This window comes from Orbicella franksi, chromosome 9, assembly GCF_964199315.1.
Source record: "Orbicella franksi chromosome 9, jaOrbFran1.1, whole genome shotgun sequence".
In the NCBI taxonomy this organism is placed as follows: Eukaryota; Metazoa; Cnidaria; class Anthozoa; order Scleractinia; family Merulinidae; genus Orbicella; species Orbicella franksi.
In genome coordinates, this window is record NC_138153.1 from 3,351,680 (window position 1) to 3,494,800 (window position 143,121).

Genomic DNA, 143,121 nt, shown 5'->3' on the forward strand with positions numbered 1-143,121 from the left:
ATCAACTATCATCTCATAGAAATCTCGAGCTCATAATCTAATTGTTAATTAGATTACACAACTTAACTTACTTTCCTTGGCCAGAAAAAGAACCTTTAAAATCATCCAGATCCAGAGCCCAGAACATGGCACCAAGGAGATTTTTTTCCCTTGATCAGAGTATTCACTTCCAATACCAAACTCGCCTTGTCATCGAACCCCACCCACTGATCGCCAACGTATCCATACGGGGCTCTCACTGTATTGTCCTGTACCACTGTCAGACCCATCTCACATATCTCGTAATAGAACAGGAATCCTGCTTCTCTGGTGTACCTCCCAGGGGTAGCCTTTTCTGTGGTTGGTGCTCCAAGTCCATTTTGGCTATGGTTGGATAGTTTGAACGCTCGACCATACGTAGCCAGTCCTAATGCAATTTTCTTGCCGGGCATACCCTATGAAGAAATGGTTTACCATCGTTACGCACTGCTCATACAAGTTCTTTGTTTCTATAGTGATAGGCATCGTCCAAACTACACCGGAGAAATTTGAAAACGCAGCTTTATTTCTCCGATTAGGCCTACAGTCCACACTAATCCACCACGAAAACGAAGCTTTTCGCAAACGCTCTTTAAACCGGACGAATTTGAAAACGCCGGCTTTTCGTTTTCGTGTGGACGGAAAACATTTTGAAAACGGAGCTTTTCGTTAACGACGGCCTCACGATAATCACGTGATTTCCCTGTCCGAGTTTTCCTCAGACACAAATCCAAAATGACCGGTGATTGTCGCGTTTTTAACTTCCTCCGGTGTAGTTTGGACGGAAAACAACTGATACGCTTTCAGAGTGAAAGCTCCGTTTTCAAATCCTCCGGCGTAGTGTGGACCGGGCCACAGGAATACAACTGCTAACTCGCTTACACGGTTTGTCTCTAAATGGGATTGTTTATAAACTGAGGGAAGACCAGCTAATATGAACGATATTTCTTACAAAGCAATACAATTATATTGAAGCGATCCCATGCTATTAACCTTATTGCTATGGCTACCTTATTCCAGCCAATACTGCACTGCGTACGAGACCGTCAATGTATCCCCTGGGCAACCCTCTAGTGCTGTATGGTGTCCAGTTGTTGGGTCCCAGCTTCCATGAAGATCATAGGCCATCAAATTAATAAAATCAAGTATTTCCGCCAATTTACTGACTTCGTACGCTTTGTCAACTGTTCCCACGCCAGTGGCCACGGCTGCCGTCAGCAGGAGGCGCGGCTTTCCGCTTTCTGCCGACTCTTTCTTGAAAGCGGTCAATAACCCCTGGCAAAGGACCGTAAAGCGCTGTTTGTCCTCTGGTGGAGAGTTTCCACGGTTCCCGGGGTATTCCCAGTCCAGATCAAATCCATCGACGTCATACTGTCTCAATAAACTGAGTAATCACGTGTTATCGTGAGTAATACAGTAGCTCTAAAGGCAAATTTCTCAGTTCTTACTTGTTAGTCATTTGCTAATAAAACAAAAGAGTTTATGTTCGCGGGCATAAATATGTTTTGGGCGCGGCTCAGACTCATTTTAGCCCGAGCCGCTAGCGAGGGTTAAAATGAGCTCTGAGAAAGGCCCAAAACATATGTATTCTCAAGAAAATAAACTATGTTACTATTATCATCACTTTGGAGGGCTTTGAGAAGATAAAGACTGAAAAAATGACAACTAAATAGTCTGTACAATTACGCGAGTGTTTACAAGTTATATTGCTTTTATTTTCCTCGATGAAAATACACAATACATCGAGCGCAGCTGGCAAGAAAGTACAAAATCATGCCATTTGAGTTTTCAAAATTGTAAAAGATATTAAGGGAATGTTCGATAAAGCTTATTTGCCAAATTTACCATTTTAGCCCGAAAAATGCGCCACCGGATGCCCGACAAAGTGATAATAATGGAGATTAAAAACACAGAGTTTATGCTGCTCACCTGATAACAGAATCAGTGAAGACTTTCCGACTAGTTGCCGAGCTCACCATACGTGAAAATGGACTCACTGCGCCACTCTCGTGATTCCATCCGCCAATGGCCAGAAGTGTCTTCAACTCGGGGTTCTTTTACTTCAGATTGTTAAACCGGACATACATTTTATCGTCATTCCATTCTTTCATGGCGATCTTGTTACTTGCGTCGATTTTGGCGGAGGAGTAGATGATGTGTGTACAGAGGAAAGGGTCGACGTCTTCTGGGACGAACTTTGCTCCCTCTGGTCGATATTGTGCCCAGTTGGTGTAGTAACAAACTCAGTAGTAGGCATCGCAGCTTGCCGACAGAGCCATCAAGGCTATCAGTAGGGTCAAGGCTTGCATGTTTATTGGACTACCACTTTCCGAGGAAAAAAAAAAGGAGACTATTAACGGCCAGGTGGACAAACTGCAACCACGTCATTCAACTATGGAATGATTGCGCTTCTTTGGGAACACCTTTGTTGTCAATTCCTGAACAGAAAATAATTACTACTGTTCCATCTTAGGATTCCAACAGTATTAACCATGTGTTATACAAGTTAAATTGCGAGCCTTGAATATGAGCTATTCTACCAGTTGTTTTCGGTTCAAAACTGGAATGTGGTAGAAAGCTATCTACAAAAAGGAAGGTTAACGTTGCAAAATAATTTTTCAAACCCCTAGCCCCGGAGAACAACTGGCTCAAAACGCAAGCCACGTCCCAAAGAACCTGTCATCATTTTGTTTTCTACCCACAAGATCAAACTGTTCTTGCTTGGTGTTCCTTCTGTTGAAGACCTAAATTTCTCAAACTCATTAATTATTCATGAGCTGATGACCCAATCAGCTCGCATCAATTGGGTCAGGTGCATGTATGTTGATACCCAATGAACATACCGATCAACACACGGTAGATTAGTTCAAAAACTGATCAAGACACTGATCAAGAAACTTGAATTTTAATCAGTCTTAATTATAATTCTAAATACAGCATTTTTCCCGCTTAAATCATTGCTTACAACAACAATACACAACATATTATTCCTTCTTAGACATCGTTACATTAATTGTACAGTTTTTGAATTTTCCTTTCTGGAAAACAACATCCGTTAAAGATTGATCCTGTTTCTCTGTGGTAAAACATGTAGTTGTACTAACAACACTTGGACCTAGGATCTTTGAAACTTTAGACACATTTTCTTCTGTAGCCTTTTCGTACTGCAACAATGCATTAGCACGATGCCCCGACCTTTCGCGAATCAATTTTTCTTCAACCCCAGAATTGAACAGGGAGGAAACACAAGTAACGCGCAAACTGTGAGCGGTTTTGCGTTTAAAGCCTGCCGCGTCGCACATGTCAGGCAAAATCTTGTTCAAGCTGTTGATGCCTACGGGCGCTTTATCGAATGCGAACCTAGTTTTTGATGGCTTAAAGTAAAATGCAGTAACTTCCTTTGCATGAGTCTCAACTAACCCTACATACAATCTGAATATCTCAACAAGGCACGGCTCGTGCTTTTCCTCAATAGAATGACAAACGTGCTTGACCACTCGCGGCACATACTTTAGATCACAAAGACCTCCATGATAAGTTTTAGAGGCATTTTCTTCAAACTTAATAAAATTTGGACCAATTTCAAAGTTGTTTACAACAATATTTCTGTGATCTCCCCCCCGCAACCCAAAAACTTTTCCGTTGTAGAAATAGATCGTGTTCAATAACGACTTAGCTGATGTAGTTCCCAGCAATTTCTTTTGCCAGAATACTGCTTCTTCTTGCTCGCTCACAAACTCCTTTTCCTCTTTCTTACACTTAATGTGAAGCCCTTCTCGAACGCCATTCTTCATCTCGGCATCTAAGCAACGTCGGAAAAGGACAAACCTTCAAAAAATAACACACAAAATTAAAGTCCTGAAACAGTGCATTTTAAATTACTAACCAATTCGCTCTAAAAGTTGTCAAGTACCTTTTGTCACTAGCGTCCAGAGGATTCAAAGCTTCTGATCCATTTTTCTCCTCCAAATAACGCTTGAGGGCACAAATGATACCATGAACAGACTTCGGAGGGTATCTTTCACCGGACTTTTTAGCTACCTCCATCACAAATTTTGACAACCAATAGTTCAGCGACAGAGCGTCCATTCCAGCAATATCTACACTCACAGCGGTAACATTGTGTAAATCGTAGTCCTTGAAGAGACCGCCACAATCTAATACCGGAACTTTAACCTCTCTCAACCTCTGCCATTCGGCAAAAATGTTCACAGCCCACTTGTTTTTATACTTAGTTGAAACTGGAACAGCATCATTCACCAAAACATTTTCTTGAGAAGAGGTTTTTGGAACTCGAAAACGTTCTGATCTCCACTCGATCTCCATCACGCGGCATAATGTTAATTTATTAAAAATTCAACCTTTAAAACTTGCCCACATGGCCGCATATAAAAGATTCATTTCATTTACCATATGAATAAAAAACAGACAATAGCCTATTGAGCACGCCTACTAATTACCTATTCTTCGAAAAAAATTCTCATGCTACTTTGAGAAGCCAGCTCAAAAACTCGTGCTTCGTTTTTCATCAGGGGTTCCAAACACCTCGAAACAATAAAAGCACTCCGCCTTCGGCGTCGTGCTTTCATCTGTTTCTCGGTGTTTGGACCCCTGATGAAAAACTCGCACTCGTTTTTGATCTATTACGTAATAACTGACCTTAAATGTAATAAACTCCTAAATGTAATAACATTTGGCCTTAAATGTAATAAACTCCAAAGTGTGACAACATTTGGACTTAAATGAAACAACGTTACACAAACGTCATCATTGACGTAATCACCTCGTTGTTTAGTAAAATAATCACGTGACACTACACACAATCCCTGTAAGCGGGAATCCTTATTCCAGCCTTTAAATTCCTTCTCATACAAACAAATTTCGATAGGTTGGTAATAGCGCGACGTTTTTGTTTCTAAATCTACTTGTTAACCAATATAGTTCCGCAGAAAATATTTTCAAGACGCCAGCGATTTATCAGTCCGTTCTTGAATCACAACCTGATCAGTCCAAACAACAATTCCAGACAAAACTATCACAGTGGTACCGGATGCCGTGATGACAACGTCACCAGGACGCGACGCAAGGTGCAATTGAAATAGCTGTTGTCGTTTCATGGTTTAAATGCCTTTTATATCTCGATTTGGCTCTCTTGTGAGACCACACACAGCGAGTCTGGATAGTTCGATCCTTCAATCGGTCTCCTTTTTTTATATACGTAACTGTGTCTGGAAAAAAAGGTCTCAGAGTCCGATATTTTGGTCGTTTACAATTTTCCCAGTAGGATGATGTGAATCTGCTTTTTCTTTAAAAGTATCAATTGTATTATGCCCCATGGGGTAATATTTCGCAAATGACGAAGCATTTCCAAACTGTAGGTTTGAAAAACTGTTTAACAAAGAATTCCTGCTTTAATGATTGCGTTTGATTAACATAATTGGACACTGCATCCAAACTCGACAAACATTTTGCCTGTCTTGAAATGCAAAATGAAGAGCGCTATCCAAGGACCAAAAGTGCGAGTTAATTAGTTTCCGATATCAGGATATAAGATGTTATCCCTGTTATCCTTATCACCACTTATCAGTAATCCTTGTTTTACTAAAATGAACAAGTCGGATAATACAGCAAATTGAGTTTGATCAAACACTTACATACTCAACAAATGTTCCACAGTTGCAATTATAATTAACATAAAATAACATTGTGAAAATATTATTAAAGAAAATTACTTTCATAATTTAAAAAAGAACACCAACTCGCCGATCGCAGGCCGCTCGCCGGTTATCTTCAAAGATCACAAATGTACATTGGATGTCCAGACACTTAATTGATATCTGTCTGAAAAAGCGCACGTGCTGAATACCGTCATTTTGCTTCAATTAGCTAAGAGTAATGAGTCTTTCTATTTGATTCAACATGGGTTATACCGCTTTGCTATAGCAGTTGCATTGGCATTATTTTTGCATAGTTCCGTGGCCTTAGATGATCGTGTAAATTCACAAGGAAACAGGAAGCCTTCTGTGTTACCAGACGACATTTATGAAGCCCTGATTAATCTTGCTGAAGGTAAAGCCCTGCCACCAGTGAAAGAACGGACAACGGCAATGCGCACAGCTGCTGTTCGATTCTGGAGAGCCAAGGGTAGGATATTAGTCAAAGAAGAAAAAGGGAAAAAAGAGCTCTATTTTGATGGACGTCGAATGTTAAGATCTTCAGAGGTGAACGAAATAGTCGCAAGAGAATTTGACCGAACCAAAGGATCTGGCGCAGCGAAGTTAGCTTGCGGTCTCAGGGACAACTTTGTTGGACTAAGTCGTGATAAAATACAAAATATTCTAAACACCGACAAAAGTCACTATCGTCGGAATGCCAAGTTTATGAATAAGGCAACACTGAAACCAGTTAGAGCTAGAGATGTTCACATGAGACACCAAATAGATCTAATGGATATGGGAAGCAAAGGATCTGTCAAGTTGAATGGGAAGTTGTATAGATACGTGCTCACAGTGATTGACGTTTTTAGTCGTTTCGTTTGGCTTCGTCCTCTAACAAACAAATCAAGCAAGGACGTTGCAAAAGAACTGGAAAGTATCTATATGGAGCATGGAGCACCACGTATAGTTCAAAGCGATCAAGGAGGAGAGTTCAAAAAAGCCGTGAAAAAGCTTTGTGAGCGCATGGATATTAAATTGATTTACAGTCGCCCTCGGCACCCCCAGTCGCAAGGCAAGGTTGAACGTTGTCACAGGTCACTGAGATCTAAGATAGAGTACGACCTTAGTAAAATGGGTCAGGACGGTGTCAACTGGGCAAAACAAATTCCTCTTTACCAAAGGATTCTAAATAACGACCCCGAAGAAGTAATTGCTCACAAAACACCATTTGAAATTTATTTTGCACGGAAATGTAATAATCTCCGAGAAAGCGGCTTAGAAGAGGAATGTCTCCCTAGCCCTGGAAAAATTCGCCCAACAGAAAATGACCGGAAACTACGTTCCCGGCAAGCTTCTAAAGTGCGAAAGCAGGCACAAAAAGCGACCAAGAGGTGTGATAAGCGTGCGCAGCGAACACAGCTTCGCCTGAATCCGCCCTCTGTTTACAGCGTTGGAGAAACAGTTTATTTGCGTCTAAGAGGAAGATCATTTAATAAGCGACATATAACTGAGGCTCGTGTAGAAGAAAGAAACATTCAGTTACATACCTATAAGGTTTCATATACTTCACCACTAACGGGAAAGAAAGAAAAGAAATGGGTCCCTGTAGATGACGTCACTAGCCTTACCCTACAGCGCGAAAAACAAAAACAAAAAGTAGCAAAGCTGTCAAAAAGGAAAAAAAATCAGCATCATAAAAAGTATCACATAGCTATGAGAAAAGACGACTACGTCGAGGCTATTGAAGATCAAGGCTATAAAATAGCATATAACCCACCAGGAGATGGTAACTGCCAATTCAGTGCACTTTCACACCAGCTTCAGAAGCTAGGGATTTTCAGATCTGCCGAAACTATGAGGGAAGAAATAGTTGATTACTTAGAAAGCAACCCCTACGATAACGAAGGTTTTCCTCTTTTGGAGCATTTGGCAGATAATGAGTTTGCTTCTTGGAGCAACTATACAAATCATATGTCACAAGATGGGGCCTATGGGGATCAGCTAACACTGTATGCGGCCGCGAACTTATATAACATTGACGTTCAAATAGTATCTTCCCTGGGAGCTGGTGGGCAACATGTGTTCAGCCCGTCAGCAAGTATTGCAACGGCCACTGTGTACCTTGGACATTTTGCAGAAAATCAAGGGGAACATTTTGTGGCCTTGGAACCAGTTATGAGCGACCACGACAATGGTGAGGAGGTACTAGAAGACATCACGGAGGAATATGCGAGTAGAACTGAAGGAAACATTGACATGGGTGATACGGTTAATGATGATGACTGTGATGAAGAAATTGAACAACAAGAGGATGTGGATGACTTGGGAGATGTTGTGGTTGAAGTTTAGGAAAGTGATCAGCCAAACGAGACGGCCTTGCAGATAATTGAGGGTGGAGAGGAACAAATAGCGCTTCAGTTTGTTCCTGATGAGGATGTTGGCTCATTGGCGTCTGGATCCAATAGAGATTGTTGCATCGAAAACCTGCCCAATGAACTTTTAGAAAAAATCTTCCAAATGGTATTGATATCATCGGCCGCTCTATTTGCCGGTAACGCGTGCCATTCATACCAATCGTTATGTGGAGTCAGTACACGGTTTAGGGCGGTGACGCAAAGGCTAACTCGAATGTTGCCGAGGGTTTATATCTCCGGCGGAGTGCAATCTTTTGTTATAAGTGTCCGTAGCCTTATCAAGAAATATGGTACCTCAAGCGGTCTGATCATGGAATTAAAAAGCATCATTTCCGATCCAAAATGGGCCAATGCCTGGTTGGAGATTAGGAAAGACGGATACGATTGGTGTGTCATCAAAAGAATTTTTTGGAAAAAAAAGTAACTCATGGTGACCTTTCGATGAAGCAAAAAAACCGGCTAAAAAAACAAGCTTCAATGAAAAGAAGTCAACAGAACTGTTAATGTTTAAACACTGATGTTGTATCGTTACAAACTTTTTACTTTTTTTGTTAGTGTTAGTTGTGTCTAGAGAAAAGTAACAAATACTGACTTTTTGACAAAGCTGAAGAGGAAAAGAGACAAAAGAGTAACCATTCACTGCAAAGAAATGGACAGAACTGTTAATGTTTAAATGTTGATGTTGTTTCAATACATAATTTGTTTAAAAAATTACCTCCGCTGATGCATGTTAGCTGTTATAAATTTTATATCCTTGATAGCCTTGAGTTCAAAATTAATAAACTAAAATTAATAAAGTCATATATAATTACAATAAGGACTTTGTCCAGTTGAGACCCAGGATATCTCATCATTCGAAAATGAAACCATAAAATATCACTCCAATGCTTGATAGATTTAGCCAAGCCTAAAAGCAGTGCTTCCCGTTTTATTTTTAATTTAAATCTGAACTTAGAGACCATAGACAGATTAAAAATAGGACTTGAGCCCGCGATCCAGTGGAGAACAATTACCTAATCAGCGGTCAAAATAAAAGAATACGTAAGCCCGTGAAATAGTCATGTGATACTGGTCAGCGAATACCTTTTTGACAACTGTCAATTGGCCATAACATGGATGCCCAATATCAAATAGGATATAAGCTGACGATAATCTTAACGTTGACATATTTCTGGAGTATGGCCGCCAAGTTCCGCTCTGTAGCCCTTAGATTCGGGCCGCTGCAGAGCTCCGCTATAACTGAGTGCAATGACGTCATCAGTCAGGTGACAAACCCGAAAACACATGTTACTCGTTGCGATAAAAGAACCCTTTTAATGAGATGACAGATGGTGCAACAGATCACGTGGTTTATGCAATAACAGTGAGTTGATTAATGACGCCTTTGATGACGTCAATGATGACGTGATTATAAACCATCTCATTTAAGTCCAAATGTTGTCACACTTAGGTGTTATTACATTTAAGGCCAAATGTTATTACATTTAGGAGTTTATTACATTTAAGGCCAAATGTTATTACATTTAGGAGTTTATTACATTTAAGGTCAGTTATTACATTTAGGTCTTCAACACCTTCATCTAGGTCTAAAAGACTGAAATCATTTCCCCTCGTCCGATGCAAGTGCAAACAAGCGTATTTCGGTTTTTTCAGAAAACTCTTATGCAGTGTCTTATCAAGAGCTGTATATTCGCTGGACAGCATTGCCACGACATTATGTCTCTATTTTAAAAGTTTGTTCTTAATTGTGTGTTGCAGGAAAACAATGCGACTCATGAAATAACATGCATGTTTATTGGACTACCACTTTCCGAGGAAAAAAAAAGGAGACTATTAACGGCCAGGTGGACAAACTGCAACCACGTTATTCAACTATGGAATGATTGCGCTTGTTTGGGAAACAATGCGACTCATGAAATAACAACAGGAGCTTTGCTTAAACAGCTTTTATTCCACTGCTTCAAGTGCATCCACCCATAAAATACTGATGATTTAGACTAATAACATTAAATTAACGTGAACATTAACTAATGACTACAAACAAAATGATTGATAGCTATTCTATTTTCGTCACTTGATACGGAGGCAGCAGTGTTGGGTGAGCGATCATCACTTGGGATCATCGACTTCTACAAAATAAACAACATATTACCATTATTTACCGGAGTAAATCACTCACCTATGTGGTATTCAACTAAAATTTGGGTCGACTTCAATTAGGTTTGTGCAGAATTTCCCCCAAAGCGTGATGGGTAGTGATAGCTATCTTCCGACGTTTGAAACCAACAAAATGCATATAAGTAAAACCAAAAAAAACATAGTGCCTAGACTAAAAAAGAATCGGGAGCAAACCAACTGACTGCTAGAATTTGTCATGGTATCTCACTGAACTCAGAGCAAGATGTTGTCATGGCAACTCTATTTTGAAAGAAACGTTCTTTCAAATTTGAAATTTTTGTTAACAAAATTTATCTTCCTTGCAATTTCATTTTGTGTAGTTAGGACTTTTTTCTCATTGTCTGTTTGATTTTGATTGGCCTGAGTCAATTTTGATGGTTTTATGGTTCGTTTTGAAAAATCATTATCAAATTTAAGATGGCGAATCTAAGATGGCGGCTGTTTGAATATCAAACAGAAAGGGAACATTTTAGGCGTATGATATACCCCCTAAGTTTCAGTAGTATTATTTAAATGTTCTCCAAGTTACAAAGGAAGCGGATTCGCCCTCTTCCTCCTTTCTCGATCGTATCCCGGACTCGGTAGGGCTAATGTAATAGCTCTGCTGAAAGTTTAGAAGTAAAGGCATAAATTAGATGCTTCTCTTGACTGAAGAGTCATGATTCTCGTCTAAAGAGTTTTGTTCTGATCAGTATGCTACACGGTGCTTACTCGTAACAGCAGCATTTGTTTGTATCCACCGTGCATTTGAAATCTTGTGAACAGTCAACCGGCATATCGTCTGGACATGGGTCGTTAATATAGTAACACGTTCCATGTGGTAGGTCGCACAATGGGCGTTCTGTGAAAGAGAATTTGTCGTCAATTAATATGAAATAGATAATACCAAGTGAAGATACTCGGTAGGGTTAATGTAATAGCTCAGCTGAAAGTTTTGAAGTAAAGGCATAAATTAGTTGCTCCTCTTCACTGAAAAGTCATGATTCTCGTCTAAAGAGCTTTGTTCTTATCAGTATGTTACACGGTGCTTACCAGTTGGAGGTGGCTCATTACAGCAGCATTTGTTTGTTTCCAGCGTGCAGTAGAACTCTTCTGAACAGTCAACGGGCATATTGTCTGGACATGGGTCTTCATAATAGTAACACGTTCCATGTGGTAGGTCGCACAATGGTTTATCTGTGAAAGAGAATTTATCGTTAATATAAAAAATATATATATATCTAGTGAAGATATGGCCATTGCATCCTGCTGCGTTTTCAAAAAAGTTAAAAAATCGAGTGGTTCAACAAGAATTAACGGGATTTGCGCCCATAACCAATTTCTGTTTACTAGACGTAAACATATCGAATAATAAATGGCTTACTCGCAATATAGATGCCGTCTTAATTGTTCTCAGCTGAAACTGTACGTAAAATCAAATGCTCCGAGTAGTTGACTGTTTTTTCGTTGACGGCATTCTACACAAAGATGTGCTGTACTTTCTTTACTGAGTACTGAGTAGATACTGTGCTTACCTGCGAATGCAACATGCGCACCCATCCCCACCACGATAATCAGCAACAGGCACAGATGAAACTTAACAGCCATGTTTAAACTACAACAGACAAGGTAATAACACAGTTTTGTTAGTTATTACCACAGAAGAAATCCCGAGGGACACACCCATATGTGAAGGTCGAGAACACTCTTCGCCTCGCTCAGGGATGTAAATCACCGATTTTGGTCTCACTTGAGGGAATTGAGGATGAAGCAATGACGGCATTTCTTTCGTCGAGGTATCTTTTAGAGTTGCACTCGGAGAAATGATAGAAACGAGTTATCTTTTAGGGGCCAAATAAACCTCGAGCCGTGCCCGAATTGGTCTCTTTTAGGGTTTAATTCAAATGTTCCGACGAAAATTCCCGACTTTTTTACATGGAAGTCCACCGCCTGGGGCAAGAAATGTTCATAGCCAACATTGGCCCCGCGTGATCAGAAATTCCTTAGAGTAAAAATCCACGCCACCATCCAACGACAACGATCTGCTGCATCAAATTGCGCGTTCTAAATTAAAATACGGTAACGAGTTTGCACAAATACGTGAAAAGGTGTCTGGAATATTTTCCTTATCTGCTATAGAAATATTTTAATAGCACTTTTTTCAGTTATGCTGACCGTATTTCATCTTCGCCCATCATCGTCCTGGAGTTTTATCACAAGAAAATAACCAAGCGCAAAAAATATTGACATTGAAACATTTTTCACAGATCGAGATTTTAGATTTTCGGTCCCATCTAGCCATCTAAACTATTCGGCCTTTGTGTTCTAAGAAAAAGAAAGGAAGGTCCTTCAAAAGGAAACTTGTTTTTTCCAGTTGCCTGGGGTGTGCATGGAATCACAGGCAAATATCACGGTAACACATAGCTGGTAACACATAGCTGGTAACACATAGCTGCTAACTAGGTAAAATCTACAAACAACAAAACTCACTGAGCTGGAGTCTTCTCTTTTGATGTAGTCGTTTGATGTCAGTCTTACTCGATAGGCGAAACCTTCCGAACAGGATAGCTCTCTGTAAAGAACTGAATGTTAACTGTGACTTTGCCTCCTTTTAAAAAGTCCTGAACATGACACAAATAAGTTTGAAACTGACAGCTGTTAATTAAAAAAGTATTATTTAAAGCTCGAGTTACAACTCCCAGCCCCTGCCTTCATCTGTAAAGCTTGGAAACAGCGCATGCCTACATTTGTCTAGGGAGGGCCTTATCATATTTACTTAATGAAAATTTTTTGCCGAGCGAGAAAAACCGGAAATTCGTCATAATAACAAAAAATGTTAACAAGCGTAAGACCAACCAGAAATAGTTTCCAAAACTCGAGTTTAAGGTTAATCAGGTTGAGCAAAAAAATTATGGTCAAAGACCTCGATTTTAAACAAAAGAGAACAAACGGCTACCCGGTGGGGTCGACTAGGCAAGGAATTATTTTTTTCTGTTCAGAAATTCTCTTGATTAGGCTTGAGACGTAAAATGTTCTCGAAATTGCGCTCAATTGTCATCTATTGTTTAGTGGTAATAGCTAGTTTCAAAGTAACAATAGATTGATTGATTGAAATAAATTGAAAAATACCAACCCATCTTTCATATATCTTTATTTACAGACTCTGACGTTAGAAAGATATCAGATTGACATGTTAGCTTGTGTGCTCGTACAAAGCTTAGTCATGAAATGTTTCTCTCATAAAACAATAAGGTATTACCAACTGGTTATGATGTAAAATAACCACTTTCCACATTAGATCAAGTTTTTTTGGTTCTTAGTTTTCACCTTTCCGGTGCAATGGTGACAATCGTTTCTTTTCAAAGAGCCAATTCAGGGATGACAGCGCAATATTCATAAAGGAATTTAATCATTTTATCAGTAACCAGTTTAGTTAAAATTATATCGGTGTAAATGGTCTTGGAAAGTACGTAAGAAATATTTTCCGCCAATTTTTTTGTAAATAGTATCCCTCTGTTTCGGCTTTCCGTCAAAATTAACCAAAATATCTGTTTAAAATAGATTCTTAGACTGCATGGTAGAATATTTAAAATGTGATATTGTTATTTAGGTGTGTAAACACTTCAAACCCGCCCAATCCTCACTGAGAAAGTTGGCTGAATTTTCCCGCGAACGTTCTATCTTAAACATCACGCTACATGGTAAAACGAAATGTATCGTCATTTCGCTGGTCTGTTTTTTTTTCCGTCGTATAAAAACGCCAAGTTTACAATGATCGAAACCTACCCTAAATTAATTTTAAGAATTCTGCAAATAGTCTGTTTACATTGATCTGTCGTTTTGGAAGGCGTTACGCGAAACAAATTGAAAAGTCAGACGACAGGAGTTCTCAATGTGGATATTTTTAAAATGTTTCTCCTTGGCTTTGAAAACATGAACCGTTCTTCCGGAACACACGAGTCGCCAAGTAGTACGGGTGGACTACGGTCTGTTAAAATTAATTAGGGACATTTAAAAGCAGTCACGTCTGCGACGGCAGGAACGACGCCTAGCAAAAAGTGAATTTATATTTTATGTTCGAATTTCTTAACTATACAACTATCTTAACCTGTTCAGTACGCCAAACTGTCTAAAAATTGGCTAAAACTAAATATGTAATGCCAGCGATCAATTCCAAACAAATAAACTAAATATTTTCCGTCGTTTCGATTCGACCCTATAGCTACCAACGGAGATTGTTGTGCTGAAGAAGAATGCGCTTGTCAGTCAACCGAAACGCAAACTAATAAGTCGAGGACTCCCAGGTTATTAGCGTGCGTAAAAAGGACATTTCATTTAAAATAACAGTGAAGTAGAAATGTACTCATTTAACTGAAAGTATGCTGGACCTCTTTTCAAGATCTTGTCGAAGAATTCTCCATGATTTCACTAGCACGGAATATGCAAATTTGCGTAGCTAGTGTTCGTACGCAGTAATTGAATAGGGTGTCTGGAAAACCCGAATAGCGAATAGCGAACAGTCGCAAATAGCGAACAGCGAATAGTCCCGAATAGCGAATAGCGAATGGTACGAATAGTGCGAATAGTGGCGAACAGTCTCGAATATTGGCGAATAGTGGCAAATAGTGGCAAATAGTAACAAATAGGGTACCCAGTATCTCGCAGCTCACCTCGTAGCAACTTAGGATGGGTTTTTTTTGCGCTAAAAAGCGCAGACGCTTATCAGGACAAAAGGTGTTTCTAAACGAAATTTCTTCTGTTTTAACTGCTGTAAAAGCGTAAATACGTCTTTATTAGGTTATTCTTGTGTTTTCTGTTTTCTTAATGTCGGCGATGGACAGCCCATTTAGCTTGAGTCCGGAGAAGAAAAGGTAATAAACTCACTGAAATTCTGTTGCCTATTTGGATAATTAATTAACGCTGGATATTAGATCTAAAGCGGTGACTACTGACAACTATTCGTCACTATTCGCCACTTTTCGCGACTGTTCGCCACTATTCGCACTATTCGAGACTATTCGCACTATTCGGGACTATTCGCTATTCGCTATTCGCGACTATTCGCTATTCGCTATCCGCTATTCGGGTTTTCCAGACACCCAATCGAATATGCATATACTACGGTCGGTCGACAACAGCGAAGCGAAAAGTTACCTCACCTTCGAATATTGTTTGCTGACATCTCTGCTTATCTCTTATGTTAAAACCATTTTCAATCAGTGATGTGAAGAAGTAGGCAGGAGTGAAGTACGACTGCATCGCACTTTAACTTGTATTTCGGGCGAAATTAATACTTGAATGTAAAAGTGTTTTGACACTCCGAAATTTGCACGTTCCGTAAAGTCAAATTACCAACTCTTGGTGTTCATTGACATCTTTACAACTCTTTAAGAGCTTTGAGCTAACTATTGAGTCATTATTTGTATCTTTATAACCCAAATGGACCGGCAAATTGTCGATCCCGGTCTAAATATAATTATACAACGCGGCGATCTCCACTGGCGACCCGCACTTCGAAATTGTTGTAATATTAACTCGTGGGTACCCCTCTGTGGAGTCCCTTACGTTTTCGTGGGCCACCCCACATCTCGCGAACATGTGAGTTGGCTTATGTCGGACATTGTGTTGACAGTGTTTAACGTTGCGTTGAGTATTTGAGCCTTATCTAAAGCTATCTTACAACAGAAATGGAAAAAAATAAGTACTTCGCAGCCATCCAAATCGTAGCTAGACTCCGAATTGTAATGCTAGATGATACAGTTCTTTCACTGCAAGTTCTTGTCCAGTTTTGATAAAATATGAGTCACAAATAAACCGAAAATGTTTTGACTGCCCTCGAAGCTCAGTCAAAAGTCTCTTGAGTGTTTTAGCCCGGTTCCCGAGGTGACGTCAGTAGTAGCCCGACCCAGATCCCACTTTGCGCGGTCGTGAACATAGAAATTACACGTTTAAACGCCTGGAGAAACACAGGGATTTTATCAATCGAGATAATTTTTCGATGAAGAAATCAGGGAAACTAGTAGATTTTATTAAAGGAAAAAAATTATTTGGGGTTAGTGGCACTTTAAGGATGGAGCAGATTAACATGGATTACAAACGACAAAATTGAAAAAATTTAGGCTAACATTTTCAAGGTGCGCAACCGTGACGTAGCTCCCTTAACCCTCAACGACCTAACCCAAAGCTTATTCAGCAAGTCAGGCTACTTTCAAAGACCTCTGTTTAACTCAAAATACTGAAGCATAGTTTGATTTCCTACCTTAGCTTGAAAATTGGAACTTGAGACGGTGGATAAATCCGCAATATCAAATACTCTCTTCAAGTACTGATGAAGACTGCAAGACACACTCTTATTTATTCCCCCATAGGCCGTATAATTTATGCGTTTTTGAGAGGCGGTTGCCTTTTAGAATATGAACAACATACACGTGAAAAACATTCCTACATGTTGATCTGGCTACATTGACTACAAAATTATTAACTGTCTGGCGGTGTGCTTTTATAGCTGTTTATTTTCCAATCTTCCTTTGAAGAGGAGGCTTTTAATTTCGAATCTCCCCCAAGGCCAAATGAATATTTTAAGTTTCATCTCTAAACAGCTTAAATATTTTTAAATTCCTGCCTCCTCGTTTCAGTTCTCTTCTTACATATTTTTGCTTGACAAAAAAAGAGTTAGTTCTGTAAGCCCAAATGTAACAAAGATTTCACACTGGATAAATACATTGCACAAGAGCTAGACGTAAAACCCATCCATTTGAATCCCCAGTTGTTAGTGGTGGAATTCCCGTTACGTTACCTAAGACTTATTGGTAAAGGACAATAATTGCACTTTTTGTTAAAAAATGTAAGTCGCCGGGTCTCTTTCTCACAAGGATATCCGATGGGTTCTCGGTATAAATATTTTCTTAATGACACAGAAGAAGTAAGCTAACTTCCTTACAAACCCGAGAAAAGTCTTTTTAATCAGTCTGCTTTAAAGTCTTGGGTGCGGCCATGGATTCTTTCTCCGGTGACGAATATAAATGTAAGGAAAAATGATTCGGAGCAACTGAAAATCACGAGAACTGTTGTTAAAGGCCGAATTCCTAGAGTAAGCTGTCGCCTTTGGATCATGTGATAAATAATACCTCTTTGGGTTTGTTTTGATAGTCATAGTTTTGTTCTAGAAGGTTTCCGGTGCTATAAACTTATTGACAATATTTTTACTCGTACTGATTATGAAACAGCTGCCAGTAGTTGTTTTGTTAACAACCTTCTTAATAATGCTTTCAAAACTCGTTGAAAGGTTTCCGACATTCTAATATTTTAATAATTTTTGCGTGGAGAGTATTTTCATCTTATTAGTTTTGAGCGGTTTTGTAGTTTGAAAAGAACCTCTCGATGTTGCTAGTAATGCGGCAGGCTTTTTTAGTTTTTTTGTCGGTACATTTTTGTTATTAGCGTTTTACTGAAAGCGCGCGATATGTCCATGTTTTTAAGACAAGTTGAATAAATACTTTTTGGGGGAAAAGTGAGACGGGCCAAACAATGAAACTGGTTTCTTTATGTTACCTTGCGTGAAACCACTGTATCGATACTGACGACGTAAACAAAACTATTAACTATAAATATTTCTACTTACTTAAGGACTGTGCTCTTAACAGGCTTTTCTCAAAAATTGTTTTGACACTGAGGCGTTGTTTTCAAGCGGTTCCGACATTTACCTGTAGTCAATAACTGGAGCATTAAAACTATGTGTATTTTGAGTAGTTATGAGCATATGTGAGTGTTTTATTGAAAATAAAAATATTTACAGTTTCCCTGGCATGCAGGGTAAACTTAGCCAAACTAGGTGGACTTAATTTTAACAGTGGTATTATATTTGTATGTTCTTTTCTTTTTTGTTCAGGAGTAGAACGTTTTCAGTGTCTTTCCAAAGCAATAGATAGCCGTTCCTTCCTCCCCGAAAGAACGTACCTTTTGAACCCCAAAAGTAATGGTCCCCCGAGAGACTACTTTTTTCGTTTTTGGCTTTCTTGTGCCGTTGTGAAAATTCTCAAATCAAAACTAATGATACTCAAAAGCTTTTCTAGATGATCTGAGTCTCGGTTGCACAATGTTCCAAGATATCACTAGCGGACAAAAGTCTTGGTAATTTCTTTGTTATACGTTAAGGCTGATTTCCAAATCAGTTGATATTGTTCACTTTATTACGGTACAAGTACAGAAATGGTCAAGCTTAGATAGGTGAGCAAGAGGTTTGACTTGTTTGATGTAAAGCACATTTCAATCACCTGTTGCCGAGTACAAACTATCGAACGCATGATGGGTCGATTAAGGTTACAGTATACCTTCGGGTCGGCAATTTTCTTCAAATTTGGATTTTTGGGTCAAAATAGTGGTCGAAGAATAATCTCTAATTTCTGAAAAAATATTTTGAAAAAGGCTAAATATTGGCGGAGAAATGGCGGTTTTACATTTTCACCGGAAGTAAAAGTTTACCTCTTGATTGACAGCCCTATGGCGCGTATGCAATCAACCGAGACGATTTTCGCGGGAATTACCTATATGGATGTCACGAATTGACTACTCAGTTGATCAGCATTGTTGTTCTGACTATCCAGCATTTTTGGTATTAGGCGTGTCTCCATTAAGTTATAAGTAAACATAGACCACGTTTAAACCATGGACCGGTTCGAAAAAGCGAAAACAGCGAAGAACGAATGAAAATACATCAATGAGTGAAGAAGCGAAAGTTCGCCACGCGGATGAAGCTATAGTTATCGTATAAGGCGGGCAAATATTCGTGGTAAGAGAAAAGAAAGGTTCTGTAAAAATTTCGGAACTTGACAGCAATAACAGGGATGCTGACAGAGACTCTTCTGATGAGTCCGATATCGACGAATCGTCGGACTCATTGAGACCATTTGAAATATTATCCATGCACAGTTGCCCACACACAGTTGCTTTCGGCGCTTTCTTTTGTTTGTTTCCTTCGCTCAGTCACTCTAACGTTCGTAACTTTTTTAGTCTTCCCCATTTTGCCAGACCAGTTTCAAGAAAAACCGAGCTACAGAAAAATTATCTCTCTGCCTTCGGTTCCTTGAGCGCATTGCGAAACACAAGAGTTTTTTTTAGAGATTCGCGCGTAAATGTCACCAGGAGGTTAACGGTAGTAAACTTTCCCTGCACTGATTGGCTTAGTTATCTGAGAACCCAGTTGAAGGCGTTTGTGGGCGGAGTTTGTTTGCGAAGCAGAAAATTTTTCTTAGCACTGTTTTCTCGAATAAATTTTTTCACTTGAAGCAGACACTTTAAAGAGTTATAACTCAAAGGGAATTTGTTCAATTGCTCTTAAATTTTGGACAGTGGCTAGTTTAACATATAAACTACAAAAGCGTGTCCGGGAATTGTTAATTACGAAATACTTTTTCTTCGAGAGCGATTTTTGTACGATCACTCCACATTTTTTTAATCCTATTTCGAAAATGTTCTGTAACTTTTTACTGCAATTGAATATGCCAAAACGCAGACACGTTTTTTTAGCGCTTTGGGCCCTGAAACCGAGGAAAAAATTAAATTGGCGAAAAACGAAATTCGCTTTGACTTGTAACTTTCGAAAGGTGATTCGGGCGCTCGCATTTAGTGGTCGTGAAAAATTCGACAATTCATTTTCTTTCAAAATTCTTGGTATAGTTTGATAGCCAGCTCCATAAGCTTTTATTTGATATAGGGGTTTAGGTATCTTCAGCTTAAACTGCACGCGCTACATCGCTTGCGCGCGAGACACCCCTGAAGGTATACTGTAACCTTAAGTAGACCGTTAGGCGCCCTTGAAAACAATTTTTGTATTATCTCTTTAGTGCTATATAACCCCATTTGTTCATGTCACAGAACGAAAGATACTTAGAAACTGGTGAAGAGGTAAAAGCCACTGGTATTAAGAGCAACTACTATCAAACACAGATAGACCAGCTCGGTAATTATAAGTAAGGCCGAATTTGGCTCAATGTCCAATTTATGCTACATACCTCTTTACATTATTCAAAATATTGCTCTTTCTGTTCTTTTGAATACGCTAGTGAACTTTACGGGCAAATAAGATGGCTTTCTCTTATTCAGTTTGCCACGTTTATGATATTTGGTCATGTTTGCTTCTCTCACAACATTTATAACTCTTCAAATGTTTTCAGAGAATGTCGGTCAATTTACGAAAAAATATATTCCTTCTGACTATTTAAAATATTTGAAAATTACGGGCGCCGCTATGAAAAGCACGGAGAAAATACCTACTTGTACTTGTTTTGATTAGTGTCGTTTTTGTTAAAAACTGAAGCCGACTGCTTAGTCAGTGTTATGTGTAAAGTTCTCATAATAAATTGATTTATTTAAGGCTATGTTTAAAAACACAACCTTACCGGCGAACTAAGAGGTTGTGCTTTTAAACACCAAAAGCTATATGCCAACATGTATTATCTTGTGTGAAAGGCTTGTATCGATACTGACGATGTGCACAAAACATTAAATATTACTTTTTGTTTAATTAAGAACCGTGCTCATAACAGGCGTTGAATTATAATCACATTCTCTTACAATTGTTTTGAAAGGCGTTGTTTTCAAAGCGGTTCCGACATTTACCTGTAGTCAATAATTTGAGCGCGAAAGCTATGTTTGTTTTGAGTAGTTATGAGCATTTGAGAGCTTTTGGTTGAAAATAAAAATATTAACAGTTCCAAATATTTACAGTTGGTGGACTTGATTTTAAGAGTGGTTTTATATTTGTATGTTCTTTTCGTTTTTATTCGCGAGTAGAACGTTTTCAGTGTCTTCCGCCAGCAATATATAGCTGTTGATCTCCATGCATTTAAATTTTGAAAACCTTATAGGTCGAAAGAGGTGGAGATGAACTACTCGTTTGGACAGCTGACAGCAATCTTCCATACTCTATTTTTTGTAAGAATATCGAGGCTGAAGTTCGCGAAATTTTAAGTAGATTTTAAGAATTAACCCGAGGCCGAGATTTTAAAAAGAATACAATTATGTGTGTTGAAAATTTGCGTACAATGAAATTTTATCTTTTTAACTAAACCGTATAAAATACTTCCTTTCTCTAAAAAGCGCGCAGAACTAGCCAAGAGACAACAAAAACAGCGCTAGCCGTATGTTCGATGCTAAATTCATTTCTGCAAGAGATTATAGCCCATAATTTAAGAACATTCACAAGAAAATGTTCAGTCCAGAATAGATAGAAAAATAAGAATATTCAGCCTGGACCGAAAGAAAGGTAGCTGCTGATGCTGTGTCATTGTAGTTAAAGTGTCGTCGACGTATCTCTTGTAAAATGAAGGCATTTTGCCTTCATGAACCAGTTGGTCTTTGGTGGATCCTTTGAGAAGATCTGCAAGGCCCATTCTGCTGAGGTTCAAGTGGTGTGTTTCACTGAACCAGTTATTCACAAACGCTATATCGGCGAGTATCTGTATTGCTTCCTCTAAGAGCACGTTGGTAAATAGCGTGAAGAAATTTCGCGGTTGTTGTACAAGGAGATGGACACACACACATAATTGTATTCTTTTCAAAATCTCAGCCTCGGGTTAATTCTTAAAATCTTCTTAAGATTTTGCAAACCTCAGCCTCGATATTCTTAAAGAGAGTATGGAAGATTGCTGTCAGCTGTCTAAACGAGTAGTTCATCTCCACCTCTTTCGTCATATAAGTTTTTCAAAATTTAAATGCATGGAGATCAACAGCTATATATTGCTGGCGGAAGACACTGAAAACGTTCTACTCCCGAATAAAAACGAAAAGAACATACAAATATAAAACCACTCTGAAAATCAGGTCGACCAATTGTAAATATTTGGAACTGTAAATATTTTTCTTTTCAACAAAAAACTCACAAATGCTCATAACTACTCAAAAGAAACACAGCTTTCGCGCTCAAATTATTGACTACAGGTAAATGTCGGAACCGCTTTGAAAACAACGCCTTTCAAAACAATTGTAAGAGAATGTGATTATAATTCAACGCCTGTTATGAGCACGGTTCTTAATTAAACAAAAAGTAATATTAAATGTTTTGAGTACGTCGTCAGTATCGATACAGTTCTTTCACACAACATAATACATGTTGGCATATAGGTTTTGGTGTTTAAAAGCACAACCTCTGAGTTCGTCGATAAGGTTGTGTTTTTAAACATAGCCTTAAATAAATCAATTTATTATGAGAACTTTACACATAACACTGACTAAGCAGTCGGCTTCAGTTTTTAACAAAAACGACACTAATCAAAACAAGTACAAGTAGGTATTTTCACCGTGCTTTTCATAGCGGCTCCCGTAATTTTCAAATATTTTGAATAGTCAAAAGGAATATATTTTTTCGTAAATTGACCGACATTCTCTGAAAACATTTGAAGGGTTATAAATGTTGTCAGAGAAGCAAACATGACCAAATATCATAAACGTGGCAAACTGAATAAGAGAAAGCCATTTTATTTGCCCGTAAAGTTCACTAGCGTATTCAAAAGAACAGAAAGAGCAATATTTTGAATAATGTAAAGAGGTATGTAGCATAAATTGGACATTGAGCCAAATTCGGCCTTACTTATAATTACCGAGCTGGTCTATCTGTGTTTGATAGTAGTTGCTCTTAATACCAGTGGCTTTTACCTCTTCACCAGTTTCTAAGTATCTTTCGTTCTGTGACATGAACAAATGGGGTTATATAGCACTAAAGAGATAATACAAAAATTGTTTTCAAGGGCGCCTAACGGTCTACTTAATCGACCCATCATGCGTTCGATAGTTTGTACTCGGCAACAGGTGATTGACATGTGCTTTACATCAAACAAGTCAAACCTCTTGCTCACCTATCTAAGCTTGACCATTTCTGTACTTGTACCGTAATAAAGTGAACAATATCAACTGACTTGGAAATCAGCCTTAACGTATAACAAAGAAATTGCAAGACCTTTGTCCGCTAGTGATATCTAGGAACATTGTGCAACCGAGACTCACATCATCTAGAAAAGCTTTTGAGTATCATTAGTTTTGATTTGAGAATTTTCACAACGTCACAAGAAAGCCAAAAACGAAAAAAGTAGTCTCTCGGGGGACCATTACTTTTGGGGTTCAAAAGGTACGTTCTTTCGGGGAGCTGTTATTTTCAGAGGGACCATTACTTTCGGAATTCTGCAGTATATGTATTTCGAAATTAAAATGGAAGGAGCAGGGATCGGAACGACTATCTATCGCTTTGGAAAGACACTGAAAACGTTCTACTCCTGAACAAAAAAGAAAAGAACATACAAATATAATACCACTGTTAAAATTAAGTCCACCTAGTTTGGCGAAGTTTATCCTTCATGCCAGGGAAACTGTAAATATTTTTATTTTCAATAAAACACTCACATATGCTCATAACTACTCAAAATACACATAGTTTTAACGCTCCAGTTATTGACTACAAGTAAATGTCGGAACCGCTTGAAAACAACGCCTCAGTGTCAAAACAATTTTTGAGAAAAGCCTGTTAAGAGTATAGTCCTTAAGTAAGTAGAAATATTTATAGTTAATAGTTTTGTTTACGTCGTCAGTATCGATACAGTGGTTTCACGCAAGGTAACATAAAGAAACCAGTTACATTGTTTGGCCCGTCTCACTTTTCCCCCAAATATTTATTCAACTAGTCTTAAAAACATGGACATATCGCGCGCTTTCAGTAAAACGCTAATAACAAAAATGTACCGACAAAAAAACTAAAAAAGCCTGCCGCATTACTAGCAACATCGAGAGGTTCTTTTCAAACTACAAAACCGCTCAAAACTAATAAGATGAAAATACTCTCCACGCAAAAATTATTAAAATATTAGAATGTCGGAAACCTTTCAACGAGTTTTGAAAGCATTATTAAGAAGGTTGTTAACAAAACAACTACTGGCAGCTGTTTCATAATCAGTACGAGTAAAAATATTGTCAATAAGTTTATAGCACCGGAAACCTTCTAGAACAAAACTATGACTATCAAAACAAACCCAAAGAGGTATTATTTATCACATGATCCAAAGGCGACAGCTTACTCTAGGAATTCGGCCTTTAACAACAGTTCTCGTGATTTTCAGTTGCTCCGAATCATTTTTCCTTACATTTATATTCGTCACCGGAGAAAGAATCCATGGCCGCACCCAAGACTTTAAAGCAGACTGATTAAAAAGACTTTTCTCGGGTTTGTAAGGAAGTTAGCTTACTTCTTCTGTGTCATTAAGAAAATATTTATACCGAGAACCCATCGGATATCCTTGTGAGAAAGAGACCCGGCGACTTACATTTTTTAACAAAAAGTGCAATTATTGTCCTTTACCAATAAGTCTTAGGTAACGTAACGGGAATTCCACCACTAACAACTGGGGATTCAAATGGATGGGTTTTACGTCTAGCTCTTGTGCAATGTATTTATCCAGTGTGAAATCTTTGTTACATTTGGGCTTACAGAACTAACTCTTTTTTTGTCAAGCAAAAATATGTAAGAAGAGAACTGAAACGAGGAGGCAGGAATTTAAAAATATTTAAGCTGTTTAGAGATGAAACTTAAAATATTCATTTGGCCTTGGGGGAGATTCGAAATTAAAAGCCTCCTCTTCAAAGGAAGATTGGAAAATAAACAGCTATAAAAGCACACCGCCAGACAGTTAATAATTTTGTAGTCAATGTAGCCAGATCAACATGTAGGAATGTTTTTCACGTGTATGTTGTTCATATTCTAAAAGGCAACCGCCTCTCAAAAACGCATAAATTATACGGCCTATGGGGGAATAAATAAGAGTGTGTCTTGCAGTCTTCATCAGTACTTGAAGAGAGTATTTGATATTGCGGATTTATCCACCGTCTCAAGTTCCAATTTTCAAGCTAAGGTAGGAAATCAAACTATGCTTCAGTATTTTGAGTTAAACAGAGGTCTTTGAAAGTAGCCTGACTTGCTGAATAAGCTTTGGGTTAGGTCGTTGAGGGTTAAGGGAGCTACGTCACGGTTGCGCACCTTGAAAATGTTAGCCTAAATTTTTTCAATTTTGTCGTTTGTAATCCATGTTAATCTGCTCCATCCTTAAAGTGCCACTAACCCCAAATAATTTTTTTCCTTTAATAAAATCTACTAGTTTCCCTGATTTCTTCATCGAAAAATTATCTCGATTGATAAAATCCCTGCATTTCTACAGGCGTTTAAACATATAATTTCTATGTTCACGACCGCGCAAAGTGGGATCTGGGCCGGGCTACTAGTGACGTCACCTCGGGAACCGGGCTAAAACACTCAAGAGACTTTTGACTGAGCTTCGAGGGCAGTCAAAACATTTTCGGTTTATTTGTGACTCATATTTTATCAAAACTGGACAAGAACTTGCAGTGAAAGAACTGTATCATCTAGCATTACAATTCGGAGTCTAGCTACGATTTGGACGGCTGCGAAGTACATATTTTTTTCCATTTCGAAGTGCGGGTCGCCAGTGGAGATCGCCGCGTTGTATAATTATATTTAGGCCGGGATCGACAATTTGCCGGTCCATTTGGGTTATAAAGGTACGAACAATGACTGAATAGTTAGCTCACAGCTCTTAAAGAGTTATAAAGATGTCAATGAACACCAAGAGTTGGTAATTTGACTTAACGGAACGTGCAAATTTCGGAGTGTCAAAACACTTTTACATTCAATTATAACAAAGTTTCCATATAACGCGCGCTCTGATTGGCTGAAACAGCGTGCTTTATCAGAGAACAGAGCACGGGTTGATGACGGTAAGTTGGCTTCCAAGTTTTTGCTTCGGAATTTTGACGAATTTGACCCAAATTAAACATCCCCTGTGACTCAGACAAACGCAGTGGAAACGAGCTATTTGTCTGCAGTAAATATGGCTCACAGAGACCATTGTTAGCAACAGTAGTGTTAAAACTGTACTAAAATAACAAGTTTTGCTAGATTCCCGCCGACAAAACACATAGCGAAATAAACAAATTCTCAACCTAAACAGTGCTTCGATAAGGACATTATATTTGTTACGAAGGCAGAAATTATACTTAAGAAGTAAAACAACGACAGAAAACAACAATTGAACTGTCTCTGTTTATGATGAGAAGCTTTATTTTTGTAAAAATGCTCAATTGCTTAAACAACACTTACATGCAGTGTAGTAACGCTCGTTCTCCGGTCATCTCAGCGAAGTGAACCGACGAGTGGTTAATGCAAAGCTTGCTCTGATATTCTCTTCTGTGCTCGGAGTAGAACCAGTGGGAACCGTTTAGTCTTTCTAACTTTTACGCTAGTTCGGGCAATCTTGCTGCATGCGGCTACAAGCCGTAAATAATTGCAGCTCCTTTCAAATTAAACTCGGCATTTCGCATTTTCATCCGCAAGCTTTGAGCTCCGCGTTTCGTAATTTCCACTGGAAAGGTGCTCGTTTTTATGGGCCACAATACGGCCGGATTCGTCTGGACTATAAACCTTTACCTGCCCTTAGATCCGTATTTAAAAATTAACTTAAAAGCGAACTTTGAAGGCATCGTTCTTCTCTCGAAAGCCGCTCAAACTACTCGAAACTGAAAGCTTAGCTGAAGTCCAGTTTGTGATTGACAGCTGTCGCTTCGTTAGCCAATCAAATTATTTGAACAATTCTAAAAAGGATTGTGATTGGCTTATTTTAGCGTGCTTTATCAGAGAACAGTGCATCGCTGACGCCACTTTTGCTCGTTTGGAAAATAAAGTTTCGTTTGAAAATTCAGCTGAATGCGTGGAGAAATTATCGGATTCTTTATCATAAAACAAATAAAGAAGCCTCGGCTGTGCTCTGTTCTGTTGTAAAGCACTTAGGAAGCGGTAGAGCACTCAAGAAGTAGGGAAAAACACTCGACTACGTCTCGTGTTTTCCCCTACACTTCTTTCGTGCTCTACTGCTTCCTGCGTGCTTTACAACAGAACAGAGCACAGTCGAGGCTTCTTTATTTGTTAAGTATTAATTTCGCCCGAAATACAAGTTAAAGTGCGATGCAGTCGTACTCCACTTCTGCCTACTTCTTCAGATCACTGATTGAAAATGGTTTTAACATAAGAGATAAGCAGAGATGTCAGCAAACAATATTCGAAGGTGAGGTAACTTTTCGCTTCGCTATTGTCGACCGACCGTAGTATATGTATATTCGATTGGGTGTCTGGAAAACCCGAATAGCGAATAGCGAATAGTCCCGAATAGTGCGAATAGTCTCGAATAGTGCGAATAGTGGCGAACAGTCGCGAAAAGTGGCGAATAGTGACGAATAGTCGTCAGTAGTCACCGCTTTAGATCTAATATCCAGCGTTAATTAATTATCCAAATAGGCAACAGAATTTCAGTGAGTTTATTACCTTTTCTTCTCCGGACTCAAGCTAAATGGGCTGTCCATCGCCGACATTAAGAAAACAGAAAACACAAGGATAACCTAATAAAGACGTATTTACGCTTTTACAGCAGTTAAAACAGAAGAAATTTCGTTTAGAAACACCTTTTGTCCTGATAAGCGTCTGCGCTTTTTAGCGCAAAAAAAAACCCATCTTAAGTTGCTACGAGGTGAGCTGCGAGATACTGGGTACCCTATTTGTTACTATTTGCCACTATTTGCCACTATTCGCCAATATTCGAGACTGTTGGCCACTATTCGCACTATTCGTACTATTCGCTATTCGCTATTCGCGACTATTCGCTGTTCGCTATTCGCGACTATTCGCTATTCGCTATCCGGGTTTTCCAGACACCCTATTCAATTACTGCGTACGAACACTAGCTACGCAAATTTGCATATTCCGTGCTAGTGAAATCATGGAGAATTCTTCGACAAGATCTTGAAAAGAGGTCCAGCATACTTTCAGTTAAATGAATACATTTCTACTTCACTGTCATTTTAAATGAAATGTTCTTTTTACGCACGCTAATAACCTGGGAGTCCTCGACTTATTAGTTTGTGTTTCGGTTGACTGACAAGCGCATTCTTCTTCAGCACAAAATCTCCGTCGGTAGCTATAGGGTCGAATCGAAACGACGGAAAATATATAGTTTATTTGTTTGGAATTGATCGCTGGCATTACATATTTAGGTTTAGCCAATTTTTAGACGGTTTGGCGTACTGAACAGGTTAAGATAGTTGTATAATCAAGAAATTCGAACATAAAATATAAATTCACTTTTTGCTAGGCGTCGTTCCTGCCGTCGCAGACGTGACTGCTTTTAAATGTCCCTAATTAATTTTAACAGACCGTAGTCCACCCGTACTACTTGGCGACTCGTGTGTTCCGGAAGAACGGTTCATGTTTTCAAAGCCAAGGAGAAACATTTTAAAAATATCCACATTGAGAACTCCTGTCGTCTGACTTTTCAATTTGTTTCGCGTAACGCCTTCCAAAACGATAGATCAATGTAAACAGACTATTTGCAGAATTCTTAAAATTAATTTAGGGTAGGTTTCGATCATTGTAAACTTGGCGTTTTTATACGACGGAAATAAAAAAAAAACAGACCAGCGAAATGACGATACATTTCGTTTTACCATGTAGCGTGATGTTTAAGATAGAACGTTCGCGGGAAAATTCAGCCAACTTTCTCAGTGAGGATTGGGCGGGTTTGAAGTGTTTACACACCTAAATAACAATATCACATTTCAAATATTCTACCATGCAGTCTAAGAATCTATTTTAAACAGATATTTTGGTTAATTTTGACGGAAAGTCGAAACAGAGGGATTCTATTTACAAAAAAGTTGGCGGAAAATATTTCTTACGTACTTTCCAAGACCATTTACACCGATATAATTTTAACTAAACTGGTTATTGATAAAATGATTAAATTCCTTGATGAATATTGCGCTGTCATCCCTAAATTGGCTCTTTGAAAAGAAACGATTGTCACCATTGCACCGGAAAGGTGAAAACTAAGAACCAAAAAAACTTGATCTAATGTGGAAAGTGGTTATTTTACATCATAACCAGTTAGTAATACTTTATTGTTTTATGAGAGAAACATTTCATGACTAAGCTTTGTACGAGCACACAAGCTAATATGTCAATCTGATGTCTTTCTAACTTCAGAGTCTGTAAATAAAGATATATGAAAGATGGGTTGGTATTTTTCAATTTATTTCAATCAATCAATCTATTGTTACTTTGAAACTGGTTATTACCACTAAGCAATGGACGACAATTGAGCGCAATTTCGAGAACATTTTGCGTCTCAAGTCTAATCAAAAGAATTTCTGAACAGAAAAAAATAATTCCCTTGTTTAGTCGACCCCACCGGGTAGCCGTTTGTTCTCTTTTGTTTAAAATCAAGGTCTTTGATCGTAATTTTTTTCTCAACCTGATTAACCTTAAATTCGAGTTTTGGAATAATGGGTCATAGTGCAGGCGTTCCTAGCGGAGCGGCGCGAAAACTGGGGATGATAAATAGCAACATGAAAGATGGTATAGGGACAAAACCATGAATACTGACTTAACAAGCAACTGTATGATGCTTAGACAAACACCTCAGATGGTGAAGAAATCAGGTATCAAAAAAGGAGACGCAATGAATTACCTGGCATTCGTCGTCAGAATCGTCCATGTTTGTGTTGAAAAACAGAGTGCTGAAAAGCGACGTGACGCAATTGGCGAGAAAGAGGAGAGGAGCCTGCACTCATTCTGGTCAGTTGACTGAATACCCAACGCTCCCTACCCTTCTGCTACCGACTTCCCTATCCCCAATAATATGTTTTCATATTTCAAGCTGATACCAGTTTATTTTTGTTTATGTTAGTTTTAAAAATTTAATTTTACATATTTTTCGCATAATTATGCTAATTATTCGATGTTCTGGAATGTTCCGAAATGTTCCATGTTCCGGGTTTTATCGACAGCCGTTATTACCTTGTCTGTTGCAGTTCAAACATGGCTGTTAAGTTTCATCTGTGCCTGTTGCTGATAATCTTGGTGGGGATGGGTGCGCATGTTGCATTCGCAGGTAAGCACAGTATCTACTCAGTACTCAGTAAAGAAAGTACAGCACATCTTTGTGTAGAATGCCGTCAACGAAAAAATAGTCAACTACTCGGAGCATTTGATTTTACGCACAGTTTCAGCTGAGCACAATTAAGACGGTATCTATATTGCGAGTAAGCCAATTATTATTCGATATGTTTACGTCTAGTAAACAGAAATTGGTTATGGGTGCAAATCCCGTTAATTCTTGTTGAACCACTCGATTTTTTAACTTTTTTGAAAACGCAACAGGATGCAATGGCCATATCTTCACTAGATATTATTATTTTTTTATATTAACGATAAATTCTCTTTCACAGATCAACAATTCTGCGACTACCCATATGGAACGTGTTATTATGATGAGGACCCATGCCCAGAAGATATGCCGGTTGACTGTTCAGAAAATTTCTACTGCATGGAGCCGACAAACAGATGCTGCTGTTACGAGTAAGCACCGTGTAACATACTGATAAGAACAAAACTCTTTAGACGAGAATCATGACTTTTCAGTCAAGAGGAGCATCTAATTTATGCCTTTACTTCAAAACTTCCAACTGAGCTATTACATTAACCCGCCCTACCGAGTCCGGGATACGATCAAGAAAAGAGGAAGAGGGCGAAATCTACTTTCTTTGTAACTTGGAGAACATTTAAATAATGCTACTGAAACTATATCATACGCCTAAAATGTTCCCTTTTTGTTTGATATTCGAACAGCCGCCATCTCAAGCCAATCAAAATCAAACAGACAATGAGAAAAAAGTCCTAAATACATAAAATGGAATTACAAGGAAGATGGATTTTGTTAACAAAAATTTCAAATTTGGAAAAACTTGTCCTCCAAAATAGATTTCCATGGCAACATCTTGCTCTGAGTTCAGTGAAATACCATGACAAATTCTAACAGTCAGTTGGGTTATTCCTGACTCTTTTTGAGTAGATGCACTATTTTTTTTGGGTTGTACTTGTGTGCATTTTGTTGGTTTCAAACATCGGAAAATTATAGCTATCAGTACCCATCACGCTTCTGGGGGTAATTCACAAACCTAATTTAAGTCGACCCAAATTTTAGTTTAATACCACATTGGTGAGTGATTGACTCTGGTAAATAATGGTAATATGTTGTTTATTTTGTAGATGATGCGAGGTGATGATCACTCATCCAACACTGCTGCCTCCGTTTCAACTGACGAAAGTAGAATAGTCATCAATCACTTTGTTTGTAGTCATTAACTTAATGTTAACTGAATGTTATTAGTCTAAATGATCAGTATTTTATGGGTGGATGCACTTGAAGCAGTGGAATAAAAGCTGTTTAAGCAAAGCTACTGTCGTTATTCCATGAGTCGCATTATTTTCCTGCAACACACAATTAAGAACAAACTTTTAAAATAGAGACATAATGTCGTGGCAATGCTGTCCAGCGAACATACAGCTCTTGATAAGACACTGCATAAGAGTTTTCTCAAAAAACCGAAATACGCTAGTTTACATTTGCATTGGACGAGGGAAAATGATTTCAGTCTTTCACTTGCATTGGACCGTTTAAAATGATATATTCTGGGATATTCGGGAGTATATTGCGGCAAAGATCTCACTCGCTGGCGCTTTCGTAGTTACAATATCTTCTTGCAACAATACTAGTATTTGTTCGTCTACAAACAAAAAAAAAACGATAAAAACCGACGTTTCTCTATCACCAAGACGCCATTTTCAAGGTTATTGTAGAAATATTCTGCGAGTCTTTAATAAAAAAATCCCTAAATTTGCATTACAAAAGGAAAATTGAATTATATAACTGGATTCATATAAATATTCTCACGCGAGTGAAGTCTGATTGCACATGTAGACTTGGTTTTAAACGTCTAATGTATAACATATTCGTGCAATAAACGATCAAACTAGGTGGAAATTCGAACGAAACCACATACTTTTTGATGCGTTTTTGCCTATCGTCCAAACTAAAACGACCGAAAACGCAGATAAAAATGGAAGCCTTCGAATACGGTTTTAAAAGCAGAGCCTTGGTTTACCGGAGCATTGTTTTGAAAACGTACCGGTTCTCCTGCGGATAGGTGAAAACGGAGGCTTTTGAAAACGGTGCTGAAAAACGCGTCCTATACTGTCGCTTCCTTCAGCGTTTTTGATTGTTTTAGTGTGGACGAGAGCGAAAACGCATCAAAAGATTTGAGTTTTCGTTCGAAACCGGATTAGCGTGGACAGGGGAAAACACAACGAAAACGCTAGCGTGGTCGAAAACATTTTGCTTCGTTTTCGTTGAGACGAAATAACGGTTACTTTTAAAAACGCATTAGTGCTACACAAGTTAAAGCACATCGTTCTCTGACACGTTTTACACAACTCAACGGCGAGTGCGGGCTCCCGTAACATTCTGGGATACAAAAACAACAAGGAATGGAACGGACTTAGCATAAAAGAAAAAAAAAAGGTTGAGGATTACGTGTTCAGTGATTATCTAAAATGCTGAAAGATAAACGGAAAGCCGCAGATTGAGAATGATGAAGGATGCGGAAATCCTATACTCTGAATTATCCCACTGCATTTGACTTGCTTTTACAATAGCAACTGTATGAAATCTCTCTAAGCTGGAAATTCCACCGCGCGTTGTAGTGCGATACATTTACATCTCACAAGATTCATCAGTATGCAGAAAATATTTTACGTTACGTTTGCGAAGGGCGAATATTTTAAAGGGAATGAAAGTTCACGTAAACTGTGTCCATTGTCTTCTATGTTTGCACTATTAGCTTTACACATTAGCGAAGTGGTCTATTATGAATTACCCAGAAAGGAAAATTAATATATCTCTCACGAGATTCGATATGTCATTTATCTTTTTTGCTAATTTTTAAGCATCTTTTAAAACTTTTTCAAGAGACTGCTGAATCAATCGAGCCTGACAAATGGACACAATTTATCTAAAATTCATTCCTTAAATATTCGTCCTCCGCAAACGTAATGTAAACTATTTTCAGCATACTTGTGAACCTTTAGAGATATGGATGTATCACACTAGAACGAGCGGTGGGACTTTTAGTAAGTTTTACCTTCAGTTGCTATTGCTAAAGCAAGTGAAATGCGGCAGCCCATTTAGAGTAAGATTCCTGCATTCATCTTCTCCCTCTCTCCACCTTCCCGTTTATCTTAAATTAATTTGCACTTCAGATATACACTGTGAACTTGGAACTTCAGTAAAACTTGCTATAAACGTGAAGATTTCATGGCGGTTCTTTCATGGACTTAATGGAAACAAGCTTGAGACACAACAAAAAAACCTTTTGGAAGTGAGGCGGAAATGGCGAAATATTATTCTCCTCTCCATATTCTGACTATTTATTTGCTCTGATTGCTCATGCTGCCCGGCCTCGTCATGTGCAGAAATTTCTTAAGACAAAAATCTTTGCATCTCCGTCTTATCCTATGACGTTGATGTAATAATCTTGCCGCTTCCCTGAAAAACAAATCCAGTCTTGTATATTCTCGCCGATCGAACGTGCAATTTGCCGTGTAAGGAGACAAGTTTTGCCTCAACTAAAATTAGGCAAACTTACCAAATTGCAGTCGATCCTGTTATCAAACATATACTAAAAATATATTTGCGGTAACGTCAATTGTGAAAGGAAAATTTATTTTTCCCCGCGAAATAATTTCAGCCTACGCAAAAGAGTTATGAGACGAGTCCAGAGACGTCCGTTTTCGTAACCGGGTTTCTTTACGATCAGGTTTAAAACAAAGCTGCAGTTATGCAGTTGTTATAAACATAAAATTCTCATGGTTGTTCTACTTGAAGACCAGCTTGGGGTGAAACAACGAAAGGGTTGGAGAGTGAGGAAAGAGGCTGCCCTCAGATGAGTGTGATCGGCAGTCTTCCTAAGACTCAGTGAATTACTCAAAATATCCAATGAATTATGTACCATTAAGCGCTTCGTCACCTCAAGAAGATCCCATCAACAACTGTTACCCCGGCACTAGCTCCGAAAGAAACTAGAGCTGTTGTTCTAGTGTTCTTGCCTTTAAGGTACAGACGACCACCCAGCCTGTGTTGTAAGCCGCATCGTAAACGAAAAATATGTTCAGTATGTCGTTTCCAGTGTGACCTGTGCAACTCAGGTTATCTCAGGTAAACAAACGGGGACTGCCACGAACGCGAGTAAGAAGGCTACAACCAACGTTCACCATCCAGATACAAACATTAACACTATTGGAACCAACTCGACAAGGTCCCTAAACACCTAATAAGGCAGCTTCGCGTCCTAAAAAAAAAAAATTCAATTAGACTCCATTAATTCGCACGAAAGCACTTACATAATTCAATTTTCCATTTATTACGCACAGATTTTTTTCGACAAAAGCCTTGATGATGGCGTCATAAAGACACCGAAACGTCAATTTTTATCGTCTCGCTTTGCTTGTACATGAAACTTCTATTAAGACGCGTGTCTTGTGCCACGTACCCAGACTGTTCGTTCCCTACGAACACAGATGATCTGGTAACTAATGATGGGTACGCCCGGGGATTGATCCCACATAATAAGGACGGGTGCTCGTCGGAAATTTTGAAAAGAACCCCTAACAAGTACCAAGGGCGTGGTTTAAAATGTTTTTTTTCTTTTACCCCTAAGAGTTACCAATTCTAAAACAACACTTTATCTTCTGTCATTTTATTTTAGCTCAATACCCTAAGAGGTACTGCAAAAGCTCCTGTCGTGGACCTTTTGGGGCTGAACACCCTAAGACGTATCAAAACCGTGTTTTTAACCCCTAAAAGGTAAGACTAGCACCGCCGTCCTTTTTATATGGGTGGAGAGGGTACGCTGCTGCCGCCGTGAAAATAAATGAGAGAGCAGAGCACGCTGTTATTCGGCAAATTAAATCACAGTCAAAACAGCGTGTCTAGGTAACCATTCACAACTGATATTAAATTTAAGTGGATTCTGTCTTGCCTGTAAGGTTGACTCATAACATTTTGAAATTGAAACTGAATTGAAAAAAAAAATTACATGTTTAATTTACAGCAAAAACGGACAAGCAATTTCCCGAAAAGTTGTCGGCTTGAAATATAATAGTTTACTTGTATCTGACATAAACATGTCGGAGGCAAACCGGAATTTTACTTTATATCAACTTGATAAACTCAGTCTTCACGGGGGTCAGTAAAACGATCAGCTCTAGGACTCACAAACATGAAAGAAAAATAATGCATTGAAAGGTTTCCTCCAATGAGCCTTTATCCACTAGAAAATCGAGTTTGATCTGAAAAGATAGCGTCATTATAGGAGGAATCGAAATTTTATGAAGGAAACGCAATTTAAAAACTGATAAAAATGACAACGTATCCATTTCGATGATTGACCGATAACGACATATAGACTTCAATGATTAGAATTACGAACGCGTATTCAGATTAAAAACAAATACTGTGTTATGGGATTCAAGGCAAACTTTAGAATAAACTAATAAGAAACATGATGTTGTTTGTGTCCAAACGAATAATATGAAATGCGTTCTCTCGTACCGCACAAATAGCATTTTTCTTGTCTCACAATATTACCATTTCCTTTGACGTAATTTAAGGTGAGGGACTTTGTTTGAGGGAGAATTAAAACAAAATCTCCGATATCAATAAATAACGGATGTATAGAGAAAGAAAACGTCAACAAAAATGCTCAGTGATTGAACTGTTTGTTTTAATAAATTCGCAATGAGTTAGTTAAAATAAGAGATAATCTAATTGCCGCGTGTCGCGTGTCGCGTGTCGCGTGTCGCGGGTAAATTGTCGCGGGTCCAGAAAATTGTTGCGGGTCCGAAAAACTGAACTTTTATAGTTTCCTAGTTTTCCAAACACAATAACAACAACAATAGCTTTAACCCATTGACTCCTGTGCCTGTCGTAACCGGCCATGACGAGCCTTGGCCTTTCTTCCACTTCTGACGTCATCACCCTTGACTAAAATTGGCATCATCTATGCTCAACTTCTGCAGGAGGAAAAGATCTTTCCAATGATACCCAGATTAGAGTTATCAGCCCAATGGAGCCTGAGATATGCACAAAAATGCTCAAAAAGTTGAGTGAAAAACTCAGAGCAAAATTTCCTGCCCCTACACGTAGCTACTCCATGGCAAAAATTGCCTGTCTCGATGATGCTTTCTCAGAATGTTTTAAACTGGAAACAAGCCCAGTAGAAGGTCAATCAATGCAGCGAAAGAAAAGAAAAGGAGAAAAAGGAAAGGCGAAAAAAAAAAAAAGTAAAAAAGTCGAAAAGCCTAAAGACGTAGGTCACTTTCTCGTCCAAAAACGTAACAGTAGATTGATTGATTGAAATAAATTGAAACATACCAACCCATCTTTCATATATCTTTATTTACAGATTCTGACGTTAGAAAGACTCCAAACTGACATATACGCTTGTGTGTTCTACTACAATGCTTAATGTTTCCCTCATAAAACAACAGCGTAGTACTGGTTATGATCTAAAACAACCATTTTCCACATTACATCAAGATTTTTTGGCTCTTAATAATAATCAATATTTAAACAGGGTGACCCCTTCAGTCGCAGGACTGGTATCAACGGGGGCCCTGTATAACGTAAAATAAAAAGAGCATGTTTAGTTTTCGCTAGCGTGGAATTGACCTTTCCGGTGCGATAGTGACAAACGTTTCTTTTGAAATAGCCAGTTCTGGGATAACAACATATTATTCATCAAGGAATGTAATTATTTTATCAATAACCAGTTTAGTTAAAATTATATCGGTGTAAATGGTCTCGGAGAGTATGTTAAAGTATTTTCCGCGAAATTTTATAGTGAAAATATCACTCTGTTTGGACTTTCTGCCAAAGTACACTAAAATATCTGCTTGAAATTCAAAATGTGATATTGTTAATGAGGTGTGTAAACACTTGAAACCCGCCCAATCCTCACCTGGTAAGTTGGCTGAATTTTCCCGCGAACGTTATATCTTAAGCATTACACTACATGGTAAAACGAAATGTATCCTTACGCAGTTTTATACCATATCTGTAGACTTTTTTTTTTCCAGGACTATCATAATTGTTGAATAGCAAGCCAGATGCATACAATCTTTATTTCAATTTACGTTTTGAGCGCACAAACGTGCAATCCCGTTGTTCAAAAAAACAGCCACAAATAGCTGGAAATTACAGCTTAAATTAGCAAGAAATCATTATTACTAATTTCGATTCCTTTTGTTTATGCAACCAACACATTGCAACGACAGGTAAGGTGTCACATTGGCAAGAGTAATGATAGTAATTTTAATTAGTTTTGTTGAGAGCAAAGTTACGCCCATGTTAGGGCCAAAGTGATCACGTTTCCTGAGATCAATAACCCTTCGCAATGTTGTTGAGTTTCAAATTTCATTGTTTAACTACAGTGTGTATTCTTCCACGTCACTGGTCCATTTAAGAAAAAAGTGGCCATCCTTCGTTCTCAATTGACGTTGTGATTGGTTAAATCGCCTATTAGTAGCACAAGTCGAAAAATTGGTTTCGCTTGTATATTGCTCATAGATAGGTCCTAGTGAGAAAAGAAACGGACCATAGTTAGTTTCTGCTAATACAACTTTCTTTGGTAGAAATATGCCAAAAACGATTTCGTTCCGATTGGGTTCAAAATCTACTTCCGGTTTTGCTGAATTTTCTGAATATTTGATTGCTTCGCGCTCCGCAGAACGACTACTTGAGAATCTTTCAATGGATTTTATAATTAGTTCAGGTCTTCGTGGTATGACTGAGCGAAAAATAAAAGAAATCAAAGTTAGTTTTGAGCCCGAACACGAGATCAAGCAGACACGCGAACAGTTTACAATGTGTTGCAAGCGAATTATTGCATTGAAACATCGCCATATTTTTCTATGGGCTATAACGTAAAATACCATAAAAACACTTTCTACGGGTTAAATATACACCCACCTGTTAGGATATCAAAAAATATCTCTGGGCAAATGGTTTTAAGTCGCCCACCTTGGCCTGTGTTTCTCATAGATTTTCCCCAAAATCCGCGGTTGGAATGTAAACAATTGCGTGACGCGAATAGTCACTCTCGAGTAAATATTCGTTTCCAACAATCCGATGAAAGCAATTTTTGAGACGTTGTGTGGATAAAATAATGGAAAATTCCTTTTTTTTGGTTTAAGTTAGTATAAATATATATATTTATATTTTTCATTTGCATTGCAACACCCACGACATCCCTGATAAAGAACGTGACTACGGTGCTCCGGGAAATGATTCAGGTAAATGGTTTTTAACACTTGTTTATTTCCAAAAGATGGCTCAGTTATTAATTTCACTGATAAGTTACAATGCAGTGGCAGTTTTAGAGATACTCTTAACCAATCCTCTATGGTTTATGGCAACTGAATCATTGACTGACAAATAAAGTCAAGTGGAAATACCATAAATTCTATAAACTACTAACTGCGTTATGGCATCTCAGCTCTTCTAGCTGTGTACAAAATTTGTACTTTGAACACAATATGCTCAAACTCAGCCAGAAAACCCCAAATGAATTAGCCGAGGAAGAAATTGCGCTTGCGTTTCAATCATACTGGGAAAAAATCCATCTTTTCTACTTTGGTTGTTTGATCAATTAAGTGACACTTTTAACTCTATTCGCTACCTGTCTCAAATTTTCAGATCATAACACTGGTAGACAAATAAACATTACAGTGTTCGATCTATGAACAACAAAAGTCCATCTTGTTTTGTTCGCGGAAATCGGTCACGGAAGAGCGAATTTCAATGAAATATATATAATTTGATTAAGCAATTAGCCAAAATAGGGGGCGTCAATGAAACCAGGAACATGGAACATTCTGGAACATCCCGGAACATTCCGGAACATCGAATAATTATAATAATTATGCCAAAAATATGTAAAATTAAATCTTTAAAGATTAAATCAAACAAAAATAAACTGGTATCAGCTCGGAAAATAAAAACAAATCAAAAACATAACAAAAAAAAAGAAGAGAAAAAGAAAGAACATTAAAATGGAAGTGAATGCAATGAGTGAAGACTAGCAACTAAGAAGAGTAATCTATTCCTTCCAGTCGTTCGCCGTCAGTTTAATCACGTGACTGTCTCTTATTCCCAGATTTCGTTCTTCACAGAAAACCAAGGTGGTGGCGTTCGAACTCCTTAATCAGACCTAAAAATATGAATACACGAGTGTGATTTCTTTATTCAATTCATTACGTCAATACAAAGAAATGCGTATACACGATTTCTCATGAAGAAATAGTTTCTCCATGAGATAGAAATAGAACTCTTCAGCATTGACTTTCTTGTCTAAACTAGTTCGGACTTCTCGAGCTCTGATGACAGTGTAAACAAATACAAACACAAAATTTAAAAACATTTGGCGACGCGCGCGCTGTCTTGCAGGGTCGCTGGTCAAAACTTTATTGTCTCAAGAAATATTTGTTACAACTGTTCAAATGCATTTCCTGGAAATTTTTTTGTCCCGTACAAGTTAATACTTAATTAATGAAAAATAGTTTTAACGCAGGCTATAATCTATTCATCGCTAGTTCAACTTCACGTGCAGATCGTGCAGATCGTTATCTGACATTCGATCAAACTTCTATCGAGCCATTCGTACACCACCAAAGTAGACCAGACATGTGAAGTACGGGCGTGAACGCGCTGCTCTAATCTTTGATTACTTCTAGAATAATAACTTGCTTGTTACTTGGGCTTCCTCGAAGGTTTGGTGGATCATAGCGTCAGGCGTTCCTAGCGGAGCGGCGCGAAAACTGGGGATGTGCAACATGAAGACGGAACAGTGACAAGACTATGGCTATTGACTTAACAAGCAACTGTATGATGCTCAGACGAACATCTCAGATGTTGAAGAAATCAGGGATCAAAAAAGGAGACGCAATGAGTTACCTGGCATTCATCGTCCGAATCATCCATGTTTGTGTTGAAAAACAGAGTGCTGTAAAGCGACGTGACGCAACTGGTGGGAAAGGAGAGGAGCCTGCACTCATTGTAGTCAGTTAAATGAATACACAACGCTCCCTGCCCCTCCCCTGCCGACTCCCCTATCCCCAATAATATCTTTTCATATTTCGAGGTGACACCAGTTTATTTTTGTTTATTTTAGTTTTGAAAATTTAATTTTACATATTTTCCTCATAATTATTATAATTATTCGATGTTCCGGAATGTTCCGAAATGTTCCATGTTCCATGTTCCATGTTCCATGTTCCATGTTCCATGTTCCTTGTTTTCTCGATGGCCCAAAATAGGTTGACCGCCAAAACAGTCTAGGTTTAGCCTAACCCTAACCCTAAGTTTTAAGACTGAAGAAAAAAATATCTGTTAAGATAATATTATTGACCATTTCAGTTGTTTGAAAAGGAACATTCGCACACATTAACTATATGTACACTACGTGCGTAACCTGGAAAGCAATCCGTCCAGCACAGTTTTACTAGCTTACCGAGACTTAGTTGATGTCTCTTATTTATGATTTAAACTTTTAGGATTTGTTTAGTTTACTTTTTTCGACTTTTTGGAAGGAGAAAAGGCACCAAATGTCGACAAGCTGACTGGTACAAATAAAAACGTTTTTAAAACCGGGAATCGATCCGTCGAAATCAACAAATACAAATTTAATCACTGTAGCGTTCCTTCAGATCACGTAAGGCTACAAACCAACAATATCAACTTGTTATTACGCTTAACAAATGAACTTAGAACGATTTTCTTTCTAGAACTCATTCTTGTAATTAAAATGATCAAAGAAAGAACGAGAGCTTAAAACGACATAGCCGTAAGACCCGAACTCAATTGCTATTAATTAGCGTGTTTAATTAACGAAATTTCTAAAGCGATGCCTTTCAACTTATTAAAGCTAAAAGTGGTCCATTATGTTTTTCTTTTTTCGCCCAAATGTTCTAAGATAGCCATCTGCAGTTTGTTGGAAATGAATTACTGTATTCAAGGTGACTGCCCGCGTCACGCAAATGTTTACATTCTCACGGTGGTTCAGGTCCAGGGCCAAGGCCACACAGGCCCAAGGCGGGCGACTTAAAACCATTTGCCCAGAAATGTTTTTTGATTTTCAAACAGGTGGGTGTATAGTTAACCCGTAGAAAGTGTTTTTATGGCATTTAAAGTTATAGCCCATAGAAAAATATGGCCGGTGACATTTTATTATAACTCGTTTGAAACACATTGTAATATTTTGCGTTTCTGTTCGATCTCGTTTCGGGCTCAAACGAAACCTCGATTCATTTTATTTTTCGTCCAGTCATACCATGAAGATCTGAGCTGAATATAAAAACCATTGAAAGATTGCCAAGTAGCTGTTGTGCGACGCGCAAAGCAATCAAATTTTCAGAAAATTCAGCTTAAACGGAGGTAGATTTTGAGCTCAATCGGGGCGAAATTGTTTTTCGAAAATTTCTTCCAAAAAATGCTGCATTAGCAGAAACTAAATATGGTCCGTTTGTTTTCTAGCTAGGGCCAATCTATGGGCAAAAAATGAGCGAAATCGATTTTTCGACCTGTGCCGTTGTTTGGTACATATTTATGGGCAGTGGCTCTTAACCCTTTGAATAGCAACTACGCATATATGCATATATGCGTAATTAATGGTCGTGCGCTTTGTACCACTTGTGACGTCAGCAATTTAAATGTCATCAGATATTCTTGATAAGCAGATAGTATTGCTAGGCTAGGCCTTTCCGCAAAATGGTCATGTTTAGATATCGACGACATTCCGACGTTGCAAATCGAAAAACAACGTTATCAGTTTTGGTGCAAAACGGTGGTAAAGTGGTCCACTACGCCTATGATTGATCAAGGTCCATTTCTAAACTTCGCCCGTAATTAACATCCAACTTTTTACGGCAGCCAGAAAGAACATACAATGCAAAAGGTAGCCAATGTAAAAGGGCCGAGAAAAACAGAAAGAAAAGGGGCAACAAACAAAATTGAGAACGGTTAATGGCAAACAAAAAAAAAAGTCCAAATTTTGGCTTATACGCATGCCCGGAATTGAAATTTTGCTCAATTTTGTGCGTAATCCTTGAAAAATCTCTTCTTTTAGTCAAAAAGGCTTTCTTAGCAAAACTTAGGCTTATTTAGCGTCATGACAGCTAAAAAAACCTGACTAAACGGTTAAAAACGGTTTTTTTTTTTGGCGAAAGTTTGGTATTCAAAGGGTTAATCGTTGTTTCACTTTCCTCATATATTTATAAACGCTTGATCCATTCTAAATTTGTAATTTAGATGTATTTCGTTCCTCAAAGACGAAGCTCAAAGAGCAAAACAATTCTGTATTCGGAATGGCCATTGAGAAACACGGCCAGATTACAGGCGACCTCCGGCGTGCGTGTCTTTTTATTAAAATCCCCGAATACATAGCTACAATCATGGACAAAAGTCTTGGGACAAATTTACACTTGTGGCGCTTTTTCACACGCGCCAAACAAACAGTCACGCGTGAATTCAACTACACTTGCTCAGCCCCTGCCCCCGCCCCACCTACAATGTTGGACATTTCTCCAGAGTTTTAACATTGTATGGGGTAGGGGAGGGGTGGGGGGGGGGGGGCAGAAACAAATTTTGAAAAGGATAACAGTGCTTTTTCAAACTCCGTTTTTAAAACACACATAATTCATGCAATGACGCAAGTGTCCCAAGGAATTTTGTCCACCATTGTAGTTCACCAGTGGTTCGAAGCCTCAACAATCTTCTTCCGTCGTCTTCTCAGAAACAAAATATTGTTATTCCCGAAGTGACGTCAAAAGCCAACTCGTCCCATTCTCCGCTATTCCTCCGTCGTGAACATGGAAAAGGGCAAATTTACAAACTTTAAAAATTCATAGAACATTAATGAAAATAGCTAAAACGATAATTTTTTCGCAGTGGTGATCAGGAGAAAAAGGAAATTTATATTAGCGAAAAAAAATTTGGGGGGGTTAGTGGCACTTTAACCATCTTCGTTCGTTCATGGTATATTATTATCTTTTTGGTGTTTCTCTATCGCAGTAAGCCACTATTTTCAGGTTCCCTATAATTTTAAAATAATATTTTGTACGTGGTCAAAATAACTCAAAATACCGTGACTGAGCTTCTTTAAATCATAAGGAGCTTTAAGAACGTTGTGCATTTGTTTTCTCTAAGTTTTCCTGTTTTCTGTTGCTTTAAAGGTAGTTATGGACACCAAAGTTGCCTGCCTGTTGTTGATCATTTTGAGGGCCCTTACCGTGCAGGGTGCTGTCTCCGGAAACAAGAGGATGAACCCCTTGCACGCCAGGCAGTATGGCGAGGGTGAGTGTCTCTTTGTTCCATTGACGAGAAACGCACGTTGTTCAAATTGTACCTTTTAACTGATTTGTGACCATATTCATTAGAATGAACTGCAATTCTTAGGTTGTGTTTGGAGCATGACTCGTTGTTTGCTAACAAACAAACGACTTCTGTTGTTTTTGTTTACAGACTGCAAGAACGATTTGGAAGAGTTTTGCGTCCCGCAGAACAGGGACTGCCCATACACCTCAATATGAACCATTCAACAAGTACTGCGAGTAGAACTCTAGTTGCTGCTGCATGTCCTCTGGGTATGGATTCTTAGCGGGGAATTTTTTATTTTATTTGTTAACTTGTCAATACTTCAATCCCGTATTTACATTTGTTGTTATTGCTTGGTTTTTTTTTTTTTTTTGGTTTTTTTTGTTTTGTTTGTTTTTTTTTTACAATAACTACATTACACCGTTTTTGTGATAAAAACTAGCGATAAAAACTGCGAGTTAAAAATACAAAATTAGCATAAATATGTTTCTATCAGTAGAAGATAGTACTTCAAAAATCAAAGTTAATTAAAAATTTATACACAAGGATACATAAACTAAGACCCCGTCCAGACTAGGTCGGAGGAATTTGAAAACGCAACATTGCTTTTTCAAAATGTGTCCGGCGTAGTGTGGACTAAAAACATTTGATGCATTTTGAGAGTGAAAACGGCGTTTTCAAATTTCTCCGGCGTAGTGCGTCGGGACCTAAATAACTCACATCTATTTTACGAGATGGAATAGACTGATCTGAAGACTGGCCTGTTTTGTTAAAAAATTAACTCCATTTATAATCAGTATTATATAATTTAACGGGTTCCAACGTTCTGCTACTTTTCAAAGCTCCTCGCTAGCAATGTTATATTATGAATAATGTTTAACCCCGAGCAGGGGCCCCGAGTAATTATAAACATCTTTTCTTTTCCCAGGTATTGATTGCAGCAATGACGTCTCGACAATGGAATGACGGCCTTAACTTAGTAAATGTGGGTAATTGTAAACTTCAAAAAATGTAACAAGAGGATAAATAAAGGCTGAATCATTCAATAACGTTTCTCCTGTCTCTATCCTTTGTTGTGAGGGGTGGGGGGGGGGGGGGGGCACAACCTCCCGCTTTCCGAACCCTGCTCTCCCGCTCCCCTTACCTTTATCCCTCGACTCCCGTTTTTGTCCGTCTTGCTACCGTCCCCTGTAAATAAGGAGACTCAAAACACATCCTCGTCATTTAGCTGCGAAATCCTTAGGCGTTTCTTTTCGTTTTTCCCTTTTTCTTTAGCCTTGCTCCTCTTGCTCACGTCTTTTGACAGCTTAAGTGACAACATTTCATGACCTATGACGTAACCACCGGGTTTCCAATTTTACCGGAAGTAAGCCTCAGTTTTTCAGCCCAAGGGCGGGTTTTCATTTTTCCGTCGGTCCAGAAGTCTCAAAATAAGCTAAATGTAAGTAAAAAAAAATCTTGGGTTCTTGCCCCCTTCGCCATCCAATGCAATATTGAACCTCAAGAGAAATTAACTTCAACAAACGTGTTCAACATTTTGGCTCGTGGGGAGAGGCTGAACAAGTGAAATTGCATTCGCGCGCGACTGTTTGTTTAAGCTGTGAAAAAGATCCACAAATGCAAATTTGTCTCAAGATTTTTGTCCATGATTGTAGAATGGATCATATAATTTTCCGAGTTCTCGGAAAATTTGTCCTTGTCTGTTTTGCCTTTGCATGTCAAATTTGTCTTTGCCTATTTTGCGATCAAGAAATATCAAGCGGCGGCGTTCAACTACCAATTCTAGTATTCCTGCTAGAGAATTGGAAACAACCAAACAAACGGATGCTTCAACGTAAATAGAAGTAACTGAAGGTAAAACCTACGTGTAGAGTGAAGTGAATTGAAGAGGAGAAAACAGGAGGAAAAAATATTGCACATTGCAGTGATGGGAGGGAGAAAAATCCTTTCTGTTGTTCCATGCAGTTGATGTTGGTTATAATTCAATGTCATGAAGTCAAATCTCCTAAATAGAGCACCAAAAGAAGTCATTTGTCTCCCCTAACTTAATTGTTATCTATTTAGCCATGTTTGCAGCCTTAAGGATCCATTCAGAAGAGTTTCAAGTCATAGCCATAATGGTAAAGAAACTCACATAATTCACAAGCTGCTTAAAGAAATATCAATAATTATATGTTCCAATGCACTATAAAGGGGGACGTGATCAGTGGTCTAGTAAATATTGTTAAACAAGTTGTTTCGGAGCGCGTTTTCTGTATTTACTTCAATACTCAAGCATGATTTCCTGTTTTATTCTTAAAAGACACAAAAACGCATTTCACTGAAACATATATGGGAATATAGCCCCCATGTGAGAATTTAATAAAAGTACCATGATAATTATTATCAAATGAGTTGTATGATCTGGTATGTGTGTTTAACCTGTTTTAAACATTTCATTGCATGTCTTATGATACTTAACTTTAACATTGAGGTATAATTTATACGTCGAGGTGTTTAGTATGTGCTGGTCGACGTCCATCTCCTTGTACAACAACCGTGAAGTTTCTTCACGCTATTTACCGACGTGCCCTTAGAGGAAGCAATACAGATACTCGCCGATATAGCGTTTGTGGATAACTAGTTCAATGAAACACACCACTTGAACCTCAGCAGAATGGACCTTGGAGATCTTCTCAAAGCATCCACCAAAGACCAACTGTTTAGTTCAATGGACAACTTTATGGACAGACCAATGGCGTCGCCATGGGCTCTCCACTCGGGCCACTGCTCGCTAATGTCCTCATGGGATCCATGGAAGAAACTCTGGTTCATGAAGGCAAAATGCCTTCATTTTACAAGAGATATGTTGACGACACTTTAACTATAATGCCTGACACAGCATCAGCAGCTACCTTTCTTTCGGTCCAGGCTGAATATTCTTATTTTTCTACCTATTTTAGACTGAAAATTTTCTGCTGAATGTTCTTAGATTATAGCGTATAATGTCTTGCAGAAATGAATTTAGCATCGAACATACGGCTAGCGCTGTTTTTGTTGTCTCTTGGCTAGTTCTGCGCGCTTTTTAGACGGAAAGGAAGAATTTTATACGCTTTAGTTCAAAAGATAAAATTTCATTGTACCCAAATTTTCAACACACATAATTGTATTCTTTTCAAAATTTCAGCCTCGGGTTAATTCTTAAAATCTTCTTAAAATTTCGCAAACTTCAGCCTCGATATTTTAACACAAAATAAAGAGAGTATGGAAGATTGCTGTCAGCTGTCCAAACGAGCAGTTCATCTCCACCTCTTTCGACATATATGTTTTTCAAAATTTAAATGCATGGAGATCAAAGTCTATATATTGCTGGCAGAAGACACTGAAAACGTTCTACTCCCGAATAAAAACGAAAAGAACATACAATTATAAAACCACTCTTAAACTCAAGTCCACCAACTGTAAATATTTGGAACTGTAAATATTTTTATTTGCAACAAAAGATTCACAAATGCTCATAACTACTCAAAACAAAGATAGCTTTGGCGCTCAAATTATTGACTACAGGTAAATGTCGGAACCGCTTTGAAAACAACGCCTTTCAAAACAATTATAAGAGAATGTCATTATAATTGAACACCTATTATGAGCACGGTTCTTAATTAAACAAAAAGAAATATTAAATGTTTTGTGTACGTCGTCAGTATCGATACAGTTCTTTCACACAAGATAATACATGTTGGCATATAGCTTTTGGTGTTTAAAAGCACAACCTCTTAGTTCGCCGGTAAGGCTGTGTTTTTAAACATAGTCTTAAATAAATCAATTTATTATGAGAACTTTACAGATAACACTGACTAAGCAGTCGGTCTCAGTTTTTAACAAAAACGACACTAATCAAAACAAGTACAAGTAGGTATTTTTACCGTGCTTTTCATAGCGGCGCCCGTAATTTTCAAATATTTAGAATAGTCAGAAGGAATATATTTTTTCGTAAATTGACCGACATTCTCTGACAACATTTGAAGAGTTATAAATGTTGTCAGAGAAGCAAACATGACCAAGTATCATAAACGTGGCAAACCGAATAAGAGACAGTCTTTTATTTGCCCGTAAAGTTGACTAGAGTATTCAAAAGAACAGAAAGAGCAATATTTTCAATAATGTTAAGAGGTACGTAGCATACATTGGACATTGAGCCAAATTCGGCCTCACTCACTGAGCCGGTCTATCTGCGTTTGATAGTAGTTGCTCTTAATACCAGTGGCTTTTACCTCTTCACCAGTTTCTAAGTATCTTTTGTTCTGTGACATGAACAAACGGAGTTATATAGCACTAAAGCGATAATACAAAAATTGTTTTTGAGGTCGCCTAACGGTCTACTTAATCGACCCATCATGCGTTCGATAGTTTGCACCCGGCAACAGGTGCGTTGAAATGTGCTTTACATCAAACAATTGAAACCTCTTGCCCACCTATCCGGGCTTGGCCATTTCTGTACTTGTACCGTAATAAAGTGAACAATATCAACTGACTTGGAAATCAGTCTTAACGTATAACAAAGAAATTACTAAGACCTTTGTCCGATAGTGATATCTAGGAACATTGTACAACCGAGACTCAGATCATCTAGAAAAGCTTTTGAGTATCACTAGTTTTGATTTGAGAATTTGGCGGTCTCCCCTAACTTAATTATTATCTATTTAGCCATGTTTCCAGCCTTAAGGATCCTTTCAGAAGAGTTTCAAGTCATAGCCATAATGGTAAAGAAACTCACATATAATTCACAAGCAGCTTAAAGAAATATCAATAATTGTATGTTCCAATGCACTATAAAAGGGGACGTGACCAGTAGTCTAGTAAATATTGTTAAACAAGTTGTTTCGGAGCGCGTTTTCTGTATTTACTTCAATACTCAAGCATGATTTCCTGTTTTATTCTTAAAAGACACAAAAACGCATTTCACTGAAACATATATGGGTATATAGCCCCCATGTGAGAATTTAATAAAAGTACCATGATAATTATAATGAAATGAGTTGTATGATCTGGTATGTGTGTTTAACCTGTTTTAAACATTTCATTGCATGTCTTATGATACTTAACTTTAACATTGAGGTATAATTTATACGTCGAGGTGTTTAGTATGTGCTGGTCGACGTCCATCTCCTTGTACAACAACCGTGAAGTTTCTTCACGCTATTTACCGACGTGCCCTTAGAGGAAGCAATACAGATACTCGCCGATATAGCGTTTGTGGATAACTAGTTCAATGAAACACACCACTTGAACCTCAGCAGAATGGACTTTGCAGATCTTCTCAAAGCATCCACCAAAGACCAACTGTTTAGCTCAATGGACAACTTTATGGACAGACCAATGGCGTCGCCATGGGCTCTCCACTCGGGCCACTGCTCGCTAATGTCCTCATGGGATCCATGGAAGAAACTCTGGTTCATGAAGGCAAAATGCCTTCATTTTACGAGATATACGTTGACGACACTTTAACTATAATGCCTGACACAGCATCAGCAGCTACCTTTCTTTCGGTCCAGGCTGAATACTATTATTTTTTTGCCCATTTTAGACTGAAGATTTTCTTGTAAATATTCTTAGATTATAGCGTATAATGTCTTGCAGAAATGAATTTAGCATCGAACATACGGCTAGCGCTGTTTTTGTTGTCTCTTGGCTAGTTCTGCGCGCTTTTTAGACGGAAAGGAAGAATTTTATACGCTTTAGTTCAAAAGATAAAATTTCATTGTACGCAAATTTTCAACACACATAATTGTACTCTTTTCAAAATCTCAGCCTCGGGTTAATTCTTAAAATCTTCTTAAAATTTCGCAAACTTCAGCCTCGATATTTTAACACAAAATAAAGAGAGTATGGAAGATTGCTGTCAGCTGTCCAAACGAGCAGTTCATCTCCACCTCTTTCGACATATATGTTCTTCAAATTTAAATGCATGGAGATCAAAGTCTATATATTGCTGGCAGAAGACACTGAAAACGTTCTACTCCCGAATAAAAACGAAAAGAACATACAAATATAAAACCCCTCTTAAACTCAAGTCCACCAGCTGTAAATATTTGGAACTGTAAATACTTTTATTTGCAACAAAAAACTCACAAATGCTCATAACTACTCAAAACAAAGATAGCTTTGGCGCTCAAATTATTGACTACAGGTAAATGTCGGAACCGCTTTGAAAACAATGCCTTTCAAAACAATTGTGAGAGAATGTGATTATAATTGAACACCTATTATGAGCACGGTTCTTAATTAAACAAAAAGTAATATTTAATGTTTTGTGCACGTCTTCAGTATCGATACAATTCTTTCACACAAGATAATACATGTTGGCATATAGCTTTTGGTGTTTAAAAGCACAACCTCTTAGTTCGCCGGTAAGGCTGTGTTTTTAAACATAGCCTTAAATAAATCAATTTATTATGAGAACTTTTTCAGATAACACTGACTAAGCAGTCAGTCTCAGTTTTTAACAAAAACGACACTAATCAAAACAAGTACAAGTAGGTATTTTTACCGTGCTTTTCATAGCGGCGCCCGTAATTTTCAAACATTTAGAATAGTCAGAAGGAATATATTTTTTCGTAAATTGACCGACATTCTCTGACAACATTTGAAGAGTTATAAATGTTGTCAGAGAAGCAAACATGACCAAGTATCATAAACGCGGCAAACTGAATAAGACAAAAAAAGCTATTGAAACTAATAAGGTAAAAATGCCCTCCACGCAAAAATTATTAAAAAATTAGAATGTCGGAAACCTTTCAACGAGTTTTGAAAGCATTGTTAAGAAGGTTGTTTACAAAACAATTATCGGCAGCTGTTTCATAATTAGTACGAGTAAAAATATTGTCAATAAGATTATAGCACCAGAAACCTTCTAGAACAAAGATATAACTATCAAACCAAAACCAGAGAGGTATTATTTATCACATGATCCAAAGGCGACAGCTTACTCTAGGAATTCGGCCTTTAACGACAGTTCTCGTGATTTTCAGTTGCTCCGAATCATTTTTCCTGACATTGATGTTCGTCCCCGGAGAAAGAATCCATGGCCGCACCCAAGACTTTAAAGCAGACTGATTAAAAAGACTTTTTCTCGGGTTTGCAAGGAAGTTTATCCAAATGGGCATTACAGCTTACTTCACCTGTATCATTAAGAATATATTTATACCGAGAACCCATCGGATATCCTTCTGAGAAAGAGAGGCAGCGACTTGCATTTTTAATAAAAAGTAAAATTATTGTCGTTTACCAATAAGTCTTAGGGAACGTAACGGGAATTCCACCACTAAGAACTGGGGAATCCAAATGGATGGGTTTTACGTCTAGCATTTGTGCAATCTATTTATCCAGTGTGAAATCTTTGTTACATTTAAGCTTACAGAACTAAGTCTTTTTTGTCAAGCAAAAATATATAAGAAGAGAACTAAAATAAGGACGCAGGAATTTAAAAATATTTAAGCTGTTTAGAGATGAAACTTAAAATATTCATTTGGCCTTGGGGGAGATTCGAAATTAAAAGCATCCCCTGCAGAGGAAGATTAGAAAATAAACAGCTAAAAACGCACACCGCCGGACGGTTAATAATTTTGTAGTCAATGTAACCAGATCAACATGTAGGAATGTTTTTTCACGTGCGTGTTGTTCATATTCTAAAAGGCAACCGCCTCTCAAAAACGCATAAATTATGCGGCCTATGGGGAATAAATAAGAGTGCGTCTTGCAGTCTTCATCAGTACTTGAAGAGAGTATTTGATATTGCGGATTCATCCACCGTCTCAAGTTCCAATTTTCAAGCTAAGGTAGGACATGCTTCAGTATTTTGAGTTAAACAGAGGCCTTTGAAAGTAGGCTGACTTGCTGAATAAGCTTTGGGTTAGGTCGTTGAGGGTTAAGGGAGCTACGTGACGGTTGCGCACCTTGAAAATGTCAGCCTAAATTTTTTCAATTTTGTCGTTTGTAATCCTTGTTAATCTGCTCCACCCACGGAACATTTAAATTAAACCCTAAAAGAGACCAATTCGGGCATGGCTCAAGGTTTATGTGACCCCTTAAAGATCACTCGTTTCTATCATTTCTTCGAGTGCAACCCTACAAGATACCTTGACGAAAGAAATAGCGTCATTTCATCCTCAATTCCCTCAAGTGAGACCAAATCCGTGATTTACATCCCTGAGCGAGGCGAAGAGTGTTCTCGACCTTCACATATGGGAGTCTCCCCCCGGGATTTCTTCTGCGGTAATAACTAACAAAACTGTGTTATTACCTTGTCTGTTGCAGTTCAAACATGGCTGTTAAGTTTCATCTGTGCCTGTTGCTGATTTTCTTGGTGGGGATGGGTGCGCATGTTGCATTCGCAGGTAAGCACAGTATCTACTCAGTACTCAGTAAAGAAAGTACAGCAAATCTTTGTGTAGAATGCCGTCAACGAAAAAATAGTCAATTACTCGGAGCATTTGATTTTACGCACAGTTTCGGCTGAGCACAATTAAGATGGCATCTGTATATTGCGAGTAAGCCAATTATTATTCGATATGTTTACGTCTAGTAAACAGAAATTGGTTATGGGTGCAAATCCCGTTAATTTTTGTTGAACCACTCGATTTTTTTAACTTTTTTGGAAACGCAACAGGATGCAATGGTCATATCTTCACTAGATATTATTATTTTTTTATATTAACGATAAATTCTCTTTCACAGATAAACCATTCTGCGACTACCCATATGGAACGTGTTACTATATTGACGACCCATGCCCAGAAGATATGCCGGTTGACTGTTCAGAATATTTCTCCTGCACGCTGTCGACAAACAAATGCTGCTGTTACGAGTAAGCACCGTGTAGCATACTGATAAGAACAAAACTCTTTAGACGAGAATCATGACTTTTCAGTCAAGAGGAGCATCTAATTTATGCCTTTACTTCAAAACTTTCAACTGAGATATTACATTAACCCGCCCTACCGAGTCCGGGATACGATCGAGAAAAGAGGAAGAGGGCGAAATCTGCTTTCTTTATAACTTGGAGAACATTTAAATAATGCTACTGAAACTATATCATACGCCTAAAATGTTCCCTTTCTGTTTGATATTCAAACAGCCGCCATCTTAGATTCGCCATCCTAACCATAAAACCATCAAAATTAACTCAAGCCAATCAAAATCAAACAGACATGAGAAAAAAAGTCCTAAGTACATAAAATGGAATTACAAGGAAGATGGATTTTGTTAACAAAAATTTCAAATTCGGAAAAACTTGTCCTCCAAAATAGATTTCCATGGCAACATCTTGCTCTGAGTTCAGTGAAATACCATGACAAATTCTAACAGTCAGTTGCGTTATTCCTGACTCTTTTTGAGTAGATGTACGATTTTTTTTCGGGTTGTACTTGTGTGCATTTTGCTGGTTTCAAACATCGGAAAATTATAGCTATCACTACCCATCACGCTTTGGGGGTAATTCACAAACCTAATTTCAGTCGACCCAAATTTTAGTTTAATACCACATAGGTGAGTGATTTACTCTGGTAAATAATGGTAATATGTTGTTTATTTTGTAGATGATGCGAGGTGATGATCACTCACCCAACACTGCTGCCTCCGTTTCAACTGACGAAAGTAGAATAGTCATCAATCACTTTGTTTGTAGTCATTAACTTAATGTTAACTGAATGTTATTAGTCTAAATGATCAGTATTTTATGGGTGGATGAACTTGAAGCAGTGGAATAAAAGCTGTTTAAGCAAAGCTTCTGTCGTTATTCCATAAGTCGCATTATTTTCCTGCAACACAATTAAGAACAAACTTTTAAAATAGAGACATAATGTCGTGGCAATGCTGTCCAGCGAACATACAGCTCTTGATAAGACACTGCATAAGAGTTTTCTCAAAAAACCGAAATACGCTAGTTTACACTTGCATTGGACGAGGAAAAATGATTTCAGTCTTTCACTTGCATTGGACCATCTAAACTGATATATTGGGGATATTCGGGGGTATATTGTGGCAAAGATTTCACTCCCTGGCGTTTTCGTAGTACAATATCTTCTTGCAATAATACTATATTATTATATGGCTTTGGCTTGTGGCCGATATAACGCGCGCTCTGATTGGTTAATTGTCACTGAATTGTAGGGCATTACTCTCCCGTAATGCCCACGGGCCGATTACGGATTATGCAAATTAGGAAGAGCCCGGTTCTGAAAATTCAAGCGCATTGAAGCGATGAAAGCCGATTAAAATCAGTACGAGAATATCAGTAGCTAAAAGTTTAGAGATATTTCTTTAATAAAATTTATATAGATAACTTACCAGTCGGTAACCTTGGCGGGCACTAGTGAAAAACAATCAAAGTTTGCCTAGTCTTAAGTAAAGCTAAAATCGCTAAGTAAAAAACACCATCGGCAGATCTGCCATGCATCCTGAGCAGAACACCACAAAGAAACTTATAAGTTATCATCTTAGTCACAGCAATTACCGAAGTATTGAACTCCGTCAAAGTTCTCGCCAAATAGATTCCCTCACTTTGACACTAGCAAGTGTAAATCAGCTTCCAGGATCATCAGATGTAAACAATCGGGCGGTTTCTGTCGGTAGCAGTGTTTCTGATAACTGCAGACGTTCACAAGGCTTGAAATGTTCATCCATAAATCCCAGAATGAAGAAGGCGAAGATATGTTGTCGAAAGCGAATGCGAAGATCGAGTTAAGCTTATTTTGAGCAGTGCATTCTGAAGCATTAGTATTTTCTTTCACCGAAAGACGGTTGGTTTGGACAATTTTGAAGCACTTGCTGTCTTTTCTATATGCGTTGACGTTTCGCCCCAAAAGTCGGAAAAACTTCCCCGTCAACTTGTGGTACCACGATACTAAAATACGTTTTTGAGGCTGTGACAGTGACTTTTCCGTAAAAAAATGAGTGTTTTTAACGGAATACGTAATACAGTGGTGAAATTCACTGACTGTGTAGTTTTGCCCTAGGTTTGAGACGATGAATGAATCGGTAAACGCGCGCATCGCCGGATGTAAATTGGCGCCTTCCGCTCGAATGATTTTTCTCTTTATTAATGAGCCATATAATAAACAACTTAATAACCTCGACCGTTCGGTCGTTACGGAAAAATCTCAAACCTCGGCCTACCGTATTGACCTCGCTATCGCTCGGTCAATACGGCAAGGCCTCAGTTTGAGATTTTCCCGTAACGACCTCACTCTCGGTTATTAAGTAGTTAGTATTTGTTCGTTTACAAACAAAGAAAAAAACGATAAAAACCGACGTTTCTGTATCACCAAGACGCCATTTTCAAGGCTATTGTAGAAATATTCTGCGAGTCTTTAATAAAAAAAATCCCTAGATTTGCATTACAAAAGGAAAATTGACTTATACAACTGGATTCATATAAATATTCTCGCGCGAGTGGAGTGATTGCACGTGTAGACTTGGTTTTAAACGTCTGATGTAAAACATATTGGTTCAATAAACGATCAAACTATATAGAAACTCGAACGAAAACGAGATCTTAGCTCCCCACCACACAAATCCATTTTCGAACAAAAACGCATACTTTTTGATGCGTTTTTGCTTATCGTCTACACTAAAACGACCGAAAACGCAGATAAAATGAAAGCTTTCGAAAACGGTTTTAAGAGTAGAGCCTTATTTTACGCATTGTTTTGAAAACGATCCGTTTCTAGTGTGGATAGGTAAAAATTTTATTGTTGTATGTTACATATTTCACTGAAAAGCCCCTTGGGGACGTGGAATAAACGTATGCGTGTATGTGTGCGTGCGTGTATGTATGTATGTAAAAACGGAGGCTTTCGAAAACAATTCCGACAAAAGCGTCTTATACTGTCGCTTCCTTCAGCGTTTCTGGGCGTTTTAGTGTGGACGACAGGCGAAAACGCATCAAAAGATTTGAGTTTTCGTTCGAAACCGGATTAGCGTGGACAGGGGAAAACACAACGAAAACGCTAGCGTGGTCGAAAATATTTTGCTTCGTTTTCGTTGAGACGAAAACGATTACTTTTAAAAACGCATTAGTGCGACACAAGTTAAAGCCATGGTTCTCTAACACGTCAAATCAACGACGAGTGCGGGCTCACGCAGCATTCTGGGATACAAAAACAGGAATGGAACGGACTTAGTATAAAAGAAAGAAAGGTTGAGGATTACGTCCTCAGTGATTATCTAAAATGCTGAAAGATAAACGGAAAGCCATTGTCCATTGTCTTCTATGTTTGCACTATTAACCTTACAAGGACCAGCAGTGGGATTTTTATTCCTATATTCAGTTGCAGTATTGTAAAAGCAAGTGAAATACGGCAGCCCACTTGGAGTAAGATTCGTGCATTCATCTTCTCTCTGTCTCTCCACCTTCCCGTTTATCTTAAATTAAGTTGCACTTCAGATATACACTGTGAACTTAGAACTTAAAACTTGCTATAAACGTGAAAATTACATGGTGGTTTTTTCATGGACTTCATGGAAACAAGCTTGAGGCGCAACATAAAAAAACCTTTTGGAAGTGAAGCGGAAATGGCGAAATATTTTCTCCCCTCCATATTTATTTGCTCTGACTGCTCATGCTGCCCGGCCTCGTGTTGTGCAGAAATTTCTTAAGACAAAAATCTTTGCATCATCGTCTTATCCTATGATGTTGATGTAATAATCTTGCCACTTCACTGAAAAACAAATCTTGTTTATTCTCGCGTTATCGAACGTGCAATTTGCCGCGTAAGGAGACAAGTTTTGCCTCAACTAAAATTAGGCAAACTTACCAAATTGCAGTCCATCCTTTCATCAAACATATACTAAAAATATATTTGCGGTAACGTCAATTGTGAAAGGAAAATCTATTTTTCCCTGCGAAATAATTTCAGCCTACGCAAAAGAGTTACGAGACGAGTCCAGAGACGTCCGTTTTCGTAACCGGGTTTCTTTACGATCAGGTTTAAAACAAAGCTGCAGTTATGCAGTTGTTATAAACATAAAATTCTCATGGTTGTTCTACTTGAAGACCGGCTTGAGGTGAAACAACGAAAGGGTTGGAGAGTGAGGAAAGAGGCTGCCCTCAGATCAGTGTGATCGATAGTCTTCTTAAGACTCAGTGAATTAGCCAAAGCATCCAATGAATTCTGTACCATCAAGCTCTAGGATCTCCAATCAACAACTGTTACCTCGTCACTAGCTCCTAAAGAAACTAGAGCTGTTGTTCCAGTGGTCTTATCTTTAAGGTACAAACAACCATCCAGCCTGTGTTGTAAGCCGCATCGTAAACGAGAAATGTGTTCAGTATGTCGTTTTCAGTGTTACCTGTGCAACGCAGGCTTAGGTAAACACGCGGGGACTGGCACGTACACGAACAAGAAGGCTACAACCAACGTTCACCATCCAGATATAAACATTAACACTATTGCAACCAACTCGACAAGGTCCCTGAACACCTAATAAAAAAAATGCAATCAGACTCCATTAATTCGCACGAAAGCACTTATACACTTCAATTTTCCATTTATTACGTACAGATCTTTTTCGACAAAAGCCTTGACGATGGCGTCATGAAGACACCGAAATGTCGACTTTTATCGTCTCGCTTTGCTTGTACATGAAACTTCTATTAAGACGCGTGTCTTGTGCCACGTACCCAGACTGTTTGTTCCTTACGAAAGCGGATGATCTGGTAACTAATGATGGGTACGCCCGGGGATTGATCCCACATAATAAGGACAGGGGTGCTCGTCAGAAATTTTGAAAAGAACCCCTAAGAGGTACCAAGATCCTGTTTTGTGGGCGTGGTTTAAAATGTTTTTTTCTCTTTTACCCCTAAGAGTTACCAATTCTAAAACAACACTTTATCTCCTGTCATTTTATTTTAGCTCAATACCCTAAGAGGTACTGCAAAAGCTCCTGTCGTGGACCTTTTGGGGCTGAAGACCCTAAGACGTATCAAAACCGTGTTTTTAAGCCCTAAAAGGTAAGACAAGCACCGCCGTCCTTTTTATATGGGTGGAGAGGGTACGCTGCTACCGCCGTGAAAATAAATGAGAGAGCAGAGCACGCTGTTATTCGGCAAATTAAATCACAGTCAAAACAGCGTGTCTAGGTAACCATTCACAACTGATATTAAATTTAAGTGGATTCTGTCTTGCCTGTAAGGCTGACTCATAACATTTTGAAATTGAAACTGAATTGAAAAAAAAAATTACATGTTTAATTTACAGCAAAAACGGACAAGCAATTTCCCGAAAAGTTGTCGGCTTGAAATAGAATAGTTTACTTGTATCTGACATAAACATGTCGGAGGCAAACCGGAATTTTACTTTATATCAACTTGATAAACTCAGTCTTCACGGGGGTCAGTAAAACGATCAGTTCTAGGACTCACAAACATGAAAGAAAAATAATGCATATTGAAAGGTTTCCTCCAATGAGCCTTTATCCACTAGAAAATCGAGTTTGATCTGAAAAGATAGCGTCATTATAGGAGGAATCGAAATTTTATGAAGGAAACGCAATTTAAAAACTGATAAAAATGACAACGTATCCATTTCGATGATTGACCGATAACGACATATAGACTTCAATGATTAAAATTACGAACGCGTTTTCAGATTAAAATCAAATACTGTGTTATCGGATTCAAGGCAAACTTTAGAATAAACTAATAAGAAACATGATGTTGTTTGTGTCCAAACGAATAATATGAAATACGTTCTCTCGTACCGCACAAATTGCCTGTCTCGATGATGCTTTCTCAGAATGTTTTAAACTGGAAGCAAGCCCAGTAGAAGGTCAATCACTGCAGCGAAAGAAAAGAAAAGGAGAAAAAGGAAAGGCGAAAAAAAAAAAGTAAAAAAGTCGAAAAGCCTAAAGACCTAGGGCACTTTCTCGTCCAAAAACGTAACAATAGATTGATTGATTGAAATAAATTGAAAAATACCAACCCATCTTTCATATATCTTTATTTACAGATTCTGACGTTAGAAAGACTCCAAACTGACATATACGCTTGTGTGTTCTACTACAATGCTTAATGTTTCCCTCATAAAACAACAGGGTAGTACTGGTTATGATCTAAAACAACCATTTTCCACATTACATCAAGATTTTTTGGCTCTTAGTTTTCGCTAGCATGGAATTGACCTTTCCGGTGCGATAGTGACAAACGTTTCTTTTGAAATAGCCAGTTCTGGGATAACAACATATTATTCATCAAGGAATGTAATTATTTTATCAATAACCAGTTTAGTTAAAATTATATCGGTGTAAATGATCTCGGAGAGTATGTTAAAGTATTTTCCGCGAAATTTTATAGTGAAAATATCACTCTGTTTGGACTTTCTGCCAAAGTACACTAAAATATCTGCTTGAAATTCAAAATGTGATATTGTTAATTAGGTGTGTAAACACTTGAAACCCGCCCAATCCTCACCTGGTAAGTTGGCTGAATTTTCCCGCGAACGTTATATCTTAAGCATTACACTACATGGTAAAACGAAATGTATCCTTAGGCAGTTTTATACCATATCTGTAGACTTTTTTTCCAGGACTATCATAATTGTTGAATAGCAAGCCAGATGCATACAATCTTTATTTCAACTTACGTTTTGAGCGCACAAACGTGCAATCCCGTTGTTCAAAAAACACCTACAAATAGCTGGAAATTACAGCTTAAATTAGCAAGAAATCATTATTACTAATTTCGATTCCTTTTGTTTATGCAACCAACACATTGTAACGACAGGTAAGGTGTCACATTGGCAAGAGTAATGATAGTAATTTTAATTAGTTTTGTTGAGAGCAAAGTTACGCCCATGTTAGGGCCAAAGTGACCACGTTTCCTGAGATCAATAACCCTTCGCAATGTTGTTGAGTTTCAAATTTCATTGTTTAACTACAGTGTGTATTCTTCCACGTCACTGGTCCATTTAAGAAAAAAGTGGCCATCTTTCGTTCTCAATTAACGTTGTGATTGGTTAACTTTGTTCCAACAAGCCTTTTCAGATAGTCGCACTGATCAGACTGAATATAAACATGTTGTTTAACTCAAAATGTAACGGCAACCAAAACGCCGCCAAACGCAAGACTCAATGAGCACACCGAAGACTACGTACCTTCGTTTTAAGAGTGAATGCCTGTAAAAATCGACCTAAATCGCCTATCAGTAGCACAAGTCGAAAAATTGGTTTCGCTTGTATATTGCTCATAGATAGTTCCTAGTGAGAAAAGAAACGGACCATAGTTAGTTTCTGCTAATACAACTTTCTTTGGTAGAAATATGCCAAAAACGATTTCGTTCCGATTGGGTTCAAAATCTACTTCCGGTTTTGCTGAATTTTCTGAATATTTGATTGCTTCGCGCTCCGCAGAACGACTACTTGAGAATCTTTCAATGGATTTTATAATTAGTTCAGGTCTTCGTGGTATGACTGAGCGAAAAATAAAAGAAATCAAAGTTAGTTTTGAGCCCGAACACGAGATCAAGCAGACACGCGAACAGTTTACAATGTGTTGCAAGCGAATTATTGCATTGAAACATCGCCATATTTTTCTATGGGCTATAACGTAAAATACCATAAAAACACTTTCTACGGGTTAAATATACACCCACCTGTTAGGATATCAAAAAATATCTCTGGGCAAATGGTTTTAAGTCGCCCACCTTGGCCTGTGTTTCTCATAGATTTTCCCCAAAATCCGCGGTTGGAATGTAAACAATTGCGTGACGCGAATAGTCACTCTCGAGTAAATATTCGTTTCCAACAATCCGATGAAAGCAATTTTTGAGACGTTGTGTGGATAAAATAATGGAAAATTCCTTTTTTCTGGTTTAAGTTAGTAGAAATATATATATATATATATTTCATTTGCATTGCAACACCCACGACATCCCTGATAAAGAACGTGACTACGGTGCTCCGGGAAATGATTCAGGTAAATGGTTTTTAACACTTGTTTATTTCCAAAAGATGGCTCAGTTATTAATTTCACTGATAAGTTACAATGCAGTGGCAGTTTTAGAGATACTCTTAACCAATCCTCTATGGTTTATGGCAACTGAATCATTGACTGACAAATAAAGTCAAGTGGAAATACCATAAATTCTATAAACTACTAACTGCGTTATGGCATCTCAACTCTCCTAGCTGTGTACAAAATTTGTACTTTGAACACAATATGCTCAAACTCAGCTAGAAAACCCCAAATGAATTAGCTGAGGAAGAAATTGCGCTTGCGTTTCAATCATACTGGGAAAAAATCCATCTTTTCTACTTTGGTTGTTTGATCAATTAAGTGACACTTTTAACTCTATTCGCTACCTGTCTCAAATTTGCAGATCATAACACTGGTAGACAAATAAACATTACAGTGTTCGATCTATGAACAGCAAAAGTCCATCTTGTTTTGTTCGCGGAAGTCGGTCACGGAAGAGCGAATTTCAATGAAATATATATAATTTGATTAAGCAATTAGCCAAAATAGGGGGCGTTAATGAAACCAGGAACATGGAACATTCTGGAACATCCCGGAACATTCCGAAACATCGAATAATTATAATAATTATGCCAAAAATATGTAAAATTAAATCTTTAAAGATTAAATCAAACAAAAATAAACTGGTATCAGCTCGGAAAATAGAAACAAATCAAAAACATAACAAAAAAAAGAAGAGAAAAAGAAAGAACATTAAAATGGAAGTGAATGCAATGAGTGAAGACTAGCAACTAAGAAGAGTAATCTATTCCTTCCAGTCGTTCGCCGTCAGTTTAATCACGTGACTGTCTCTTTTTCCCAGATTTCGTTCTTCACAGAAAACCAAGGTGGTGGCGTTCAAACTCCTTAATCATACCTAAAAATATGAATACACGAGTGTGATTTCTTTATTCAATTCATTACGTCAATACAAAGAAATGCGTATACACGATTTCTCATGAAGAAATAGTTTCTCCATGAGATAGAAATAGAACACTTCAGCATTGAGTTTCTTGTCTAAACTAGTTCGGACTTCTCGAGCTCTGATGACAGTGTAAACAAATACAAACACAAAATTTAAAAACATTTGGCGACGCGCGCGCTGTCTTGCAGGGTCGCTGGTCAAAACTTTATTGTCTCAAGAAATATTTGTTACAACTGTTCAAATGCATTTCCTGGAAATTTTTTTGTCCAGTACAAGTTAATACTTAATTAATGAAAAAATAGTTTTAACGCAGGCTATAATCTATTCATCGCTAGTTCAACTTCACGTGCAGATCGTGCAGATCGTTATCTGACATTCGATCAAACTTCTATCGAGCCATTCGTACACCACCAAAGTAGACCAGACATGTGAAGTACGGGCGTGAACGCGCTGCTCTAATCTTTGATTACTTCTAGAATAATAACTTGCTTGTTACTTGGGCTTCCTCGAAGGTTTGGTGGATCATAGCGTCAGGCGTTCCTAGCGGAGCGGCGCGAAAACTGGGGATGTGCAACATGAAGACGGAACAGTGACAAGACTATGGCTATTGACTTAACAAGCAACTGTATGATGCTCAGACGAACATCTCAGATGTTGAAGAAATCAGGGATCAAAAAAGGAGACGCAATGAGTTACCTGGCATTCATCGTCCGAATCATCCATGTTTGTGTTGAAAAACAGAGTGCTGTAAAGCGACGTGACGCAACTGGTGGGAAAGAAGAGGAGCCTGCACTCATTGTAGTCAGTTAAATGAATACCCAACGCTCCCTACCCCTCCCCTACCGACACCGCTGTCCCCAATAATATCTTTTCATATTTCGAGGTGACACCAGTTTATTTTTGTTTATTTTAGTTTTGAAAATTTAATTTTACATATTTTCCTCATAATTATTATAATTATTCGATGTTCCGGAATGTTCCGAAATGTTCCATGTTCCATGTTCCATGTTCCATGTTCCATGTTCCATGTTCCTTGTTTTCTCGATGGCCCAAAATAGGTTGACCGCCAAAACAGTCTAGGTTTAGCCTAACCCTAACCCTAAGTTTTAAGACTGAAGAAAAAAATATCTGTTAAGATAATATTATTGACCATTTCAGTTGTTTGAAAAGGAACATTCGCACACATTAACTATATGTACACTACGTGCGTAACCTGGAAAGCAATCCGTCCAGCACAGTTTTACTAGCTTACCGAGACTTAGTTGATGTCTCTTATTTATGATTTAAACTTTTAGGATTTGTTTAGTTTACTTTTTTCGACTTTTTGGAAGGAGAAAAGGCACCAAATGTCGACAAGCTGACTGGTACAAATAAAAACGTTTTTAAAACCGGGAATCGATCCGTCGAAATCAACAAATACAAATTTAATCACTGTAGCGTTCCTTCAGATCACGTAAGGCTACAAACCAACAATATCAACTTGTTATTACGCTTAACAAATGAACTTAGAACGATTTTCTTTCTAGAACTCATTCTTGTAATTAAAATGATCAAAGAAAGAACGAGAGCTTAAAACGACATAGCCGTAAGACCCGAACTCAATTGCTATTAATTAGCGTGTTTAATTAACGAAATTTCTAAAGCGATGCCTTTCAACTTATTAAAGCTAAAAGTGGTCCATTATGTTTTTCTTTTTTCGCCCAAATGTTCTAAGATAGCCATCTGCAGTTTGTTGGAAATGAATTACTGTATTCAAGGTGACTGCCCGCGTCACGCAAATGTTTACATTCTCACGGTGGTTCAGGTCCAGGGCCAAGGCCACACAGGCCCAAGGCGGGCGACTTAAAACCATTTGCCCAGAAATGTTTTTTGATTTTCAAACAGGTGGGTGTATAGTTAACCCGTAGAAAGTGTTTTTATGGCATTTAAAGTTATAGCCCATAGAAAAATATGGCCGGTGACATTTTATTATAACTCGTTTGAAACACATTGTAATATTTTGCGTTTCTGTTCGATCTCGTTTCGGGCTCAAACGAAACCTCGATTCATTTTATTTTTCGTCCAGTCATACCATGAAGATCTGAGCTGAATATAAAAACCATTGAAAGATTGCCAAGTAGCTGTTGTGCGACGCGCAAAGCAATCAAATTTTCAGAAAATTCAGCTTAAACGGAGGTAGATTTTGAGCTCAATCGGGGCGAAATTGTTTTTCGAAAATTTCTTCCAAAAAATGCTGCATTAGCAGAAACTAAATATGGTCCGTTTGTTTTCTAGGGCCAATCTATGGGCAAAAAATGAGCGAAATCGATTTTTCGACCTGTGCCGTTGTTTGGTACATATTTATGGGCAGTGGCTCTTAACCCTTTGAATAGCAACTACGCATATATGCATATATGCGTAATTAATGGTCGTGCGCTTTGTACCACTTGTGACGTCAGCAATTTAAATGTCATCAGATATTCTTGATAAGCAGATAGTATTGCTAGGCTAGGCCTTTCCGCAAAATGGTCATGTTTAGATATCGACGACATTCCGACGTTGCAAATCGAAAAACAACGTTATCAGTTTTGGTGCAAAACGGTGGTAAAGTGGTCCACTACGCCTATGATTGATCAAGGTCCATTTCTAAACTTCGCCCGTAATTAACATCCAACTTTTTACGGCAGCCAGAAAGAACATACAATGCAAAAGGTAGCCAATGTAAAAGGGCCGAGAAAAACAGAAAGAAAAGGGGCAACAAACAAAATTGAGAACGGTTAATGGCAAACAAAAAAAAAAGTCCAAATTTTGGCTTATACGCATGCCCGGAATTGAAATTTTGCTCAATTTTGTGCGTAATCCTTGAAAAATCTCTTCTTTTAGTCAAAAAGGCTTTCTTAGCAAAACTTAGGCTTATTTAGCGTCATGACAGCTAAAAAAACCTGACTAAACGGTTAAAAACGGTTTTTTTTTTTGGCGAAAGTTTGGTATTCAAAGGGTTAATCGTTGTTTCACTTTCCTCATATATTTATAAACGCTTGATCCATTCTAAATTTGTAATTTAGATGTATTTCGTTCCTCAAAGACGAAGCTCAAAGAGCAAAACAATTCTGTATTCGGAATGGCCATTGAGAAACACGGCCAGATTACAGGCGACCTCCGGCGTGCGTGTCTTTTTATTAAAATCCCCGAATACATAGCTACAATCATGGACAAAAGTCTTGGGACAAATTTACACTTGTGGCGCTTTTTCACACGCGCCAAACAAACAGTCACGCGTGAATTCAACTACACTTGCTCAGCCCCTGCCCCCGCCCCACCTACAATGTTGGACATTTCTCCAGAGTTTTAACATTGTATGGGGTAGGGGAGGGGTGGGGGGGGGGGGCAGAAACAAATTTTGAAAAGGATAACAGTGCTTTTTCAAACTCCGTTTTTAAAACACACATAATTCATGCAATGACGCAAGTGTCCCAAGGAATTTTGTCCACCATTGTAGTTCACCAGTGGTTCGAAGCCTCAACAATCTTCTTCCGTCGTCTTCTCAGAAACAAAATATTGTTATTCCCGAAGTGACGTCAAAAGCCAACTCGTCCCATTCTCCGCTATTCCTCCGTCGTGAACATGGAAAAGGGCAAATTTACAAACTTTAAAAATTCATAGAACATTAATGAAAATAGCTAAAACGATAATTTTTTCGCAGTGGTGATCAGGAGAAAAAGGAAATTTATATTAGCGAAAAAAAATTTGGGGGGGTTAGTGGCACTTTAACCATCTTCGTTCGTTCATGGTATATTATTATCTTTTTGGTGTTTCTCTATCGCAGTAAGCCACTATTTTCAGGTTCCCTATAATTTTAAAATAATATTTTGTACGTGGTCAAAATAACTCAAAATACCGTGACTGAGCTTCTTTAAATCATAAGGAGCTTTAAGAACGTTGTGCATTTGTTTTCTCTAAGTTTTCCTGTTTTCTGTTGCTTTAAAGGTAGTTATGGACACCAAAGTTGCCTGCCTGTTGTTGATCATTTTGAGGGCCCTTACCGTGCAGGGTGCTGTCTCCGGAAACAAGAGGATGAACCCCTTGCACGCCAGGCAGTATGGCGAGGGTGAGTGTCTCTTTGTTCCATTGACGAGAAACGCACGTTGTTCAAATTGTACCTTTTAACTGATTTGTGACCATATTCATTAGAATGAACTGCAATTCTTAGGTTGTGTTTGGAGCATGACTCGTTGTTTGCTAACAAACAAACGACTTCTGTTGTTTTTGTTTACAGACTGCAAGAACGATTTGGAAGAGTTTTGCGTCCCGCAGAACAGGGACTGCCCATACACCTCAATATGAACCATTCAACAAGTACTGCGAGTAGAACTCTAGTTGCTGCTGCATGTCCTCTGGGTATGGATTCTTAGCGGGGAATTTTTTATTTTATTTGTTAACTTGTCAATACTTCAATCCCGTATTTACATTTGTTGTTATTGCTTGGTTTTTTTTTTTTTTTTGGTTTTTTTTGTTTTGTTTGTTTTTTTTTTACAATAACTACATTACACCGTTTTTGTGATAAAAACTAGCGATAAAAACTGCGAGTTAAAAATACAAAATTAGCATAAATATGTTTCTATCAGTAGAAGATAGTACTTCAAAAATCAAAGTTAATTAAAAATTTATACACAAGGATACATAAACTAAGACCCCGTCCAGACTAGGTCGGAGGAATTTGAAAACGCAACATTGCTTTTTCAAAATGTGTCCGGCGTAGTGTGGACTAAAAACATTTGATGCATTTTGAGAGTGAAAACGGCGTTTTCAAATTTCTCCGGCGTAGTGCGTCGGGACCTAAATAACTCACATCTATTTTACGAGATGGAATAGACTGATCTGAAGACTGGCCTGTTTTGTTAAAAAATTAACTCCATTTATAATCAGTATTATATAATTTAACGGGTTCCAACGTTCTGCTACTTTTCAAAGCTCCTCGCTAGCAATGTTATATTATGAATAATGTTTAACCCCGAGCAGGGGCCCCGAGTAATTATAAACATCTTTTCTTTTCCCAGGTATTGATTGCAGCAATGACGTCTCGACAATGGAATGACGGCCTTAACTTAGTAAATGTGGGTAATTGTAAACTTCAAAAAATGTAACAAGAGGATAAATAAAGGCTGAATCATTCAATAACGTTTCTCCTGTCTCTATCCTTTGTTGTGAGGGGTGGGGGGGGGGGGGCACAACCTCCCGCTTTCCGAACCCTGCTCTCCCGCTCCCCTTACCTTTATCCCTCGACTCCCGTTTTTGTCCGTCTTGCTACCGTCCCCTGTAAATAAGGAGACTCAAAACACATCCTCGTCATTTAGCTGCGAAATCCTTAGGCGTTTCTTTTCGTTTTTCGCTTTTTCTTTAGCCTTGCTCCTCTTGCTCACGTCTTTTGACAGCTTAAGTGACAACATTTCATGACCTATGACGTAACCACCGGGTTTCCAATTTTACCGGAAGTAAGCCTCAGTTTTTCAGCCCAAGGGCGGGTTTTCATTTTTCCGTCGGTCCAGAAGTCTCAAAATAAGCTAAATGTAAGTAAAAAAAAATCTTGGGTTCTTGCCCCCTTCGCCATCCAATGCAATATTGAACCTCAAGAGAAATTAACTTCAACAAACGTGTTCAACATTTTGGCTCGTGGGGAGAGGCTGAACAAGTGAAATTACATTCGCGCGCGACTGTTTGTTTAAGCTGTGAAAAAGATCCACAAATGCAAATTTGTCTCAAGATTTTTGTCCATGATTGTAGAATGGATCATATAATTTTCCGAGTTCTCGGAAAATTTGTCCTTGTCTGTTTTGCCTTTGCATGTCAAATTTGTCTTTGCCTATTTTGCGATCAAGAAATATCAAGCGGCGGCGTTCAACTACCAATTCTAGTATTCCTGCTAGAGAATTGGAAACAACCAAACAAACGGATGCTTCAACGTAAATAGAAGTAACTGAAGGTAAAACCTACGTGTAGAGTGAAGTGAATTGAAGAGGAGAAAACAGGAGGAAAAAATATTGCACATTGCAGTGATGGGAGGGAGAAAAATCCTTTCTGTTGTTCCATGCAGTTGATGTTGGTTATAATTCAATGTCATGAAGTCAAATCTCCTAAATAGAGCACCAAAAGAAGTCATTTGTCTCCCCTAACTTAATTGTTATCTATTTAGCCATGTTTGCAGCCTTAAGGATCCATTCAGAAGAGTTTCAAGTCATAGCCATAATGGTAAAGAAACTCACATAATTCACAAGCTGCTTAAAGAAATATCAATAATTATATGTTCCAATACACTATAAAGGGGGACGTGATCAGTGGTCTAGTAAATATTGTTAAACAAGTTGTTTCGGAGCGCGTTTTCTGTATTTACTTCAATACTCAAGCATGATTTCCTGTTTTATTCTTAAAAGACACAAGAACGCATTTCACTGAAACATATATGGGAATATAGCCCCCATGTGAGAATTTAATAAAAGTACCATGATAATTATTATCAAATGAGTTGTATGATCTGGTATGTGTGTTTAACCTGTTTTAAACAATTCATTGCATGTCTTATGATACTTAACTTTAACATTGAGGTATAATTTATACGTTGAGATGTTTAGTATGTGCTGGTCGACGTCCATCTCCTTGTACAACAACCGTGAAGTTTCTTCACGCTATTTACCGACGTGCCCTTAGAGGAAGCAATACAGATACTCGCCGATATAGCGTTTGTGGATAACTAGTTCAATGAAACACACCACTTGAACCTCAGCAGAATGGACCTTGGAGATCTTCTCAAAGCATCCACCAAAGACCAACTGTTTAGTTCAATGGACAACTTTATGGACAGACCAATGGCGTCGCCATGGGCTCTCCACTCGGGCCACTGCTCGCTAATGTCCTCATGGGATCCATGGAAGAAACTCTGGTTCATGAAGGCAAAATGCCTTCATTTTACAAGAGATATGTTGACGACACTTTAACTATAATGCCTGACACAGCATCAGCAGCTACCTTTCTTTCGGTCCAGGCTGAATATTCTTATTTTTCTACCTATTTTAGACTGAAAATTTTCTGCTGAATGTTCTTAGATTATAGCGTATAATGTCTTGCAGAAATGAATTTAGCATCGAACATACGGCTAGCGCTGTTTTTGTTGTCTCTTGGCTAGTTCTGCGCGCTTTTTAGACGGAAAGGAAGAATTTTATACGCTTTAGTTCAAAAGATAAAATTTCATTGTACCCAAATTTTCAACACACATAATTGTATTCTTTTCAAAATTTCAGCCTCGGGTTAATTCTTAAAATCTTCTTAAAATTTCGCAAACTTCAGCCTCGATATTTTAACACAAAATAAAGAGAGTATGGAAGATTGCTGTCAGCTGTCCAAACGAGCAGTTCATCTCCACCTCTTTCGACATATATGTTTTTCAAAATTTAAATGCATGGAGATCAAAGTCTATATATTGCTGGCAGAAGACACTGAAAACGTTCTACTCCCGAATAAAAACGAAAAGAACATACAATTATAAAACCACTCTTAAACTCAAGTCCACCAACTGTAAATATTTGGAACTGTAAATATTTTTATTTGCAACAAAAGATTCACAAATGCTCATAACTACTCAAAACAAACATAGCTTTGGCGCTCAAATTATTGACTACAGGTAAATGTCGGAACCGCTTTGAAAACAACGCCTTTCAAAACAATTATAAGAGAATGTCATTATAATTGAACACCTATTATGAGCACGGTTCTTAATTAAACAAAAAGAAATATTAAATGTTTTGTGTACGTCGTCAGTATCGATACAGTTCTTTCACACAAGATAATACATGTTGGCATATAGCTTTTGGTGTTTAAAAGCACAACCTCTTAGTTCGCCGGTAAGGCTGTGTTTTTAAACATAGTCTTAAATAAATCAATTTATTATGAGAACTTTACAGATAACACTGACTAAGCAGTCGGTCTCAGTTTTTAACAAAAACGACACTAATCAAAACAAGTACAAGTAGGTATTTTTACCGTGCTTTTCATAGCGGCGCCCGTAATTTTCAAATATTTAGAATAGTCAGAAGGAATATATTTTTTCGTAAATTGACCGACATTCTCTGACAACATTTGAAGAGTTATAAATGTTGTCAGAGAAGCAAACATGACCAAGTATCATAAACGTGGCAAACCGAATAAGAGACAGTCTTTTATTTGCCCGTAAAGTTGACTAGAGTATTCAAAAGAACAGAAAGAGCAATATTTTCAATAATGTTAAGAGGTACGTAGCATACATTGGACATTGAGCCAAATTCGGCCTCACTCACTGAGCCGGTCTATCTGCGTTTGATAGTAGTTGCTCTTAATACCAGTGGCTTTTACCTCTTCACCAGTTTCTAAGTATCTTTTGTTCTGTGACATGAACAAACGGAGTTATATAGCACTAAAGCGATAATACAAAAATTGTTTTTGAGGTCGCCTAACGGTCTACTTAATCGACCCATCATGCGTTCGATAGTTTGCACCCGGCAACAGGTGCGTTGAAATGTGCTTTACATCAAACAATTGAAACCTCTTGCCCACCTATCCGGGCTTGGCCATTTCTGTACTTGTACCGTAATAAAGTGAACAATATCAACTGACTTGGAAATCAGTCTTAACGTATAACAAAGAAATTACTAAGACCTTTGTCCGATAGTGATATCTAGGAACATTGTACAACCGAGACTCAGATCATCTAGAAAAGCTTTTGAGTATCACTAGTTTTGATTTGAGAATTTGGCGGTCTCCCCTAACTTAATTATTATCTATTTAGCCATGTTTCCAGCCTTAAGGATCCTTTCAGAAGAGTTTCAAGTCATAGCCATAATGGTAAAGAAACTCACATATAATTCACAAGCAGCTTAAAGAAATATCAATAATTGTATGTTCCAATGCACTATAAAAGGGGACGTGACCAGTAGTCTAGTAAATATTGTTAAACAAGTTGTTTCGGAGCGCGTTTTCTGTATTTACTTCAATACTCAAGCATGATTTCCTGTTTTATTCTTAAAAGACACAAAAACGCATTTCACTGAAACATATATGGGTATATAGCCCCCATGTGAGAATTTAATAAAAGTACCATGATAATTATAATGAAATGAGTTGTATGATCTGGTATGTGTGTTTAACCTGTTTTAAACATTTCATTGCATGTCTTATGATACTTAACTTTAACATTGAGGTATAATTTATACGTCGAGGTGTTTAGTATGTGCTGGTCGACGTCCATCTCCTTGTACAACAACCGTGAAGTTTCTTCACGCTATTTACCGACGTGCCCTTAGAGGAAGCAATACAGATACTCGCCGATATAGCGTTTGTGGATAACTAGTTCAATGAAACACACCACTTGAACCTCAGCAGAATGGGCTTTGCAGATCTTCTCAAAGCATCCACCAAAGACCAACTGTTTAGTTCAATGGACAACTTTATGGACAGACCAATGGCGTCGCCATGGGCTCTCCACTCGGGCCACTGCTCGCTAATGTCCTCATGGGATCCATGGAAGAAACTCTGGTTCATGAAGGCAAAATGCCTTCATTTTACGAGATATACGTTGACGACACTTTAACTATAATGCCTGACACAGCATCAGCAGCTACCTTTCTTTCGGTCCAGGCTGAATACTATTATTTTTTTGCCCATTTTAGACTGAAGATTTTCTTGTAAATATTCTTAGATTATAGCGTATAATGTCTTGCAGAAATGAATTTAGCATCGAACATACGGCTAGCGCTGTTTTTGTTGTCTCTTGGCTAGTTCTGCGCGCTTTTTAGACGGAAAGGAAGAATTTTATACGCTTTAGTTCAAAAGATAAAATTTCATTGTACGCAAATTTTCAACACACATAATTGTACTCTTTTCAAAATCTCAGCCTCGGGTTAATTCTTAAAATCTTCTTAAAATTTCGCAAACTTCAGCCTCGATATTTTAACACAAAATAAAGAGAGTATGGAAGATTGCTGTCAGCTGTCCAAACGAGCAGTTCATCTCCACCTCTTTCGACATATATGTTCTTCAAATTTAAATGCATGGAGATCAAAGTCTATATATTGCTGGCAGAAGACACTGAAAACGTTCTACTCCCGAATAAAAACGAAAAGAACATACAAATATAAAACCCCTCTTAAACTCAAGTCCACCAGCTGTAAATATTTGGAACTGTAAATACTTTTATTTGCAACAAAAAACTCACAAATGCTCATAACTACTCAAAACAAATATAGCTTTGGCGCTCAAATTATTGACTACAGGTAAATGTCGGAACCGCTTTGAAAACAATGCCTTTCAAAACAATTGTGAGAGAATGTGATTATAATTGAACACCTATTATGAGCACGGTTCTTAATTAAACAAAAAGTAATATTTAATGTTTTGTGCACGTCTTCAGTATCGATACAATTCTTTCACACAAGATAATACATGTTGGCATATAGCTTTTGGTGTTTAAAAGCACAACCTCTTAGTTCGCCGGTAAGGCTGTGTTTTTAAACATAGTCTTAAATAAATCAATTTATTATGAGAACTTTTTCAGATAACACTGACTAAGCAGTCAGTCTCAGTTTTTAACAAAAACGACACTAATCAAAACAAGTACAAGTAGGTATTTTTACCGTGCTTTTCATAGCGGCGCCCGTAATTTTCAAACATTTAGAATAGTCAGAAGGAATATATTTTTTCGTAAATTGACCGACATTCTCTGACAACATTTGAAGAGTTATAAATGTTGTCAGAGAAGCAAACATGACCAAGTATCATAAACGCGGCAAACTGAATAAGACAAAAAAAGCTATTGAAACTAATAAGGTAAAAATGCCCTCCACGCAAAAATTATTAAAAAATTAGAATGTCGGAAACCTTTCAACGAGTTTTGAAAGCATTGTTAAGAAGGTTGTTTACAAAACAATTATCGGCAGCTGTTTCATAATTAGTACGAGTAAAAATATTGTCAATAAGATTATAGCACCAGAAACCTTCTAGAACAAAGATATAACTATCAAACCAAAACCAGAGAGGTATTATTTATCACATGATCCAAAGGCGACAGCTTACTCTAGGAATTCGGCCTTTAACGACAGTTCTCGTGATTTTCAGTTGCTCCGAATCATTTTTCCTGACATTGATGTTCGTCCCCGGAGAAAGAATCCATGGCCGCACCCAAGACTTTAAAGCAGACTGATTAAAAAGACTTTTTCTCGGGTTTGCAAGGAAGTTTATCCAAATGGGCATTACAGCTTACTTCACCTGTATCATTAAGAATATATTTATACCGAGAACCCATCGGATATCCTTCTGAGAAAGAGAGGCAGCGACTTGCATTTTTAATAAAAAGTAAAATTATTGTCGTTTACCAATAAGTCTTAGGGAACGTAACGGGAATTCCACCACTAAGAACTGGGGAATCCAAATGGATGGGTTTTACGTCTAGCATTTGTGCAATCTATTTATCCAGTGTGAAATCTTTGTTACATTCAAGCTTACAGAACTAAGTCTTTTTTGTCAAGCAAAAATATATAAGAAGAGAACTAAAATAAGGACGCAGGAATTTAAAAATATTTAAGCTGTTTAGAGATGAAACTTAAAATATTCATTTGGCCTTGGGGGAGATTCGAAATTAAAAGCATCCCCTGCAGAGGAAGATTAGAAAATAAACAGCTAAAAACGCACACCGCCGGACGGTTAATAATTTTGTAGTCAATGTAACCAGATCAACATGTAGGAATGTTTTTTCACGTGCGTGTTGTTCATATTCTAAAAGGCAACCGCCTCTCAAAAACGCATAAATTATGCGGCCTATGGGGAATAAATAAGAGTGCGTCTTGCAGTCTTCATCAGTACTTGAAGAGAGTATTTGATATTGCGGATTCATCCACCGTCTCAAGTTCCAATTTTCAAGCTAAGGTAGGACATGCTTCAGTATTTTGAGTTAAACAGAGGCCTTTGAAAGTAGGCTGACTTGCTGAATAAGCTTTGGGTTAGGTCGTTGAGGGTTAAGGGAGCTACGTGACGGTTGCGCACCTTGAAAATGTCAGCCTAAATTTTTTCAATTTTGTCGTTTGTAATCCTTGTTAATCTGCTCCACCCTTAAAGGTCGGGAATTTTCGTCGGAACATTTGAATTAAACCCTTGAAGAGACCAATTCGGGCATGGCTCGAGGTTTATTTGACCCCTAAAAGATAACTCGTTTCTATCATTTCTTCGAGTGCAACCCTACAAGATAACTTGACGAAAGAAATGGCGTCATTTCATCCTCAATTGCCTCGAGTGAGACCAAAATCCGTGATTTACATCCCTGAGCGAGGCGAAGAGTGTTCTCGACCTTCACATATGGGTGTGTCCCTCAGGATTTCTTCTGTGGTAATAACTAACAAAACTGTGTTATTACCTTGTCTGCAATTGCAGTTCAAATTAAACATGGCTGTTAAGTTTCATCTGTGCCTGTTGCTGATTTTCTTGGTGGGGATGGGTGCGCATGTTGCATTCGCAGGTAAGCACAGCTTCTACTCAGTACTTAGTAAAGAAAGTATAGCACATCTTTGTGTAGAATGCCGTTAACCATAAAACTAGTCAACTGCTCGGAGCATGTGATTTTACGCACAGTTTCAGCTGAGCACAATTAAGACGGCATCTATATTACGAGTAAGCCAATTATTATTCGATATGTTTACGTCTAGTAAACAGAAAGTGGTTATGGTTGCAAATCCCGTTAATTTTTGTTGAACCACTCGATTTTTTAACTTTTTTTGGAAACGCAACAGGATGCAATGGCCATATCTTCACTAGATATTATTATTTTTTTATATTAACGATAAATTCTCTTTCACAGATAGACCATCTTGCGACTTCCCAAATGGAGCGTGTTTCTATTATGGTGTCGAATGCCCAAACGATATGATTGAATGTGGAGCATATTACCAATGTTCGCAGGATACAAACAGATGCTGCTGTTATAAATGAGTAAGCACTGTGTAGCATACTGATAAGAACAAAGCTCTTTAGACGAGAATCATGACTTTTCAGTCAAGAGGAACATCTAATCTATGCCTTTACTTCTGAACTTTCAGCTGAGCTATTACATTAGCCCTACCGAGTGCGGGATACGATCGAGAAAGGAGGAAGAGGGCGAAATCCGCTTCCTTTGTAACTTGGAGAACATTTAAATAATACTACTGAAACTTAGGGGGTATATCATACGCCTAAAATGTTCCCTTTCTGTTTGATATTCAAACAGCCGCCATCTTAGATTCGCCATCTTAAATTTGATAGTGATTTTTCAAAACGAACCATAAAACCATCAAAATTAACTCAAGCCAATAAAAATCAAACAGACAATGAGAAAAAAGTCCTAAATACACAAAATGAAATTACAAGGAAGATAAATGTTGTTAACAAAAATTTCAAATTTGAAAGAACGTGTCTTTCAAAATAGAGTTGCCATGACAACATCTTGCTCTGAGTTCAGTGAAATACCATGACAAACTCTAGCAGTCAGTTGGTTTGCTCCTGATTCTTTTTTAGTTTAGGCACCAAGGTTTTTTTTGGTTTTACTTGCATGCATTTTGTTGGTTTCAAACATCGGAAAATAGCTATCACTACCCATCACGCTTTTAGGGGAAATTCCGCACAAACCTAATTGAAGTCGACCCAAATTTTAGTTGAATATCACATAGGTGAGTGATTTACCCCGGTAAATAATGGTAATATGTTGTTTATTTTGTAGAAGTCGATGATCCCAAGTGATGATCACTCACCCAACACTGCTGCCTCCGTATCAAGTGACGAAAATAGAATAGCTATCAATCATTTTGTTTGTAGTCATTAGTTCATGTTCACGTTAACTGAAGGTTATTAGTCTAAATCATCAGTATTTTATGGGTGGATGCACTTGAAGCAGTGGAATAAAAGCTGTTTAAGCAAAGCTTGTGTTGTTATTTCATGAGTCGCATTATTTTCCTGCAGCACACAATTAAGAACAAACTTTTAAAATACAGACATAATGTCGTGGCAATGCTGTCCAGCGAACATACAGCTCTTGATAAGACACTGCATAAGAGTTTTCTCAAAAAACCGAAATACGCTAGTTTACACTTGCATTGGACGAGGGAAATGATTTCAGTCTTTCACTTGTATTGGACCATCTAAACTGATACATTGGGGATATTCGGGAGTATATTGCGGCAAAGATCTCACTCGCTAGCACTTTCGTAGTTACAACATCTTCTTGCTATAATACTACTATTTGTTCATTTACAAACAAAAATAAACGATAAAAACCGACGTTTCTGTATCACCAAGACGCCATTTTCAAGGTTTTTGTAGAAATATTCTGCGGTCCTTTAATAAAAACAATCCCTTAATTTGCATTACAGAAGGAAAGTTGAATTATATGAGATTCGTGTAAATATTCTCGCGCGAGTGGAGTGATTGCACGTGTAGACTTGGTTTTAAACGTCTGATGTAAAACATATTGGTTCAATAAACGATCAAACTATATAGAAACTCGAACGAAAACGAGATCTTAGGTTCCCACTACACAAACCCATTTTCGAACAAAAACGCATACTTTTTGATGCGTTTTTGCTTATCGTCCAAACTAAAACGACCGAAAACGCAGATAAAAATGGAAGCTTTCGAATACGGTTTTAAGAGTAGAGCCCTGTTTTACGCATTGTTTTGAAAACGATCCGTTTCTAGTGTGGATAGGTAAAAATGTTATTGTTGTATGTTACATATTTCACTGAAAAGCCCCTTGGGGACGTGGAATAAACGTATGCGTGCGTGCGTGCGTGCGTGCGTGCGTGTATGTATGTATGTAAAAACGGAGGCTTTTGAAAACAATTCCGACAAAAGCGTCCTATACTGTCGCTTCCTTCAGCGTTTCTGGTCTTTTTACTGTGGACGACAGGCGAAAACGCATCAAAAGATATGCGTTTTCGTTCGAAACCGGATTAGTGTGGACAGGGGAAAACACAACGAAACGCTAGCGTGGTCGAAAATATTTTGCTTCGTTTTCGTTGAGACGAAAACGGTTACTTTTAAAAACGCATTAGTGCGACACAAGTTAAGGCCATGGTTCTCTAACACGTCAAATCAACAACGAGTGCGGGCTCACGCAGCATTCTGGGATACAAAAACAGGAATGGAACGGACTTAGTATAAAAGAAAGAAGGGTTGAGGATCACGTCCTCAGTGATTATCTAAAATGCTGAAAGATAAACGGAAAGCCGCAGATTGACAATGATGAGGAATGCGAAAATAATATACTCTGAATTATCCCACTGCATTTGACTTGCTTTTCAATAGCAACTGTATGAAATCTCCCTAGGCTGGAAATTCGACCGCGGGTTGTAGTGCATACATTTACATCTCACAAGGTTCATCAATGTGCAGGAAATATTTTACGTTACGTTTGCGAAGGGCGAATATTTTAAAGGGAATGAAAGTTCACGTGTCCATTGTCTTCTATGTTTGCACTATTAGCCTTACAAGGAGCAGCCGTGGGATTTTTATTCTTACATTCAGTTGCTATTGTAAAAGCAGGTGAAATGCGGCAGCCCACTTAGAGTGAGATTCGTGCATTCATCTTCTCTCTTTCTCCACCTTCTCGTTTATCTTAAATTAATTTGCACTTCAGATATACACTGTGAACTTGGAACTTAAAACTTGCTATAAACGTGAAAATTTCATGATGGTTCGTTCATGGACTTCATGGAAACAAGCACACCAAAAAAAACCTTTCGAAAGTGAGGCGGAAATGGCGAAATATTTTTCTCCCCTCCATATTCTGACTATTTATTAGCTCTGACTGCTCATGCTGCCCGGCCTCGTCTTGTGCAGAAATTTCTTAAGACAAAAATCTTTGCATCACCGTCTTATCCTATAACGTTGATGTAATAATCTTGCCGCTTCCCTGAAAAACAAATCCAGTTTTGTTTATTCTCGCCAATCGAACGTGCAATTTGCCGTGTAAGGAGACAAGTTTTGCCCCAACTAAAATTAGGCAAACTTACCGAATTGCAGTCGATTCTTTCATCAAATATATACTAAAAATATATTTGCGGTAACGTCGATTGTGAAAGGAAAGTCTATTTTTCCCGGCGAAATAATTTCAGCCTGCGCAAAAGAGTTATGAGACGAGTCCAGTTCGACAAAAGCCTCGACGATGGTGTCATGAAGACACCGAAACTTCGATTTTTATCGTTTCACTTTGCTTGTACCTGAAACTTCTATTAAGACGCGTGTCTTGTGCCACGTACCCAGACTGTTCGTTCCTTACGAAAGCGGATGATCTGGTAACTAATGATGGGTACGCCCGGGGATTGATCCCACATAATAAGGACAGGGGTGCTCGTCGGAAATTTTGAAAAGAACCCCTAAGAGGTACCAAGGGCATGGTTTAAAATGTTTTTTTCTCTTTTACCCCTAAGAGTTACCAATTCTAAAACAACACTTCATCTCCTGTCATTTTATTTTAGCTCAATACCCTAAGAGGTATTGCAAAAGCTCCTGTCGTGGACCTTTTGGGGCTGAACACCCTAAGACGTATCAAAACCGTGTTTTTAACCCCTAAAAGGTAAGACAAGCACCACCGTCCTTTTTATATGGGAGTGTCCCCCCCCTCCCCCCCCCCCCCCGTGGAGGGGGTACGCTGCTTCCGCCGTGAAAATAAATGAGAGAGCAGAGCACGCTGTTATTCGGCAAATTAAAATCACAGTTAAAACAGCATGTCTAGGTAACCATTCACAAGCTAATATTAAATTTAAGTGGATTCAGTCTTTCCTGTAAGGTTTGACTCACAACATTTTGAAATTGAAACTGAAATTTTGAAACTGAATTGAAAAAAAAAAAATACATTACATGTTTAATTTACAGCAAAAACCGGCGGACAAGCAATTTCCGAAAAGTTTTCGGCTTGAAATGTAATAGTTTACTTGTATCTGACATAAACATGTCGAAGGCAAACCGGAATTTTACTTTATATCAACCTGATAAACTCAGTCTTCACGGAGGTCAGTAAAACGATCAGTTCTAGGACTCACAAACATGAAAGACAAATAATACATATTGAAAGGTTCCCTCCAATGAGCTTTTATCCACTAGAAAATCGAGTTTGATCTGAAAAGATAGCGCCATTAACGGAGGAATCGAAATTTTATGAAGGAAACGCATAACGTCCGATAACGACATATAGACTTCAATGATTAAAATTACGAACACGTATTCAGATTAAAAACAAATACTGTGTTATCGGATTCAAGGCAAACTTTAGAATAAACTAATAAGAAACATGATGTTGTTTGTGTCCAAACGAATAATATGAAATACGTTCTCTCGTACCGCACAAATAGCATTTTTCTTGTCTCATAGCATTACCATTTCCTTTGACGTAATTTAAGGTGAAGGACTTTGTTTGAGGGAGAATTAAAACAAAATCTCCGATATCAATAAATAACGGATGTATAGAGAAAGAAAACGTCAACAAAAATGCTCAGTGATTGAACTGTTTGTTTAAATAAATTCGCGGTGAGTTAGGTAAAATAAGACAGCTGAATTATCTATTTTTTTCTTTTCGTCCGTTTTACTGATTTGGGGAAACGTAGCTGTTGCCCACACACCAATAATTAGAATCAACAACTAATTGCTTAAAATATCTCAGACCACTATGATTCTTCGGAACAAATAATTGTTGCTTTTATCAGCAAAAGTATAACCCAAACATTGATTTTTTAATTAAGGAAAACCCTGAAAACTTTTAACAACACTTAGAGGTACAAAAACATGCTGAGACTGAGATAGCTAAACGTTTTATTGAGTCGAATTCTAGAAGGATATATGGCATTGTTAAATACAATAGGAACTTTTTTGTCACTTTTGTCAACTGTGCAGGGGAGTTGGAAAATATATATCCAGAAATGAACATGATCCAAACAGCTTGTCACGTCATGTTTAGTCAAAGATAACCAATATATGCCGCTCTCTCCCAGGTTTGCGCTCGATAGACAATTCCGACAATTTCGTCTAATTTTCCGACCTGCGAATCAATTTATCTAACTAAACAAAACTGATGGAAAAGCCCCGGGCTTTTGAAAGTTGAGACATTCAAAGAAGTAGACTTGGCAGTTGATCGGAACTGAAATTGAATAGAGCCCCCCCAAAATAACAATACTTGAGTATAAAGCTGACCGACGCAAATTTAAAAGCCTGCTTGAAGAAGCGACCATCCTGGCGGAACGACCACGTTTTGGACGTGATTTTATTTCTTTAAGTGGAGGTAGGAACTATCCTTTACCTGTTTTTCCAGTGTTCAAAGTACTTGTTATTCATGACCTTTTTCCTTGTTTTGGATGTATGTTAAACAAAACGGTTTTGAAGTAGTTTCAATCTAGCTTTTTACCATCATTGTACACCATGTTGTAAGCTAATTATAAGGTAAAGTCTGCATACGAGCCAAGTGGCCCATCAGGCCGGAGCTTATCCCGGTTTCTGTCAGTAGCATGAAACGACGTGGAGTATTTCTGCTCCCCTGGATGGGATGCTAGTCCATCGCAGGGTTAGGTAGAGTTATTCCATCGTGTACCATTTTACTATCATGATACTGAAATAACAACTAAACTGCTAGAACGCTCAGGACAATATTATGGGAAAGCCCCGCCTTATTGCTGCTTTGCTTAGGACAGAGGTAATTTTGAGCCATGACTGAATATACTTCTGAAATGCATCAGTCGGGTTTGGCTATTAATCCGTCCCAATCTATTAACGAAACTTGACGAATTGAATTTTATTCACCCGAACAAACATCCAATACAAAAACAGCACAGCACGACTGCAAGACTACTTAGTGCTATTGGCTAGTTTTCATCTAGTCGTATGATTGCGTTAAGTTCAGGGAAGTCAAACTCAGTAGCTTGTATATACGGAAGACTAAAATTAAAGCAGGACCTTGAGATAATTTCTCGCTTAAAACATTGACCCAATCAATTGACTTATTCCAAATCCGACACTTCTCTCTCCAACCCTCAAAATTGTCGGGGTCATTTCAATTATTTATAGATTCGCTTCAAATTAAATTGCAATGAAGTAACCTGACATGTACAACTTCACTAAAAATGTCTGTTATCTGAAGCTGTTTCCTTTAATACTCTATGGACTATTTGTTCAGCAATAAGTGAAATTTAATTATATTGCAGAGTGACGCTTGGAAGTAGGGTCGGCTTGTTTTTTGAAGTCTTTGTCGGTGCTATTTTAATAAAAATCACTCGTGACAACAAAATGTTCAAGTAATACTAGATAACATTAGTGCATTAGTAGAAGTTTTTGAATCGCTGAATATTTCTCATTTCACACACTAAAAAAGAAAGCCGAGTCTTCTGTAGTCAAAAGCAAGTTTTCGAGATAAGAAGGTATTTTCAGTCAAATCCTCTGTTTGCTTGGTGATTATTTTGAGAACAAAGCTACTTCTATTAAATTGGCCTCGCTATAATAAGTTGCGAGTGTAATTGTCTGCAAATAAGAAACCTCGAGGCAAATTTTCAGAAGGCTGGAAAACTTTTTATTGTTTCGGCAACTAAAAGACTGCGATTTATATTTTTTTAGATCTCCCAGATGCGATATTTGATAAACTGACAAACAGCCAGAAGCGTAACTGTCAATTGCAATAGCAAAACAACCTGAATATCCCGTGACAACTGATAAAACGACAAATTTTCATTAACAACCCGGAACTCAAAAACTAACCTAGCAGTCTTTACTGACATCCTTCACAACGGTTAACTGTTATTACATGTAAATGCCAAGCCTAAAATAGGACCCACTCAGTTCATTGACAACTTGCAATACGTCCAAACGTTTATAAACTGAAAACTCGCATCGGCTTTCTTTCTGATGAATTTCAAGAGAGCTTAACGTTTAGCTGGCAATTGGTAAGTTGATAAGATTCTTGTTATTCAATTTATGATTTGACTGAGAAAATTACTTCATTGTGATTGGGTGAGAGCAAGCCAATTTATCGTTAACTGTTAACGCGCGCGTGTTCGCAATTTTCTCAGTCGTATAACAAATGAGTAATTGTATGAAAGTTCGAGCAATTAAGGATTTACACTACTCGTGAAATTTAAAAATTCTGTCAAATTGCACTTGGCTAAAGGCTCGGGCAATTTTGAGAGAATTTTCAAATATCACTCGTATTGTAAATCCTTAATTCCATTCGCGTTCATACGATTACAAATAAGGCTTAAACTCATGCATAAGTAATCGTGGAGCCCAACTGTAAAGAAGACATGTGAAAATAATTGTCACTGAATTTTCTATTTTAAACACCAGTATAATGTAATGCATTCCAAGTATTAAATTGAATATGCCGTATATGCTAGAACTCTTAAAATGGCAATTTCATTGAAGTGATCAGCATCTTATTTTCCCTTACAATGTCAATATATCGCCAAGCAGACTGGTTATGAGAATATGGAAAATCATCAACTTCTAGATTTCCTGTTTCTTGACCTAAGTCAAAATTCTCATGAACAGTCTTGAAACAGCCCAGTAGATAACCTTAATTTTAGTACCTACAACGAAAAAAATGATAGAGAAGAAAGCAAACTAGGATGTCACGTTTTAATCTCTGTGGGCAGGTCCTGTTTAGGGGTACCGGCGCCGGCGCTACAGTCTGCCACAATTTCAATGTTGGGTGCTACAGTCTTACCAGTCATTTGTGCATATGACAGTTTTAGAAGTAACATTTATTTTATTGCAATAGACATAATGCTCAATTTTTCTCGAAGCTGCCACGTCATTCAGATCAATAAAGTTGTGCGAAGATTTCATGTTTTTCGCACCGCTTTCATTTGGAGTTCCCTTGGTACGTACTGTCCAGAGAGATACACTTCAAAGTTTTATATGGGGAGAGGTCGCGGGAGTCAAGATGATTCCCGGGGAGCCCTGCTATGCACACAAGATTTTAAGAGATATATAAACAAAACGTATTAAATGAAATTAAAACGGAGCAATTGTTCTGCGCAAAATTATGCTGTGTTGTCGTGTTAAACATGAGTGTCAAAAATAGGTTTGGCGGGATGCGAGATGATAATGAAAAGAGAGACGTGATACGTGATGAAAGAAATTTTTATGGCGGGATACGGGATAAAAATACTTCGACCGGAACGGGATTTTGTAACTTTTGACAGGCGGGATGCGGGATAGTTTTGAATTTACGGGAGGATGCGGGATGAAAAACAGGCGACCGACATACAAACATAGGTTACGGCCAGAGAATATGATGATAATCTCTTGGTTACGGACATTGCGCGGAGAGCTGTAACTCTAACCGGGCGGGACTGGGATAAACATTCTGACTGTAGCGGGATGGCGGGATTGTGCCTACACTATTGGCGGGATGCGGGATTGCAAAAGACTATGTTGGACCCTCAGACATCAGTTTGATCTTATTTATCATGGCCATTTTTTCAATCTATTGTCTAGTGTTTATCTCAATCTGTATGCATCTCCTGAATTTTCAATCTACTGAAGCGGTTGTTGTCCATTAATAAAAGTACTTTCGATCTATCTGTTTTTTTCATCTTTGAAAGTATTTTTAAATTTTTGAAAGCGGACACATGTTTAATTTGTAAACGCAAGGATCTTCAGTGAAGTGTGAACGCTGGCAAGTTCAGTACGGTGCACGTTTCTTCAATCCTTGCTCAACAACAAAGGATCTCCTCTTTGATATTCGATCATTCTAGTAACTTTTAAGTGTCTCTCGATCTACGAAAAGTTTTTCATGCTCTCGAATTTAAGGAAGTGTCTTTCATTAATGGATACTAATGTGTCTGTTTTCATTCTAATGTATCTGTTTATTAATTGTTTTCAGTCTACTCAATTGCTTTCATTCAGTGGAAGTTTCTTTGAATATAAAGATACATTTTCAGTTCAATCTTAAAAGTGCTTTTATCCTTTGGAGGCGTTTTCATTCCGGTGAGGATGTATTCGACATGTTTTCAGGCTATAGAAGTGTTTTCAACCGTCTAAAGTAGTGGAAATTATATTTTTAGTGGGAGTGTTTTTGATACATGGGTATGTTCTTGCCAGCTAGGAGATAGGTTTATGCTCTACGTCTATGGTGTAAAAATACTTAATGGAGAAAATTAAACGTTACCGCCAGGAAACGCAGCTGACAGACTGACGCAATTAAAACGAACGTAAAAGCTTTCTAGATCTAACAGCTGTTGAATCGTCTGCGCGATGTTGTTTATTAAGCCGGGGGGGGGGGGGGTGGGGGAGTACTCCCTTATATGGGCTATATAGGTATGTGCGGCCCCAAAGAGTAGGGTTTTTCAACCGTTTTGGTCATAAATACGTATCGAATTTTGGTCATTTTGGTCATAAATAGGATATGGTTTTTGCACTCTAGTCTTGACATGGGTATGTTTTTAAGAAGCAGCTACATTTTCGTCATAATTGATAGACCATCAACAAAAGCCCTTCAAAAATTATGTTTACGGCGATTTAACGATGGCCTGAACTAGAGAACTAATTATAAGGCAGGTCTATCAAAAATGGGGTTTCGAATTTTTGGTCAGGTCATAAATAGGGTAGAGAAAATCGCAGACTTTGGTCATAAATAGGGTAAGGGTTTTGGGAAGCAGGCCGCACACCCCAACCAATTTTTCTGGAAGTACCCCCCCCCCCCCCGGGTTATTAAGATAGAAAGGGTGTAGTTGCACTGCGAAAAGGCAACCATTGATTCACCGTGTGTTGATTTCGTTCTAACAGGTATTTCTGCATTTTGAAGATTCGGAAAACGCTTGTAAACTGCATTTGTTTCCTAGCGTGATTCCGAGCTGAAGAATCTGCGACAGAAATGTTCCATTAGCGTACGTCTGTACTACAAGCAGTGCCGCGCTCATGTTAGAATGGCCTTGAGTGCGTTTGCAAGGTCAGCGAATTACGACGGTAAGTACCTTGTACGTTTGGGAATCAGAAATGCTTCTTTTCCCGGTTTTAGGGTGTGATCGATGAGGTATTTTCACGGTTTGGCGAAGTTTATACTTGTCATTTTATAGTTTGCTGAATTCCCTTCCCTTGTTTTTCTTTGATTAGTCCCTAGCCCCCGGGGCACCACCCTTGCGTCGCGAAAAGATTCCGGCTTTCCCCAGGTTTTATGTTCAAATGTTAAACAGTTCAAAACAGCATGCGTTGTGTTGCCAGTTCTCCTACTTTATTAAACGATCGCCGAAATATTTCTTAAAGATTCACGAGTCCAGTAAATATCAAAAAACAAACAATGAAAATAAAGTTGCCTTACATTCGTTAAGAGGAAACGTGGAGTGGCTAAATGTGACGCCTTTTTGGCGGCGGGCGATTGTCTCCACTCCCTTCCTGGTTGTATTTTTATCCATTTTTAGTTTACTACTCAGCTCATTAAAGTTGATTGGTTTCCTGTGTCTGGCTGATTAATGAATATTTCATGTCTCGATGTCGTTGAATGGTTGAAGCGTTATTGAAACCTTGATTGTATAGAGTATCGTTTCACTGACAGAAGAAAACCAAAAATGAAAATTAAATTAAGGTTAAGACACCTGACCGTTGCAAGATCAAAGATCATGCTCGCGTGCCCTGGTTAAGACAAATGTTTTAAGCAATTATTTTTACGACAAACGAAACGGTATAAACAAGGATATTACGTATAAACATACTTTCCATGAGCAAGGCCCAAGGCAAAATATTAGTCAGGGATGATGCAGTTCAGAAGTGATCAATAACCTTTCCACGCTCCAGACAGCGTAAAAACTGTCAAAAGTTAAATTCTCTTTTAACTTTTTCTTTCAAAAATCCCTGAAGGGGATTTGCGTGCAGTAAGGCGTGATCAGACAATGTTTTGTTGTAGTTTAATTTAGATTAATCACTGGAATCTCGAATTATTACTATATATATAGCTTGGTTAGTATTTCGGAGAGTTAGGAAGATCTGATCGCAAAGTTTGGGCCGTAAGATGATTGTTCAAGTAGATCCGATGGTGACCAGTCGGTTGAGGGTGATTTTAGGGTGATTTCGCTAGACATTTCAACATTTGATCTGGTGAGTTAACAACTAAGATATATTTTAATTCAGTTTTCAGTTTTTAGTTCTCTTGGACCAGGAAGTGTATATGTTTGTTTGAGCAGAAACTCTAAAATAGACATTTTTCTCAAACTGACGTGAGAAAACGTCTAACGGTGGAGATCTTTGGCAAAGCTTTTCGAATTCACCGGTAAATCAACAACAACAACAAAAAAAAACAATGTGAAAACGGTGTTTGTGTATTCAAAAATCATTCAGTTCAATGCGACACCAAAAAGTGATAAAAACGCGACAATTGAAGATAACCAAAGAGAAGAATAACGGGCCGGGAAGTAACGTACGAATCGATAGCCTTAACGAAAGATTTGTTAGCAAAGGAAAAAAGAATTTGCTGCAAAAATTCACGACGGATCGATTAAAGGGAAGTTCTGGTTAAAACTAGAGAGTTGTCGCTAAAACAAGGGGAGGGGAAGGAGGAGATCTTGGCAGCCGTTAAGTCTTCAGGGCAAAAATAGACCTCGCTCCGTTTTACAAAAACACGACGCCATTTGTTTTTGGAAGTAATAGAAAGGACTGCATAATCATTCGATTTAGCGCTCGAGGCGCTAATGTACTTTTGGTCGCTCAAGGGAGGGTACGGTGCTATTATTGGAGAGGGGCGGTTATTTTATATCCCTGTATAGGTGTTAACGTTTTAGGTTTAAGGATTTTTCAAAATAACATTACTTGTATTTTTCGTTTGCATTTTACACGACCCCAGGCTTGAAAGTTTGTCGTGTTTAAAAATAAGTCATCAATTCGTTTTTAAATATTTAGATCTGAATGTGACACTATAAGTACGTTAACTGAAGAACTTAAGAACTGGTGCTTTGATAGCCACAATGTTCAATATTAAATCCCAGATGAGTTAGCAGTCTCTATAATTCATTCATCTAATCAGTCTGCATTCCACGTCAATCAGTCTTGAATACTACTTTCTCTATGGGTGTGCTAAAGGAGGGAGGGGGCTAAATCGAATCATATTACGTAATGCCCCTAGAACAACCTCTTTGATACTAAGTAAAATTTCAATATTGTCCGTTCAATTTTGGAACTATAAGCACCCCGACCACAAAAGGTGAGTGATATTCCTTCTCACTAGCTCAAGTGGTTCAGTCTCCAAACTTCGACAAGGCTGTCTTATTGGTTCAGTAGTGCATTGTGTACATTTAAGGAAACTAACAAACAATTTATGAAAACATTGAAAGAAAATTGCGTGTTGTTGAGGATAGTTACAGTTTTTGAGGTCAATAAGCTGTGATCTTGTGAGTTATCCTAAGTATTCTTTAATATTGAGAATCGGTAAGGAAGTTTATTCAGAGAATTAGCATTGTTGAGATGGGAAATTGTTAACATAAAGTTTCCATATGCTGCAGTTTTGGCATGTGTGCGATGCTGGGATCATATCGTTTTCTGTTTATACAGCTGTGATGCAAGAAGGAAGCTTTTCTTCCTTATACAACTATGTTACAGTTATGAGTTTATGATCCTTATTTAAGTTCAATTCACAGTTTCTGAGGTGAAGAATACGTCGTCAATTGCAACGTAAATACATACCGCTCCTCTATAATATTGTAACATTATTTTCGGTGAAAGTTTGCGTGATGTGTTTATCATTGTTTTTTGCCGGTTATCACGATCCTTCATCAATGACGATGAGAATGACGCTTAGACAAAACATTTTAATTACCTTGGAGGCTAAAAACACGAAAATAAAAAAATGTCTGGGGTAAATAAGCCGTTTAAATCATGTTTTTATCACGTGTTATATGATAGATGACGCACGGTCGCTGCAATTCATCATCAGTAGGCAAATACGAAGAAAACAAAACTTGATTTAGTAAACATGGGCAATGACTAGTTTTGTGGGGTTTTTTGCGAACTTGTACATGCAAAATTTCGTCGCTGTTATTGGAAGTCTTCCATCGCACCAAAATTGTGTCTTCAAATTACAAAAAAATGCGGCACAAAGATGAACGTTTATTTATTCACATCGTTAGGAGTGCCTTCTTTGTTCTGTTGTGTGTGTTTCTTTTTCTTTCTTTTCATAATGGTTATATAGTGCGCGATCCCTTTTATCAAAAGGAGAAATTTATTGAGAATTTACATTAAACTGCGAGGAATTTTGCCCTGGCTATCGTTATTACACATTCGGTTCAGTTTCTAAGAAAGTCAAGCTACACTATGTTTGAGGTCGCTCGTTTCAGAAGCTCTCCCTTTTTCTGTTTTGCAAACTGAAACAGCTTACTCAAAACAGTTAAAATATATCGCTAACTTAATTTCGTCCACATCTCGTTCACTTGCCGGCGATGCACTAAATTCGCATATGAAATACACACCAAATTTCTTTTTTCACATGTGACTTTCAGCTATTTTACACTGATGTTTTCTCACCTTTGCCCCAGAATCGGTATCGGACGACAAACGTCGCACTCCTCAGGCTAAACTCGGAGCTACACTGAACGATTAGTAAAGCGATGTCATATGGGGGACAGACTTTTATACTTTTATGTCGCAAAGTTTTACATTAATAAAAGTTAAGCAGCATCTGGATTGAACCCTCCTGGAATACATAAGATATGACTGATTTATTACAGCGGTAAATGATAAAATGGTGACTTGATCTGTTTCACTCACATGAGAAGATAAAGAAAAACATAAAAGAATCACGTTTGTAGTGAACGAGGTGATCTCTCTTAAAATTTCCATTTCATATTTATGTTGTTCAAATTAAATCCAAAAATGTTAAGAAAATCTACAAATTGCGATGATTTTGTTGAAGTATCATTAAAAACGTTTGCCTCTAATCTGAGGAAAACATCCACTTCAGTTTTTCCTCTGACGCAGAGGAAACAAAATAGGGTTTACTAATGTCTTCGTTACATACGTCTGCAAGAACGTGAGGCTTCGTTTCACGCGCAAGCACCACGCAGTCGTTCGTCCGGAAAAAACGTCAGTTTATAATTTCAAAGTTCACGTATAACTGTAGCCAGGAATATTCCTTGTTTTTGTTTCCGCAAGGCGTTTCTTGCTAAAATAAAATGAGTTTCCTGTCTTGATCTTGGCGCGATGGGGAAAAACAACACAAGGGGCAAGGAAGACCCATAAAAGGGCGGAATGAATATGAGATAAGGAGTTGTGCGAAAATAACTTGATAAAACCTTTCAATTTTCTTGTTTGTTAGAACACGTTTTACCATTATGAAATGTCCACTTGGGGGTAAATATCACTATAAAGCGATAAAATGCCCGGATATGATTGATTAGTGAGAGGATTTTTTTTTTTTTTTCAAAATTGAAATTAGTGGTGATCAGGTTAGTTTTGTTTTTTTTTTCGCCGAATTCATACATTTTAAAGTTAGACCCTTGGAATAACAAAGCATGTGTCTTATTCGCTTCTTTTTCGATTAGCATGATTGATTGTATCTCGATGAAGCTTTTGTAATAGTTTTGTAATAGTGCACTTTTCCCGTAAAAAAGGAAAGATCAACAGCGAACTAAAGCTCCTAAAGTGTTGTTGTCAAGACGTTCTTCTTAAGTAAGTTTGCCAATGCATCACTCTTCCTTGAGAATACCTGGTGGTACTTACATTCGCGATAATTTATTTGCGTGTGAAAAATATCATTAAAATCCATTGTAGGATGTTTACGTTTCCCAAATTCTGTAACTAAGTAAAATTTCTTGTGTTTGTCACTTGAGTGTCTAAGTTGGGAGTTGTTAGCAAATTAAACCTTCTTGTATTCGACATCGAGCACTTGTGATTTCTGGCGCGACATTATCTAATTTTTTTTTTTTTTTTGTAGTATGCGGTATGCATAAATGGTCTGGGATTTCCAAATTTACGCTTTTCAAGAGTTAAAATTTGGTGAATTTTTCTTGATGAGAAAGATAAACATGAGGGGCGCGACAAATGCATAAAAGGGTGGGGGAAAAAAAACAACGAAGACAAGAATTGAAGCGATTGTAATTCATAGATAAAAGCTGCCCGTCGCATGGTCGCTATATAAGGAACTGACCATTATGAAACTGAATCCATTAGGCATCGTGTCTCTTGTTTATCTGTATATAGTGATAAAGTTGCCAGGTTGATTAGCGTCAACCCCTTCCTATATCACGTCCATTGACTTCGACCCTTTATTGAAATACTTCTCGATGACTACGTGATATTCTTTACAATTTTAATTGATGAAATACAGCTCATTATAAATAAACAAGGTTTTATTTTATATTCTTTATTGTTTAGACTCAGTTAGCGATATGCATGTCTTATTTCGACTTTCCATCCGTTAGTGATGTGTTCTTTTTGCGAATAAAAAGATACCACTTATTTTTTAAAAAAAGGTTTCAGTGATATTCGAGTTGATTGCAATTGCATCAAGGCTCTTGATGTTGGGATATAGATATAGATATATGTGAAGTAGATAATTGTCTTGGTTAGAAAATTGCTTTAGCAGGGACAGCTGACATGCTAATTAGCTGTACGTAATAAAGGAAAAGTTCCTGGGGCGATAGCCTCCATTAGTGGAGTACATATCCTGTGTGAAAAGTGGCAGCCACAAGTTTGAGAGCATGTAGCCACAAACACAATAAAACACTTAAGAGAAATGTTGACACAAAAGTGTTTGTTGACAGAATTAACACCAATCAGCTCAGAGCTTTGAATGATAGATAAGCTATAGACTGGAGTTTATTACATGAGAAATTGCTGTCCATTCCGTGGAGTAGAACGATCGAAGAACGAAATGGAAAGCTAGTCTCTTTTGTCAAAACGTTTTAAGATATCTTAACTAAACAATTCCTCATTTGGAATTATACAACAGACATTGATTGCCCGTGTGAGTGGATATCGGAACAAGGTGGACAGCATATCTTTAAACAAGGCGAATCTGAGCAATTTCTTGGTAAAGATCGTGACTACATCCATAGATCAAAAACTGTCAGGATCTGCTCGGCAAGGTGAGATCTTGGCTAGCTTCATATTTTGTAAAACTCAGTGTCAACTTCTGGATAAAAAAAAGACCTTTATTGAGCATATATTTCCTTTCCCAAAGAGATTTTTTTTCCTTAGAAAAAGTACAATCATTAACGGGAGTTGAATTGTAAATATCATTTCAGGGAACGTTGCGAATGTTTGAGAAAGGATAATTACGTTAAGCAGTATTATTCCATTATTAAATGCACAGCCCTGGTGCGCTTTTGCTTTGATTCAAGTCGGTAAATGAGGAAGTTTTCTACCACTTTCGGTTTCTTGGAAAACTCATTGTCGCAAAAAACCTGAAATGAAAATACTTTTGCAACTGAGAAATAACACTATTGAAATCGATGAACGTGACAAAGAACATAGATTTACGATCAAGCATTTGCATCACCGAGCAGTAAAATAAAGGCGTAAGCTAATAAGGAAGTTCGATTCTAATCTGGAAGGAAAATAAGAAGCCTTGGCCTCAAGAGCAATCATTGCTGGTACGATAGCATCAACGATGACCTCCTAAAAGAAAGCAAGACTTTGGCTGGTCTCATGGCAGAGACAATTTTCTTCAGTGATTAATCGTTTTTATCATCTTTGGTCTAGGGATATTTGTGTGCTGGTACAGACATCCTCAAGGCAATGTTTATTTATATTGATAAAGTGGGAGTATAACCCCCACTGAGTCTGCCGTCTAACAGCTATGTGAAGTTTTAAAATATGCACTTGAATTCATTCATGGCGCCATCATTAACTACTGAAATAATTTTTTTGGAAAAAAAATGTCTAATTTGTAAACTAGAAGCGACAAGGACGGTAGGGGCGATTTTCCATAGCATTTAGGAGGATATTTTGAGAAAGTAACTCTTCAGTATGATCAATATAATACCTTTTTCCTGGGTTTTATTTTATTCTTCACGATGTCATATTGCTTCATCAGTTTAAAATTCAGATTATTGGTATCAATATTACAAACTGTGCAGCTGAACAACACTCAGCAAAAATGGCACAGGACATATCTTATCATTAATACCACGATATCAGAAAATTGATCGACTGTTGCATGAATTGAGTCAATCGATGTCGGTTTGTAACTTTTAATTTTAAGTAGCGCTTAGTGGACGAGGTTCATTCTAGTGTATGGGTGCAAACGAAAGCTGACAAGCAATGTTTTCCGTTGATCAGTGCACGTTTCTTTAGGCTCCGTGGCATTTAGGTGAAAGCTATTGAGCAGTACTTTGATTGTAGCTAATTATTGTTTGTTGTGCTGCATGAGAAGGGTGTTTTTGGCTTATATAATTCTCACCAATGGCTGAAACCCTAGTGTGCGATCACACAGTTGAAAAACTAATATATTGAACAGTGTTTTCATCAGTGTTGCTGTTTGCTTTACACTATTTTTCGGAATGATAGTTAATTTTGCCAATGGGTGATTACGAGAAAGACAAAATTTAGAAGAAAAAAAAAACCTTTCATATCAATCAAAAACCACGTCGTTTCATCATATCATTTTGTCGCTGAAGCAAATAACTGTATATCTATATGTAGGGGGATTTGAATTGAAAAACATCACCCTCCCTATCTTAATTTATAGAGAAAATGAATAAGAACCATATATCAATCCTAACTTGAAGTAACGAAATTTTCAAATGTGATTTTCGTCTGACAATACAGTAGTCTACAGTCATAAACGAGATAGATCTGTTTTTCTGAAAGGATTAAGGATTATTAAGGACACAATAAAAAACCACCTTAAGATTCAGAAAGGCTGTTAATAACAGCCTTTCTGAGTCTTAAATTTTATGACCAATATTGTAACTTATAATATTGGTCATTCGGTCTTTTTTTTAACTCCACATTGTTTTGTCTATATTTTTTCATTTCCAATCTACGGAGTTGTTTATTTGGAATTCACATTTGGTGGGCTTTCATGCATACACAAATGTTCATTTGCAAATATTGGCTTTCAACTAGAAATATCTGTCTCCCGCCCTGAACATTTGACTGAATGATGGTCAAATAAAATACATACTGTTAATTCACTCACAGGTATCCCAAGCTCCTTAGGAGCCGTGAACATTATTATATGACATTGCGTAATAGCGTAAATATGGAAGTTCGTATGGGAATGTAACGATCGTATGTAACAATCCGAAATGTGGAGAAGTAATTGAATAAAAACGACTTACTTCGACTCTTCTGTGTGTTACTTTTGTCTCCGTGCCGTTTTGGGACCGTTTCAAAGTGATTACAGCGACTTTCAGTTTCATCGTTCTCCTCTCTATATAATGCATAATTATACACAAGTATCTGTATATGTGTATACAGAGAAGAGTCGAAGTAAGTCGTTTTTATTCAATTTCTTTTCCATATTTTGAACTGTTACATACGATCGTTACATTCTCATACAAACTCGTACATTTACGCTATTACGCAATGCTATATAATAATGTTCACCGGTCTCAAGCAGCTTGGAATACCTGTTGTTCAATCACGAAAATTGATCAACACGACGATTTCACTCGCTGTGAAAGCGTTTCAGTGACCGTGGTCAGAGATAGGAAAATATGGATCGTGCTAAGAACCAATCAGATTGCAGGATTCGTTACCATGCCCTCTTGGAAAAAAATAAATAAATGCTATTTAAAATCATGAACTGCTAATTGAAAAAAAACGGCCTTCAATAAATCCAATATTTTCTAGTTATCTCTCAGCAGCTCATATTCCAAGCTGAAGTGGTATTCAAGACTACTTATTAACCGAGAGCGAAGTCTTTACGGGAAAATCGCAGACCGAGACCTTGCCCTATTGACCTGGCGACAGCGAGGTCAATACGGCAAGGCCGAGGCTTGAGATTTTCCCTTAAAGACCGAGTGTTTGAGGTAAATAAGTTGTTAATTATATGGCTTTTTGCTTTGTTTTTTGCAAGCTTGTAATCGGCCCGTTGGCATTACGGGAGAATAATGCCCTAGAATTAGCCAATCAGAGCGCGCGTTATATCGGCCACAAGAATTAAACAAGCCATGTGATAATAACTTTGATTGTGCGAAGAGCATGCGCAATTTGCAAGACGCAATATTTTTGTAGTAAAAATTGTTTTATCCGATCTCCCTGCTACACGTTAAAGCTTATTATTAGGTTTATTTGGTGGTGTAGTACTAAGAGAGAGATGTTAGCATACGAGGGGCTCTGGGTTCGAAATAAAACTTTTCTTGTTTCTTTAATTTAATAGAAAAAACTTCATTTTCAGTTGAAAAATTTCCAAGTGTCGCGAAAATGACAACGACCGTTTTCGAACTGGGAAAAGTGCGGCGGAGCTCTTAAAAAATCATAATATTTATAATGACAGCAAGCAAATATTAGCAACAAAATACAGCCACTGCGAAATGAAAAAGATCGTAATCCAGGAGACTAAATCTCCGTGCCTAACTTGGTCGAGTTGTACCCTACATGTACTACGCTTCTACTATATGCGTTATTCAGAGGCGGCGATTTTTGCCTAGCTTCATATGGGCTGCGCTTAATCGAAAGCGGCGCTTAATCTGGGGCGGTTCTTTATCCAGTAAATTCGTTAAGTAAAAGGTGGGAATGATGGTCAAGTGGCGAGTTTAATGACTTCCATGACTTCAATATAACAAACGGCAGATTTATTTTAGAATAATTTTACAATAACAGGATCAATAATATGTTTTTTTCTCTTGAGTTCAGTTGCTCCTATTGTAACAGAAATATTGTCCAAGCATGAATTTTTTTACGTAATATCACGGGCGACAAATTCCCTCTTAATTCTGGCGCGAAATTTCATCGTTAATTTATACAGCCGAACCTCCACTAACGGCCACTTTTCTCTGCTCCCAAGGTGAATTTCACGCGGTCTTGTCAAAATTATCATAATTCCCCTCGCCTAAAGACTTAAAGAATTATTAGAATTTTGACAAAAATGCGTGAAAATATTTCATAATTTCACTCGTCACAATTTGATCACCCATACCAATGAGAAAATGGCCTGGTTCTGATGCAAGCTGAGCCTTATTAAGCCTTAATAACGATTCAGTAGCTCGTAGGACGCATACTAAGCAAGGGTAAAGACGGTTCAGTCACAGTTAACAGGAGCCTATACACTTAAGATGTTTCATCTTTTTCTAATCCTCCTAAAGACAATACAAAGTAACAATAGTTATACCAAAGCTGGCTGCATGAGTTAAACCTAAGTTTACCATCGACAATCTGTTTGCAGTCTAACACCTGCGAGATGAACATAATTATGTCAAGTCCAAAAAATTACTGGGTGAAGAAACTAATAACACTAATGACAATAAAACAGCACAAAACAAACAGAAAAATTAACTAATGCGAAAACATTGCGTACCCTTTTAACACGGCCCAATAAAAGGATTTCAGTCACGTAGCCAACAGCCTAACATATTAATTGGACAAAAGAGAGGGTTTACATAAAAAGAGAGTTCAACTCCCACGGGATTGGTTTGGGACCCCAGCATGTCAACCGTTTTATTGTTTTGGGACATCAATATAGCTGCCATGACGTCATGTGAAAACGGTCTGTAAAAGTTTGACGATATTTCTCAGTTATTGACGACAGTTTCCTGCACGAAAACATGAAACCAGGTCGGCAACCAGACAAAGCCTCTTACGGTCAGCCATGTTTGCACTTAGTTTAAAGATCACTAAAAATTAACACTGTCGTGAACTACTTTGATGTGATGTGCTGATTACCTTTCTTCTCGCTAAGATACAAATAATTAGTGCGACCGCAGAGTCGAGTGTGAAGTAACGTCCTTTAACTGAATACTAACAGCAGTAAACTGTAGTCAATGGTGTTAATGTGACAACAACCACTAAAGCTGCTGATTAACACATTGCACTTACGTTCCATTAATTAAATCAAGACAAATGTGTGAACTCCGCGTTAATTTTATGGAGTTTTAATGTATTTACCCGCCATGCAAAGTAAACCATCTGCTTTTGTTGTTTGTTATTCTCTCGCAGTTCCTGATCGCTGATGAACAGCAAGTTGTAGTCAGCCAAGCTGTACAAGTGAAACCATCGTATGCTGTGAAACTCTCTCAAGACAAAATGCGTACCGATAACACAAGCTGTTCATTCAATGAGAACAAGACTGAATTCAACCAAAGCCATCAGGCGGACGATGACTTCGGCGACGAAGATCAGTACACACCTTACTTCAGTCCTAAACACGATATAATTGGAATTCTCATGGCACTCATCATTGTGCTTCTTAACTCGTGGGTCTTCGTCCTTGTGGCCAAAAAACGATCGTTGAGGACTCCAACTAATTTCTTTCTGGTCGGATTAGCAGCGAGTGATTTTCTCACTGGTCTTATTAGTTTACCGCTCAGCATTACGTGTAACATCTTCCAAGAGCATGGAATGTGCTTCACTACAATTTACATTTGGATGTTCACCTCATTCTTGGCCGTATCGCATATTTCAGCCGTCACTGCTGATCGCTTTATAGCCATTATGTTTTCTCTTCGCTATCCACAGATTGTGACGAAACACCGAAGTTACATCGCCCTCGGGTTCGTGTGGGTCAGCTCGCTCCTCGTTTCCCTGATGCAGTTATGGTGGCTGAGACCGGCAAATTACGATCCACAGGAAAGCGTCCCCGAGGATCAACGACAGAACGAAGTTGCTTTCAGCATCGCTTGTTTTGTAGTGTATCTTGGGATACCTGTTGCGTTCATGGCTTTCACTTATCTGATGATTCTACGCGAAGTGCGACGGCAGAGTCGACGGGAATTTCTCAACGTTCCAGCTGATGTGAAGGAGCAGCGACAATGGAGAAAGCGAGAGGGAAAAGCAGCGTCTATTTTCCTAGTCATGTTTCTTACTCACGTGATGTGCTGGTTACCTTTCTTCTTGCTAAGATACCAGCAAGCGTACGATGCATTTTTTCTTCCGATGTGGGCCGAGTACATGTTCGGATATCTTCGATTTGCATCGTCGTTTCTAAACCCTTGCTTCTATGTGTTCGGCAAGCACGACTTTCGTAAAGCATGGGATTATCCTTGTAAAGAGCAAGGAAGAAATCGTGCAAAATCGGATTTGGTTATGATAATGAGCAGTCATGTTTGAATCTGATTCATTTACATTTCAGATGGTACTGAAAAGACGGTCCCCATCTCGTCACTATTTATCTGGTGTGATTCTTTCTTACAGTCAATTAAGAAAATACAATCTACGACAGGCCAGTTGCCAGAATCAGGCTGCTAAGAACTTCTGTAACAAAAGCACGTCCTAGCTGAGCATTTTTAGCGATAGTAAGCTAAGTGGTTAAAACATTGATCAAGATAAATTGACACACTGGACAAGGCAAATAGAGTACATTGTAGTCAATATATTGTAGTCCGCCGAACGCAACCACCTTTCATCGCTCTTCACAACTTCGTAGCCGCATTGTGCGACTCAAGATATAAATTTGCTTGTCAGTTGAACGTGAGGGCAAGATTTATGAAGCTATTAGGTAATAAAAATGCAAGGTCTAGAATAAGTAACATTACTTTATAGTCAGTCAGTCAGTCAGTCAGTCAGTCAGTCCGTCAGTCGGTTAGTCAGTCAGTTAAACCGTCTTAGCATAGTATTTTCCTAAAGGAGGTCGACCTCTCATAAAGATTACGAAACGACGCTGAACAGAACTGGCTGAGTTATTGCTAGGGATATATATAGCCATGTTCCAATATCCCCGAGTGTACATTATGTTTGTGTTTTGCTTGTGGATTAAAACTTGACTGGCGGGGATGTTATGGAATAAGATTTCATTTTAACTTCTGCGTGCAAAGATGTAGGTTGATGAGAAATCCAGGAAATACTTGCACGTGATAATTTTTAAGTAAAAATCCTGCACTAATTGAAATAAATAAAAATAAACTGAATTCCAGGACTTTTAACACATTTATTTAGTACTATTTAATCAAAGCTTTGAAGCCTCAACAACTGAGCAACAATGCGTGGATTTGAATCAGCTGTGACGTTACAGCTCCAGTCCAGATCCTTCTCCTTGGGCGCATTTATTGAAGTACTTCATGCACTTTCTAGGCTTCTCTTTCTTTCTTTGATCACAGACCTCTGACACACAATCTGGCAGCTTTTTGATGCACATTTTCTGCACAAGAGTAAAAAAAGTAACTTAACTGCACATCGCGGCTATTTTTCGTTTGTCGTTTTCCTTAGAATAAGCGGGATCACACCCCTTTTAGTAAAGTTGAATCCATAGGGCACGGTATTTTAAGTAATATATCATACTCGAGAGAAAGTGTTTCATCACACTTCTAAACACAAAGGAAAGAATTTGATAAGCGACTTACATTGCAGTTTCTTGTACATTGTATGATGTGTGCATCAACGCCCAAGAGCCATGCACCCCCGCCCCTCCCGAGGGTACTCCAATATAAAAGAGGAGGGAGGTGCTTGTCAGAAATTTTTAAAAGAACGGTTACCCGTAACAGGTATCAAGATCCTGTTTTTATGGGTGTGGCTCGGAAATTTTTTCACCCCTGAGAGGTACCAATTCTAAAACAACAAAGTAGCTGACACTTTCATAACTTTTAATGGCGATATATGTGATTGCATCGAATACCTGCTACATGCACTCGTAAAGTTTATGAAAGCATCGTCTTAAACCAGTTGAATTCCAAATATCTCCTGTCATATTTTCTCCGCTTAAAGCCCTAAAAGGTACCGCGAAAGTTTCCGCAGTGGACCTTTTGAGGCTGAAAACCCTAAAAGGTATCAAAACCGCTTTTTAACTCCTAAAAGTCACGACGAGCAACCCCGTCCTTTCTTTTACGGGAGACCCCCCCTTTCCTGGGCAAGAGCATCGTCTCTTGTAACGCGTTCGTGATTCTTTAGCTGTAACTCATCTCGTGTCAACCTGTTTCGCCGTTCCGCTAAAGGACGTAAGGACAAGAATGGTTCCCTTGTTTAATAATTAAAAGGAAAACAAACCTCTTCATCATCAGGATCGTATTTCCTTATAACCCTCTTGAGACACTTTTCCACATTGCTTGAACAGCTCTTCAAGCATTTTTTAAGCGCCTTCCTTAGGCATTTCTGTCGAGAAAAAAAGAAAAACATTGCTGTGGAAATAATTTTAATAACGGAAAATGTGGACATAGGATCATATCATTCTTCTTTGTAGTAATTACAGCCTTTGCATGATATTTTTCACATCCTTTTCTGCCATCTTTCTGTCCACATTGGCCGGTACATTTGGGCCTGTTGCACGGAAGAATCACGCCTGACCTCAAACAATGGCTCGAGTGAAAGAGAGCTTAGAAATTTTTCTCAAACATTTAGGTTATTACACGCTTGGAAAAAAAAAGTCTTCATCCAGATTGTAAAACATCTAGAAACCCACGTGAAGAAAGGAGACAAGCAAATAAGAGTTGATACAGCTGAGAGTCCTGTTTAAACAATTATTTAGAGTTTCTTTAATTTCTCTGTGAATCTTTTTTGGAGCTTACACTCCTTGCAGGAAGCCTACAATATGGTTGATTAAGCAGAATTACGTTTCACAGCTCAGTTAACTCTCAAGACTTTGAGTTCGGCCAGGACTGTTCAACTGAAACTATGCCACTCCTCTATAACATCAAATACCATGTTTGTGTTGAAACTAGGTACGAATAATTGTAAAAATTTCGCTATTCCCATACGTAATAAGAAATAAATGAAGGGGAGATCCACAACCCAAAGATAGCAAAAACCTATACACGATCCTGAAAGAAAGAAGTTTTCACGCCACTTTTGTAGGGAAACTCTAACAGTGCAAGTCGCGTCACCTGCGAAATTTCTTTATTGCATTGAAAGTTATAGTTATTAACTTAGTCAGCAGTACAAGGTTAAGGTTAGGGTTAGGGTTAGTTACTATCAACCCTACCTTATCGCCATCATCATCATCGTCGTCGTCGTCGTCGTCGCCGTCGCCTTCGTCGTCATCATCATCATCGCATTCGTCGTCATCGTCCTGTACTGGATCATCCTCCTTGATTATCTCTTCCCCGTTGAAATCTTCCGCTTCAATTAAGGGGTTAGCGTGAACCCAAGTTGCCAACAGGGCAAATAAAAACGCAAAAATCAACTTCATGATTCTCAGATTTGACTTTTTTTGTAACTGAGTGCCGAGCGTAACTCGACCTCTATTCGATTAGGTGGCAAATGCTGCGAAGATTGAAATTGGAAGTTATATTACGCGAGTTGTTCATCTAAATGTTGATCTACGATATAGACGCCCACCGAAAAACAAATATGAAAAGCAAATAGAACAAAAATTGATTTTGAACTCCGAACAATTGATTTTCAACCTTTTTTGTGACGGTTTACACACCTTTTTCCACAGATGAAAAAAAAAAAACAATGACAGTTTGCGTGGGAAAAATTGTTGTCAATAACTGAAGACGATGTTCAATTGAAAAGGTTTTGGGACAAGTCATAATACGACCAAAATCTATCTTGTCACGTTACTCAACGATAAACTACAATTCACAATTCCTTCCTTAAGATACATAGAAGGATTCAATTAGACGACCCTTTCAAGGAAGAGAACTATGCCGGTATATTTTCCCAGCTGCATGGTTCAACCAAGCCAGACAAGTCAATGTTTACAGAACAGAATATAGGAGAAAGGGTAGATTGAAAGTAAAGACTACAAACACTGATAAAAAAAAATTGTATCAGTAACACAATCATACTAAACTTTCATGTGCGTAAAGGTCCAGCAAACTTGAACTATCTAGTGTATCATGGTGCGAAAGTTAAATTTAAGTGTGAGGTCGAGGATTTTTGTGTCACTGAGACACAAACCTCCCATTTATTTGTCCAGACACTAAGAAACTGATTGAAATGACAAATTATTTGAACAGTTGCCCCATTTGTATCCGTATGCAGCTACACCAATTATTAAGACGTTGGCTTTGTGCGGCAGTTCTCAATCACCGTCTTTTCAAACCAAGAGACCTGTTAACACGAACTGAGCAACAATATGTTTAAGCAGTTGGTGGAAATAATTGCTTTGTTGCGCGCGCCAAGGAAAACCCGTTTTGTCTCTGCGCAGGTGACATGTCAGTAAAATCTCGTCAGGCTTGAAACTGGCTTTTGTTTTATATGCTATGTTATCGTCTTCCAGCCAGGCCAGTGGCTCTTGATATTCAGCTGAGTTTATCCTCTCTCTGCTGCCCAACCAGAGCCTACGTCAGACGACACAAAAAAAGGGATAAGCAACTTTTCGTTTCCCGGAAATATGTAAACATGCCAATCTTGTGCACGTGAAAATCTTGTGATTTACTACACTATGAGCCTGGTTTGACTATGCAATATTTTCCCTAAATATCGATATTCAGTTTGGACTTACCTGAGTGAAAGACCCATTGACATTAAAAAAATGCCTGAATATAATTGTTTAGTTACTATAATAGAGTTTAAAGGCGAGTTCCATACAAGCAAAATTTCCTGAAATCTCGAAAGAAAATCTTGACTAGAAAACAAATGTTCTAAAAAAAAAAAAAGAAAAATAGAAGATTGAGATTAAAATAATCAAGGGCACTGGTACATAAAAACTGTCTTCACGAAGCCACTAACGAGTTATAATTACCACTAACGAGTAATAATTACCACTAACGAGTTATAATTATCACTAACGGGTAATAATTACCACTAACAAGTAATAATTACCACTAACAAGTAATAATTACCACTAACAAGTAAAAATTACCACTAACAAGTAATAATTACCAATAACGAGTAATAATTATCGCTAACGAGTAATAATTGCGAGGTCGTTGCAGTCAGCAGAACAGTGATTGACGGTTAATTTAAACTCTCGGGTATTAAACAAACAAGAGATGGTCCGCGGAAACCCGGGTCCTACCCATCAGTGATCTGACTGGTTCAGCAAACTTCCATTCGACATATGGAGATTTTAGGGAAATTGATACATACTCGATTTGGGCCGCTTTCCATTCAACACAAAAATTCGGAGACAATTGGCATGGAACGAAAATCCGAAACTTGTTAAACTTCCGAAAATTTGAACCATTCAACCGAAATTCCGAGAGGAAAAACAACTGAAAAAGAAACGTTTGGTAGGAAATTTTCGAAAATTTATGCATACCTCGTAAAGTTCCTTTTGTTCCATTCGCTACTGGACATTTCTGAAAATAGAAACTAGAATTTTTCGTTAGATGGAAATCGCCCTTGGTCGAATTGATTTGAGCTCGATTTCCGCCACTCACTCGAGTCCGCTCTTCCTTCCTCTCCGCGCGTGCTCCTGTCTGGAATATGCGCGGCGGCTGGTAATCGAGCCCGGCCAAAATCAATCGAGCCCATCGTCCATACAGTAACGTCGTCGTCAGGCTCGATTTCCAACGCTGTCTCGAGTCCGATCTTAATTCCCCAGTGGAGCGCGGGCTCCTTTGCCGAACAGCGGTCGGTAACTTACGTCATGCGGTTGTAATGACCAGCCAATAGACCACTTTCGATATATTAAAATTAATTCAGCTTGGCAGCGAGGCTTAGAGGACATAAACAAAGGAAATAGAATGAACATGTTTATTCATTTCTTTTGTTTGTGTCCTCTAGGCCTCACTATCAAGCTAGGATAGCTTTCATGCATACCCATCGTGCAAATCGATACGTGTGAAAAATTGGAAAGAGATCTAGGAATAAGACTAGATGACGGCTCTTTCTAGGTTTGTGTGAGGAAACCGGTTTTTCCAGTAGAAAATCGTATGGAACGGTCCTTCCAAATCGAAATTTTTTCGAAGAAAGGAATGCCTTCAAAGATATTCCTCATATCTCGGTATTTCTTAGTCTCCTTCGCAGCCGTTATTAGGGTCGTTACACAACGGGACGACCCTAATAACGGCTGTAAAGGAGATTGGTTTTTACTGGAACGATCGAAATATCGCTGTATCATTAGCTTCACCGTAACTTTCAGCCGTCATGTTTGTTCTTACAATTTGTTAGTGCCCAGTCTCTTTAAGAGAGAACCCACTGCAGATAATTTTTTGTTCGATAAAATACGTACCGTTGTTTTGGCAATTCTGCTTTCTTCAAGGTAAAAAAACCTACTTCTTTAACCCAATATTATATTTTTACAAGAAAAGGTCGACCCTTTTGAAATGGTACACGCACGTTTGTTGTGGATGAAATGGCACTGCTCCATTTGGCGGAAAATTCTCGTCCCTTTTTCCATACAAATGGGAAGGAGTTTTGAATTTTTTTTTTTTTTTTTGGCCATTTCACCTTAAGACTCTAAGATTTCTTCAACAAAATAACGTTAAACTCCCCGTGGGTCACTTAGCGCAGAATATCTTATGTTGTGTTCACTTCCTGTTCCCATGCTGTCCTTTTGGTTTTTATTTCGCAACGTCGCCGGAGGAATTTTAAAACGGAGGTTTCACTCCGAAAACGCATTAAATGTTTTCCGTCCACACTACGCTTGAGGAATTTGAAGCGCAACAATCACCGGTCCAACATAAAGGAAACGCCCTGGGGACGAGGTTGTCACTGGTCATTTTGGATTTGTGTTCCAGGAAAACTCGGTCAGGGAAATCACATGGTTATCGTGACGTCATCGTTTTCGAAAAGCTCCGTTTTCAAAATGTTTTCTGTCCGCACGAAAACGAAAAGCCGGCGTTTTCAAATATAAATTGCACCAGTTTAAAGAGCGTTTTCGTAAAGCTCCGTTTTCGCGTCGGATTAGCGTGGACGGTAGGTCTAACCATAGAAATAAAGCTGCGTTTTCAAATTCCTCCAACGTAGTGTGCACAGGGCCCTCATTGCGATTCCACAGTTGTTTAACCCCTCGTGTAACTCGTTCCCAGGCCGTTCTTTTTCTTTTAGTCTCATCTTGATAATAAGACTGGGAATGGAAGCTGATCAACATTATTTATAATGATCAAAAGGCATAATCGTCTCGTGTTTGAAAATTAAATGATATATCACCTCATCCTAGAAACGATTCTCTACCGCTGAAGAGATGTCAGGAACAAAGCACACAACATCAACCTCACAATATTAGAATAGCTACCGAATTTTCAAACGTCAGTCTGATTTACTAATCTTGCGGAATAATGATCTAGTTATAAAAGCCATTTTAAAGTTTAAAATATATTTATTGTTCGAAGACAGCCAGCACCTGGAAGCTGTGCGAGTCATTGTAAACAGAAGGTGTTAAATTTAATAGAGCTTCTTCAATATCATCTTATTCTTCGCCTTGTTCTTTCCCCAATACCCAGCGATAAAAACGAACCGGTAACATCAACAGTTGAACGATCCAGTCAAACAGTGGAGCGCAACAGGGAGAACAACACTTGGCTGAAAACGAAGAAGGACAGTTAATATGCAAATTAGAAATAAAGTGACTGACTGAAAAGGACCTTATCTTTTGATGGCTTATTTGAATTCGGTGGGTTTGCAGCTGATTTCAGTAAGTCGAGACTGAATACTTTGATCGAATTCAAAATATAAACATTTTCAGTAAAAGATCTTTTTATGCCTGTAGGGTATCAGCAAAGATAATTTTGAAGACTTAATTATTAAAGGCAGGCGTTTTCAAGGGAACAATAAAACTTTTAATACTACGCTTAAATAATAAAGAGTTTTAGCAGACCACAACGCCAGCGGTAACGCCGAGGGACGCACGAGGCCAGACAAACGATTTGACAAACGCTTATTATACTGATCTTGGTACCTCTTAGCCTTCTTCTTGAAACCAAATATATTCAACGAAAAAGGACCAAATTCTTATTAGTTAGCCATATATTCTTAGTCATGCTATCTTATTGTTCTATTTTGCACAAAATTAACCATGACCTCTACTAACAATTGAACACGTTTGGTACATATTTTAATAGCTTGTGCAAGTTTTTCCATTGATGGACGCTCTGATCGATCGATCGCGATCAGATCTAGATTCTAGCGAATTTTAAAGGTAAACTATAAATTGGTTCATCAGGTGTTTCACCCGCAGTTGTCCTCGCCATAGCCGTTGTCTATATAATAGGGAGCGACTCTTTTGTACTCAACCACAGAACTTCTTGTTGACCGCCTAAAAAACGACAAGTGATTTCTAGCGAAGATTGTAAAGCTATACATCTACAAAACACCTTCAAATTAACTTGAAATAAAAAACATTAAAAAAGACGTGATTTCAACTGGGCCTGTAAAACACTTCAAGAGAAGGCGGTACTGCGTTTACTTTCTAGGGCGTTAAGCTTTAGATATTAGATTTCAAAAGGGAGTAGAGTGGCTATTCAAGACAATCCCAAAAGGTCAGGTCATTTTAACATACCTGGAAGCAGTATGAGCCACACAAGACAAGCAATAAGTGTGAGGAGAAAGACAAATGGAAATAGGATGAACCCAAAGCAACAACGAAAACAAGCGAAACACTTCGCTCCACAACCCTTCGTCTCTTTACTCTTTTCGCTCGAATCTTCCTCTTGACCCGATTCGACGTCTTGGCCACCCACGAGTTGGGCCGATTCACTATCTTTGTCCTTTCCTCCAGTTCCCATTTCCCAAACCCAAGCACAGAAAAGCCAACTAAAGGTTTAAAACAAAGCGGCAAACGTGTGTCAGTCAGATGACAGATGTTTGCACGCGCATGTTGATTTCCTCTCCGAATAATTTCCCAGCCGGTTGTCCACAAAAATAACCATTCATGATTGCCGAAGGGCCCTGATATTAGAGATAATGCTATTTGCATTTTCGCCAGAGTCTTATTGGACAAGTCTTCGTCGAGACGCTCGTGTTTCACACCTTAATGGAAAAATTTACATTTCAAAAGTACTCAACTTTTTGTTCTCTCACGAATATCACGAGTTTGTTTCTCATTTCGAGATCTAAACGTTTCCGAATCGTAAACGTCGCGGATAATACTAGGCGCGACGTTCCTTTACCACTTTATCATACCACTTTCCAAGGTCGAAGAGGCATTCGGATCCGCTTGGTGGCCGAAAGTTAGACGAGATCTTCTTGTTTTTACATTACGGTTAAGATGTACGCGGGCAAATCTTTTGTCGACAAGTGAAAACCACCAAAAAACGACGAAAATGTTTAGTAGTCCTATATTTCATTACAAGTTTTGCACACTTCTATGGCAAGCCTCGTTGAGAAGGAGCGTGTGAGAGCCAGAGGACTGTCAGCAGGTGTTATGAAAGAGCCCCATTTTTATTTCGTTTTTTGACACTTATCATCCACATCAAAACAACTAAACAGGACAGAGAAGGCAGTTTAACAAATCGCTTAATTTTGACGTCCCGTCACGTTAAAAGGTGAAAACAGAAAAACAATATCAGCACATCCTGCTAAAACAATTACTGTGAAAGACTTTTAATGTGCAACGACTTCAACCTGGCCACTTAAAAGTTTTCAACCAATCAGAGCGCGATTTTAACGAGAAGAGTTTGAGTTTGTTTGTGATCTCACCAATCATTTTTGAGCAGCGTAAATATTAGCCTTTGGATCAGACAATATTGATTGGCTTCAAATCACTTTAACAGCGCAACATTCAAGAGAAGAAAATGATTTGCACTCAGCGCAGACACTTTGAATGGGCGCATGTCCCAGTTGTCATCTATGCACTCAGCTGGGTCCTGAATTATTTTATCACGAGACTGAAAATTAATTTTGTCAAATAATATCGCCTGTAGCTCTGGGTAAGGAAAATTTTTCTGGTTTTAGAGTTTGGGTGTCCACACTGTGTTCGCAATCATTGTAATAGTCACTAGACTGTACACAGTTGTTTTGTCCCCGCTGGGTTGCGTTGGGGTGGGCCTTTCCACAAATATCCGGAAACTTTTTTGAGATATTTAAAAAATATTAAGAGATTTAGAAAGTTTGAGGATATTTATAGCTTTTCTTGGTTTAGCCCCTGTGTTTTCCTCGCTATTTTTTTTGAAACAATGCTCAGTTCTGCTATGCCAGACACAATCCAGTTCAGTGATTTCCCACTTGAAAAATGTATTCCATATCACTAAAAGCGCTAAAGCAGCAATTTTCCAAAATGGCGGATGCTGTATGGTAACATCGAAGCCCCTGAACTCCTACCAGTACAACTAATTTTGGCCTAAGTGATTCCAAATCGGTGTACTTTTCCAAGAAAAAAAAAAGAGATATTTGGAGGGTTTTCCGAGATGTTTAGAGATCGCTTTGTGGTATTAAAAAGATTTTTTGAGAATTTTACGAGATATTTGAGGAGATGCAGTAGCCCACCACTAGGAGCGTGCAACTACTCCATATTCCTGTCACGGCGTTTTCACAGACCCATCTATTTTAAGTTTGAATTTACCGCGAATTCAGACCCCCGCAGGAAACCCAGTGACCAATTACAAGCACGGACTTAATTTTTACCTGACATCATCATTTCACCGGAAGAAGTGATGGGCTCCTGATGTGAGGGAAGTCATTTATTTCCTTTCCGATGCGCGCTCATATAGACCGGAACTGATTGCGCTGGGGGTTGACTCAAAATTATTTTTGTCGCAAGGGTTCGAAGTTGTTTTTGTCACTGTACCGGACTTTTCTGTCTAGTTGAGTTGTTTTCAGTTGCCGCACCATAAAGAGTTGTTTTTCTTTGCGCTAGTTCTAATAAAACTACTCTGTTGCTCGTTTGCTGCACATTTGAAAACAACGTAATTTAAACGTATGTCATTGGCAGCTAATCAAAACTGTCTGTTCCAACAGCTAACAACTCCGCTGCGATCTTGAACAATATTGGTGAAATCACAAACAAACTGAGAATGTTACGCTATGTTAACACTTGGTGCTCGAGCACGATTCACGCCGAGCTCTAATGTGAACACGCCTTTTTCCAAGTTCAGACACAGTGCTCGTGTCCAGGTTAAGGTCTCGACCTTGCACTCGGGCACTACACGGTAGTTGGGTCTTTGTAACACACCATGTCTGAACGCAACACTATTTTGTGCTGGTGCCCAGGCCCATGCGCTCGGGTACCAAGTGTGGAGACAGCCCATCTTTTAAAATTGTGCTATAATTGGTTGAAAACAATGGCTTTTAGATCTTACATTTGAATTTCGCATTTGTCTATACCTGTTCAGAGCGCCTATTGGTCTCAGAAGTTGCCGAGGTTAAATATATAACGTCAGAGTTCAATTTCAAATGAAAATACTAAAAATAGCCGCTGTCGTTCGCGTTCTCCAAAATACGCAGAATTTGGTCATTTCACGTTGTCGTTGTGCAGAGAACGGCAAAGAAATCAACAAAGATTTTTAACGGTCGTGCATAGCCATTGGTCTACTCATTTAACCTTTTGTTTGGTGGCGTTTTCGTTACCGTTGCCGTCGTGGTTTGCTTAAGCTCTGTAGTGACAGAGGGGGGAAAAGCGTTTGGATGGTGGACTGCTAGACCGGAAATGGAGAAAAAGGTCCTCTCACAAGGCCTTCGTATGATACTTTAGACAGCGATCAATTTTATTTCCCTATAGGAGAATACAAGCAAATCTAACTATATGCCAAATGCAGCTCAAGGCCCTCCTGTTGAAAATCCTATCTGGATAAAAGCAACGTCTATTTTATATTACTAGACTTCGCACCGAAAGATCGTCAGAACCCAGCGAATCAGGTTTGAACTATTTTTTTTTGGGGGGGGGGGGGGGGAAACACTGTGCGTTACGATACATCTTTGGTTCAGTCTTAACAACAGAATGTAGTTTATTCAATTGAAAATTGCAGGTCTCGTTTGTATCTACAGTTTTCTTCTTCAACTCGTCGAACACAGGAGTCCAGCCGGGATGTCTCCAGTCGTCTGTTACTATGAGAAAATTGTACCCGCGTCATGAAGTGTTTACAAGAGAGGACTGGGACGGGGGTAAAACGGACTCGTCACTAGTCCACTCTTAAGTCTTATGAGACAAATTACACCCGCGTTTCTTGAGAGACGACTGGGAACAAGCCATGGCGTCAAATTTCTTCTGTTTTTATCAGTGGGTTATAAATTTCATTCTGATTGTGTTTCAAGCTCTGCACACTGTCTCTTGATTTCGTCGCACAGTTCTGCCCGTTTTATCGGTTCCTGAAAGACAAAAATAGAAAAGCAAATGAAAAGTCGCAATTGTTCAGACTGAAAAAGAGATGCATATATAATTCACCAGGTTGAAAAGAAACAGGAGGAGGCAGCGTGGCCGAGTGGTGAAGGCGCCGGACTTGAAATCCAGAGGTCGCGGGTTCCGGGTTCAAGTCTACTTAGCTGGAGTTGTTTCTTGGTACACCCCAGTTCAACTCCTCCGTCATGCTTGTAAATAGCCAACTGGTCTGCCTCCCGCCAGATGAGATTCTTAAGCCTAGTATGCTTACTTAAAATATTTCTTTGTTTCAGTTTAAGTGAATGAGAACTAGCTAGGTGTAGCTAAGCGCATTGACCACTATAAAAACAACAACAAACAAAAGACCAGCATTGTGTGGTTATGTTACCTCTGTTCTGGAGCTCATTTCTCTAAGAGTTACAACACCTTTCTCGATCTCACTTTCGCCAATGACAACACAGAAAGGAACTCCATTTTCTTCGCAGAATTGAAATTGGTTCAGCATCTTTGGGTTCTTTTTGTAAAATAATTCAGCCTTGGAAAAGGAGAGAAAAACGCAACAAACCATAAATTAGCGCTGGTAAAGGCAAATTGTGAAGACAAGCCAAGTGGCCCATCAGACCGGTAGCATGAAGCGACTAGGAGTATTTTTACTCCTCCCTACATGGGATGCTACATGTAGTCCATCGCAGGGTTACCCCCAGCATTAAACTCGCCGGTAGTGCGTACCCATTTAGACACCGGGAAGGAGACAGGCGTTGTGAGGTTGCCCAAGAACACAACACAGTGTCCCCGGTCAGGGCTCGAACCCGAACCGCTCGATCCGGAGACGAGCGCACTAACCATGAGGCCAACACCCCTCTACAAACTAGAGCTGGAGCTTACTAGAAAAGCTTTCACGGATATCACTTCTCTGTATGTCACATGTAACGGGTGGCATACGGGTGAGATGTCGTGGAAACCGATTCAACCTTGTACCAGATTGCCGGGTTGACAAGATATCTTAACGTCACAGCAGGCTGCACGAGTTTGAACGAACACTGAAACCGCCCTGGACGAGAATAACCCTTACTCTAAATCAAATGCCAACAGTAATATTGACTGTTTACTGGTGTCACTAGGTATAACTCCGAGCACATCTCCAAAAACAAGAGCAGCTCAGCACGCAGATCATCATGTTTATGCGTTCGTCACTAGTGAAAACCGAGCTTGATGTAGTTTAAGCGAACGTCAGAAAATTAATATCTTCAAATGGTTATTACCTTAATTCCTGCATCCCACAGCTGGCAGGCAAGTTTAAGGCGTTCATTTAAGAGATTTTTCTGACCGGATGCTACTAACACCTGCGTCTTTGTGGTTCGCACTTTGCCAGCCGCCTGCAATATCAACAAACATGATCGATCAAGTACCCTGGACTTCTTCACTGAGCAAATAAATAAATAATGTTACTTAAGTGTCACATGTATTTAGCACTGGTGTGCTAACTGGGGTCACTGTAAATAAATAAATAAATAAATAACCAAATATTTCAAACGGAACGTAAACTATTAAGAATCCCAACTAGTGGGAGGGTGACCAGTTGGCTTTTTACACAACGCCGTCGAGGAGTTGAACTCGGGACTACCGAGAACAAATCTAGATAGCGGTATTAAAATCCAATGCCCAAAACCACTCGGCCACGCCGCCTCCCCACACGGAATGGGTGATAAGTTAACACTACCAGGTATATGTGGAAATTGTAAAGTGCATCCTGAATAAGTTATATGTTACTGTACCTCAGCTTTAGCTTCCAGAATGGAGAATATTCTTTCAATTCCTATGCTTACACCAACACAAGGAACCTCGAAAATAAACAAAAATCAAATAAACAGATGTCAGATCTCTTAGCATACTCAAGTGTAAAGTTTTATTTTGAGCAGTGGCCAAAATATTTTAATGACAATGCATTTCTTTAAGTTGCTTTCCTTTTTATTGACGGGATAAACAGTTTACCTAGAGTATTGAGCAAATAAGTAAATTAACAACAAAAAAAAGAACTACGTCACAGTTTGTGCATCTTGAAAAGTTTAGCCTAAATTTTTCAAGTTCGTCGTTTGTAATCCAGAGACTGAGCTCCTTTAATAATCTATTGTCATGGAATCGAGTATCAATTTGAGTCTTAATTCACTTTCAGTAACTTTTCCAAGTACAGCAAATCTGACTGACTCAGACTCTAAACATTTGCTCTAGTCTGCCTAGGATGAGCTCCTGACAGCCAACGAGCATAAAAAGAGGGCCACTTTTTATCGATCCAAGCAGCATCCTCTACTCGCTTGGCAACAGGTGCATGGCTACTACCTGAAGTTCTGATTGACCAGTACATTGCTTTGTTTATGTTTACACTCACCATTTGTAAGCCGTCATTATGAGAACTGTTCTCTTTCTTTTCATCACACAGGAGTGTTACCCATTGAGTCACACCCAAGTGAGGTCACACCCACTGATTTTGCACCACTGAACTCATTATGGACTTTCTATTTCGAGTTAGCCTTCACTTTCAATGGATTAAAGAATGTGAAATAAAAATGTTTTGGGTGATTTTGTCAGTGCGTGCAAACTCGCTTGGTTGTGAAAACTCCAGCTACATGTTCATGTATGTACCTGATACAGTAGTTAGCCATGCCTTACCTTTTTTTTCCTGGGGTCAAACATCCCAACAAGGTTGTCATAGCGACCACCGCCAGCCACTGACCCAACACCCACAGGCTCACCTGGTAAAATAAGCAACCAGTGCATAAACTTTACTTTAGAATGTACCATTTTTGCTGTTCATTTCACTTTAATACCTTTAGCAGCCTTTCCCAGATCAGGTTGTTCTCCTGTTAATATTGCTTCATATATTACTCCTGTGTAATAATCCAACCCTCTGGCCAGACTCAAATCGAAAGACACCTGAAATACAAAAACAATTTATTTACTTTTTAAGGATGCTGGTGCCAAGAATGTTCCCACAAACTTTCCATGCAGCAAAGTAAAGGTCAACTATTGCAAAAAAGGTAAAAAGGGGGGGGGGGGGGGGGTGGAATTTTTAGTCTTTTTGTTGTTGTTGTTGTTGTTGAATTGGAGAAAATCAGTAAAGGAAGTGATCTATGAAAAGAAAAGCGGGGCTCACTGACAATTAGAGAGTAAACTGAAAGTGAGGTTAACGTAACCTAAACCAGTATCAAACACTGAACTTGCAGAGTTGCTTACATTTTTTTCCTTAGGGTGTTTGACATGTGGCGTGGCATGACACTGGGACATCCATCAATTATTGTCCATAAGTTACAAAGTTAACTGTGCAGTGAAAACAAATTTCATGTATGTAGTTACTAGTAGTGACTGTTTGCTCGATGGTAAAGGTAAAGTCTGCATGCGAGCCAAGTGGCCCATCAGGTCGGAGCTTATCCTGGTTTCTGTAGCATGAAGCGACTAGGAGTATTTCTACTCCCCCCTGGATGGGATGCTAGTCCATTGCAGGGTTACCCCCAGCATTAAGTTCGCCGGTACCCATTTATACACCTGGGTGGAGAGAGGCACTGTGAGAGTAAAGTGTCTTGCCCAAGAACACAACACAATGTCCCCGGCCAGGGCTCGAACCTGGACCGCTCGATCTGGAGACGAGTTTGCTTGATGAACTAACCTTATCTGCAATCGCAAACAAGTCAACATATTGAAGAAGAAGTTTCATGTCGTCTAGCGCTGCTTTTGCACTCTTGTTGCTGCTAAGAGCTTCATCGGCTGTCAGGAGTTCCACAAGTTCCATTCCTCCCTTAAGTTTTACGTATTCTCCGATCATATCTGCCACACTTGGCTCCAAACCCTTCTCTCCAACCATTTCTGCTTTCACATCTTCCCAAGGAAGCTACAGTACCAAAGAAAGAAATTGAAATGAATGTCCAGGAATGCTTTGTCAAACATCTACATTAGTAATGCCCAGGACAGCATCAAAACCATAAGTCAATAACAATAAGTACTGTACTGAATAATAAGGGTGCCCAATCTTTATGCTTCTCAGACTCCCAGCAGGGGGGTGGGGGGGGGGGGAGTACTTCCAGAAAAATTGGGTGGGGGTGTGTGGCCCACTTCCCAAAACATTCACCCTATTTAAAACCAAAATCTGCAATTTTCCCTATCCTATTTATGACCTGACCAAAAATTCGATACCCTATTTATGACCTGACCCTTTAATCAATACCCTGTTTCAGACCTGCCTTATAATTAGTTCCCTAGTTCAGACCAATTTTAAATTGCTGTAAACATAATTTGTGAAGGCTTTTGTTGACGGTCTTATCAATAATGATGAAAAAGTAGCTTTTTCTAAAAACATACCCAATTCTAGACTAGAGTGCAAAAACCATACCCTATTTCTGACCAAAATGGTTGAAAAATCTTACCCTTTGGGACCGCACATACCTATATAGCACATATAACGGAGTACCCCTGGGACTCAGACAATACAGACAACTTATTTTCCCAACCTATCCTGAATATACTTAGTTTTACATAACTTTTCCTTAGAATGAAGCTTTACTCAGTTCTTAATCAATTTACCTTGTCTAATTTATCCACGGCTGAACAAATGGATCGAAACTTCTCCTCTGGCACCCCACAAACAGCAAACATACCATCCAGCAACTGACGATGGTTAACCTGCAAGTTACGACAACAACAACATCCTTTATTTACCCTAATTTTTTTTGCTTTTTTTACAAATTGTTGTTAACATTATAAAAGGGCAAATAAACAGAATGAATGAATGAAAAATATTGATTGAAATTAATCAAAAGTTACAATTAAATAAAGGTAATGGCAACCTGAAATAACCAGTGGGTTAAAAATACCAGATTGCCAGTTTACAAGCTGACTATGAATACTGTGGTCAGACACACGCCGTGCAACATACACAGACACATTCAGTACATGTTCAAATCACATGCGTGCATTTAAAACACTTACAACCTGCAAATTACAATGTACTGACCAAGTGGAGTAGGAAATGAAAAAATTTTGTTGAGTTTTGTGTTCTGAATAATTTAACAGGACCACTGAACTGTTCAAATTCTAAGTGCAAGTGAAATGCACCATTATTCCTTCTAAGGAGTTACCTTTATTGTGAAATCTCCAAGTTTTAAATCTGTTAATATTTCTGATACAATCTTGACACACTCAGCATCAGGAATCATGGCGTCATACTGGCCAGCAATATCAATATCCTAAAGGAAATACAAGCAGTTTTTTTTTTTAATACCTTGTAGTATAATGAAATATGTTTGACAGGTCCAATACATTGATTTAAACCATAGCATAGAACATACAGCAAATCATTATACAGGAAAGCAGTTTTATACTTGGTGGTTTCACACCCTTCCCAATGTGCCCCGTGCATATGTTGCACTGATTGTGTTTGCCACTGTATTTTCTATGGCATGGTATAAAATAGTTACTAATAGGCAACACCTTGGAATGGGGACTCATTTTTGGGCAGAGGTAGGTGCAAACTTGGAGATGGCCAATTGTTTTATTTTTACATGTTGCTCCACCCAGGAGTATAAATGGGTACTGGCAAATTGTTGGAGAAACCTAACAAACTGCGGGGGAGTGACCTGTGCTGGACTAGCATCCTGTTCAGGGGGAGTAGAAGTACTCCTAGCTCCTTCATGCTACAGAAACTGGGATAAGCTCCAGCAGCTATGAGCATTTGCCTCCAAGGCTTCTTAAAATAAAAAAAGCCTTGGTGGAAAACGGGTATTTAGTGATTTTTGGCTAAAATTGAACATTGCCAAAACTGGACATTGCTTAACACACCTAAACAAACCCGCGGTATTTTTTTTGTTGCTAGATTTTGCTTCGTTTTTGAGATATAACGTACATGTATGCAAAAAAAGTCGGTTTTCCTAGCGGCATCTTTCTGTCAAACGTGAAACAAAAAAAACTTTTGTGTTTCCTTTGTTTCACTGAACAATGAATTTCGATTTGAACAATTTTGTTTTGTGTTGTGGTGGGCTGGCTAGGCATAAAGCTTCCCGTGATGTGTAAAGCATTCTAAAGCTCATGACTTACACATTGGTAAAATTCCCTGTACCGTCCCCTTGTCATGGCTGGGTTGTCTCGCCTGTATACTTTGGCAATGTGATATCTTTTGATTTTTTCAATTTTATTCATTGCAACATATCTTGCAAATGGCACCTGAAAACACTGTTAAGGTATCTAAAATGTTACTGCGAAAAAGAAATTATAAATTATGGTAGAGGGCAGATTTGATATCACATATGATAAGCCAATTTACTGACCTCTGGTTTATGACATAACAAGCTGGTCCTTCCTATAACAATCAGACCATTTTGAGAAATCATTACCAGTAAATAAATACTCTTCCCTTTTGTTTCAACAATATCAACTATGCTGTTATCGTATTCAGCTGCAATTTGATCCAGCACAAACTTGACGACAACATATAAAATGCAAAAGTTTTACAAGATATCATTCACCATTCACTATTGGCCAAATAATAAATTTTTAATGACAAGTACATCCATCAAGTAAAACATTGTTTCTCCACCTTAAGGATTACACTTATTAATTAATTAATTAATTAATTAATTAATTAATTAATTAATAATCTATTTATTTATTTCTACACCTTAAGGATACTGTCAAGTCATATCTTAGTGACAACAACTCTCCTCCTTGGTCAGCAAGATCATAGATTAATTTGGAGTCTTCACCATACTTTCCAGTTAATGTTTCCTACAAACAAAAGGAACACATGAAAATGAACTGTGAACGTTAGAAGTTGCTAAACTAACACACAACATCATTTTACTCAGCATTTAGATCTAAACAAATCTTTAAGCATTAGAATGCACTGCTGAAAACACACAGTAAATCAGGCACAAGTTTGGAGCAGCATTTCAACTGAGCTTTAAGTCCACATTAAATTATTTAGCATTGTTAAAGCTGACACCTCGTCTAACTGATTATGATAGTTTTAAAAACGCAGAGATACTTCCTTGCTCTAAAATTGTCAAGGGCCTGTTGTTCAAAGCCCAATTAAGCTAACCCAGGTTTAGCAAGAATTTTCGGTAAGGTTTTCTGTTCATATTGTTTGTCCTTCAGTTTTGAATTTAAAAAATCTCAAATTACACAAAACATAGACACTGACAAACATTGTCATACAATTGAAAAATTTAATACTTTGGTTCATGTTTAATCCTGGGTAAGCATTAACCAGCTGTTGAACAACCCAGCCCAGTATTCAAAGAGGTACTCTTGATTTGAATCATAAACATTTGGAAGTACTCAAATCATGGAATGAGGTAAATGTAAAAAACCAGAAACCAAACCAGATGACTGGATCTGGGCTGGCGAAGGAGTTTGTCCCCCAGCAAAACCAGGGTTACTATTGGTCCTGTGGTGAGCCAGATATCTACAACAATGGTGTGGGAAATAACTTACATGTTACCCACAAAATATCCAGCAAAAATACGCAAGACCACAATAGCTATTGCCCCAAATGTCACCACACAATGCCAAATTTAGACTCTCCTTAACCCTAACCATGTAAATGTCTGGCAGTGGACATGCAGTGTGGCAATTGGGAATAATATATGTTAATGACCTCTAAACAGATAACTGCACCTTCATTTCAAAGACCGGAGTATCAATCTGCTCAGCACCATGTCGCTCAAAACAACCGATGATTGCTTTAAATGCCTTCTCTCTGACAGCCATTTGCTTTGGGGCATAGTCCCGAGTTCCCTGCAAACACAAAGAGATAACAAAACATGTACAGATGTGCATGAATTACGATGCATTTAATGATGTTTTTTGAAAAGAATATTTAAATTTTGAATTAACACATAATTATTAACTATGACACAGTGCCCCTGCACAGTGCTCATGTTCGAAAGTCTGATATAGAGTTTGTCATGGGTTAATAAATCCCATAAAACCCTGCAGTATAACTTTCGCTCCTACTCTCCCAGACATAATCAATAACAAACGCTCCAAACATTAACAGGACACTGGTATAATTTGTGTATTGATGAGAATGAAAAATTACTTGCCCAGGAGAAAAATCTAATTGTCCTGGACAGCACTTTATTCACGCCCTGTTATCGCAGAGCTGAATCATCAGAATGAAAGTTTTATGTTATTTAAATCTCCAAAGTCTTTATCAGTAAACAAGCTTCTTTTGAGAAGCTTGAAGATATTCTTTAAACAATTTTCCCTTTATTTGAATGACCATACCTTTGGTGTCTTAAGGACAAACTTCTGGCTCCCCTGATCATTATCAATTTTCTTCTTCAGTTCTACTAATTTTGCTGTTTCTTCTTTTATCTGTGTTCAAAAAAGAAGAGAAAAAATGGAAACACCTGACTGCAAGTGAGCAATATACAGTTTGCTTTAATTATGGTGAGTAAAAGCAGCTCATTTTCAGTGAATTTAAGGGAGCACTTGTAAATGGAAGATTGCCAACTAAAGTGAAATCTGTAAGGACCTACAACTGCAACTTTAAATGTTTGTATACACATTAGCTACAAATATATGATACATGTACAATAAACAATGCACAATTAACCCTAAGCTAGAGGTGCCAATGCTAATCAGATCACTTTTTCAGTGACGATTTCTTTGGGTGTACATAGAGTATCAAGCTGCCACTGACCTGGTTGTCAAGACAGCATGAACAGGAAAAGGAAGAAGCTCGCAACAATTTAGGAATGCTTAAAATATTCCTGATCAATTTAGTGGACATCATCATAATGTCTGGAAACAGAAACCAAGTGTCACCAGTATTCTCCAAATTAAACACTACAAAATTTAGATCAATAACCAAAATGCAAGAGTATTTCAGTGAAGGTCATGACTGATGCCTAACACACACGTACATGTACAGACTGTTAATGATTGCAGCTGAATGGGCATTTGCTGTACAGATTTGTGGGTTGTGAATATAAGTCATGGTATAGAACCACTGAGATGATTTTGGCAGGAATTGAAACAAAAATTCCCTGAACACATTTTCTGTAAATAATATTACAATAATTATTATAATATACTATACTGACTGCTGAGTCAACATCGGTTGGAAGTTGGGAGCGGATTGCTGGCACAATACAGGAACATGCAAAAGTTATATATATTAAGTTTACACAGGTGTACATGAGCTATAAAAAGGCAAATATCTGAAAAAGAGCATCTCCTTTATTAACCAAAGGCCAGGGGCCTGTTTCTCAAAAGCCCGGGAAAAGTTTCAGGCCTGTAAAGCCATTTTTAGTCCATCTGTATCTAAAAACGGAGAAGTGTATATGCCTGAAACTTCTTGTACGAAGGGAACTTCTCTTCATATTAAGAATATGTGAATAAAACAGCTCAGTAATCATAAGGTTCAAGATTTTCCTATGGCTTTACGGGCCTGAAAAGTTAAATTCCGGGGCTTTCGGGAAACAGGCACCAGAAGAGAACAAATTTGTCACAGTACAAGATAAAGCAAAAAATGAAAAGCCCAAAATTGTAGTTTTCCTGCAATGTTCTAACATGGACTGATGGCAGGATGTTCATTTTTAAATTTTAAACTCCAACAATGGATTTCAAAGTAGATGGGTTGACTTTAAGCAAAAGGAAACAGAAATCACTTCCAAAGTAACCAAGTTTGAAATACTGTACAGTAAACAACTGAGAAATGAGGTGTAAATCCAAAGGATTGAGTTTGCAATATTGGAGAATTTGAAATAACCGAGTTTGAATTTAGAGCAGTCTCTAACTGTAGTTTTTATTGACCAAAGCTAGCCATAACTACACAAGTTGAACCTTCAAACCACCCTTAAAGTGCACCTAAACCCAAAATTTTTTTTTCGCTAAAACGAATCTAGGCTTTATTTGAAGCATTTGGGCGAAGAAATTTTTGAATTTGGTTGAATCCTCGATTTTCTATGCCCTTTCAAAGTTGCGCTTGAAGTGTTTCACGACCGCGTTTTAGGGAGTCTGGGGTGGCGGTTCCTGATGACGTCTACCCAGGAACCAAACACAACGGCGCCTCAGTCAACTCTCTGTATTTGCTGGAGAAAATGGAAAACAAAACTAATCGTTCCGATGTATTTTGGGACTAAAACGTCCAAGCTTTGTCTCAGAATCGTTTTGTTTCATCACTGGAGTCAGAGTTAAGTTTCGATTTGGAAGACACCAAAATAAACTTCGATCGAGCACGTTCGACAACTGTGAACTCACTGCTTAGAGCTTTGAGAGCAATTTACAATATTTCAAGCGACGAAGGGGAAGACTTCTTTGCCGACGAGCTGCTTGTATATTAGGAATGGAAAGCTAAATACGAAGTGGAAGAGCAGGCAAACGAAAAGCAGGAAAGAAAACTCAAGGACTGCTTTGGATGGTAATTTCGTCAACTATACATAAGATTCCCACTCGTGTTTATAGCCCGTTTACATTTGTCCTTAGCGAGAATGTATTTTGTCAAGGTATGATTGTTCTGTTAAATCCAGTTTGTGTTTTACTTTCTGTTGAATGCTTTATGTTTATAAGAGCGACGTACGTGTTGCAGTTTTCGAGACTTGATGACCTCCAAAACATTGGCTTCGATCGATTGAAAATCGTGCTGTTTGGATCTGTATTTTTGAAGCTGCGAGAACAAGGTGGAAGGAAACATTTCATACAATTACCGATTTCACATTGTCACACGTTTTAAGTCGTAACTCCAAATAACCAATGTAAATTGTTCTCAAAGTTTATAGTGAAATTCGTCGGATAAGCGAAAAGGATGTGTTCCCTAAGTGGTCCGCAGATAATGTTCTGCGGTCATATTTTCGACGCTATTGCACAGAATCTCTGTTGCACTGCTGATTTCCAAATCTTCGAAAAACTCTGTGAGTCCAACAATTTTGTTGTGATGTAATTCTAAAGGATTAATTTTCTACTTTTATCTAAATCGAAAGAGAAATAAGTGCTGGTTAGCGACGTACAGTTGCAACCTATTTACATATCAGTTAATACGCTTCTTGATCATGATCGGATCACACAACTTTGCCGGTTATGTTATAAATACTGCGGGATTGTAAGATATAGGTTGTCGGTAGTATTTCTAAAAATTTCTGGTCAGCTTTAAGCAGAAAATTTATGAAAATAGCGTTCGAAAGTCTGCGGAACAAATTCCAGTGAGAATTCTTTAATGGTTCTCACAGATTCAGTTCGCTTGTTTCGGTTCAACAAAATCAACTGTCGTTTACGTCTTTATTGTACCATTAGCCGATCATCATCAGTAAATTGTACAGTATATCTTTCTTTAAATCTGGAATATTACTGCAACAGCCGATAGCACCTCTGGAAGGCGTTTCTGCGCACTTTTCGAATGTGTATTGCACAATCCTGAAGGAAATGAGAGGACGTGAGATATCAAACCTTCCTGGGTAGACGTCACAAGAGCCGCTGGACCCATTCTCCTCAAACTCGGTCGTGAAACAAAATGGCGGTGTTTTGGAGCTATTTTCAAGATTTCGTCGGGGCACAGAAAATCGAGGATTTCACGGAATCCAAAAATTTTTCCGCAGAACTATTTCAAATAACAAGTACATTCGTTTAAGCGAAAAAAAAATTTGGGGGTTAGGTGCACTTTAAGCCCTGTGGCCACACTATGCTGAAGAAGTTTGAAAACTGCAGCCTTATTTACAATGTTAGGCCTCTGTCCACACTAAACCGAAGAAAATGTCTACTGAAAACGGAGCTTTTCGAAAACGTTCTCCAATCCAGAGAAATTTGAAAATCCCAGCTTTGCGTTGTAGTGTGGACACAAAAAATCGATGACGCACGACAAACGTGTGATTTCCCTACTCGAGTCTTTTCTTCAAACACAAATCCAAAATGGCGGCCAAATTGGTGCGTTTTCAAATTTATCCAGCGTAGTGTGGACAGAATACATTTGATGCGTCTTCAGAGTTAAAACGCTGTTTTCAATTTGCTCTTGCCTAGGTGGACGAGTCCTTGTTTTTTACCCTTGTTATAAGAAGTTACATTGACACCACGTGAAACCCATAGAATAACGGTACGTTCTCGAAGCCCTTAAAGGCTAAAGAAATTGGTTGAAAAAAAAAACAGTAAGAATTTACCTTCTTTTTAACTTCATCTGTCTGTTCCTTAAGCTTTAACTGTCTAATTATTTCTCCTTGAGTTTTAATCGCTTCCTGAATTTCACTCCTCGAAAATGGACTTACCTTCGAAGCCATGTTGTCCTACTGGCTAGCGGAAACGGTTTGTACGTCATGTAAATGCAATTTAGCCTCCCTTTCATTGGGAATTTTCGTAATGAAGGTGATCAGTTCAAGACGTTTTCTGTTTCCTGTTTCTTACGATGAAAGTTGCATTGATGAAACGTCAGACTGTTTAAAACTGTGTTGCAGGAGTATGATTTTTTCCTCTCAAATGACAGAAATCAACAAGGTCAACAAGAGATTAAGGTGGCTTACTGCAGTTTTGATGGAGTATAAGAGCCCAACTTTTAAACCTTTTGAAAAATGTACCAGAATGTTTTTGCTCTCCCAGATTACTATTTGCTAAAGTCTTCCACCATCATATGTCATACTTGAACAATTTAAACGTCAAAAAAGAGCCAAAATGAACGACCGCGTGCCTAAAGAAAGACTGGGCACTAGTATAGAGTAGGTTTTCAGGTTCCATTCTTGTCCCCATATATAGTCCTTTTCGCTTCTCTTAGCCGGCGGGGCCTTGGCTCAAGAATCTTCATTGGCTTCCGGTAGAACAAAGAATCATCTTCAAAATTATACTCATTATCTTATCTCTTCGTGGTGAAGCTTCTCAGTATATCGTAGCTCTGCTCAAGCCCTACAACCCAGCGAGAACACTTAGATGGTCCACTCAGAATCTTCTTTACAAGCCAAGTTTCAATTTAAAAGGCTACGGGGGCTGTTCATTTGTGTCGTCTCCAACTGTGTGCAACATACTTCCAAAAGATATTAAAGAATCGTCTTCTACGAACATTTTTAAAAGTAAACCGAAAAAGTGGCTTTTTGAACCAGCATTTTTAAGTTGAAGTTTTTAGTTACATATCTTTTTTAAATTTTTATCCGTTTTTGACATTTTCTTCACAATTTTTTATTGTAGGTATTTATTTATAGATTTAATTTCTTGTAAAGCGCCGTTGACGAATTGGGAAATGACGCTATGAAATTTTCATATTATTATTGATAGATAGTTAACCTTTGGATCCTGGTATCATCTCTTGCGCGAACATTTCGTGCAAAACACTGTAGCGCTAAAAGTTCAAGTTCAATTTATTTTATGCTTTCCTACACAATGAACTTTCAAACGACATTTCAAATTGGCTGGATCTTTAATTTCGTTATTTTAATATCAGTTTCCTTTTAAGTCTTAGCTACAAAAAGAATCCGAATTTTTTATTGGATGAGATCGGGCACACGTGCATATTTGTAATGAAGACTAGATCTTCGCTTCCCAACGCCCATGCATCATAAAACAGCTTTACACTCAAACTATTCCCTCTTGGCAATAAACCCGAATAAAATTCTTTTCAGGTGTGAGCTTTCGGACAAGTTTCTCTTTTCTCACAGCATACACTGTATATTCAAAGCACACAATCGCAACGTGCACGTGTAGTGCAGTCCTTTTGTGCAGAGCATATTTCTCATAGCTGGTCGGAATGAATTTTAATGTTGGTATATATATATGAAGAAGTGTAAGATGACACACCCAGTTTAGCGTCGGTCGCCGTTGCATTGCAGGAGCAAGAGCGAGGATGTCTTCGTTGATGTGCCTTCTTCAGGCAAGTTTATGTTTTCTCTTCCTCTCTTGAGTGAATTCCTTTTGAACTAGTCGTTAACTTTTCCTTTAGTTTCCCTAGCTTTTCAATTTCAGCCTTTTAGCGGTTCGATATTGCCTTCACGCTGTGAAAGTTTCGAGGTCATAATTAACATTTATTCTTAGGTGACACCGAAGACTGAATCATGATAAGTAAAGTTGATCATAAAATACTGAGTTACTAAAGTTTTATCCGTTTTATCGCCGTTCCTTTCCGAGCACGACCATTTACATTTTCTCCCAAACGATGAAAAGGGAAGAAAACTCTCTTCTCTCGCTTGCAGTTACTTTGACATAAAGAGAACATTAATCTATATTTGAAGAGAATTTCAGTCAGTTCTCTCAACCTCTCTGGTAGTCGCTTATAAGTTTTATTCCACAAGTTGAAGGAAGCTTATTATTAAGAGCAAAAGAGGTTCAGCAACACTACTGATTACAATTCACAACTATACTAAGTTAGTCAAAGTCTTGTCGCTTTTATTTGTTGCTTGAACCATGGTATTGTTGTTGTTTTTCCACAAACTGCGAACAGAGGCTGCAAAGGAACTGTACTAGAGTGTTATCAGCTTTGGCCGTGCGTTCACCACTAACGCTTTCATCACCAATTCAAATGAAGTGTGGTACGTCAAGTAATGAACGCTTCCAACTTTGCCTCCAACCATGCACTCTGCCACGCCATCACCACATCTATATTGCCTCCACCTTTGCTGCCATAACACCTTTGTGCAAAGCAGGTGAATCATCTCCAGTTCATGCAACTGATATAAGCTACGTCCTCATCAAGATGTGTCAGCTCATTGCTTGAGACTTCTCCTAAATACATGGAAGATGATGCTTTGTCAAAGCTAGGCAATCCTTGCACTGTAGTTCCTGTAAGACATACACCCAAACATCTTGAGCTAAATGCCAAAAGGAAGGAGAAGTCCCTGAAATGAGAAAAGGATCACTGACCATGACCTACTACCCACCCCATCTGGTGCTCTCTTATGGCTTAAAACATGTGACATCATCCCAACCAAGCATGCAATGAATCATTCTCTAATTTTCAACAGCCAATCAGAAGCTGTGCATCATCCAAATAAGATGTGTTGTCTGAATGTCAAGCACAAATAACTGTTGTTTTATTACCCATCTTTTTCCTATGACAAAAACGCCCATTCAGAGATTTGAATCCTAATCTTGGTGACCACAAAAACATCTGCTAACCATATCACTGCTTAGGAATTGTCCTTCACTGTAGATTCTTGAATCAACTTGATGGTACAACCAAACTCAAGGGGTACCATTCTCTGATTCGCCTGCCCCATTCCACAATCCACTACTCCCCTGGTCCCAATCTGTCATTCCCCATTTTCAGTCATCTGTTGCATAACTGCTTGCTAAAAGTGCTTGTTAACAAATGCCCTTTCCCTCCCTCACTTAAAAGTTCTGCGATATATTCAGTGAAGGGTGCTGGACTTAAATGGTGAAAGGTCTGTTTCACACAGGAAACCAAATCCCCCTTCCAGTTGTTATGGCTAAGAATGAGAACATTCCAGTGATGATTTCACTGGCTACAAGGCACAAAAGTCAGTTCCATTCCTATGGAATCAGAGAAGCCAGACGGATCATCAGCATAGGTGCTCCACTCCAGTTTCTGTGACAGGAAGTGACTAGGAGTGTTGCTACTCTCCTTGGATGGGATGCTAGTCCATTGCAGGTGTCATGTTGCCCTCACAAATTGGCCAGGACCATTTACACTCTTGGGTGGAGAGAGGCATTGAGAGGGTAAGGTGTCTTGCCTGAGAACATAACACAGTGACTCTAGCTTGGGCTCCATGGTGGACCTATTGATCAGGAGTCCAACTGATAAACCATTGAGTCATCAACTCCCAACCCCTACCCAACCCCAATCCCCCCCCCACCCCATTATCCTCTCCCAACATTAACAAAAAAGTCATTGTAATCAGTGCACACAAGTGGTGAAACCTTAAAATCATTTGTGAGGAATTCTGATTCAACACATCAACAGCAGGATATTTAAGCAGCAAAATTTAACCTGCCTTCAGTTGATACATGCAGTCAACTAATGCTAGCAGCTGGCAATGAATGAACTTAAGACTAACCAGTACTTCAGGCGTGAATAGTCCTTTCCTACCTTTCATAATAAAGTTGCCTGGTATGTCCAATGATGGGGCTTCTAAAGGAATATTCCAGGTTCTGTGTGACCTTATTGCCCGAAAAAAATTATGCAATGTCTGAAAGCGCGAGTGTTGTTCAAACGTACTCAAATTGCAGTAAAAACAAAACTGTTCACAGTTCTCACGTGTAATGAAACTGTTATCATTCCAAAAATAGTTATTTTGAAACCTTGCATTACTCTATTTACCTTGATCGACAGCCCAGTAAAATCCGAAACTTATAAAGGAAATGTTTAATTCTTCCTTGCACAAAAAATTCAAGAAAAATATTAAAACAGCTCTTTTCAGAGCCACCACAAAAACAAGTCTCAAGTGGTCCTCATTTGCTTTGATTCTTTTGTCACTGTTTTGTTGATGGAAATAATATTGAGCTTTCCACAAGATGCTTGGCAACTTTTTTGCAACTTCTGGTATTTCGAGCAACTTTTCTCATTTCGAGCAACTTTATGCATTGAGCAATTTCTAGTTTTCTATCAATTCTGAGAAATCGTAGCAGCTTTTAGTGTTTAAATTGGTTTTGCTTCTAAATTTCACAATGTTTTAGTAGACAATTTATGAATTTCCCGTGAAAAAGGAGCGAGATCCCCCTTCCCTCTGGGGCAGGTGATGGGTGCAAGATATGAACAGCCAGGCTGCTGGGTCAGCAGACTCCAGTGTCTCAAGGGAAGAATATTTACAAGATTAATATTGACGCGTGATCTTTACACAGACATTTTTTCATTTAAATTGAGGACTAAGTTATTTAGCAACGCTGGATACGCTGCAAAATAGCACAAAAATGCTTAGAAATCTTACTTTTGTTGTACAATTTGCATATTTTTGCATTAGACTAAATAAAGAAAGAGAGCAACAAAATGTTTTTTGGGGGGTTTTTTAGAGCAACTTTTGAGCAACTTTCATTACAAAAAGCAACTTACAACAATAACACACAACCTGCAGTGACAAACAGTGGCAAACAGTGGCAGTATCTTACAACGTGTGTTTGACTGACCTTTTCCTAATATCTCAAAGTGGTCCCATTTTAAGTTCTGACCAGATGACATGATGTGGTGTGCGATAGCAGATGCATGACAGCTACTTGACATAGCTTTAAAGTGTTCAGTTTTTCTGTTTTGTCACCCCAGTTTGTGTGTTATTTCGTATTAAGCTATGATGGCCAAAGAAAAAGGGTAATATTTAGATTTAGCCAAGCCTAAAAGCGGAGCTCCTGACTGAATAGTTAAACCATAAATGAAACGCACATATTTTTCCCTGGATCAGAAACTCAAAAAATGACCAATTGTGACCATATGATTGCTCAGTGTGTGGTTTCACTATTTCTTCTAGTTACATTTTAACAAACCATACCTAATGAGTGTACCCAAGATTGTAGAAATAATGCACACAATACATCAAGGACTTTCCATGAGACGACTGTGTAAGGAATATGTCAGAAAAAAAGTCAAAAACGCGTCAAGGTTTAATTTGGGCCAAAATTTTGCTTCTGCATTTACTCCCACCCTCTTTCTCAGAGTAATAACCTGGCTTGAGCCTGCAATCCAATAGAAAACCCAGTACCTGGTCAGCGGTTAACTTCAAAAAAACACATGACCTCGATGAGCTCTTGAGCTGAGCCCATGATATAGTCACATGATACTGGTCAGTGGATACCTTGGTTTGACAGCTGTCAATTAATTATACCATGGATGCCCAACATCAAAGATTTACCTATGGAAATGGTGCTACTCTTATTTTTCATGGTATGAGGCTTGGTGACTGTACAGATGTACGGACAGATGAACGTATGTACAGACAGTCACGTGACAACCAAAATTTTTGAGATTGATGGGTTACCAAATTTTCTAAGGTATGGGGCTCCACTCACGCACCTTTGGAGCACAGGAGCTCTGCTATTAACTTTTGAGCAACTTTTTGAGAAATTGCATGCGGCCCACTTTTTGGGAAATCTCAAGCAACTTGTGGAAAGTCCTAAAATAATATCCATATTGTGGATTTCCACATTAATTTAAACGATATGTGGCTTTTCTAAAACAGAATACCTAGATCCTCATATCATTTGACCTTAACTCCGTTTTGACAAGGCAAACGTCAGAGAAAGTACAGTAGCCTACAAGTAATAAATAAATAAATAAATAAATAATACTATTTATACAGGGGGCGATCTCGCATAAAGTGGTTTTCAGAATGGCCCTGTGGAAAATATTATAAAAATGTATACTAAAAACTATACAAAACAATGCTAGTCAAATGTAAAAGACATGATATAAATAAAATATGATAAAATTAATGCACGCGTTCCAAGTTTCTTTTTAAAAAGTCAAATAGATTCAGTTTCCTGTATTTCAAGACTTAAAAGGTTAAAATCAAGAGCTGCTTGGTATGTGATTTTTTGCTTTGCCTAGTTTGTTTTGTGAGCAGAAAGGTGCAGATTCTTGCCCTGGTGGGTATCATAATGGTGAATGGCATTATTTTGTTTGGCCTTGACTACTTTTCAGAATGTTTTTTCCAGAGTACTTTAGCTGAATCATCAGCATTTTGCCCAAAAAATTTCAAAAATTTCTGAAACTGGGGGGGCTGCAGCCCTCCCCGCCCCCCTGGCCCGTACACCTATGTTGGCAACCTTCACGTAGCAAGTCTCACAGAATTTGTACTCTTTTCCAGAAACAAATTTCCAGGACTTTTCTAGTACTCGGATTGATTTTTCCAGGACTCTAAAATTTACATTAACCCTTTCACACCTGAGACTTCAATTTTAATTCTCTTCACTGTTGGTCCTACATTTCTTATTAGTTATCACATAAGCTCTAAGAGTCTGGTGTAAAATCAAACAACATATCCCAGTAATTCTCTTTAACTTTAATGAGAAAACTATATTTACTTCAAGTGAAAGAGATTTCCAGCACTTTCTATGATCACATGCGATAGTGTCGTTGGCTTGATGGTTGCATGCTGGACTCAGGATCTGGCAGCCTGGGTTCATGCCCTAGCCAAGGATGCAAGTGTTGAAGGCATGGTTTATAATAGAGGCAACTTCTTGAGGTCTGACAAGTAATCCAGTAAAATCTATGTGTTGCTTTAATTTTGTAGCAGAAACTTCAAGTAGAAAACATCACATCTCCTGCATGAATTTGTCATTAAGGCTGATACCCAAATTTACAGGTAGCAATAAAACTGTTGCTTAATGACAATATTATTAGATAATGCAAAATCCCTCAATCAGCGTACAATGGACAGCAAACACACTCAAATGCGGGGGAGAATGTTTTGCAAATCCACCCAAATGCCAGAAACTACAATAAAATGAAGGAAGACAACTAGGAATTTTGAAAAAGCAATTAAGAACTGGCAAAACAAATAATCTACTTTCTATTGAGGTATGATGGATACTTGACCTGAAACTTAAGTTTGCCTTTCATATTTCGGGTTTGTTCAACCACATTTAGGTATTGTCTGAGAACAAATTTTTAAGACTGACGACGTGTTTTTTTTTTGTAGGAGTATTAGAATGTCATTAACCAGCATTAACAGACCAACTCTCTACAGTCATGTAGTTCATTATTACTATAATATTTTGGAAAGTCAGGAAACGGTCTTTCAACATACAGTCCCACCTTTTCCATCAGCTCGTTATTTTTAAGCAGTTGCTTTGTGGACTTATCATTAGGCATATTGAAAGTGCTGAAAAATAACAAACAGGCAAACTTTCATGTTAAAAGTTGGCCAAGTAAACACTTGTACACAAAGAACAACTGGTAAACAACTTTGCATGTACCTGTACAGTATTACAATCAACTGGTCAACAGTCATTGACCACAGCAACATCATTTCCCAAAGGAATAATCAGTGATATGTGTATCCCTTAATATCCCGTGCACGCGTGCACGCGTTTTTAGTGGAATTATCGAGTTTCAAACTTCAGTGAACCCAAGCCGCGTAAAAACGTCGGGTGCTAATATTGCCTGCAGTTTTGGCAAGGTTGATGCCCTATATTATAACAGTTGTGTTTCTGGGGATACACATATCACTGCGCCATGAAATAATTAGTGATATGTGTATCCCCTGCACGCGATTTCAGTTTAGATATTTAGACATTCGAGTTGCAAACTCCGCAAAACTCAACCTGGGTATAAACGTCGTAGCGAGTAAGCAGCCAGCACGTTTCGGGCCATTTTCTTCGATCAGGTAGATAGCCAATCTAACGGCTGTGTTTAGGGGATACACACTGAGATCGCTGCGCCATGAAATAATTAGTGATATGTGTATCCGCTGTTCGAAGTTTTAGTCTGATATACAATCGCGTCGGTTGGAACTCAACCAAACTCAAGAAATCCTAATCTGCTCCGTTGGGCGCGAATTCATTTCTGGTTTCTTCTACTCTTTACAGCGCTCGTTGGAACCTCGCAACCGAGTCGCTATTTTGTTCGTTGAATGCCCAGGCGCGTCTCAGTGTTTTGTGTATCCCACGGGGGATACACATATCACTAGTGATACGTGTGCGGGGATACACATATCACGGGGATACACATATCACTGTGACACCCGGAGTGTCCCGCGTGAATGCGTGCTCAGTCTCATTTGTCAGCGGTTTGCTTCAACGACAGGCAAAATAGGCACACTTTGTTTCTCTTTACACGACACAAAGTTTGTTTCCCGCCTACGTATGTATAAACCGAAGAATCCGAAACTTCGCGAACACTGCGCTTCCGGACCGGCCCTTCGGAAGTTCAACGACAATGAGTCCAAAATGGCGCGAGTCTGTAAAAAGCGGTGAAATTTCGTGTTTCTTGATAATTTTTGTGCTCTTAACTGCAGAATGCGCCGCCAAATATGTACAATGAGGAAAGGTTAAAAGAACTTGGCAGGCAATGTTTTTTCGGAGGCACCTAAGTGTGCAATGTTTTGTCCGATGTTTTGATGGATGGTTCGTCGCGTAGGTGACAAGTCAGTGTACATATCATTAACCAGTAATTTCAACGACAGATATTACATGTAAATGAACCTCGGATAACTGCGATTCATTTACTGGAGGTCAGAGATCGAGAAGCAGGCAAAACTTATCGATAAACAGCAAAACATGGCCACCACTGCTTGCTTGTGTGGGGAGTTTTCTTTTGCATAAGTTTTGATACGGCCGAGCATTGGAGCTGCGGAGAACCCGCTACTTCACGTTATATGACCTAAATGGTCTTAATTTTACAACGTCAGAGCACTGATAGTTTCAATGGAACAGCTGAAAGCTTGGTGAAATCTCTTGTTTGATCTGGTATAAACTGGAGTAACTTATATTGGTTTCACTGTACGTGAGGCGTGCTTGCATTAACTCTTTGATCGAAGAATACTCGTTCTCCGGTCGCGTGCTATCAGATCAATCCAGGCTACAAACTTCGCGCAAACAGAGCACTTGGTTGTTCACTTAGAACAGCTTGGATCAATCTCTCAAGAAGTCAATTTCACTACCATCATTGGAGCTGTTGTTTTGCTTGAATTAAAATAAACGAAATTAAAAAAAAAAACAATTTAAATTAAATTTTGCACTGCGTGCGGGACCAAAACATGGCAGAGGAGTATCCAGGCGAAGTGAACGACAAGGACAAAATTTTGAATGGAGATATCGACAGTAATAGAGTCCCTCTACATGAAGTACGCGAGAAAAAGAAAAAGAGAAAAGTGAGGAGGTCAAGATCTAATGAGCATTTACCGTCTTCAGATGCGCAAACTGGCGCATACTTGAGGCAAGTTTCAAGCTATAGCCATGGCGAGCAACCTCGACATGTTCAGCTGCCTCTTGAGCCTATGGGGAGTCGTGAAAAACTTATTCACATTCACGAAGAGCTGAGTAATACACATCCTCCTCCACGCCCAGAAATATTGCGTGACGAAAAAGATCTGAGAAAACTCGCCTTACATTTAGCGATAAGTAAATCCAGCGAACGGAAAAATAACAAATTTCTACATCACGATTACGTGTTAGTTCATAGAACAGGCGACAACAGAAATCTGCACGAGAAACTGAGAAAGAAATACGAGTCCGAGCTTCATGCACAAGGATTCAGAGTGGATCGCAAGTACACAGCGGAAAATACGTTCGTTGTTCTGCATTGTTCATTTGAAAGACTTTGTGAAGAAGCTGAACATGTGTCTTTGGAAATGCCTCTAGCTGGGGTGAGATAATTTGTCATTCTTTATTTTGATACAGGACTGGGGGTTTCCAGTTTTTTTTTTACAATAACTGTCTAATTTCTCGCACGCTGATTGGCTTTATATTTTTGTCATCATTAAGAGTACAGATGGATAAAATTTTAGTTTACGCAAGTTTTCAAGTTCAACTTTCAGCTGTCAAACTGTCAACTTTTTAACTAATGAGATTTTATGGACTTTTAGGTAGCTAATCAAAAAGCGAGAAAAGCTGTCGACAATTTTCACGTCATTTTGAATAAAATTCACTTATCTTTAGTTTACGGCGTCTTTTGCCCTCATTCCCTGCATTTGACCATTCTGGGGTCTTGTTATTGTAAAAAACAAATTTACAAGTTTACAAGTTTACTGTGGAACCACTCGTCTGCGGCTCGTGGTTCCACAGTCACTTTGACAATGTTATGACGCAATTTATCATCAATAAGAGGACAAACGCATGAAAAACTGACATCCATTTTTTAAATGGTTAATGATACTAATGTAACAAAATCAACAAATGCAGATGTGTTTTTTTGTACCCAAATTTTACTTTTGTAGAAACAACACAACCATGATTTTTGTTTCAAAGGGTGTTGTTTGGCGACCAGGTAAATTGCCAACCTTTGAATAAGATATGCATGCAAAACACAAGCAGCGAAATAAAATTGAGTAGTGAACAGCAAATAGTAGCAATTACAGTAGTATCAACCACAGAAGTTAATATTGGTTTCTGCGTGTTCTGATTGGTTAACTCAGAAGTGATTAGCAGCAGATAATGATATTATTCACCTCCAAGCATCACACAGCCTGTGAAATTTTTGATCATTTGTCTGGTTATTGTCAGAAATAAAGTAATTATTATTTTGGTCTGCTAGTTATTCAGCTTGTGTGGTATATATACTAGTTAAAACAAAATTTTATTCACCTCGATCTCAGTGAAAGTAGTGAATATTTACCTTCACTTCAGTTAATGTACATGTATCAAGCAGTACAAATCAGAAAGGTGTGTTATTGACAACTGTTTAGCGAGAGAAAAAAACAAAGACAAGATTAAAACCCTAAACCCTAGCAGTGATGAAATTTTATTTTGTGTTGTCCTTTTATTTTTAGTACCTTGTACCAGAGTCGTCCAAAAACAGTGTGTGGAAACAGTTTTGGGATCGTTTTCGAACTGATGATGAAGGTATTGTTTACATGTCGTAAACATATTTATTATACTTTATGACCATAGGAGGTTTGTCTCACAATTTGTTTAAATGCCATCTAACTTCATGTGGGATATTTCTTTAAAAATAAAGGCTTGGTTTTTTTGGAGGTAAATAAAATGAAAAATATTATTCATAAAATAATTTGTATGTCATTCAGTGACAGTATTGTTTTGTGCAATATGAATGATCCTTAGAGATCTCCTATTTTTGCTCCACTTAGAGATTAACACTCTCTAATAGACCATTTCTGTGTTACACCGTACATCTACCTTGTGCCTCTGTGGTAAAACAAGTCTTCGTGCGAAAGCATTCATATGAAAATGTGTTCCCCTACAGGTTCATTTCCATGCAAATCAAACTCACTTTCATATCATTGAAAGGTTTTGCATGAAGACTCATTGGATCATGTGTACTAAGGACATCTGCAGTCGAGTATCAAGCGATACTCTTGATCGATACCCTTGATCGACACCTCGATCGACATCCGGACTGATACTCATTGGACACACTGTTGACACTTGATCAACAGACAGTCGATAGTCGGCTGAGTGTCGACCGACTCATATGAATCAATTGAAAATTAGTAAACTGTCAACCAAGATGTCAATGGAATGTTGATTGAGTGTCGACCGAGGTGTTGATAGAGTATCGATCGAGGGTATCGATGAACACTTGACTGTGGATGCCTTTAGTACACATGAGCCAACTCGTTTTGAAACAGAAGCACGAGGTGGCCTATTTAATGTAAAATTCACTGAACATCATGACATAAGTTCTGCAGACTTCAATGTGTATTGCTTTTCCATTGCAGTTGATTTTGTCAGTGCTCCATTTTGTGTTTCAAAGTCGCACATTTATGAAGGAATAGAGAATCCCGACACGTTCTTTAGGCCTGCTCTTAGATCATTGTTGGTAAGTAATGTTCTTATGTCAGGGCAGGAAAAAACTCAGGTCCGATTGCCCACAGCAAGTAAATTTTGCTCTTGGACAAGTGAAAATGGAACTTTGGTGGTCCAGCGGGCAAGTGATTAATTAGTCTTAGTAGTCTGGTTAGTGGTAACAATTTCAAAACTGAAGACTGCAAGATGAGCAAAACAAGGAGTTGAGAGCATGGATTAATTTAAAATCCCAGCATACTTGATGCTAGACAGTACAGAGTACCTAGTAAATGATGTAGTTGATAAGGCATGAACCATGCATGTCTATTGGGCAAGTGAAAGTTTAGTGAGGGCCACTGGAAACTGAAATGTACTTGTCTGGCCCACTGGGCAACTGGATTTCAAACATTTTTTTCCTGTCCTGAATGTCACTGTATAAATATGGCTAGTTTGTCAATGAATGCTTGGTCAGGTCTTAAAACTAAAATCACTGATTACAAGCAATTGAGAGTTTCTTTTTAGCATTAGTCCTTTGTCGTAGCAAAGAGTTGAAGGGCTAGGAAAGGTAACATGAGCTTTACAAATTAACTCTCCTATCGGTGTATGACTTCAAGTTGATAAATACTGTAGCTAGTAAGTGTTTCAATAATTCAAAGCCAACCCTGATAATCTGTGATTCAATGGTCCAAGAACATTTTGTGTGTAGATGTAAAAGTTTTAACTTTCAATTTTATCCATTTAGGTTCACCACATTTTAACAGGTCTAGATATCAGAGACAAGGAAAGCAAGCAGCTTGGTCAAAATGCACAAGGTATTACTGTGTATACGTAGTTTGAAAAATTGTGTCCTTGTGTTTCTAAACTCCTAGTTGTGTGCTACATGTCAGATTTATGTCATGGTACATTGTATCTTGACTTGTTACCCATACACGTATATGTCGACAACAAATTCAAATATCTTTGATATTATGTGTGCATGTCTTTGCAACTACATGTGAGTTGATTTTGCTTTTAAAATGTAAGCCGTACCTGTGTAAAAAGACTGGATCATGTTCATCCACGCATACAGTCAACAGCCAAGTGTTGATCATCAATACCCTCCATCGATACCCTCAAATGACACTCAATTGATACTCGATCTACACTCCATCGACACCTTGGTTGAAACTCCATCGACATCTCGGTTGACACAGTCAACTACTTTTTGATCATTGCATATGAGTCGGCTAACTATTGAGCGACTGTTGGTTAAATGTCTACCGAGTGTCGATTGAGTATCGATCGGGATGTCTATCATACACCACTCAAGATGTTGATCAAGGGTATTGATTGAGGGTATCGATCAACACTTGACCATGGATACCTTTAGTACACATGATCCAAAACACCTGTATTTTTTATTTACCATGTATGCATATAAAGCAGTTGTAAGTACATGTATTCTGACATACTACTGTAACTTTGATTACTTTGTAGGTTTGGGGTACATGCTTATTGAGGGAGCCTACACTGATACATTTATCCTTCATGAGAAATCTGAGTACGACTCTCAGTTTCCATTGTCTGATGCTGGCGATGATGACAGCTTCCTCCATGGCCAGGATATTGCTGATCCTCGCAAGGCCTTGAACAACACCTGGCTGAAACATTTTAGATATCAGCCACTGTGGAAAATAAGGAATTACTTTGGGGAGAAGATTGCGCTGTATTTTGCTTGGCTTGGTGAGTTCATTTGTGATGCTCATTCAATGTATTGTTGGTGTCAAATAGACCATATTAAAGAAAAGACTTGTGGTATTACTTAGATATTTTATGGGGCATTCAGCATTCAGTAATTTTGTTTATCCTGAAATGATATTTTAGGTTTGCTGAACATGTCACTTGTTTTACCCGTGCTGCTTGGACTTGCTATTTTCTTCTGGGGACTTGGCGTAGCGTAAGTTATTATTCAAAATAAATCATTAATAGCAAGATAATATTGTAGTGTTATTATCAGGCTGTATGCATGTGTTTAAATAAGTCTTGCTCAAGATCCAAGCCCAAGCCAAGCCTGAGGTTTCTCTAGAAAGCCACTTGGATGCCTGTGTTCCCTGCAGTCAGCAGATGCAGACATGAAAATAAGCATGCAGTGACACATTTCTCCTAGGACACCTACATTTCAAATCTTTGCTTCAGGCCTGTGAACTCCCTCACATGCATGTTCATAGGCTTGGCTTTACACTGTACATTTAAGATTGTCTGGTAGCCATTTTCACTTTCGATGAGTTGACAAAATACAACATAAGTGAAGTGTGTCACATGTATCTGAGAATACAGCATGATAAAATGGACTGTCTAAAACTCTCCACTGTATTTCTGGATCTTGGACTAAGGTCCCTTCATCATACAGTTCTTTTAAGACATTGATGATTTTCTACATTCTTATCACCTCTCTGTTTGACATGTGTTGATATGGTAGGGAGAAACAATCGTTGATCACTTTTGAGATGGAAACACACTTTGGTTATATTCTTGATCTCATTCTGTAATGTGCTTCTGGACTGGAGTTGAGTAAGACAAGTTTTGTTAAGGTTGTGTTTGGCTTCTTCATTTTGTATTTCATCTCTAACTCTGAACTTTTTTAATGTAATGTTATTCCCAATCCCTTCTTCAACAAATTTACTGTTGTGGTAGCCTACTAGAAAGCTGCTGAATCAGCTCCTTTGACCACTACACATTTCCTTTAATGTTTAACATGATTTTGCATTTGTTGCAATTCTGTTTTACTAATCATTGTCAACTTAAACACTAATATACCATTTTAATGGAAGTAAGTGTTAAGCTTGAACCTGAACTTGTGTGCTTGTCTGTAATTTAGTTCTTTGTCTTTGATTGGTCTGTGTTCTAAAATGTGCCATAAAGCCAAAAGGTAGTTTCACCATTACTAGCTCCCAGTCAAGAGCTATGCTTACATAGGGACCACATATACATGCAGTTAATGTAACATCTGTGACAGCCCACTTGTGAATAACGTTACCTAATCCCATGTTATAATATACATCAACATGTATAACTTAAACTAAAAATGCTACAATTGCAGTCAGGGATGGACATCAGTGGTATACAATCAAAGGTTTGTTTGACACTGACTCTACTTTAAACCGACGAAGACTGATACTACTGATGTATAACTTGTTGGCAGACATTTTCTCTTCTCTATCTACTAGCACTCTTTTGCTCTATAAAGACTTAACAATATCTGGTAGGTGAGTTGTCTATCTGGCTCAACTTTGTTTTGACATTTTCTTTAACACATAATTTCTCTTCAAACTCCTGTTCTCTTCTTTCACGTATTAATGTTTGTTATACTTAAGATACCATTGTCTCCTGTCTGCTTTTCTTCATTGGCCCTTAAATGCCTCTTATAACTATTTTCAATCTGAGCCTTTTTTGTTGAGCAATAAACATCAAATTATTGATGCCCATCTTCTATTGGTACTGTTTAGAGGCAGCTATTTGTGATTCTTCACATCTGGTCTAACTTGTCTTATAGTAACAATAAGTAATAATTTTTATATTTGAATTTCCACCTCTGGTTTTCTTTGTTGGCACATGTATCATTCTTAATAATTATTGGCAGCCCTTGAACTATGAAACTCTCTTTCTATGATTAATGATACAGTCATTTCATGGCATTTTCTGAGTGCATCAATGCTCTAAACTCATGAATCCTGTGTTGTTATTTCTATAAGTTAAAACTTGCTTGTATACCTCAGACTCTTCTTCAATTCCTGACAAATGTCCTAGTCTAGACTACAGTTTTTGTAGTCAAAAATGCCGTTAATGCCAACTTTATCAAGTTCCGCTGTGGTGACGTTGAGAGGAAGGATAACAATTCTGTTTTTCCAGTCTGTAGTTAAATAACTTCCAACAGCTGTAAGACTTAAGTTTTATCATGTTATTTTCTAGTGTGGTGGATAATCCTATGGACGAGCAGGAAAATTCCACAGCAGTGTCAACCGTCACTCTTTGGGCCAAGAATGCTTTTGACAATGATGCAACACCGTTCTTTGCTTTGATTATTTGCTTGTGGGGTAAGTTATGACACAAACCATAGTTACACGTAATAGAGGGACATGGTTAGGAAACCTGGCAAAGTTCTTTGTTTGTTTGTTTATTTTGGGGTTGACCTTGCACAAAACCTGGCAAAACACAAAAGGTGTTTACTTTTCTCATCCGGTATTTTCCAAGAGAAAATTAATAGAAAACATGCTCTGCATTTCTATCAAGTTACTAAGAGACTCGTGGAAGTCTGGGAGAACTCAAAAAAGCTGTGGGAACAGTTGCTTGTCAGCTCATGTTCCCACAACATTTCTTATTCTCCTAAACTTCCACTCGTGTTTCAATAACTTGATAGGAACACGGAACATATTTTCTATTTCTCCACTATATATAACAAAAACGTTTGATATCCTCGTTTGTAGGGACAATATTTTTGGAGCGATGGAAACGAGCAAATGCGCGGTTATCATATCAGTGGGATGTGGACACCTTTGAAGAACAGGTATGTTGTAAATCTGAGTAACCTAAAACAAATTCATGGTGTGCTTGTTTTTAACACTAGATTGACTGCAGGTATTTATTTAACCCACTGATTGTTTTCTAACCTTAGGAACCAAATCGCCCTCAATATTATGGCACAGTCATGAAAATGGTAAGACTGTAATTTTTTGTTATCTGCAAATTGCTTCCTTGATGTTACTGCTAGTCAGTCATTGCTGCTCTCGTAACGTAATAACTAAATAATTTGTACAAAGAGGTAGTTGAACCAAAATTTTGGGGTAACGTAAAGTTCAGGTGTAAGAGGTTGCCCTATAATTCCTTTTCAACTCGGTTTTGGATGTATGTATTGCTGTCAAATTAAATAAAATAAATGAAATAAAACTAAAAGTTAGTTAATTAAAACTCACATTGTTTCAGTTCCATTTATGGTGTAATTTCTTCCGTTCAGGACCCAGTGACAGGAGACGAGATCTCGGTTTACCCAGTCATAAGAAGGTTCTTCAAGATGTCTGGCTCATTTAGCGTCATGTTATTTATGGTAAGATCATTACTTAAGTACATTCTAGGTAAGGTAAAAAAGGTAAAGTCTGTATACGAGCCGAGTGGCTCATCAGGCCGACGTTTATCTCCTGTGTCAGTAGCATTAAGCGAATAATAGTATTTCTATTCCCCTTTGGATGGGATGCTACTCCATTGCAGGGTTACCCCGAGCATTAAATTCGGCGGTACCTATTTATACACCTGGGTGGAGAGAGGCACTGAGGGAGTAAAGTGTCTTGCACAAGAACACAACACGTTGTCCTCGGCCAGGGCTCAAACCCAGACCGCTCGATCTGGAGGCTAGTGCACTAACCATGTACATTCTGCGTTAGCATTTTGCGTGACAAAACAAATTGTTTGCAGAGTTCTCCCATGGTAACACCAAGGTGTTTTCTGTGTTTTTGCACCAGATCTGCTTGGTGCTGGGCAGTGTTGTTGCGGTGATAATTTACCGAGTCATTGCCAGGGAAGATCTGTTCAAGAGCAGAGGAGAAGCTGGTTTACTGATGGCCAGTGTTACTTCAACGTTTATCAACACCCTCTCTATCATGATCATGGGAAAGGTATGTACAATCACCTCATATTTATGCGATTTACAACTAAGTGCACTTTTGGGGTCGGGCAATAAGTAAGTCTTGTATAATATATTTATAGCTACTTGTACGCGCATTCATCCAGTTGGAGAACAAGTCAGTACGTACATTGTATTGTGTTTTGAAGCAAGGTCTTTGTAGATTCCTTGAGTCGGGGACCAGATAAGTTCTCTCCAAGAACACTACGTGGAGTGCGTGAAGAGGTCTCCGCTAAGTTTAAAATACAAAGAGTTGTGTTCTTTCGAAGGAAGAAACTTTACTTATTTTACCTGGTGTTGACGTAGTGTAAATTTGTCCTTGTTGCAGATTTACCAGAAGTTAGCAGTGTACTTAACGGACTGGGGTAAGTGAGGCAAAGGAACTGAACCAAGTTGAAAACAGACTTTAAATCTCTTTTTTTTTCAAGTCCTGTATAGAAGGCAGAACGCACGCGTTTTTTTCCGTTGTAACCTCTCTCAGCTCCCAGTCCACAGTAGGAAAAAAGATGGCGGATGTACATTTTACCACAAAGCCTTGCGAACCTAACACAGCCTAAAAGGCACAAAGAAAACCAAATTTTTACAATATAAGGACATTAAGTAGCCTAGGTTTGAAGATTGTATAACGTTTCTGTGCGTTTTTACGAACGTTGTTAAGGTTTTCGTGCGCTAAGAACTATGGGTAAATGTACCAGTCGCCATCTTTTTTCCTACGGGGGATTGCAAAGGCATAATGTACATATGAAGCCTGAAGTATTTTGGGACACTAATCCTGATAGACTATCGGAACATCAAATCTATTCTACAGTTTGTACTTGAAATATTTTTTTGTCGAACAAAAGTAGAGCTGTGTTCATTAACAGTTGTGCTTTTCTCAACAGAAAATCACAGAACTCAGACATCGTACGAAGATGCGCTCATTATCAAGCTGTTTGGATTCCAGTTCGTGAATTCATACACTTCTCTCTTCTACATCGCTTTCTTTCGCCAGGTACAGGCTGTATGAATATTGTGCAGGACCAAAATTTACATGTATATTAATTAGTTATCCGTGTATTACCAGTTGTGGTCAACATCTTATTTCTCGATACAATTTTAAAACATTGTCCCACAGAAAGGAGGGGAAAGTGTTAGCGATTTTACCAGCTGTATCTACTTTGCTGCGTTGTTATACGCAGTGAATTAATCTGTTTTGTTGCATTGTTTGACTCAGGACACAAAGGAAACAGGCGTCATCGGCAAAGGGGAGAATTACAGCGACGAGTGTGGTGAGAACAACGACTGCATGACACTGCTGTCACTTCAAGTCGCCATGTTAATGATCATGAAACCTCTTCCTAAGCTCTTCTCGGATGTCATTAAACCGTAAGTATTTACTTTGCTAGCCTCTGTTTATCGTCCATTTTCTGTTATTTTTACTTGGAGGAGATAGTTAGGCCTTTTTTTTTACTTCCAGTGCATTTAAATTAGTGCTCAGTAAAAGCAGACAAGCAGACTGTGAACTGTGAAAACGGTTTACTAGTCGATACAAATTGTGTATCAGTCTGAGAGTTTGTAAAGGCAATTTAGAACATAGAAAGTTCAACGTGTTGTTTTGCGTGTTACTTTATTTTTTGTATTCACGTTATAGTTTGACAGGGGACAGCTTTTAAAGAATATTACCACGATGTATTACGCTCGTGCAAATCTATTGTACTGCCTATTGAAACGCCAATGTCGTGGGTTTCTAAGGGAGCTACGTCACAGCTTGCGCTTCTTAAAAAGTTTAGCGGACATTTTTCAAGTTTGTCGTTTGTAATCCGCGTTAATCTTCTCCATCCTTAATCATCCCGTGACTGAGCTCCTTTGAATTATAACTTTTCATTTGTTCTTCTTTCAGTTGGTTAAAAAACTTGTGGAGAAAGAAATGTTGTAGAAGCAAGGTTGCAGCGAGTGGCGACATCAGGTTCAACGTAGAAGATTACTTGGAAAGTGAGAGATGTAAAGAAAAGCTTGGGGATTTTACACTCTCTGAATACAATGAAAAAGGTATACTCAGTTAAAACGTATTGTGCAATCACGTGCGAGTTTGCTGTCAATCACGTGACTTTCGCGATCGTTACCAATCATTTGGAAACCGGTTCAGTTTTTACCCTTACGTCGTTATTTTCATGCTGTTATTGTGACATTCTATCAGGATGTTCACACTGCAAACATAACGACGGAACGTCCTTCTTATGTCCTCATGTTTATTTGTGTCGTTATGTCGCTAGTGTGAATTGGGCTTTAGGCTTGCTAGATGCGTCATAGCTCGTCATAAACGTGACGGTATTATCACTATGTTGCCCTAGACTTAAAACTGGAAACTTAGCAAACGGGCGACAAAAGAGATTTCAAGAATTTATATCAAAACATTGCCAACCGGCTACGGCTCTGTAATGGCCCTAATATGCTGTACATAACTTGAGTCCTTTTCTTTTTTTGTCGTAAATACATAGTGTTTGTCAGTAATCATTTCATTGTTTCTTACTGGTGTGTGATTATTGATTTCTTTTATTCCTTTGCAGTGCTGCAGTATGGATTTGTTATGGTAAGAGGCTTGATCGAAACTTGAATGAAGAAAATTAGTAAACATTTGCTTGGAATGACCTTAGGCCTGTTTTATTTTCCTGAGAAATCTAGCAAAGGTAGTTTCTACAGTAACAGTACCGTGGTGTAATGCCTGAAAACAAAAACAAAAACCAAACCAAAACACGAATTTATAGGTACAAGGAAAGAGTTTAGGAAATAGAATCAACTTTTGTGACGATAACAATAAGCGATGAAAAGTCAAGCCTAGACTTTCTATCGCTTATTTTTAACGCAAAATTTATCACTAAGAAATTATCCATTCAGATTGAGCTTTGTCTGGTTTATAGCGGACATCACATTTTTGAAACTAAGAGAGTTGTAACGATTGTATCTGATACTTGAGTTATATGTTGAGATATGGCGGACGCTTTCTTTTGACAGCTATTTGCCGCAGCGTTTCCGCTGGCCCCACTGATCGCACTGCTGACAAATGCTATTGACATGAAGGTGGATGCCAGAAGATTGTTGTGGACAAACAGGCGGCCTGTCGCCTTTAGGGCTGAGGACATAGGTTGGTAAATTTCCTTACTTTTTACAAGCCCTCTTGAAATAGGTCCTTGCCTTCCCACACTTGTTACCAGTGATATGTTCTTTCCTAGAGTTACGAATATCCCAATACAGTGGAACCCCGACTTACGGTCACCTCGTTATTACGGCCACTTTTTGTCCCCGCGAAACGTCTATACATTTCCGTATACGAAAACCGACCACATTCTGAAATTCCAACCTGTATAATCCTTTATAATTTTACCCCGTTTATACGGCCACTCAAACCAGTTATGTCATCTTTCCATTGTTAATATTGTGCGACTGATTGAAGTTTCATTTTCTTTATAATTATATCTGTATTAAGGATGCTTATTAAAGATTAGTTGTTTACAAGTGCAGTTAATTATGATACATCTGCTAAGACTTCACTCAGCTTAGACCACTCATGAATTTTGACCCTACCCTGTTAATACGGCCACCCCGCTAATACGGCCAAATTTTCATGGCCCGTTGGTGACCTATTAACGGGGTTCCACTGTTCTTTTTTGTCGGGCCCAGTGATCGGCTCTCTGATAATTGTGGTCTTAGGTTTTTGACAGCAATGCAGTTACATGAATGCCTTGATAATTTAGCGCTGATCATTTACATTTCAGGCATGTGGTACAGCATTTTAGAATTCCTTAACGTAGCAGGCGTGGTTACCAACTCATTTTTAGTAGCATTTACGTCATCATATGGCCGTACATGGGAGGGTGATCCATCAACTACTAACACAACTGAGCTGGTATTCAACAACGCTACCAACACAACTGAACAGGTTTTCGTCATAACTCAGCACTTAGCTGGACCGAGCAGGCTGTGGCTCATTATTGGATTTGAGGTTCGTAAGCTTGTTGGAAACCGCCTTCTCAAACTCATTAATAATTCATCAAGTTAAAACAAAGAAAATCACAACCGTGAAGGAGGTTTGGATACCCGGTCTTAATCAGCTTAGATTTTGACGATTTTAGTTCTCCGTTTACTCGTTAGTTTTTGTTTCATCAGCTATCCAAACACCTCGAATTTCGTCAAAAATACTCCGCTGCGCGTCGTATTTTCAACTCTCTTCTCGGTGTTTGGATATCCCCATGAAATACTGTCCCTCGTGTTATTACGTCCACAGTTAGAGACCGTTTTTTCATTAATTTTAATACCTTTAACTTTCCACTGATTGCCTAATCACTTGTAGCACTTTCACTCCCAGATACTGACATTTAAAACAATTGAACAAAAATAAATATAAGCCCACAGCCCACTACGGACCTATTTTTTTAAAGACCTTGTCATACGGGAAAGACGGCAATTTCGTCTAAGCCAAAGCTTGATGTCGTATAGTTCAAGGTT

At 38.3% G+C, this 143,121-nt stretch overlaps 8 protein-coding genes and 2 pseudogenes across 11 annotated transcripts in view; 6 read left to right on the top strand and 4 right to left on the bottom strand.

The window, feature by feature from the left end:
- LOC145497268 (chitinase-3-like protein 1) overlaps nucleotides 1–10,201 on the bottom strand; it is a 12,164-nt pseudogene extending 1,963 nt beyond the window's left edge. The window contains exons 1-4 of the transcript XR_014050671.1: nucleotides 9,664–10,201; nucleotides 1,948–2,748; nucleotides 1,012–1,402; nucleotides 72–434 (exon numbers count right to left, since the gene is read on the bottom strand). The product of XR_014050671.1 is annotated as a chitinase-3-like protein 1 (transcript). The remainder of the gene's footprint in view (nucleotides 1–71; nucleotides 435–1,011; nucleotides 1,403–1,947; nucleotides 2,749–9,663) is intronic.
- A 14,830-nt stretch (nucleotides 10,202–25,031) lies between these two features.
- On the top strand, nucleotides 25,032–31,823 carry LOC145497265 (small cysteine-rich protein 2). Of its 2 annotated transcripts, none has more exons than XM_081477090.1 (4): nucleotides 25,032–25,137; nucleotides 30,158–30,237; nucleotides 30,575–30,704; nucleotides 31,395–31,598. In XM_081477090.1, the coding sequence occupies exons 2-4, from the start codon at nucleotides 30,165–30,167 to the stop codon at nucleotides 31,396–31,398; spliced, it is 207 nt and encodes a 68-aa protein (XP_081333216.1). In that variant the 5' UTR covers nucleotides 25,032–25,137; nucleotides 30,158–30,164; the 3' UTR covers nucleotides 31,399–31,598. The 2 variants fall into 2 exon arrangements, with proteins under 2 accessions (XP_081333216.1, XP_081333217.1); XM_081477091.1 differs by having other exon boundaries at nucleotides 25,078–25,137; nucleotides 30,134–30,237; nucleotides 31,395–31,823.
- Nucleotides 31,824–42,866: 11,043 nt separating this feature from the next.
- On the top strand, nucleotides 42,867–44,187 carry LOC145497270 (small cysteine-rich protein 6-like; annotated as a pseudogene).
- Nucleotides 44,188–51,876: 7,689 nt separating this feature from the next.
- LOC145497266 (small cysteine-rich protein 2-like) lies at nucleotides 51,877–53,379 on the top strand. Its single transcript, XM_081477092.1, has 3 exons — nucleotides 51,877–51,986; nucleotides 52,327–52,456; nucleotides 53,187–53,379. The coding sequence occupies exons 1-3, from the start codon at nucleotides 51,914–51,916 to the stop codon at nucleotides 53,188–53,190; spliced, it is 207 nt and encodes a 68-aa protein (XP_081333218.1). The 5' UTR covers nucleotides 51,877–51,913; the 3' UTR covers nucleotides 53,191–53,379.
- Nucleotides 53,380–73,229: 19,850 nt separating this feature from the next.
- LOC145497264 (small cysteine-rich protein 5-like) lies at nucleotides 73,230–76,155 on the top strand. Its single transcript, XM_081477088.1, has 4 exons — nucleotides 73,230–73,447; nucleotides 73,949–74,033; nucleotides 74,373–74,503; nucleotides 75,267–76,155. The coding sequence occupies exons 1-3, from the start codon at nucleotides 73,268–73,270 to the stop codon at nucleotides 74,501–74,503; spliced, it is 396 nt and encodes a 131-aa protein (XP_081333214.1). The 5' UTR covers nucleotides 73,230–73,267; the 3' UTR covers nucleotides 75,267–76,155.
- An 8,077-nt stretch (nucleotides 76,156–84,232) lies between these two features.
- LOC145496451 (octopamine receptor beta-2R-like) lies at nucleotides 84,233–97,380 on the top strand. 2 transcript variants are annotated; one of them, XM_081476112.1, is made up of 2 exons: nucleotides 84,233–84,490; nucleotides 95,609–97,380. In XM_081476112.1, exon 2 carries the CDS (start codon nucleotides 95,696–95,698, stop codon nucleotides 96,716–96,718), a length of 1,023 nt encoding a protein of 340 aa, XP_081332238.1. In that variant the 5' UTR covers nucleotides 84,233–84,490; nucleotides 95,609–95,695; the 3' UTR covers nucleotides 96,719–97,380. The 2 variants fall into 2 exon arrangements, with proteins under 2 accessions (XP_081332238.1, XP_081332237.1); XM_081476111.1 differs by lacking the exon at nucleotides 84,233–84,490 and adding an exon at nucleotides 90,528–90,591.
- Nucleotides 97,381–97,504: 124 nt separating this feature from the next.
- On the bottom strand, nucleotides 97,505–99,874 carry LOC145496452 (uncharacterized). The gene is made up of 3 exons (XM_081476113.1): nucleotides 99,519–99,874; nucleotides 98,588–98,692; nucleotides 97,505–97,745 (listed from the first exon to the last, which is right to left on the bottom strand). The coding sequence occupies exons 1-3, from the start codon at nucleotides 99,723–99,725 to the stop codon at nucleotides 97,614–97,616; spliced, it is 444 nt and encodes a 147-aa protein (XP_081332239.1). The 5' UTR covers nucleotides 99,726–99,874; the 3' UTR covers nucleotides 97,505–97,613.
- Nucleotides 99,875–101,403: 1,529 nt separating this feature from the next.
- On the bottom strand, nucleotides 101,404–105,581 carry LOC145497148 (uncharacterized). The gene is made up of 2 exons (XM_081476947.1): nucleotides 104,931–105,581; nucleotides 101,404–103,954 (listed from the first exon to the last, which is right to left on the bottom strand). Exons 1-2 carry the CDS (start codon nucleotides 105,154–105,156, stop codon nucleotides 103,842–103,844), a joined length of 339 nt encoding a protein of 112 aa, XP_081333073.1. The 5' UTR covers nucleotides 105,157–105,581; the 3' UTR covers nucleotides 101,404–103,841.
- A 2,198-nt stretch (nucleotides 105,582–107,779) lies between these two features.
- LOC145496450 (histidine--tRNA ligase, cytoplasmic-like) lies at nucleotides 107,780–120,957 on the bottom strand. Its single transcript, XM_081476110.1, has 14 exons — nucleotides 120,821–120,957; nucleotides 116,955–117,044; nucleotides 116,343–116,462; nucleotides 115,356–115,451; nucleotides 114,765–114,890; nucleotides 113,810–113,917; nucleotides 113,256–113,354; nucleotides 112,345–112,566; nucleotides 111,509–111,614; nucleotides 111,351–111,433; nucleotides 110,459–110,524; nucleotides 109,946–110,059; nucleotides 109,072–109,218; nucleotides 107,780–108,673 (listed from the first exon to the last, which is right to left on the bottom strand). Exons 1-14 carry the CDS (start codon nucleotides 120,935–120,937, stop codon nucleotides 108,599–108,601), a joined length of 1,569 nt encoding a protein of 522 aa, XP_081332236.1. The 5' UTR covers nucleotides 120,938–120,957; the 3' UTR covers nucleotides 107,780–108,598.
- Nucleotides 120,958–129,417: 8,460 nt separating this feature from the next.
- Nucleotides 129,418–143,121, top strand: part of LOC145496785 (anoctamin-7-like) — a 15,176-nt gene continuing 1,472 nt past the window's right edge. Inside the window, exons 1-18 of the mRNA XM_081476529.1 lie at nucleotides 129,418–130,888; nucleotides 132,011–132,083; nucleotides 132,920–133,020; nucleotides 133,729–133,798; nucleotides 134,463–134,708; nucleotides 134,850–134,922; nucleotides 136,935–137,059; nucleotides 137,450–137,529; nucleotides 137,638–137,679; nucleotides 137,977–138,066; nucleotides 138,479–138,631; nucleotides 138,968–139,004; nucleotides 139,521–139,630; nucleotides 139,853–140,004; nucleotides 140,519–140,667; nucleotides 141,186–141,208; nucleotides 141,631–141,760; nucleotides 142,392–142,618. Of these exons, the coding sequence (XP_081332655.1) occupies nucleotides 130,280–130,888; nucleotides 132,011–132,083; nucleotides 132,920–133,020; nucleotides 133,729–133,798; nucleotides 134,463–134,708; nucleotides 134,850–134,922; nucleotides 136,935–137,059; nucleotides 137,450–137,529; nucleotides 137,638–137,679; nucleotides 137,977–138,066; nucleotides 138,479–138,631; nucleotides 138,968–139,004; nucleotides 139,521–139,630; nucleotides 139,853–140,004; nucleotides 140,519–140,667; nucleotides 141,186–141,208; nucleotides 141,631–141,760; nucleotides 142,392–142,618 (2,490 nt within the window). The 5' untranslated portion in view covers nucleotides 129,418–130,279. The remainder of the gene's footprint in view (nucleotides 130,889–132,010; nucleotides 132,084–132,919; nucleotides 133,021–133,728; nucleotides 133,799–134,462; nucleotides 134,709–134,849; nucleotides 134,923–136,934; nucleotides 137,060–137,449; nucleotides 137,530–137,637; nucleotides 137,680–137,976; nucleotides 138,067–138,478; nucleotides 138,632–138,967; nucleotides 139,005–139,520; nucleotides 139,631–139,852; nucleotides 140,005–140,518; nucleotides 140,668–141,185; nucleotides 141,209–141,630; nucleotides 141,761–142,391; nucleotides 142,619–143,121) is intronic.

Coding starts and splice junctions, on each gene's coding strand:
- LOC145497266 (XM_081477092.1), top strand. CDS start 51,914: ATGGCTGTTAAGTTTCATCTGTGCCTGTTGCTGATTTTCTTGGTGGGG. Junction 51,987..52,326: donor TGCGCATGTTGCATTCGCAG/GTAAGCACAGTA, acceptor TCTCTTTCACAG/ATAAACCATTCTGCGACTAC.
- LOC145497265 (XM_081477090.1), top strand. CDS start 30,165: ATGGCTGTTAAGTTTCATCTGTGCCTGTTGCTGATAATCTTGGTGGGG. Junction 30,238..30,574: donor TGCGCATGTTGCATTCGCAG/GTAAGCACAGTA, acceptor TCTCTTTCACAG/ATCAACAATTCTGCGACTAC.
- LOC145496451 (XM_081476112.1), top strand. CDS start 95,696: ATGCGTACCGATAACACAAGCTGTTCATTCAATGAGAACAAGACTGAA.
- LOC145497264 (XM_081477088.1), top strand. CDS start 73,268: ATGTTTTTTCACGTGCGTGTTGTTCATATTCTAAAAGGCAACCGCCTC. Junction 73,448..73,948: donor GTTCCAATTTTCAAGCTAAG/GTAGGACATGCT, acceptor CTGCAATTGCAG/TTCAAATTAAACATGGCTGT. Junction 74,034..74,372: donor TGCGCATGTTGCATTCGCAG/GTAAGCACAGCT, acceptor TCTCTTTCACAG/ATAGACCATCTTGCGACTTC.
- LOC145497148 (XM_081476947.1), bottom strand. CDS start 105,156: ATGGGAACTGGAGGAAAGGACAAAGATAGTGAATCGGCCCAACTCGTG. Junction 103,955..104,930: donor GTGGCTCATACTGCTTCCAG/GTATGTTAAAAT, acceptor CTTCGTTTTCAG/CCAAGTGTTGTTCTCCCTGT.
- LOC145496450 (XM_081476110.1), bottom strand. CDS start 120,937: ATGGCTTCGAAGGTAAGTCCATTTTCGAGGAGTGAAATTCAGGAAGCG. Junction 113,918..114,764: donor ACAGGGAATTTTACCAATGT/GTAAGTCATGAG, acceptor TATTTCCTTTAG/GATATTGATATTGCTGGCCA. Junction 113,355..113,809: donor TTGGAGATTTCACAATAAAG/GTAACTCCTTAG, acceptor CGTAACTTGCAG/GTTAACCATCGTCAGTTGCT.
- LOC145496452 (XM_081476113.1), bottom strand. CDS start 99,725: ATGAAGTTGATTTTTGCGTTTTTATTTGCCCTGTTGGCAACTTGGGTT. Junction 98,693..99,518: donor ATGATGATGATGGCGATAAG/GTAGGGTTGATA, acceptor TTTTCTCGACAG/AAATGCCTAAGGAAGGCGCT. Junction 97,746..98,587: donor ACGATCCTGATGATGAAGAG/GTTTGTTTTCCT, acceptor ACTCTTGTGCAG/AAAATGTGCATCAAAAAGCT.